The 129,394-nt window shown below is 48.2% G+C and overlaps 9 protein-coding genes and 1 long non-coding RNA gene across 21 annotated transcripts; 8 read left to right on the forward strand and 2 right to left on the reverse strand.

Annotated features, from left to right (window-relative positions):
* Positions 1 to 4,791: 4,791 nt before the first annotated feature.
* utp11 (UTP11 small subunit processome component) lies at positions 4,792 to 11,723 on the reverse strand. Of its 2 annotated transcripts, XM_062962510.1 has the most exons (9): positions 11,567 to 11,723; positions 11,401 to 11,462; positions 9,209 to 9,311; positions 8,876 to 8,989; positions 8,144 to 8,237; positions 7,248 to 7,378; positions 6,801 to 6,980; positions 5,206 to 5,316; positions 4,792 to 4,992 (listed from the first exon to the last, which is right to left on the reverse strand). In XM_062962510.1, exons 1-9 carry the CDS (start codon positions 11,627 to 11,629, stop codon positions 4,909 to 4,911), a joined length of 942 nt encoding a protein of 313 aa, XP_062818580.1. In that variant the 5' UTR covers positions 11,630 to 11,723; the 3' UTR covers positions 4,792 to 4,908. The 2 variants fall into 2 exon arrangements, with proteins under 2 accessions (XP_062818580.1, XP_062818581.1); XM_062962511.1 differs by lacking the exon at positions 6,801 to 6,980 and having other exon boundaries at positions 11,567 to 11,722.
* Positions 11,724 to 11,758: 35 nt separating this feature from the next.
* fhl3 (four and a half LIM domains 3) lies at positions 11,759 to 23,819 on the forward strand. Of its 3 annotated transcripts, none has more exons than XM_062962516.1 (6): positions 11,802 to 11,935; positions 21,653 to 21,821; positions 22,316 to 22,490; positions 22,618 to 22,787; positions 22,918 to 23,104; positions 23,266 to 23,819. In XM_062962516.1, the coding sequence occupies exons 2-6, from the start codon at positions 21,666 to 21,668 to the stop codon at positions 23,415 to 23,417; spliced, it is 840 nt and encodes a 279-aa protein (XP_062818586.1). In that variant the 5' UTR covers positions 11,802 to 11,935; positions 21,653 to 21,665; the 3' UTR covers positions 23,418 to 23,819. The 3 variants fall into 3 exon arrangements, with proteins under 3 accessions (XP_062818584.1, XP_062818586.1, XP_062818585.1); XM_062962515.1 differs by lacking the exon at positions 11,802 to 11,935 and adding an exon at positions 19,445 to 19,876; XM_062962514.1 differs by lacking the exon at positions 21,653 to 21,821 and having other exon boundaries at positions 11,759 to 11,935.
* A 3,841-nt stretch (positions 23,820 to 27,660) lies between these two features.
* sf3a3 (splicing factor 3a subunit 3) lies at positions 27,661 to 35,461 on the forward strand. The gene is made up of 17 exons (XM_003226895.4): positions 27,661 to 27,821; positions 28,181 to 28,228; positions 30,035 to 30,087; positions 30,364 to 30,469; positions 31,070 to 31,142; positions 31,593 to 31,684; positions 31,900 to 31,982; positions 32,145 to 32,283; positions 32,452 to 32,520; positions 32,696 to 32,763; positions 32,898 to 33,005; positions 33,129 to 33,198; positions 33,607 to 33,771; positions 33,873 to 33,983; positions 34,305 to 34,395; positions 34,699 to 34,754; positions 35,215 to 35,461. The coding sequence occupies exons 1-17, from the start codon at positions 27,726 to 27,728 to the stop codon at positions 35,290 to 35,292; spliced, it is 1,506 nt and encodes a 501-aa protein (XP_003226943.1). The 5' UTR covers positions 27,661 to 27,725; the 3' UTR covers positions 35,293 to 35,461.
* A 140-nt stretch (positions 35,462 to 35,601) lies between these two features.
* Positions 35,602 to 43,885, forward strand: LOC103280538 (uncharacterized). Of its 3 annotated transcripts, XM_062962509.1 has the most exons (9): positions 35,602 to 36,191; positions 38,850 to 38,898; positions 39,000 to 39,062; positions 39,141 to 39,208; positions 39,358 to 39,468; positions 41,432 to 41,597; positions 41,727 to 41,815; positions 41,929 to 42,024; positions 43,419 to 43,885. In XM_062962509.1, the coding sequence occupies exons 2-9, from the start codon at positions 38,862 to 38,864 to the stop codon at positions 43,674 to 43,676; spliced, it is 888 nt and encodes a 295-aa protein (XP_062818579.1). In that variant the 5' UTR covers positions 35,602 to 36,191; positions 38,850 to 38,861; the 3' UTR covers positions 43,677 to 43,885. The 3 variants fall into 3 exon arrangements, with proteins under 3 accessions (XP_062818579.1, XP_062818578.1, XP_016852604.2); XM_062962508.1 differs by having other exon boundaries at positions 39,000 to 39,208; XM_016997115.2 differs by lacking the exon at positions 35,602 to 36,191 and having other exon boundaries at positions 38,736 to 38,898; positions 39,000 to 39,208.
* Positions 43,886 to 47,079: 3,194 nt separating this feature from the next.
* Positions 47,080 to 58,190, forward strand: inpp5b (inositol polyphosphate-5-phosphatase B). 5 transcript variants are annotated; one of them, XM_062962505.1, is made up of 20 exons: positions 47,084 to 47,177; positions 49,805 to 49,834; positions 50,555 to 50,695; positions 50,796 to 50,916; positions 51,856 to 52,026; positions 52,121 to 52,222; positions 52,338 to 52,452; positions 52,605 to 52,721; positions 53,094 to 53,281; positions 53,390 to 53,501; positions 54,381 to 54,490; positions 54,570 to 54,705; positions 54,944 to 55,054; positions 55,380 to 55,542; positions 55,815 to 56,050; positions 56,142 to 56,258; positions 56,686 to 56,770; positions 57,351 to 57,478; positions 57,578 to 57,689; positions 57,836 to 58,190. In XM_062962505.1, the coding sequence occupies exons 5-20, from the start codon at positions 51,890 to 51,892 to the stop codon at positions 57,958 to 57,960; spliced, it is 2,094 nt and encodes a 697-aa protein (XP_062818575.1). In that variant the 5' UTR covers positions 47,084 to 47,177; positions 49,805 to 49,834; positions 50,555 to 50,695; positions 50,796 to 50,916; positions 51,856 to 51,889; the 3' UTR covers positions 57,961 to 58,190. The 5 variants fall into 5 exon arrangements, with proteins under 5 accessions (XP_062818574.1, XP_062818573.1, XP_062818575.1 ...); XM_062962506.1 differs by adding an exon at positions 49,203 to 49,300 and having other exon boundaries at positions 47,147 to 47,177; positions 57,351 to 57,689; XM_062962504.1 differs by having other exon boundaries at positions 47,080 to 47,177; positions 55,863 to 56,050; positions 57,351 to 57,689.
* On the reverse strand, positions 56,392 to 60,643 carry LOC134293797 (uncharacterized). The gene is made up of 2 exons (XR_010000752.1): positions 60,186 to 60,643; positions 56,392 to 57,954 (listed from the first exon to the last, which is right to left on the reverse strand). It is a non-coding gene; the product is annotated as an uncharacterized LOC134293797 (long non-coding RNA).
* Positions 60,644 to 60,645: 2 nt separating this feature from the next.
* Positions 60,646 to 69,688, forward strand: mtf1 (metal regulatory transcription factor 1). Its single transcript, XM_003226905.4, has 11 exons — positions 60,646 to 60,797; positions 62,051 to 62,526; positions 63,495 to 63,733; positions 64,029 to 64,160; positions 64,778 to 64,851; positions 65,161 to 65,294; positions 65,838 to 65,915; positions 66,198 to 66,288; positions 66,710 to 67,278; positions 67,484 to 67,547; positions 67,849 to 69,688. The coding sequence occupies exons 2-11, from the start codon at positions 62,089 to 62,091 to the stop codon at positions 68,292 to 68,294; spliced, it is 2,265 nt and encodes a 754-aa protein (XP_003226953.2). The 5' UTR covers positions 60,646 to 60,797; positions 62,051 to 62,088; the 3' UTR covers positions 68,295 to 69,688.
* A 3,351-nt stretch (positions 69,689 to 73,039) lies between these two features.
* Positions 73,040 to 78,224, forward strand: yrdc (yrdC N6-threonylcarbamoyltransferase domain containing). Its single transcript, XM_008119900.3, has 6 exons — positions 73,040 to 73,628; positions 73,702 to 73,921; positions 75,662 to 75,776; positions 76,474 to 76,593; positions 77,337 to 77,479; positions 77,721 to 78,224. Exons 1-6 carry the CDS (start codon positions 73,553 to 73,555, stop codon positions 77,788 to 77,790), a joined length of 744 nt encoding a protein of 247 aa, XP_008118107.3. The 5' UTR covers positions 73,040 to 73,552; the 3' UTR covers positions 77,791 to 78,224.
* Positions 78,225 to 80,114: 1,890 nt separating this feature from the next.
* Positions 80,115 to 83,566, forward strand: airim (AFG2 interacting ribosome maturation factor). Its single transcript, XM_062962517.1, has 5 exons — positions 80,115 to 80,276; positions 81,396 to 81,659; positions 82,099 to 82,278; positions 82,763 to 82,887; positions 83,127 to 83,566. Exons 1-5 carry the CDS (start codon positions 80,158 to 80,160, stop codon positions 83,168 to 83,170), a joined length of 732 nt encoding a protein of 243 aa, XP_062818587.1. The 5' UTR covers positions 80,115 to 80,157; the 3' UTR covers positions 83,171 to 83,566.
* Positions 83,567 to 97,692: 14,126 nt separating this feature from the next.
* rspo1 (R-spondin 1) lies at positions 97,693 to 118,130 on the forward strand. 3 transcript variants are annotated; one of them, XM_008119894.3, is made up of 7 exons: positions 97,693 to 99,010; positions 103,917 to 104,039; positions 111,779 to 112,181; positions 115,338 to 115,529; positions 116,189 to 116,335; positions 116,637 to 116,825; positions 117,497 to 118,130. In XM_008119894.3, exons 3-7 carry the CDS (start codon positions 111,950 to 111,952, stop codon positions 117,640 to 117,642), a joined length of 906 nt encoding a protein of 301 aa, XP_008118101.1. In that variant the 5' UTR covers positions 97,693 to 99,010; positions 103,917 to 104,039; positions 111,779 to 111,949; the 3' UTR covers positions 117,643 to 118,130. The 3 variants fall into 3 exon arrangements, with proteins under 3 accessions (XP_008118101.1, XP_062818583.1, XP_062818582.1); XM_062962513.1 differs by lacking the exon at positions 103,917 to 104,039; XM_062962512.1 differs by lacking the exon at positions 97,693 to 99,010 and having other exon boundaries at positions 100,957 to 104,039.
* Positions 118,131 to 129,394: the final 11,264 nt, after the last annotated feature.

The raw sequence follows: 129,394 nt of genomic DNA on the forward strand, positions 1-129,394 counted from the left end.
TCCTGTAAGACAATTACCCTCAAAGGGTCCTGGCTCAGGAGGGAAATTGGGCAGAAAAACTTAGTCTCGTGAGAGATGCAAAAAGCAAAGTTTATTTTCACCACAGCTGTGAGAAGGTGGGACAGCCATACATACCCCAGAGGGATGTATAATGTAAATGGCTGCCACCAAGGCATGTCGCAGCAAATAAATAATTTATACCTTTTGCTTATCTAAAATTGACCAATGGCTGAGGCAGCTCACCTTCCACACCTACTTGGCATAAGTGATACTTGTGACCTCACTTGTTGATTTCAAGCTAACTTTTGGTTTTGGAACTTTCTAGAGAAAGGCACCATCCCCCAAGAAGGGAAGGACATATGTAGAGGCAAAGTTTACTATTTGGCAATAGTTTACTATTTTTCTGGCATATGGTCCCTACAATCCCACTCCCTGAATTCAAACCGTCGACCTTTTGGTCAGCAAGTTCCGCAGCGTAGAGGTTTAACCCACCGCGCCATCAGGGGCTCATACCCCGTTTCCCCGAAAATAAGACAGTGTCTTATATTAATTTTTGCTCCCAAAGATGTACTAGGTCTTATTTTCAGGGGATGTCTTATTTTTCCATCAAGAAGAAATTCATATTTACTGTAAAAAAAAAAAGAACATTTATTATATACTGTACAATAGTTGTCATCACAAACCAGCATAACCAGACAAACTGTGAATCCTATCAAGAATTTCTTGTTACTGCCATTATTTCCATGTAAAACAGTCTATGGTACCGATTCTGCATGCTCTGGTGTTCTGGTCAGCAGGCATGCTTCCAAACAAAAACTTTGCTAGGTCTTACTTTCAGGGGAGGCTTTATATTTAGCAATTCAGCAAAAACTCTACTAGGTCTTATTTTCAGGGGATGTCTTATTTTCGGGGAAACAGGGTAGGTAGAAAGAACAGTAGAAGACTGAAAATGGCGAACTGCTACATGGCCAGCCCAGAGCAATAAATCTTAAAAGGAAAGTTCCATTGCTACATCATCAAAGGGGATTGGAGACAGTGGCTAGCAGGAGGAGGAAAGACAAAGCCCTTTTGGGAAAGCATGCATAGGAATGTAGAGAAAGCAATCTCTCAGCTTAGCCCTAGCCTAGCTACTCATTGATGACTGGAGACTTGACGACACAAGAGACTTGTGCAGTTCAGGGATGAAACTCAACACATGCGCTTTCCTCGGGGCCGGCCTTTGGAATGACCTGCCGCCTTCTCCGTACGCACAGCCTCCCTCAGCAGGAACAAAGATGCCCCTGTGGCACATGCATTCTGGCCAGGCATCCGTCCAAGAAGCCGGGGCCCTGTCGGACCCAGGCCGCCCCCGTTTTTCTTGTGACGCCATGCAACCATGACCCGCAACAGCAGCCGGGACAGGAAGGAAGGAAAAAGGCAGGCTTGGGGTCACTCTGCACGTGCCCAGAGGCCCTTCCCCCGCACAGCGAGGGCGTCAACAGAAGGGCGCCCCTGTCAGCCCTCCAGAAGGGAAGGAAGGGAAGAATCCAGGCCTTGTTTGTGGCCGGAGGTCCGTCAGCAGAGAGACCACGAGCGAGGGACCTTTGTGTTGGAGAATCTGAATGGTTAGGCTCAAAATAACCCACAGTTGGGGCAATTCCACCAAAATATAGAAGAGCACTAGGAATAAAATCCTTAACCAGCAAAACGTACATGTGATGCAAAAAGATACGCTTCTATTCCTTAGGAGGGTTCAGGATCGCAGAGTCAGAGCTTTGGTTAAGAATATTTATTGAAGTCAAAAGAAGGTAAAGTAAAGGTAAAGCTTTCCCCTGATGTTAAGTTCAGTCGTGACCGACTCTGGGGGTTGGTACTCATCTCCATTTCTAAGCCGAAGAGCCGGCGTTGTCCATAGACACCTCCAAGGTCATGTGGCCATTGGCATGACTGCATGGAGCGCCGTTACCTTCCCGCCGGAGCGGTACCTATTGATCTACTCACATTTGCATGTTTTCGAACTGCTAGGTTGGCAGGAGCTGGGGCTGACAGCGGGCGCTCATTCCGCTCCTGGGATTTGAACCTGGGGCCTTTTGGTCCGTAAGTTCAGCAGCTCAGTGCTTTAACACACTGTGCCGCCAGGGGCCCCCAGTCAAAAGAAATGCATTGATTTTTTTTTTCGTGTCAGGAGCAACCAGAGTTGCTTCTGGAGTGAGAGAATTGGCCGTCTGCAAGGACGTTGCCCAGGGGACACCTGGATGTTTTGATGTTTTACCATCCTTGTGGGAGGCTTCTCTCATGTCCCCGCATGGAGCTGGAGCTGATAGAGGGAGCTCATCCGTGCTTTCCCGGGTGGGATTCGAACCTGGCAGCCTTCAGGTCAACAACCCAACCTTCAAGTCATGAGGCTTTTATCCATTAGGCCACCGGAGGCTCTAATGCATTGATAAAAAAAAATGCATTGATAAAAAGGTCTTGGAGCTAATTAGCTTACTGATCTCATCTTCTAAAGGAGGTAAAAGGTAAAAATATCCATGCAGCTACATTTTGCCTAGAGAGGGGCAAAATATGCGTCCTTACAGGGAGAAAGGAAAAAAGCAGAAGGGCCTAAAATGATGATTCCCCGCCGGCAGGGCTCCTGTCATTGCTGACATCTCCCCCAAGGAGCCCCCATTTAGGGACAGCAGCAGCTCTGAAGACAAGGAGGGGGGCAATAAAGAAGAGATAGATCCTGGTGTGTCTTGTATTTGGGAGTGTTGTGGGTTCAGACAGTAAGGTTGGGCCATGGCTCCTAGGAGGGCGAGTGAGTGAGGGGCCGGGGCCAAAGGTCAGGGCCCCTTTCAAGCCAAAGGGCCAGGGTGGGGAGCAGTGGGAGTCAGTTCGGTTGGCTCAAAAGGACCCCCCAACTACAGACAGACAAGACAAACTCCAGCTGGAGGGCAAGGCTTTGGCTGGCTGCTCCTGTGCCTGGCTGCGGGCCAATCGGTGCTGCAATCGGAGCTTTTAATGAGGTTAATTAAACTGTATCAGACCTCCTCCGCGCAGGGATTCCCGTTCCTTGGCACTGAAGAGCCACCAGACGGGAGCAGAGCCACCGCTTGGCCTTGGATACTTGAGGCTCGGGGCAGCCCCCCCAAAACAAATTGACCTTGTATGTGTGTGTGTGTAAAAGGACCCCCCCCCCCAAGTCATGATCTCCTTTTCCCTCTACTTGGGCTTGTAGTCCCTTTCCCAGAAGGAAAGAGAGGTGCCAACATGAATCCCCTCCCAAGGAGGGCCTCTTCATCTGCAGAGAAGCTGGCTGGCCCCCAATTCAAGGTGGAGGCTTCAGCAGCCCCAGTCTCCCCCACAGCAGTAGCAGCCCAATATGCTGTCGAAGGCTTTCATGGCCAGAATCACTGGGTTGCTGTGAGTTTTCCAGGCTGTATGGCTATGTTCCAGAGCATTCTTTCCTGATGTTTCGCCTGTATCTATGGCAGGCATCTTCAGAGGTTGTGAGGTCTGTTGGAAACTAGGCAAGTGGAGTTTATATTTATTTATTTATTAGCGACATTTATATCCCGCCCTTCTCACCCCGAAAGGGACTCAGGGCGGTTTACATATATACATACAATATATTATATTATACAACTATATTGCAATATTATTAGTAATATTGCATGTAATATAAATATACCATTTTATGTATATACAGTGGAGTCTCACTTATCCAAGCTAAACAGGCCGGCAGAAGCTTGGATAAGCGAATATCTTGGATAATAAAGAGGGATTAAGGAAAAGCCTATTAAACATCAAATTAGATTATGATTTTACAAATTAAGCATCAAAACATCATGTTATACAACAAATTTGACAGAAAAAGTAATTCAACATGCAGTAATTTTATGTTGTAATTACTGTATTTACGAATTTAGCACCAAAATATCACGATATATTGAAAACAGTGACTACAAAAATGGCTTGGATAATCCAGAGGGTTGGATAAGCGGGGCTTGGATAAGTGAGACTCTACTGTATGTGGAATGTCCAGGGTGAGAGAAAGAATTTTGTCTGTTGGAGGCAAGTGTGAATGTTGCAATTGGCCAGCTTGATTAGCATTGCAGCTTCAAAGCCAAATTCGAACCACCAACCTTTCAGTCTGCAAGTTCAGCTGCACCACCAGGGGCTCCCTACAAATCTGGCTACCACTATTTTAAAAACTCTAAAATCAGGACACTAAATAAAGAACAACACTCAGACAACAGAGGAAACAATCAGGGCCAGCTAACACCTTCCAACAAACACTTCCCCTAGACAAGAAGCAGCTAGACCTTGAAGCTGAAAGGCTACTCAATGGTAATCAAGGTTGCCAATTGAAACTTTCACACCTGTCTCAAACAGACAAGAGTTCTTTCTCCCACACTAGGCACTATTCTGCAGATATATAAACCCCACTTGCCTAGTTTCCAACATACTTCACAACCTCTGAGGATGCCTGCCATAGATGTGGGCGATATGTCAGGAGAGAATGCTTCTGGAACATGGCCATACAGTCCGGAAAACTCACAATAATTCTGTGGCAGCCCATGTCCACAGAGCACTGGCGCCCTCTGCTGCCCATCCCATGGAAAGGCTCCTCCGCTGAGCCAAGCCACTTTCTAAAGACACAGGAGTGATCTAGCCATCCAGTGGATAATCCATAGATCCCTCTCCCAACTGGCCTTGTGGGGGTGGGTTGATGGGTTTTCTCTCAAGAGACTTGTCCAGCGGGGTGTCTCTCAGACCCCCCCTCCCTGCAGCCCACATCCTTTCCCACTGAAGAGTCTGAGGAAGGTCTTAGCATCAGGTGTTTATTTTAAAAAATAGAGGGGGTCCACACAGTGGGGCTGGGGTGGGGGTCACAGAGATCTTCAACCCACAGTCCTCAATTCCACTTGAGGCCCAAGGACACTCTCAGCGTTTGCGCTGGAGCTTGAATTTGTAAATGGCCGGCCGGTTGACAGTTTCCTTCTTCACCTTCATTTTCTGCGTCTTGTCCTGAAAGGAAAGGACAGGGGAGGGGTCAGAAAAACAACTACATATGGAGAAGGACCTCCAAGGCTTTCTCGTCAGCAAGTGGGGGTGTTCTCCCCATTCCTGGGCACCCACCCTGATGACGTTGCCTGAACGGCCGCTGCCCAATAGCGACAGCAAAGCCTGGGGAGTTCAAAGGGGGTGAGCAAGGCCCTCCCCATAACGGCCCCTCCTCACCAAGAGATCCTTCCTTGTCTGGAGCTTCTGTGCAACAACAAACATCTCTCGTTCCCGCTCAATGCGTTGCCTCAGCAGATTGTACTGACTCTTCCTCTGGCGGGCCAATTTCTAGAGAAAGACAGATAAGAGATAAGTGTTTACCCCACTGTTACATTTGAAACCCTCCTAGACACTTCTAGCTCAGTAGTGTTTTAATAGGATTTTTTAATGACTGGATTATTATCATTAGTAACGGTAAAGGTTTTCCCCTGACATTAAGTTTCATCTTGTCTGACTCTGGGGGTTGGTGATCATCTTCATTTCTAAGCCAAAGAGCCGGCGTTGTCCTTAGACACCTTCATGGTCATGTGGCCGGCATGACTGCATGGAGCACCGTTACCTTCTCGCCAGAGCAGTACCTATTGATCTACTCACATTTGCATGTTTTCAAACTACTATGTTGGCAGAAGTTGGGGTTAACAGCGGGAGTTTACTCCGCTCCCCGGATTCGAACTGCCGACCTTTTGGCCAGCAAGTTCAGCAGCTCAGCGGTTTAACCCGCTGCACCACCAGGGGCATTATTATTATTATTTTATTATGACACAGCAAACAAGATAGATATGCTGGATTTCATATCACAAAATCACAAGTCGAACACTTCCCAAGTGTCTAGGACTGTGTGATGTATTTTTGGATGATGCGTGCAGATCCCAGTAGGGTGGCCTTTTGCAGTTGGCAGATTGTGATTTTATTATTATTATTTTTATTTATTTATTTATTGGCTATATTTAATTTATCTGGGCCACCTTAAGGTCTCTGGGGAAAGAAGAAATACAGTAGTGTCTCACTTATCCAACATAAACGGGCCGGCAGAATGTTGGATAAGCGAATATGTTGGATAATAAGGAGAGATTAAGGAAAAGCCTATTAAACATCAAATTAGGTTATGATTTTACAAATTAAGCACCAAAACATCATGTTATACAACAAATTTGACAGAAAAAGTAGTTCAAGACGCAGTAATGCTATGTAGTAATTACTGTATTTACGAATTTAGCACCAAAATATCACGATGTATTGAAAACATTACAAAAATGTGTTGGATAATCCAAAACATTGGATAAGCGAGTGTTGAATAAGTGAGACTCTACTGTAAATCAACAACAGTGTTCCCAGTGGATGCACTTCCTCCATAGGGCTTCCTTGGGAAGGGTCTCCACAGCTGCCAGACCCTCTCCACCATTTCCTAGGGGCCTCCTCCCAGCAGCCCAAGGTTTTCTGATCAGGGAAATGCACTGAGAGGCTGTTAAAGGTTTGCCTTTTACTCTGGAGTAGATGCAGTAGTGGGCTAAGGGGGCCGGAGCTTTTACCCCCAGACCTGGCTCCACTGCAGCCTCGGGGGGAGTGGCTCCTCTTCTTCCCATGGTACTCGGATAGCAGTCCCATTGAGGCCGTGAGTGCAGCAGCAGAGGAGGTAGGCAGGTGTGAGCTCATTAGCAGCCTTCTTCTTTTTCCTCCTCCTCGGGATTGGCCCCGACTTGCCCCACCGGCAGGAGCCAAGCCTGACTCAAGCCTCTGGAGAAGGAGGAGGGAACCCGCCAGCCCCGACTTGCCTGGGATTCACTCTGGGATGAGGGTGGGGCCGCCTCTCCCCAGCGGCAGACCTGGGTTAGCGCCATGTCCCTCTCTTTCCGCAAAAGGTGTCTCCCACACGCCTGGTTGCTCAACCCCAGCGGCTTCCCTCTGCTTCCTGATCCAACTGTGTGGTGGGTCCCCCGGAGCACCATGGGGCTCTGGTGAGAAGGACTGGCAGCTATATCCAAATAGAACCCCTGAACTCCAGGCCTCATCCCCGACAGCCCTGCCACCACCCACAGCCTGGCTGAGCAACAGGTAGCTCTTTTATCTCCACCAGGAACATGTCTTTTCTGAGGCTGGTGGGTCTTAATTGCCAACTGGGGACCAGTCGACCCAGTGGCATAGAAGAGGCACTCGGTCTACTCTCTCAGCCCAAAGGAAGCCCAACATGACCCTTCGCAGACGCCGCAAGCCCCACAGACCTGCAACTGGACTGGGAGAGTCGCCCCACGAATCGGCTCCTTCTTCAGCATTTCAAGGGTCGGCCGGTTGTAGACTCGGCCCAGCAGCTCAGGCGCCGTGTTCAGATGGGCAGCAATGTCAAACTCTCGCACTGGACCAAAATAAAAGTCTTATTTGGTTAAGGCATTCCGGGTTTGTTCTATCACAAAAACATCACAGACAGAAGGACAACCCACCCCCTCAACCACTGTGTTCTGCTCCCAATCTGGAGTAGTGTCCAAGTTGCCTCTTCCTTTGTGTTTAACATTTTTAAAGCATCTCCAGGATCTCCTTTTGGCTAAGGCTGCTTTAATCAAGGTGAAAAACAGTATGTAACAAAATTTGGAAAAAAAATCTGTTCCTGTTTAAGTGTGTGGTATTTTCTTTGAAAGGAGTTGTTCTACTCCAGAAATTTTGTTTTTGTGGCTGCCATTTATAATTAATTAATTACTATATTTATATACCGACTTTCTCAACCCTGGGGGGGGGGGGGGAATCAAGGGAGGTTACAAAATATTACTGGTGGAAATAATACATATATGTACGCAACGTACATATAATTTAAAAAATCATAACTAAACGCTAACATACAGGTATAAATTAAAAGCATTAAAACCATTAAACATCCATACACAACATTATAGCACCAATTAGGAAATGGCATTTATAACCCAGGAACAGAAACTGCATTACAGTACTGTACATAGTATAATGAACAGACACAATAAAGTAAAGCAGGCAGACACCGGCGGCTATGACCAAGGTGCAGGGGAGGCAGAGCCTGTGGTCCTTTCCCCCTCCCCATTCCCAGCTAATGAATGGCTCCAGATCTAGCAGCTCCTGAGCAAGTACAAAGGACCTCCCGCGCATGCCTCACCTTCCCTTTTGGTGTCGAAGAAGAACGTGTGCTTATTAGGCTGCTTTCCTTCTGCCTCCAGGAGGTGGAGCTCTGACTTCAACCTTTCGATTTTCTAGGAAGAGAGAGAGAGAGAGAGAGAGAGAGAGATTGAAAGAGGAAACCCTCAGAGCCAAGCTGGGAATCTTTGAATGGCAGAGAATGGGGCTGGAGGTGTGATGGGGGGCTGCCTAGATTTGGATGCAGAACATTCTAGGGCCCTTCTATACTGCCCTATATCCCAAGATCCAAGATTATTTGATTATCCCAGGTTATCTGGCAGTGTAAACAATCCAGTTCAAAGCAGATATTGTGTCTGTGCTTACTATCACAGTTTTATAGTTTTAATGGTTTTTGTTTTATTGCTATATGTTGTTCTTTGATATTTGATGTTTACATATGTGAGGCATTGAATTCTGCCATTGATTATGCTGTGCACCGCTTTGAATCCCCCCCTAGGGGCGAGAAAAGCAGTATAGAATTGAAGTAAATAATCTGGGATCAGATCCTGGGATAAAAGGCAGAGGCTGTTCCCCTCCAGCAGGGGAAAAGACAACAACAAAACAGCCCCCCCTCCCCATCTCTTCCTGTTCCCTGGAAGCCAAATGGGGACCCACTGCTTGCACAGCCAGCTGAGGGGGCTTCCTCCGGACCCAGAGCATGGAGCACCTGTCAAGCCATTACTCAGACACTGCTCCTCCGGAGACTCCCCACCTTGACTTCCGCCACTCGTTTCATTTCGATGTACTTCAGGTCCTGGGTCTTCATCAGTTTCTGCTGCTCCAGGGTGCATTCCTCTTCCTGAGGCTTTTCCAAGTGGATGCCATCCTGGCAGCGGAAGGGAGGCAATGAGTGAGCAAAGGGAGGAAGGAAAGAAGGGGACACACTCTAGAGAAGGCCTGGAAAGGACCCTGCCTCCCCAGACAAGCAAGAAGGCGGCTGATGGGAAATATCCATGGGTCCTGGAAGGGCTCACTCTTTCTCCCCTCCTTCATCCAGGCACAGAGCCCCCCCCCCCCCCAAGGAAGGCCAGGGCTGGGGCCCCACCTGCAGCTGCACCCGCGTCATCCGGTGGTAGAACTCGTCCGGGTTCTTCTCCTGGGCCTTGCGGCGGAGGGCGCGGAGGGCATTCTGCTTCTTGTGGTAGTCCCTGGAAGGCAAGGCAAAGCACACCTGTGGCACACAAGAGACCCTTCTGGCTTCTGGTCTGAGCACAGCCACAGAGGCTCCACAGAAGGAGAGTTGGGAGGTTCAGCCCAGTGCAGGCTCTCTCCTGGCTGCTCAGCCTGCCTCCAAGGCAGTGAGTGGGGCTCCGGCCCCCAGAAGCCCCTGTTTCCACAGACACACATATATAACTATTCAGATACAGGGTTGCTGTGAGTTTTCTGGGCTGTATGGCCATGTTCCAGAAGCATAATCCCCTGACATTTCACCTGCATTTAAAGCAGGCATCCTCAGGAGTTGTGAGGTCTGTTGGAAATTAGGCAAGTGGAACATCCAGGGTGGGAGAAAGAACACTTGTCTGTTTGTGGCAAATGTGAATGTTGCCATCGGCCACCTTAATTAGCATTGAATAGTCTTTCAGGTTCAAGGTCTGGCTGCTTCCTGACTGGGGGAATCCTTTGTTGGGAAGTGTTAGCTGGCCCTAATTGTTTCCTGTCTGGAATTCCCCTGTTTTCTAGGTGTTGCTCTTTATTTACTGTCTTGATTTTAGAGTTTTTAAAAATACTGGTAGCCAAATTTTGTTCATTTTCATGATTTCTTCCTTTCCAAACAGGAAACAATCAGGGTCAGCTAACATCTCCTAAGAAAGCATTCCCCTAGGAAGTAAAAGAATGGCTCAAAACATGGCTATTTTGAAATGCTTTTGACTGAATAGCCCCAGTTAGAGATGTAGTTGTCGCAACCTTCGCACCTTCTCGATGTTCCTCTCTTGTTGAGTTTATTTTTAAATGAGATTACTGTCTTCCTGATCACCCTATATTTTATCATGAGCCTTACATTGAGCCTGTATAATTTTTACCTTTATATATATTGCACTATTCTCTGACTCATTGTTTGATGTGCTGTTTTATCCTGTTTTATGCTTCTTCTCTTTTCCGTGTCAGGAGCAACCTGAGTTGCTTCTGATGTGAGAGAATTGGCCGTCTGCAAGGACGTTGCCCAGGGGACGCCCGGATGTTTTGATGTTTTTACCATCCTTGTGGGAGGCTTCTCTAATGTCCCCGCATAGAACTGGAGCTGATAGAGGGAGCTCATCCGCGCTCTCCCCGGGTGGGATTCGAACCTGGCAGCCTTCAGGTCAGCAACCCAACCTTCAAGTCACAAGACTTTAACCCTCTCCGCCACCGGGGGCTCCCCTGTTTTATGCTGTTATATGGTTTTATTATTTATATTGGTCTTAATGTATGATTGTTTATTATATGTGACACTGGGCTTGTTCCCCATGTGAGCCGCCCCAAGTCCCCCTGGGGGAGATGGGAGCGGGATATTATTTATTTATTTACAGTATTTATATTCCGCCCTTCTCACCCCGAAGGGGACTCAGGGCGGATCACATTATACACACATAGGGCAAACATTCAATGCCCATAAACAAATCGAACAGAGACCGAGACAGACAGGCAAGTTAACCTTCTCCTGAGGGGTGTTCGATTCTGGCCACAGGGGGGAGCAGCTGCTTCATCATCCACTCTGATGGCACTTCCTCATTCCAGGTCGTAAACCTTGCCTCCCCACTTTTTTAATAAGTGGTACCTTATTTCCGACTTGATAGATGCAACTATCTTTCGGGTTGCTAGGTCAGCAACGACGGGCTGGCCTCAAACTCATGACCTCATGGTCAGAGTGATTTATTGCAGCTGCTCAACAGCCTGTGCCACAGCCCGGCCCCATATAAAAATAAATTATTATTATTATTATTATTAAGCAGCCAGACCTTGAAGCTGCAAGACTATTTAGTGCTAATCAAGGTGGCCAACTGCAACATTCACACTTTCCACAAGCAGAGAAGAGTGCTTTCTCCCACTCTGGACTTTCCACAGATATATAAACCTCACTTGCCTAGTTTCCAACAGACCTCACAACCTCTGAGGATGCCACGGATGCAGGCGAAACGTCAGGAGAGAATGCTTCTGGAACATGGCCATACAAGCCAATGATTCCAGCCTTCGACAACACAATGATACACATACAGGAGGGAGGGGTGTCCATAGGGAGACGGCGTGGCCTGTACTCACTCAGCGCGGAGCTTGTAGTCCTTCTTCTTCTCGAGGAGGCCTAAGTGCTTCCTTGAGGAGAGCTGTGAGGGAAGACAAGGGCAGCGTCAGGCGCTGGAAGCGAAGGACTAATTCCCCCCACTTCCCCCAGCACCACAAACGATACATATACACAAACGATACATACCTGGCTCCGCTCTCGGTGCTGCCGTTGCCCGGCTTTGGCCGCCTTCTTGAACGCCGCCGCCATGTTGGGACCGGGCAGAGCCTCACCACTTCCGGCGCGGCCTCGTTTCCGGTCCTATGGATTCGTGACGTCACTGGTTAGGAGGGAGACAGGGAGACGTTTGCTCTGTGAAGGGGCGGGGACTTCAAAGGAGGCGGGGCCTCAGAAATGTGGGCGGGGCCAAGCCGGGCCTTAGTCCTCGCCTCCTTTCGAGCCGCCTTCGAGGGAAGGAGGGAGAGGCGCGGGCAGGACAGGGCCCCGGTCCTCCGGCGCTGGACGGGAGGAGGAAGGCAGGGAAAGAAGGAAGGAAGGAGCCCTGAGGAGGAGCAGGTGAGGCCGAGCAAGGGAAGGGGCGGGAGCGGGCATGGTCCAACTTGGGCCCTCGAGGGGCTTTGGACTACAACTCCCATCATTCCTCACAGCCTCAGGCCCTTTCCTTTTCCCCCTCAGCCGCTTAAGCGGCTGAGGGGGAAAAGGAAGGGGCCTGAGGCTGTGAGGAATGATGGGAGTTGTAGTCCAAAGCTCCTCGAGGGCCCAAGTTGGACCATGCCTGGTATAAACAAGCATCACCACAATCATAATAACACAACCCAACAAATATTTTTCCTCAGATATAATTTTATGTTATATTCTTTTTTTTATGCTGAGTTCAGATCTGTGTTTATTTTCTCTCTCTAATCATGTGTATCTTTTGCAGTGAGGCTCATCAAATATACTATATATTTACGCACCGATGTGAATTAGATTCTATATATTGATATCGGTGCGTAAATGCATTAATTTTTCAACTATCCTCATCGCAAAATTGCACATGATAGAGAAAAATATAAACACAGATTTGAATTTGGCACAAAAAAAACTCTATAAGAATGACTTAAAACGACCATCTGATGAAAAATACTTGTTGGCTTGTGGTTAATTAGATTCTATTGATATCACTGCGTGAATGCATTAAATATTCAATTAGCATCATCGTAAAAATTACATGCAATAGAGAGAAAAATAAGCACAGATCTGAATTCGGCGCAAAATAAAACTCTCTAAGAATGACCTAAAACTATATCTGTTGAAGAATACTTGTTGGCATGTGATTAATAAGATTCTTTTGATATCAGTGTGTAAATGCATTAAATATTCAATTAGCATCATCGTAAAAATTACATGCAATAGAGAACAAAATAAGCACAGATCTGAATTCGGCGCAAAATAAAACTCTATAAGAATGACCTAAAACTATATCTGTTGAAGAATACTTCTTGGCATGTCGTTAATTAGATTCTATTGATATCACTGCGTAAATGCATTAAATATTCAATTAGCCTCATCGTAAAAACTACAGTAGAGTCTCACTTATCCAAGACTCGCTTATCCAAGGTTCTGGATTATCCAAGGCATTTTTGTAGTCAATGTTTTCAATATATCGTGATATTTTGGTGCTAAATTCGTAAATACAGTAATTACAACATAACATTACTGCGTATTGAACTACTTTTTCTGTCAAATTTATTGTATAACATGACGTTTTGATGTTTAATTTGTAAAATCATAACTTAATTTGATGTTTAATAGGCTTTTCCTTAATCCTTCCTTATTATCCAAGATATTCGCTTATCCAAGCTTCTGCTGGCCCGTTTAGCTTGGATGAGACTCTACTGTACATGCGATAGAGAAAAAAATAAGCACAGAGCTGAATTCGGCACAAAATAAAACTCTGTAAGAATGACCATCTGATGAAAAATACTTGTTGGCTTGTGGTTAATTAAATTCTATTGATATCAGTGTGTAAATGCATTAATTATTCAATTAGCCTCGTCACAAAAACTACACACGACACAGAGAGAAAAATAAACACGGCTCTGAATTCGGCACAAAATAAAACTCAATAGGAATTACCCAAAATACTACCACCTGATGAAAAATACTTCTTGGCTTGTGTTACACGAATATGATGCAAAATGTGCAGACTTTACAGTAGTCTGCTTTAATGTACCATTCGTCATATTTTTAAAAGTTGACGTGATGGGAAAAAAATTAATTCATATTTATAATCAGCATAAATTTTTATTTGAACTGTGCTACTTCATTTCGGCAGAAAAAATGGAAATCAAAGATACAGAATGGGGGACGCCTGGCTTGACAGCAGTGTGTGCGAAAAAGACCTTGGAGTCCTCGTGGACAACAAGTTAAACATGAGCCAACAATGTGATGCAGCAGCTAAAAAAGCCAACGGGATTCTGGCCTGCATCAATAGGGGAATAGCGTCTAGATCCAGGGAAGTTATGCTCCCCCTCTATTCTGCCTTGGTCAGACCACACCTGGAATACTGTGTCCAATTCTGGGCACCACAGTTGAAGGGAGACGTTGACAAGCTGGAAAGCGTCCAGAGGAGGGCGACTAAAATGATTAAGGGTCTGGAGAACAAGCCCTATGAGGAGCGGCTTAAAGAGCTGGGCATGTTTAGCCTGCAGAAGAGAAGGCTGAGAGGAGACATGATAGCTATGTACAAATACGTGAAGGGAAGTCATAGGGAGGAGGGAGCAAACTTGTTTTCTGCTGCCCTGCAGACTAGGACACGGAACAATGGCTTCAAACTACAGGAAAGGAGATTCCACCTGAACATCAGGAAGAACTTCCTCACTGTGAGGGCTGTTCGACAGTGGAACTCTCTCCCCCGGGCTGTGGTGGAGGCTCCTTCCTTGGAGGCTTTTAAGCAGAGGCTGGATGGCCATCTGTCGGGGGTGCTTTGAATGTGATTTCCTGCTTCTTGGCAGGGGGTTGGACTGGATGGCCCATGAGGTCTCTTCCAACTCTACTATTCTATGATTCTACTCTCCTTTCTGATTATTATAAAAAGTTTGATTTTGTTGGGTTGTGTAATCAGCCCCGCTTTGTGAGGATGAGGGGATCCCTGCAGGACGGGGGTGCCCCCAGGAGATATTTCCAGGGCGCGGCCCTTCCCTGAACGGGATGCAGCCCAGGCACAAAGCAACGCTGAACCCAGGGCGGAGGGTTTGCAATGAAACAGGAGACCAGGGAATGAAGGGGAAGCTCCTGGCCCGCTTTCCCAGCAATGGGCCTTCATTCCAGAGGGGCTGTTACAAGGAGTGCCTCCCCACCTCTGTCCAAGTTCCCAGATGTGCTGAAGGACAGGGACAGCTGACCAAAGCAGACACTTCCTTTTTCTCCTTTTTTCTCTTTCTTCCCTTTTTCCTTCCTGCCTTCCTTTGTCTGCCTTCGCCTCTGTCTTTCCCCCAGTGACTCAGTGGAGAAACAGCTCAGGCCAAAGGTGAGGAACACCATCCTCCTCCTTCTCCTGAGTCAGCAAGGATTTTTTTTTTTTGCTGGGAGGCACCCTTACTTTCCCTTCAAGGGCAAATTGGCCAGGACTGGAGATGGTTTCCAGATGAGAAAGAATTTCCAGCTGAAGACTGGTCCCTCTTTGGAAAGGGCAGAGCAGTGTTTGCCAGAGCAGTCCTTCCTTGGTCCTGTGGCCAGGGATGGTAGCTATTAATCAGAGGTATATTGGTGGTATTACTGTCTCCTCCTCTTCCTCCTCATAAGCCAGTGTACAAAGGTACTTCAGCTGTTTCTTGAATGCAGGGAGGTAGGGGGTTATCTTAGGAAGGAAGTTCCAGAGATGGGGGGCGGTCACGGAGAAGGCCCTTTCTCTGGTTCCCATCAGCTATGCTTGGGACGGGTGGGACTGAGAGTAGGGTCTCCTCCGATGACCGCAGTGTCCGAGTTGGTTTGTAGTGGGAGACGCGGTTCCACTTTCCTCCTGCTAAGACCAGGCCTTGTCCTTGAGAAATGGTGAGGTGGTGGTAGTCCTTGCCATTCTTCCCTGTTTCCCTTCAAGTCGCCCCATGGATTTTGTAGTTTCTTGTAGGGCGAGGAAAACCCAGAGATGGTTTTGCCAGGGCCTCCCATCCAGGTCCTGACAGTCCTGACCCTACTGCGTGTCCAAGGTCAGATTGGATTCGGGACCCTCGGGGTATTTATTTCAGCAGATCTCAGTGCTTTTGGTGCTGAAATGGCCTCCCTTTTCCTAGTCCCCCTTGCAGCATTTTCTCTTGCCACCAGCTGAATAATCTCTCCCCAGTTCTGTCACCTCATTGCACACTGGAAGCTTCTTTCACCCTTTTTCTCTGCTGCTTTTTCTCTCTATAACACCCCCTTCCCTCTGTCCTGGCTTCTTATCTGTCACTGCTACCTCTTCTCATTCTGCATCCCCACAGAGAAGAAGTCTTGGTGGCCTTGGGGCTTTCTCTGAGGCATAATGGCCAGCCAACAAAGGAAGGAAGCCTCCTTGGCCCTGCAAAGGGATGAAGACCAGGCCCCTCTGCTCTACCTCTTCCGCCCCCAATGACTCCTGGTGTTCCCAAGAGCTCCTCAGAGAGCACTGGGGCCTTGCCGGAGCATGTCCTCCATGGCTCCCCTTGTTTCCGCTGCCTCCCTCTGCTTTGGCACCCGCTCTCTTAACCAGACAGCGGCAGACGGACGGCATCCCGCCCAACTGATCCCTTTGGGATGGTGCCAGCCTCTCTCTCTCTCTCGGCGAAGGTGCCGGCTTGGCTCCATGCCCGGTGGCTGATGCTCATCTTGCTGCCAAAGCCACGTTTTGCTGCCTCGGGCGGCATCTTTGGGGCTGCGGCCTGCAAGGCTTCCTCAGAGGGAGAGGAGGGAGTCTGGAGGGTGTGTGTGTGGGGGGGGGGGGGGGGGCTTTCCCCTGCGATTAGCACTATGTAACACAAGTTTTGTTGCTCAATTATAATAGATGTCATTTCCTAATTGATTTTATCATAAAAACATGGGAAAAGTTTATTAAAAGTTTATTGTTTTTGTGGGATGAACATCTTGCAGCACATTTGGCTATAGTTTTTCAAAGTTTTCTACCAAGTGTAATAAGTCTTTGCATGTTCTTCCCCAAAATTTGGGAAAGAGAATGAAGGTACCTCACTGGAGGAGTACTGGAGCCTTCAGGGCATCACAGAAGGCTGAGCCATGGCCTTGTGAGCTTTGCAAAGACCCTCCTCTCTTCTCTGGGTGCTTCCTGCCAAGACCCCAGGATCCCTGCAAGGTGTCCCTGGGACCCTTGAGCTTGGCCTCATGCTTCCCTCCTCTTCCGCTTCTCCTCCTGAGGGGCCAACCTCTTTGGAAGGCCAAGGGCTCCCCTGGGCACCTTTCCACTAAAGAGTCTTGGTTCCCCCTTTGCCTCGGGGGTCAGGGGAGCCATTCCAGCCTCTGGAAGGGAGGCCTGTGGGACAAGGCAGGCGTCCGCCCCTGTCATACACAGCCGCTCTGGAATTGGCAGGGCCCCAGAGCCAAGCGAGCAGCTGCTTCCCCTTCTCTCACACTCAGAGCAGATGCCATTCGGCTTGCCTTCCTTCCTGCTCAGTCCAATTTTTCCTCTTGCTATAAATGCCCAGCCAAAGCAAATAGGAACTAATAAAGATCACAGTGATAACTGAGCTGGAATGGTTCTGGAGGCCAAGAAGCAGTGGAGCAGGTGGGTGGCACAGTCCTCTGGCCCTGCCCTCAAAGGGACTGGAAGCCTATGTGTCACCCCCACCCAGAACTTTGGGGGCCTAATGCTGGGGTTCAAGCCTTTGGCTTGTGTTCAGTGTAAGGGCCCAGCCTGAAAGCAGGGGGAGAAACTGTGCTGTTGATGGAGAGGTTCTGAAGAATGTGTGGGGCATGACTTAGGGTCCCCTCCCAAAAATCACCTCAAGCTGGATTGCACACGCAGCCCCAACTCAGGAGACAGACCAAAATGCTGGGGCTTGCGTCCTCCAGCTGGACAAAGGTTCCTTCTGATGACGTGTGTTCCAGGGACATCCCCTAACTGCCTGAGTGTTAAATGTAGCTGGGTGCCTCTTTCTGATCCTGATGTAGCCAGGAGCCTCTAAAGGAGCTGTGCTGGGATCTTTAGGGGTTTGTTTGTGTGTGTATGGGGGGGAGGGGGTTGAGGTTAGCTGCTGGAGCCGGCTTCACTTTCTTTTGGGAGCGGCATTTGCTCTGCTTTCCTTGCACTGTCTGGCCTTGAGCTCAGTCCCTTGCCCTCCAACCTACTGCAGGACCTCCTTGCCATAAGGCTCTTTCGTAACCCCATAAAGACCCAGGGAGATTGACTTCTTGGGGGGGGGGGCAAAGAGGGGTCAGGACCTGTTCTGGGATTTTCTTTCCTTTATAGACCCCCTTCCCCCATTTGTTCCTAAATGGTACGGTTCCTCGCTGCTGAGAATGGGTTTCTTTCTTGCATCTCCACTTCTTTCCTTTATAAGGGCCTTTTGAAGGCAAGACATCAAGGGGCTACAGATGTGGTCCTCCAGATGTGGTTGGGTTGCAGTTCCCAGCATTCCTCACCAATGCCTGGGGTGGCTGGGAATTGCAGTCCAGGACGCTCATGCTTGTGTCCATTAATTAAAGATGGGGCTTTATTGTGGCTTCTAAGTCCCCAAGGCCCTTGGTGGCAAAGTAATGCAGAAGGCAGGGAGGAGGTCAAAGGGCCCCTTCCCTCTTGCCAGTGCTGTCCCTCTGGAGTGGGGTGGACACCCCTCCCTCCTTGGCTGTTTCCCTCTTTGGTAAAGGGCAGCAGCTGCTGCCGGGAGCTCTCTGGGACCCCAATGAATGTGCAGCATCTTTGGCCTAAAAATACCCTCCCGGATTAGAGACTCCTCAGCTGGGGGTCCCCCTGGTGTGCTGTGTCTGTCATTTGGGGGGGGTGGGGTTTCTAGATAATGTCCCAGGCAACTGGCCTGTTGCCCCCAACTTCTCCCTCCGGGCGCTGTTCCATGCAAGTGCTTGGCTGCCCTTTCCCTCTCATTGTCTTGGTGGGATGCCATCGTCCTGTTCATTTTTGGGCCTGGATTGTGCAGGGACCAAAATAGGTTGGCAGGGAGTGAGGAGGGGGATTATGATTAGGAGCAGTAGTATCTGGAGGAGGAGGGAGCAAAACTTGTTTCCAAAAGGGAGGTTCCTCATACATGGGGGCCCTCCCTGCCCTCCATCACCAGACCCACTTGGCTGTGGCTGCCTCCCTTCCTTCCTGATTGAGGGTCACTGCCCTTTTCTCTTACTGCTGCTACCTTACCTACTCCTCTGGCCCCTTTTGTCTTGTTATCAGGAGTCTCAGGGAGATCTTTTCTTAGGTGGGGGAAAGGTGTGCCTAAGGGAATCAGGGTGAGTTGACTGTTCTTCTCCATGGTTTTTTTTCGTGTCAGGCGCGACTTAAGAAACTGCAAGTTGCTTCTGGTGTGAGAGAATTGGCAGTCTGCAAGGACGTTGCCTAGGGGATGCCCAGATGTTTTACCATCCTGTGTAAGGCTTCTCTCATATCCCCGCATGCGAAGCTGGAGCTGACATAAGGGAGCTCACCCACTCCCTGGATTCAAACCGCTGATCTTTCGGCCAGCAGCCCTACCGTCACAAGGGTGACCCGGTGCATTACTCAGCCTGCCTTTGTAAAGGTCACGCCATGGAAAAAAATGACCCTTGTGTAGGTAGGAATGTGCTATTGTATGCCATGTTTCCCCAATACACTTCGTTTTGCTTGCGGAAACAAGAAAAGGGGGTTATGCTCCATAAAATACAGCTTGTCCCTTCCTTCCGGCTTTCCTTTCTGAATGTTTTTTTTTTGGGGGGGGGGGGGAGAGATGATTGCAGTGGAGGTACTGCTGCTGCTGGGGCCATGGCCTGTCCTCCCCCCTGCTCTGCTCCTCCTCCTCCTCTTGCGGTGAGCCGCCTGGCAGCCTCAGGGAGGTTGATCTCATCCTGCAAAAATGCTCCGTGGCGCAGGAAATGGTCTGGAAGGAATTGCTGGTGTCTCTCTCCTTGAACCACAGCAGCAGCAAGAGACAGCGCAGAGGGAGGCCAGGCGATTCCCCCAGAGGCCCCTCTTGCTCAATCCCAGGGCCTCTGGGGATGGGACTGGGCCTGACTCACTAACTGCCCAAACATGGGACTGAGCCGGGTTTGATCCTGTTGAATCCCAGGCACGCCAGCCCTTTGGGATTGACAGAGAGCCTTGTGCGGGAGCTCAGGGGAAGGCTCAGGGATTTCCAGTTGGAGTCTCAAAAGGCAGGAGACGTTGTTGGCGTTGGGCAGAGAGAACTGGACGGTTGGTCCCAGACAGCCTGGCTGTGCCCTTTCCCTGCTTCATGGGCTCATGGGGCCAGCAAGGGAAGAACCTGTCCTTTGCAACCATGGCTCAATGGCCTCCCTTTTCTGAGCTGCATAGGGCTCCCTGCCCTCCCTGCTATGGCTGGAGAAGAGGTAGGGTTTCTGCAGAAAGCTTGCCTGCAGTTTATAAACCTTGACTTTCAGGTGCTGCCATCTGGCGCTGTGTGTAGCAGAGGAGATCCTGATACCTTCCTGTGTGTGTTTATGTTGCGGTTGAGCAGTAGCTCTTGGTGCAAATTGGAGTTTTAGGAAAGCCACTGTGCATCTGTGGCTGTTGTTTGTGTCCATCTTGGGTTCTGTCAGTGTGTCTGATCCCCACCCCCATTATGCTGGGTCCACTAGATTTCTGGAGCATAAGACAAAGCCTAAATTTAGTTTCTTGCCCAGGCCTGGGCAAACCTTGACTCTCCCTCCAGGTGTTTTGAGCTTTGACTCCCACAATTGTACAAGTTGAAGTTTTAGGGTCCCTGCCCCCACTGCTCCGGATGGGGCAGGCAAAATCACTGTGTCCCTCAGGACTTGTCTCTACCTTTTTCTTCTCACTCAGCAGCTGCTGTTCAGTGTGGCTCTCTTTGGACCCAGCTCAGGATCTGTGTCTGTGCCAGGGACATTCCTCCCAGGAACGGTCCTTTGCTCCTTGTACTGCCCTACAAATGCCACCCTGACCCTGGCCTGGGGCCCAGGTGCTTTCACAAGGGCTGTCAGAAGGAATGGCCCTGGTCCCAAAGTGGGGTGGGAGGTGTAGTTGGCACAGGGCTTGTGAGGGGCTGCAATTGGACCCAGGTGGGTGAGGAGCCCCACTTCTCAAAAGCTCTTGCCTATCTGGGCAGCTGTGCAGAGAGAGGGGAATCTGATTCTGTACTCTGGCTCAATGGAGGGGGGCTGAAAGGTTGGAATTTCCTGGAAGGCATCACGAGGGCAGAGGCAGCTCCCTTGCCTCTCCAGTCTGCCCCAGGATGACGGGTCCAGTCTTGCTGCAACTACAGGAAGGGAAAAGGGAGAGGGCGGGGGGGGGGGGGGGCTTCTTGTTGCCTATCCGCCAAGGACTGGAGGGCCCCTCACTGATCCTGATGCCCCCCCATTCTCCGATTGCAAAGGGGTTTGGGAGGCCCTCTCCCCCTCCCTGCAGGCATGGTATGCAGTCCTTGCAAGGGGAGGCTATGAGTCCCTAGCCCTGAACCCAAGGAGGGCTGTGAGGTGGTGTTGGGGCTTTACTAAGTCCCTAGTATATTTTTCTTCCAGTTGTACTGACACTAGAGACAGGAGATCCAAGCTACAGCTTTATTACTGGCCAGAGCAAAACTAAGGATGACCAGCAAAGAACGAAATGTGCCACAAGGCTGAGATGCAATTTAGCCCTTTTATAGTAGAGATTTCTTAAAGTTTTTAAAACATGTGCACAAGCCTTTTCCTCATTTACACTTCTCTTATCCACAACAGTTTCCCCCTCTCTTCCCCTCTTCCTTCACTCCCCCTCTCTTCTCTTCAGGTCTTAAAGCCCTTTTGAACCCCTTTACCTACTTTCATCTTTCTCAGTTGCCTATCTAAGGCTCCTGCATGCTCTGTTTTGTCTAGCAGAGATTGGCAAAGTGAGCTTTTTAGATCCTCTTCTCAAATCCTCCACCCCGCCCCATCTCAATCTTCCTTTTTAACTTTCTCAAAATTTCAGTCTTATAAAATCCACAAAAATTTCATCTTCTTTACTTGACCTCTTGAGACAATGCCCTCTGTCTCCGCAGCCACTCCTAGGGCCTTGTGTGCATTGGTGCATATGTGTGTGTGTCCCTTTCACCTGGAGCTGAGACTAATCCTGCCCATGAGTCCATGACACTGAAGGCCCCCGTTCTCCTCTTCCCCCTTTCCTTCCAGAGAAGACACCAGGATGACAGAGGGCTTTGACTGCGCCGGCTGCAAGGAGTCCCTTTACGGGCGCAAGTACATCCAGGCGGAGGAGGGCCCCTTCTGCATCCCCTGCTACGACGCCCACTTTGCCAACACCTGCGATGAGTGCAAGGAGCTCATTGGCCACGACAGCCGGGTGAGGCAGGTGGCACACACACACACACATATATATGCATGAGAAGGGTGGGATGGGTGATGCTGTCTTTCTGCCCCCTCCATACATCCCATTGCAAGTACAGGCTTCTTCCTGTCCTCTTTCCTCTGCATGGCATATGCTCAGCCCAACGCTCCCTCCAGGGGGAAGGACTGTGGCCTTCTGGCTGACCGGCTGGCCCTAAAAGCCTCCCCGCCCCCCAAAGGCATTGCTCACCATGCAGGGCTTTTGCTGGTTGTGGCTCAATGGAGGCCTGAATCAGGCTGTGCAGCAAAGCCCCATTTCTCTCTGAGCTCCCTTCCTCCAAAACACTGTGTCAGTACCACAGTCCTCTGCTTCTGCTGCCTCTCAATGTGCGTCGTCTGGTGCTGTGACCCAGGCTGAGGGTTCCAGAGTGTGGGGCAAAGAGGGCAGCAGCAGCCAGTCCTTGACCTCCCACCGTATCCCCCTCCACCCCCCTGCTTCTCTCCCCTTAGGAGCTGTACTATGAGGACCGACACTACCACGAGGGCTGCTTCCGGTGCTTCCGGTGTGGCTGCTCCCTGGCTGAGGAGCCCTTCACCTGCCAATCCGAGGAGCTGCTCTGCAACGCCTGCTACTGCCGCGAGTTTTCCTCCCAGTGTGTTTCATGCCAGCAGGTGGTAATGCCAGGTGGGACCCCCACTCACTCCCGCCCAATGCCAAGAGGGCTCAATCCCACCTCATGGTGGCTGAGAGAAGGAAGACCCCAGTGGGCCTTTTCCACCCACCCCTTTCATGGACTCCTTCCATCTCACAGGATCCCGGAAGCTGGAGTACGGCGGTCAGACATGGCACGAGCACTGCTTCCTCTGCAGTAGCTGCCAGCAGCCCATTGGGTCCCGGTCTTTCATCCCCGATCAGAAGGACTACTACTGTGTCCCCTGCTATGAGAGCAAGTTTGCCCCCCGCTGCACCAGCTGCAAGAAGGTGGGGCATCCTTTGGGGGTGGGCAGAGGCGAAATGGGAAAGGAGATAGGGGCCTGTTAGCCCTTCAGGCAGAGGGAAGGTGGGGGTCCTGCTGGCAGCAGTGTTGCTAACCTTTCCCCCCTTCCCGCAGTCGCTGACCAAAGGCGGGGTGACCTACCGAGATGAACCCTGGCACAAGGAGTGCTTTGTATGCACCGGCTGCCGGGCCCCTCTGGCTGGGCAGCAGTTCACCTCCCAGGAAGAACAGCCTTACTGCCTCAAATGCTTTGGGAGCCTCTATGCCAAGAAGTGCAGTGGATGCACCAAGCCCATCACTGGTGAGCGGGAGGAGAAGGCTGAGCACCCAAAGCCAGTGCCCTGGGGGTCCTTGGGGCAGAGAGTGGGTCAGCCAAAGGAGGCTGGATGAATGAACAGCACCCTAGCTCTCTTGTGCAGAGGGAACTGCATCCTCACTCCTTCTTTCTCTCACTCCTTCCAGGCTTTGGTGGGGGCAAGTACGTCTCTTTTGAGGAGCGCCACTGGCACCAGCACTGCTTCAGCTGCTCCCGTTGCGCCACCTCCCTGGTGGGCAAGGGCTTCATCCCAGAGAATGAGCAGGTCCTGTGCCGCGACTGTGCAACCAACCTCTGAAAGGCCCCACCTGGGCCACCCCCGCCCTCTGAAGGGCTCCTCAGTGTGCCAAAGCCCCTCCTGGAGCAGCAGCCCCCTCCCACCCATCCCTCGGAGCTGGGTCTCTCCTCCACAAGTGGGAGGGGTCCCTTTGCCCCGGGGCCACCTGTGCCTTTCCTGCTCCAGGCCCTGTTTCCCTGCCTTGGATGTTCACAACTGCCTCTCTTCCCTGGGCAGAATGTTATGCATGTGGCTTCTTACGAAACCTATACATGGGGGAATCTCTCTCAGTCTCTCTCTTTTCTCCTCCCCCTTTTATATGCTTCTGTGCAGTCTGTGTATGCGTGAAGGAGAGAGAGAAAGAAAGAAGAAAAGTGTGTGTGTGTCTTTTCTGGCTTTGTATAATAAACAACATTAATGACCCACTGTGCTTCTTCACTTTTTAAGTTGGGCATGGGGTTCTTTTTGCATCACCTGAGCCTGCAAATTACCTTCCGAGACAGTTGTGCCCCAAATACCAGTCTCTTCCAATTCTACTCCTCTCCACTTGTGGCTTTCTGAGCCCAATGGGACTGCCAACACCTTTTTCCTCTCCTGGGCATTTCTCCAAAGTAGGCAAACAGACATTTTTATTTCTCTTCCCTGGTTCAGAGTGGGAGAATGGGCCCCCAAAAGCAGGAGGTGCTTTTTCTAGGCAACACATCACTGTTGTACTCAGGGGGTTCGATCTCTCTGCCTCCCAGAGGGACTGTATGGATGTAATGGGGAAGCCTTGAGTCTCCTACAAAGGGCTCCTTTGCGATGGCCATTTTCCTCAGTTCTGTGAAGGGCCCCCCCAACTTGCTCAGCAGCGTTTTCTGCCCGTTTGGCCAATGAACCGTTTCTCTGACTGTTGATGGTGGGAGGTGTTCTCTTTATTCCCACTGGGTTGGTTCTCACTGTCACAAAATTGTGAGGGAAGGAAGAGATTTATGGGTTTGCCTGAGTTATGGGGATTTTTTTGTGTTGAGACGCAAGTGCCCCCCCTTCCTATTTCCCAAACTCTTGGTGCCTCTGGGAGGCTGCCCTTTCCCTCCCTCCCTCCCTCCCCTGCCATCAGTGGAGTTCTTCTCCAAAAAAGGGAAAAATGGCCCCGTGGCGGCTGGCCAACATCTGGATCCCATCCCAACATGAGTGGGCCGTGACTTACACTGCTGCCTGGAAGGAAGGGGAGGGCTGTGAGGTAATGTTGCATGGCTGGGAGGCCTATGTCATGTGTGTGTGGTGTGTCTGTATGTAAGCATGCAGAGGAGGGGTGGTCCTGGAGCCTGGGTTGCTCAGATTCAGAAATGGAAATGGTTTGGGAGGGGAGAAGTGGGCTGAATGGGGAGTGCAGGGGTGGGAGACGCAAGGAGGCTGCAGTGTTACCTGTGGGCTTGCCTTCTAGCAGTCTTGCGAGAGTGGTTTCTCTGTCCTCTTAAGTGATAGCCAAGCTCTTGGACACCATTTCATTCCCTCCCCAGACGTGGTAAATGGGAGGCCACAAGGCCAGCATAAGGAGGAAGCTATTTCTTGTCACCTTTTCATTTTTATTATTAAATTTAATGTATTATTTATATTAAAATGATATAACAATTGCAACCAGTACAAACAGTGACAAACAAAACAAACAAAACAATGACCATGACAAACACAAGAAACAACTATCCTTCCTTCCTCACACCACCTAGGGCTTCTGTTGCCCCTCACTGTGAAAGGTAAAAGTTTTCTCCTGACATTAAGCCTGGTCATGTCCGACTCTGTTGGTTGGTGCTCATCTCCATTTCTAAGCTGAAAAACCAGAGTTCTCCATAGACACCCCCAAGGTCATGTGGCCGGCATGAGTGAATGGAGCGCAGTTACCTTCCTGCCGAAGCGGTAGCTATTGATCTACTCACATTGGCATGTTTTTGAACAGCTAGTTTGGCAGAAGCTGGGGCTGACAGCGGGAGCTCACCCCACTCCCTGGATTTGAACCCTCGACCTTTCGGTCAGCACGTTCGGCAGCTCAGCAGTTTAATCCGCTGCGTTACTGGGGGCTCCTACTCACTGTGATACTTATGCCATATAATAGTTACCCTTGTAAATTGCTTAAATTATTCCTCTTGCAGCTTCCCTAAAATCCACTTTTGCCTTCCTTTGCAAATGTACAAAAGCCAGAGTGCATGTGTTTACAAACTTTTCAATATTTTTACCCTGTCCATTTGACATATTCTAATACAGTAGAGTCTCACTAATCCAAGCCTCGCTTATCCAAGCCTCTGGATAATCCAAGCCATTTTTGTAGTCAATGTTTCCAAAATATCGTGATATTTTGGTGCTAAAGTCGTAAATACAGTAATTACAAGATAACATTACTGCATATTGAACTACTTTTTCTGTCAAATTTGTTGTATAACATGAAGTTTTGGTGCTTAATTTGTAAAATCATAACCTAATTTGATGTTTAATAGGCTTTTCCTTGATCAGTCCTTATAATCCAAGCTATTCGCTTATCCAAGCTTCTGCCGGCCCGTTTAGCTTGGATAAGTGAGACTCTACTGTAACTTAGCTTTCCCTTTTGCTGCTCCTGCAGAGGTTGCGATGCACAACCTTCGGCCCCCCCTCACTATATCCTGGCATTTATGGAGTGGACACCACCCCCTTGGTGTCTCTCCCCAGAGGCCCCAGTGAGCCCCAGGCCAGAGTGGTTAGAGCACTGGAGTGGGAGACCAGAGTCCAAATCCCACTGGGTGCCCTTAAGCAAGTCACACCTTCTCAGCTTTGGAGGGAGGTAAAGGCCACTCTTGCCAAAAAAGCCTTGTGATAGGTTCATCTTGGTGCCACCCGAGCCAGAAAGGAAGCCAACCACAAGCACAGCCTCCTGCAAAGGGGCTGCCAAGGCATCCGGTGAGGCTGCCCTATGCCACCTACCTGCCTCAGACAACACTGAGACGTTGCTTCCCAATGGCGGAAGAATGACCCCACTTTCGGCTACAGCCTCTTAAGCTTCAGACCTGACGGGCTGCAGCGACACTGCACTATAGATGCGGTTTGACACCATTGGAACGTGTTATTGAAGGCTTTCATGGCCGGAACCACGGGGTTGCTGTGAGTTTTCTGGGCCATGTTCCAGAAGCATTCTCTCCTGACATTTTGCCCACACCCATAGCAGGCATCCTCAAAGGTTGTGAGGTCTGTTGGAAACTAGGCAAGCGGGGTTTATATATCTGGGGGGGGGGGGGGGGATAACTCTTGAGCCAAATGTGCATGCTGCAATTGGCCAGCTTGTGTGTTAAAGAGCTGAGCTGCTGAACTTGCGGACCAAAAGATCCCAGGTTCAAATCCCGGGAGCGGAATGAGCGCCCGCTGTTAGCCCCAGCTCCTGCCAACCTAGCAGTTCGAAAACATGCCAATGTGAGTAGATCAATAGGTACTACTCCGGTAGGAAGGTAACGGCGCTCCATGCAGTCATGCCGGCCACATGACCTTGGAGGTGTCTACGGACAACGCCAGCTCTTCGACCTAGAAATGAAGATGAGCACCAACCCCCAGAGTCAGTCACGACTGGACTTAACGTCAGGGGAAACCTTTACCTTTACCTAGCCATGTTCCAGAAGCATTCTCTCCTGACATTTTGCCCACATCCATAGCAGGCATCCTCAAAGGTTATGAGGTCTGTTGGAAACTAGGCAAGCAGGGTTTATATATCTGTGGAAAGTCCAGAGGGGGGAAAATAACTCTTGTCTGCCTGAGCCAAATGTGAATGCTGCAATTGGCCAGCTTGATTAGCATCGAATAGTCTGGCAGCTTTGTGGCCTGTCTGCTTCCTGGCTGAGGCAATCCTTTGTTGGGTGGTGTTAGCTGGCCCTGATTGTTTCTTGTCTGGAATTCCCCTATCTCCTGAGTGTTGTTCTTTACTGTCCTGATTCTAGAGTTTTTTGAATATTGGTAGTCAGATTTTGTTCATTTTTATGGTTTCGTCCTTTCTGTTGAAATTGTCCACACGCTTGTGGATTTCAGTGGCTTCTCTGTGTAGTCTGACATGGTGGTTGAGAGATGAGAGTGGTCCAGCATTTTTGCGTTCTCAAATAATGTGCTGTGTCCAGGTTGGTTCATCAAGTGCTCTGCTATGGCTGACCTCTCTGATTGAGTTAGTTAGTTAGGAAGGAAGAGGCGGCGGAACCTTTCTGCGTGCGCTCCCAGGGGCGGGAGGAACTTCTTGCAAACGGACCGCGGCCGGAAATAAATAAATAAGGGGGGGTGTTTCTGCCTGAGGCGCGCGCGCAACTTCCGGCCGGGCTTCTTCTTCCTTTCGCCGCCAGCTCCGCCATGGAGACCATCCTGGAGCAGCAGCGGCGTTACCACGAAGAGCGGGAGAGATTGATGGACGTCATGGTCAAGGAGATGCTGACACGGAAGACCACGGTTAGTTAGTTATACAGGAGGCATAGGCTAAGGTAAGCATGGGCCAACTTGGGCCTTCTCTCCAGGTGTTTTGGACTTCAACTCCCACCATTCCTCACAGCCTCAGGCCCTTTCCTTTTACCCCCCAGCCGCTTAAGCGGCTGGGGGGTAAAAGGAAGGGGCCTGAGGCTGTGAGGAATGGTGGGAGTTGAAGTCCAAAACACCTGCAGAGAAGGCCCAAGTTGGCCCATGCCTGCCTTACACTATTCAAAACTAACTGCACCTCGTTGAGGACTTGAAACTTGGGTTCCAACAGGAGGTACTCCCCACTGGCCCTTTCTCCTCTTCCCTCACTCTCACTCTCTTCCTCTTCTCTGCAGCTTCGGGACCAAATCAACTCGGACCACCGGACCCGAGCTATGCAGGACGTGAGTGGAGGCACCGCCGGGGAGCCTGGGGAGGGAGGACACCGTGGGACCGTGGGACCATCCAGTCCAGCCCCCGTCCCTCTCCTTCCCTCTTCCTTCCTTCTGTGGTCCAAGCCTTCCCGACAGCCTCGGCTCACAATCCTCCCGAGAAAGAGGATTAGCACAGCGCAGTTACCTTCCTGCCGAAGCGGTAGCTATTGATCTACTCACATTGGCATGTTTTTGAACAGCTAGTTTGGCAGAAGCTGGGGCTGACAGCGGGAGCTCACCCCACTCCCTGGATTTGAACCCTCGACCTTTCGGTCAGCACGTTCGGCAGCTCAGCAGTTTAATCCGCTGCGTTACTGGGGGCTCCTACTCACTGTGATACTTATGCCATATAATAGTTACCCTTGTAAATTGCTTAAATTATTCCTCTTGCAGCTTCCCTAAAATCCACTTTTGCCTTCCTTTGCAAATGTACAAAAGCCAGAGTGCATGTGTTTACAAACTTTTCAATATTTTTACCCTGTCCATTTGACATATTCTAATACAGTAGAGTCTCACTAATCCAAGCCTCGCTTATCCAAGCCTCTGGATAATCCAAGCCATTTTTGTAGTCAATGTTTCCAAAATATCGTGATATTTTGGTGCTAAAGTCGTAAATACAGTAATTACAAGATAACATTACTGCATATTGAACTACTTTTTCTGTCTTTCTCTCCTTCCCTCTTCCTTCCTTCTGTGGTCCAAGCCTTCCCGACAGCCTCGGCTCACAATCCTCCCGAGAAAGAGGATTAGCACAGCAGGCTTAGAAAAATCCTACTGATTGAAAGGTTGCCAGTTTGAGCCCGGGTCGGGGTCAGCACCTGCTGTTAGCCCCAGCTCACCTGCCCACCTAGCAGGTTGAAAGCAGAAATTCGAGTAGATAAATAGGTACTGCTTTTAGTGGGGAGGTTTTTTTTTAATAAAGGCCCCTGGTGGCACAATGTGTTAAAGCGCTGAGCTGCTGAACTTGTGGACCAAAAGGTCCCAGGTTCAAATCCCGGGAGCGGAATGAGCGCCCGCTGTTAGCCCCTGCTCCTGCCAACCTAGCAGTTCGACAACATGCAAATGTGAGTAGACCAATAGATACCGCTCCATGCAGTCATGCCGGCCACATGACCTTGGAGGCGTCTACGGACAACACCGGCTCTTTGGCTTAGAAATTGAGATGAGCAGTTGGAAGGGGCAGGGCTGCTTTGAAGACTAGAACTGGCACGGGCTTTAAGATCTACCAGGAAGGCCCTCCTCTTGGTCCCACCTCTGTCTTAAGTGCGCCTGGTGGGACAAGACCTTTTCTGCCAGTTGAACATCCTTTGTCACTCCCTCAGCTGCTCCTCAGGGGGAGTCATAGTTTTCAAATCTTTCAAATCTTTGGCCATTTTGGTGGTCCTTCTCTGGACGTGGCCCCCTCCCGCTCCTGATATGGTCTGTAGACATTGTCATTTTTTCTTCCTGGCCTCTACTTGAGTAGATGAACTACTGCAAGCTTAAGGAAGCCAGCAAAACAATTTGCTTGACAGCCAAAAAAAAAGACAACCAAAAAAAGCCATTCCTCTCCTTGCCAAAAGGGATATAAATTTTGCCACAGTTTGGAAAAGTTAAAGGCAGAACAGGAACTACAGTTCCAAGACAGTAACATTTTCAAGCACTGGCTTTAGAGAATACTACAAATATTTTGAGACCCAGTTTTGGGGGAAAGGTGGGCATCTGCAGCTGGGCCTCGAGCCCACACAGCCCACTCTTTCGCCCCCCCCTGATGGCAGAGCCTTCCTTCTCTTGCAGCGCTACATGGAGGTGAGCGGCAACCTGCGTGACCTGTACGACGACAAAGACGGGTGAGAATGGAGGGGTCGACTGGCAGTTCCATGGGTGGGGAAGGGCAGGGGCATTGTGGCCTTTGGGGGAAAGAAGGGGTGACTCCTTGGGGTTCCCCACAAATGCTCCCCAAACCTTTGCTGCAGTCAAGCCACCCTTGATGCTCTCCATGGGTACCTGGAAGAAGGGTCCAACAATCTCTGAATGTGCAGTTGGGCAGGAGAGCCAACACCCTTCTCTTCTCTCTGTCAAGCACACAATCCATTTCATTTCTCCACCTTTTTGTGGCCCCCCAGGCTCCGGAAGGAGGAGCTTAGCGCCATCTCAGGACCCAACGAGTTTGCCGAATTCTACAACCGCCTCAAGCAGATCAAGGAGTTCCACCGGAAGCATCCCAATGAGGTGAGGGCCTGCAGGACAGGCAGCTGCTCCCCGTTCTACCAATGGACACCCAATAAAGGCCTGAAACAAAACACCATGCGACACAATTTTTGTTCCTGGGTTATAAATGTCATTTCCTAATTGGTTCTGTCATAAAAACATGGAAAATGTTTATTAAACTGCAAAAACTTTGTCTATGTGGGAGGGACATTTTGCAGCAACACATTTTACTCTAGTTTTTCAATGAATATCTCATGGAGTCCCAACCAGTTCAACAGAGTTTGTGGCAGCCAGAAAAACCAAGTTGTTTCTGGAGTAGGACAACTACTTTCAAAGTAGGAACCACACAGTTAAACAGGAAATAACACTTTCAAACTAGGAACAGAAAAAAAATCAGATTTTATTACATAGTGAAATCAGAGCCATTTTAATTTATTGGTTACATTTGGGAGTGTTCTCTAAGTGGTTTGGGGCCAAATGTGTGGCGATGTAGCAGCTTTCATGCTTGTGTCAGGGCTCGTAGGGGTTGGCCAGGAATCTAGGAAACAATGAAAACCTGGCTGCCCCCAGTTGCCCCTCTTTCTTCCAAAGAATACAACAATATTTTGTGCTTTTCTATAGATCTGTGTGCCAATGTCAGTGGAGTTTGAGGAGTTCCTCAAGGCCCGGGAGAACCCCAGTGAAGAGGCCCAGAGTACGTTTGAGGCCTGAAAGGCTTTGTAATCACCCCTTGGCTTCCCTCCCTGCCCTGATGCCCATCTCTCTTCTCAAGATAATAATATTATAATGTAATACAATATTATACTAATTTATAACATAATATAATATTAATTATATATTATGTATTAAATGTAATATTACTAATAATATTACCATAAAATTATATAGTACAATATAGTAATTTAATTGCTTATATTGTGCTATGCTAATAATATATTGTATGTACATTTGATTTGTAAGCCACTCTGAGTCCCCTTCGGGGTGAGAAGAGCGGCATATAAATGTAGTAAATAAATAAATGAATAAGAGAATCTGGAGTGGATGGGCTGGGGTGCAGCAAAGCCAAGGAAGTGCAGACGGAGTGGAGAGAAAGGGCACTTCCTTCATGGGCAATTTTCCAGATGCATTTCTTTGTTTTTGGCAGACCTTGTAGAGTTTACTGATGAAGAAGGATATGGCCGCTATTTGGACCTGCATGACTGTTATCTCAAGTACATTAACTTGAAGGCCTCGGAGGTGAGATAGATGCCTGCAGTTCCCTGGATGTGGGCAGGGAGCAGGGCATTGCTTGGCTTTTATTCCTTTCTTTCTGGTCCCTACACTGTTCCCCACCCTGAACTAAGAGTCTAGTGCTGTATAGAAAGGCAAATAATTTCTCTCTTGTCAATAATAACAGCGACAATAATAGTAATTATAATAGTGGTAATAGCGATGAATGATCTGTTTTGCAGAAACTGGACTACATCACGTACCTGTCTACTTTTGACCAGCTCTTTGACATTCCCAAGGAGAGAAAAAATGCAGAGTACAGAAGGTGGGTGCAATCAGGCATTTTGGGGAGTGAGAGGAAAGGAAAGGCCTGGGCCTATGGTTTATGTGGCTCCTCTGGTGCTGCCAGGAGTCTTGCTCGTCTTTCATGATGCTTTCTCTATTGCATAGGCATACAGTCAACATGCTTAGTGTTTTCCCATTACAGGTACTTAGAGATGCTCCTGGAATACCTTCAGGATTACACAGACCGGGTGAAGCCGCTGCTAGACCAAAATGAGCTCTTTGGCAAAATCCAGGCAGAGTTTGAAAAGAAATGGGACAATGGCACATTCCCTGGATGGCCGGTGAGCAGGGATGGGCAGAGGGGCCTTTTTGGCAACTTGGAACAGAGACCTGGGGCAGACCCTTTTCCAGGCTTGTCCCTGCTGGGCTGCCCAATTAAGGTGGTTCTGGACCAAAGTGTACTGAGGGCCTTTGGCCAGTAACCTTTGTCTCTTGTGGTCTTTTGGCAGAAAGAGACCAGCAGCGCCCTCACCCATGCGGGGGCCCACCTGGACCTCTCGGCCTTCTCTTCCTGGGAGGTGGGTTTGCGTCCTTGAGTTTTTTCTTGTCAGAGGAAGGGGCAGGGTGGTGGTGATGGACCTACAATTATCCTTTCCCTCCATCCCTTGGCTTCTACTGAGTACATGGTTGCCCTGCAGAGGAGGTGCTAAGCACCAGTCTGACTCCCACTAACTCTGAGCTTTTATGTCTCAGGAACTGGCTTCCCTCGGATTGGATCGGCTGAAGTCTGCCCTGTTGGCTTTGGGTCTGAAGTGTGGGGGGTGAGTCATGAGCCGGATTCCCATCAGCCCAGTGGAGGGTTTTGGGACAGTTTAGCTGGACTTTAAGGTACAGTCCACCCCAAAGTACAGAGACTTAACTCTGTGGTCTTGCCTTTTCTTTCCCTCCTGAGCAGTACTTTAGAGGAACGTGCCCAGAGGCTGTTCAGCACCAAGGGAAAGTCCCTAGAGGCCCTTGACTCTTCCCTCTTTGCCAAGAACCCCAAGACAAAGGGGAGCAAGCGGTGAGTAGGCTCCATGTGCCCAACTTCCCATAATGGCTGTGGTCAGCTGTTTCTGGGCTCTGGGGGGCAGCCCTGGCATCTTGCCAGAGCAGCGCATCCATCACAGCACTGTTGTCTTTGCAGAGACACAGAGCGCAACAGGGACCTGGCCTTCCTGGAAGCTCAGATCTATGAATACGTGGAGACCCTCGGGGTGAGTTTTTTTTTTCGTGTCAGGAGCGACTTGAGAAACTGCAAGTCGCTTCTGTTCTGAGAGAATTGGCCGTCTGCAAGGACGTTGCCCAGGGGACGCCCGGATGTTTTTGATGTTTTTATCATCCTTGTGGGAGGCTTCTCTCATGTCCCCGCATGGAGCTGGAGCTGATAGAGGGAGCTCATCCGCGCTCTCCCCGGGTGGGATTTGAACCTGGAAGCTTTCAGATCAGCAACCCAACCTTCAAGTCACAAGGCCCCTCCCTTATCCTTGCCTTGAGTCTCCTCTGGGTTGAGAAAGGTGGGATATAAATATGGTAAATTCCCTTGGTGCCTAGCCTTGTTTGGGACCTCATGGCCAGGACAGGACTGCCTTGCCAATGCCCGCACCCTTTGCCCCCTTCTGCAGGAGCAGCGGCAACTGACCCATGAGAACGTCCAGCGCAAACAGGCACGGACCGGGGAGGAGCGGGAGGAGGAAGAGGAGGAGCAGATCAGCGAGAGTGAGAGCGAGGATGAAGAGAACGAGATCATCTACAACCCCAAGAACCTGCCCCTGGGATGGGATGGCAAGGTGAGTCCCCTGCTGGTCACTGGAGGGATTGGGGGGTGGGGATGAGTGGGCCACTTTGGGGGCAGCGCAGGGTCACTCCTTTTCTCTTTTCCTTCTTGCAGCCCATCCCCTACTGGTTGTACAAGCTCCATGGCCTGAACATCAACTACAACTGTGAGATCTGTGGAAATTACACGTACCGGGGTCCCAAGGCCTTCCAGCGGCACTTTGCAGTGAGTGTCAGGCGAGAGAGGCATTGTGGTGGGCTGGGAAGAGGCGCAAGGCGAGCCAGAAGAGTCAGGGCGGTTTGGTTTACAAGGAGGCAAACCAGTGTGGGATGGGGAAGATGTGTCTCATGAGCTGGGGTTCTTTCTGTATTGTCCTTGACAAGGAGTGTGGGCCTGGATTGTGGGCTTGGCTGCCATGCAGAAGAGAGGAATATGAGGCCACTCTTCCTTGTGCCTCTTCATCAGGCCCTCTGTGGCTACCTGGAAACAACTTGGATGGGCCCTTCCTTCCTGACCCTCTTTTTGATGCCTTTCTCTGCTCTGCAGGAGTGGCGTCATGCTCATGGGATGCGGTGCTTGGGCATCCCGAACACGGCTCACTTTGCCAATGTCACACAGATTGAGGATGCTGTCTCCCGTAAGTGCAAGTTTCCCCCTCTTCCAGCTGCTTGGGGGTCCTGGAGCAGTTGCTGCCACCACTGCCATAAGCCTGTATTCAATTGCAGCAGCTGTGAGAGATTCTCTGAGGGCAACTGCTGTGTCTCTGGTTGCTCTTGACCCCCAGGTGCCATTTGGGGGGTAGTTTGGGTCAGGCAGCTAGACAATACAGGAACCCTGATTGGGATTGGGGGGCACACAGCCCCTCTTCTGCTGGTGTTGGAGGCAGCTGTGTTTCTGTCAGGGGGCAGTGGCCCTGACCCTCTTCTTGTGTCTCTTGCAGTCTGGTCAAAGCTGAAACAGCAGAAGGCTTCAGAGCGGTGGCAGCCAGACACAGAGGTCAGTTGGGGCTGTGGGGCAGGGATGGTGATTGCGAGTTGGTGGAATGTAGGAGTGTCTGCGCTCCTGTATCCCAAAGTCCCCTGTGGTCATCACAGCTGGGAGAATCTGATGAACTCTCTGTTAATAGGGGTGCCTATCAGTCTCTTGTCATGGCATGAAGGTCCTCCGATGGGAGGAAGGATGAGGACCTGTGCCTGACAGTCTGAAGGAGTAGCTGAAGCATGGCTCTGAGGACAAGCCTTGGGGTCCCTCGGAAGCAAAGGGATGGCTATTGGGTGGCCTTTCAGGAGGCTCGCTGGGGGCATCTGATTGCTCTTGGGCTCTGTAAGTCTTGGTGTGTTCCAGTCCTGCTGCCCTATCTAGGCCTCTTGCTCACACCCTCAATGACCTCCATGCTTGGACACCCAATAGATGTATCCTTTCTTCCTTTCTCCTCTCACTCCTTTTTTCTCCTCAGGAGGAATATGAAGATTCCAGCGGGAATGTGGTCAACAAGAAGACCTACGAAGACCTGAAGCGCCAAGGCCTGCTGTGAAGAAGGGTGGGCAATTGAGGGCTCCTCCGCATTCTTTCCCTTTCTGCCCTGGCTTTACTGCGTCCACCTGACCTGAGCTGTCAGGCATCCAGAGAGCAGGGCGGGGTCTCAGACATTTCTTTGTATGCAACTAATTCATAGAAATAAACAACTGTTTTAAAGGCAGAAAGTAAGTGTCTTCAGCATGATTTGTGTTTCATCAGGCAGTGGCTGGTGCAGTTCAGGACCTTTTCTGCAGGTCTGACATATGCACAGATGAGTGTGTCAGAGTTTTATATTATTTAGGTCATTTCTTATGTGAAAATGGATAAGTGTTTGTAAGAATCATGTCCTATCCATGTATGACCAGCAGCAATCAAGACACCTGCTAAAGACTGAGGGCTATTAATAGAGACTGAGTAAATCTTGTGAATGTGAAGATGATGCTGGTGACGATGATGGTGTTGCTGTTGGAAAGCTGTTGAAGTGGAGCTGAAGAAAGCTTGAAGATAACATTTTGTTTCGCCAGTTGAAAGCTGCTGATAAAAGCCAAGGACTGTTATGTTTGTATATAGTTTTATATAAATCTTTCTTTACTAAAAGACAGTTTGTTTTGGGGTTTTCTCCTTGGATGAAGGGTGCAACTTCCGCAGAAGGGGTTGAGAGTTTGGAACCCCAGTTTGATAGCTGCGACAGAGTGAAACACAGGGCATTGGTGGATTGGGGGGTAGGGGAGAAAGGGAGAGACTCGCTGCCCAGAGAACCAGAGAGTATGCTCCTCCTCTGGCTCCTCACCTGCCCTCAGCTGTATCTTCTAGTTGGTGCCGCCTCTTCCTGGGCGGGAGGCATCCTCTGTGCCAGTGCTGAAGGCTGGTGTTGCTCAGGCATCCAGGGCTACCTGCAGGTGAGAAGCAAGCCAGGTAAGTGCCCAGGGAGTCAAGGTCTTTTGAAGAACAGGCTGAGGAAATGGGGAGAGGGAGAGGGTGGTCAAGTCAGGTTGCAGTGGGAAACCTCCGTCATGAGCCATGAACAACCCAAACGGCTCAGCCCCAGCCCTCTCTGCCTCCTCCTTAGTTGGAGGGTGACTGACTTTGGATGTGAAGATGAGCCACAAAGAACCTCCAGGTTTGAACTATTTACGAGAAGAATGTTTGGAGAAAGTGCTCCCTGTGTTTAGCCTTCACTGAATGCACCCTCCTATTCTTTACCCCCTCCCTTCCTTTCACTCAGGGGTGTGTGTATATTCTGTGCTTGTATGTATTTGAATCCAGTCCTCAGGTTTGATACTGACTTGGAGCAGTGAATGCCCTTGAAGGAGTTGCCTCTGGAAGAGTCAGTGGTTTTCTGGGCATCTCTTTTCAGCGTATGACTTGCCTTGTTTTTCCCTGTATCTCAAAATTGGTGGCTGAAGCAGGGGAAGGGCAAATGCTGGGTGGGAGGACCCCTTACCCTCCCTCAAAGCTGCAGAGGGCTTTGTTGGTCCTGAGTTGTCAAGAGGCAGGAAGGAGGCTGATCCAGTGCTTTCCCTGAAGTCTCTGCCAAATGCGCTGTTGCTGGGCCAACACTGGAGTCCCTGAGGGAGCTGCTCTGGGCCACTAACTTGTCTCTTTCCAGGCTCCATGGCAGCCACTAGTCCCATGGGGTCTTGTGAAGGATCCAGGGATTTGTTGGCAGCCTTCCTGAACTGGTCCATCTGTCCGTCCATCTGCCTGTCTTTGCTGGAGCCTCTCTGCTCAACGTCTCCGGGGATGGGAAGCAGCAGCCGTGGCCTTGCTGTGAAAGCACTTTCGTGGCCTGAAATGCAACCTTACCTTGGCAGGCTTATAAATAACTGTCTCTGCTTGTTAGATTTTATAGCACGGCAGTAATTAGCGGCCCTGTTTTGTGCTTCCCTTTTTAATGGTTTCGTAATTTAACCGTTTTCTACAATTGAGGCAGCCATCCAAGAACAAAAACACAGATGGCCTGCTTACAAATCTTTTAAGAAGTAACGATAGTAAGCGGATGTAAGCTGTTAAGTATCCTATTAATGAGAAGATCATAAAGTACCGTATATACTTGAGTATAAGCCGACCCGAATATAAGCCGAGACACTAATTTTATCACAAAAAAACTGGGAAAACATTGACTCCAGTATAAGCTGAGATACCAATAAAATTATATCAATTGAGACATCAGTAATTGAAATGTTTTTGAATCATTACATCAAACTGTAATTTAAGATATGACTGTTCAACTGTGATTAAATCATTATTTTCATCTTCTTCAATGTAAATGTGCTTATGTATCCTTTTAATAATAGAGTGAAATAATAAATGTAATAATAATAAATGCAGTGAAATAATAAATGTAATAATAGAGTAAAATAATGTATTAATAAAAATAAAAATAGAGTAAAATAAATGTAAAAGTAACAAAAATAATAGAGTAAAATAATAAATGTTATAATTATAATTATGGAGCCTCCGGTGGCCTAGGGGATAAAAGCCTAGTGACTTGAAGGTTGGGTTGCTGACCTGAAGGCTACCAGGTTTGAATTCCACCCAGGAAGAGTGCAGATGAGCTCCCTCTATCAGCTCCAGCTCTATGCGGGGACATGAGAGAAGTCTCCCACAAGGATGGTAAAACATCAAAACATCCGGGCGTCCCCTGGGCAACGTCCTTGCAGACGGCCAATTCTCTCACTCCAGAAGCAACTCCGGTTGCTCCTGACACGAAAAAAATTATAATTATAATTAATAGAGTAAAATAATAAATGTAACAATACCAATAATGATAGAGAAAAATAATAAATATACCATATATACTTGAGTATAAGCCGACCTGAATATAAGCCCACCAGGACCCTCACCCGAGTATAAGCCAAGGAGGTTTTTTTTTTTCAGTCCTAAGAAAGGGCTGAAAAACTAGGCTTATACTCGCGTATATACAGTAATTGCAAGAAAGCTCTGGTAAAAGCAGATTGAGCAAGCGTCTTCCAAGGAGGGTTTCCCAAAGAAGAGAGTCTTAAGCCTTCAAAGGAGAAATGCAGTTGTGCTTTGTGTGCCTTCAAAGCTTGGCCTATAACTAAGGAAGGCCCATCTGCAGGAGAGGCAGAACAGTATATGGGGAGACACTCTGAGAAGGATGGGAGACTAACAACAGTATTGCTAGCCATCTGGCATACGATACTCGTGCATCCCGGCAAGCCAAGGGCAAGTCAAGTCTGAGACAGTGACAGATGGATTCAGCACCTTGGAAAGCTCCCTCACAGCCAAAACCTGGTGGGAGAGGCTATAACAGGTATGGGCAAACTTTGGCCTTCCGGGTGTTTTGGACTTCAACTCCCACCATTCCTAACAGCCTCAGGCCCTTTTCTTTTCCCCCGCAGCCGCTTAAGCGGCTGCGGGGGAAAAGAAAAGGGCCTGAGGCTGTTAGGAATGGTGGGAGTTGAAGTCCAAAACACCCGGAAGGCCAAAGTTTACCCTTGCCTGATCTAGGGCTTGAAAATATTCCAATTTCAGTTCCTAAAGGGCTGAAGTTTGCACATGCCTGGGCTATAAAGTGCTCGCTTTGTGTGTTTGCCCCCTTCCTTATAGTTCTGCTTCACGATGGTGCGGCCAATGTCTTGGATCCTTCCAGCTCAAGGTAAGAGACACTGTTCTGAACATATCGGAGAGGGAGGGCAAGAAAGACCATCCCTTTGGGGTTCAGGTCTAGGCTTTCCATCCTCTTCCTTCCTTCTCCAGGCCTTCTCCTCTTGTTCTGCCTTGCGCTGCAGTCGGACTCCTGGAACCCCAATGCGTCTGCGGGTGAGGAAAGGAACGAGGTGCACGAGGGCAAGGGAAGGCCTCTTCCTTCTGCCCCCAACTCAACGCCTTCTCTTTCAGAGCCCTTCACCAACATCACCCCACTTCTCTCCAGCAGCTCTGGGTTGTCAGCAGAGCTTGTGATGCCTGTAAGGAATACTAACCCTGACCAGAGTGGGGCAGGGAGGGGGCTCTGCCAAAGGGGCAGGGCTTTGGGTCAGGGTCCAGTGGCTTGGTAGTTCAGCCACTCTTGGTCTGAGACCAGATGGAAGCCCAGCTCCTCCTGCTCTCCTTGCAGCTGACCTGCCAGGCTTTCCAGTGTTTTGGCGAGAGATGCTACCAGGAGGCGGCAGTGGTGGTCCATGGAAACAGCTCATGGGAGTCCTGCCACAATGCCTCCCACTGCGAGGTAAGGGTCTGGGCCTTTGCCTTCCTGGGTGGGGGTAGTTTTTGCAGGGGGGGGGGGTCTCCTTAGATCCCTGAGCTACATCCCTGGAGTCAGAGGTGGGCCATGAAGGGACACATACTGCTATTCACAAAACATATTCACAAAAAAAATCACAAAATAATCATGAAACCATTCACAAAACATTCACATCTATATATATAAATGAGTGATGGCATCACAGCGACCAACAAAACAACAAAACTACAGGCCCCCCAATCTCGAAATTTGACAACACAATCCATCATCCATGCCTCTAGGTTGATACAACAAAAAGAAAAGAAAAATAAAGTCCTAATTAGAGGGAAAGGAATAATTGTTTTTATCCAATTGCTGCCAGTTAGAACTCTGCCCACATGGTCTCCTAGCAACCAACTCAGCCCAGGGGGCAGGCAGACTTAGGCCTCTCTTAGGCCTCTTCCACAGATTATCTAATTTGCACTGGATTATATGGCAGTGTAGACTCAAGGCCCTTCCACACAGCTATATAACCCATTTATAATGGACTTAATGTCAGGGGAAAACCTTGACCCTTTACCTTAACTACCACCAATTCCTCAATAGTTTATTTCCCATACCACCATACTTCGCCACAGCAACGCGTGGCCTGGCACAGCTAGTAAAATATATACACAAAAACATTTGCAAAACATATTCACAAAAATATTCGCATAAAATATATACACAAAAATATTCGCATAAAATATATACACAAAAGTATTCGCATAAAATATATACACAAAAATATATACACAAAAATATTCGCATAAAATATAAACACAAAAATATATACACAAAAACATTTGCAAAACATATTCACAAAAATAATCATGAACCTATTCACAAAATGATCACAAAAAAATTATTTATTTATTTTTATTAACAGCATTTATATTCCGCCCTTCTCACCCCGAAGGGGACTCAGGGCGGATCACATTGCACACATAAAGGCAAACATTCAATGCCATGACATAGAACAGAGACAGAGACAAGATGCAGGCACCGGGCTGGCCTCGAATTCATGACCTCTTGGTCAGAGTGATTTGTTGATTTGTTGCAGCTGGCTTGCTTTCCAGCCTGCGCCACAGCCCAGTCCTTTACAAAATTATATACACAATTGTATACACAAAAATGTTCACAAAAATATTTGCATAAAATATATACACAAAAGATTTGGAAATAATCATGAACCTCTTCACAAATATAATCACAAAAATAACAAAATATTTGCAAAATTATATACACAAAAACATTCACAAAAACATTTGCAAAACATATTCACAAAAATAATCATGAAACTATTCACAAAAATATTCGCATAAAATATATACACAAAAATATTTGCAAAACATACTCACAAAAATAATCATGTACCTATTCACAAAAAATAATCACAAAAATATTCACTAAAATCACAAAATATTTACAAAATTATATACTTAAAAATATTCACAAGAATAATCATGAAACTATTCTCAAAAATATTCGCATAAAATATATACACAAAAATATTTGCTAAACATACTCGCAAAAATAATCACGAACCTATTCACCAAAAATAATCACAAAAATATTCACTAAAATCACAAAATATTTACACATTTATATACACAAAAATATTCACAAGAATAATCATGAAACTATTCTCAAAAATATTCGCATAAAATATATACACAAAAAGATTTGTAAAACATACTCACAAAAATAATTGCAAACCTATTCACAAAAATATTCACAAAAATATTCACAAAATATTCACAAAATTAAATACACAAACATATTCACAAAAACAATCATGAAACTATTCACAAAAATACATAAAATATATACACAAAAATATTTGCAAAACATATTCACGAACTCACACACAAGTGGCCCTCCTTAAAATGGTCCTCTGCTAATGCTTCTCTTCCCTGCCCCACACCAGTTGATCCGTGTGAACAGCACCAGTTACGCAGCCGGGTGCAGCAGCGAGTGTGGGAACGGCAGCGCCGCAGTGATGTGTGGGGCCAACAGCCGTGTGAGCCTGGAGCCCTGCACTATGGAGTGTTGTGGTGCCCCAAACTGTCTACGCCTCAATGCCACGGCATACGGTACTATAGTCGCCCAATGGGCTCTCCCATTCCATGCACCTGTGGCTCCTTGCACCCATCTCCTGATGCCCCCAAGGGCACCCACATCTCTCCAAGACTTCGACCAGCCTCTTTCTCTCTCTCTTCCAGGTGACCCATCGCCCATCACCACTACTACAGTTCTCACAACCGCCACCACTACCGCTACCACCACCACCACTACAGCAGCCCCCCAAAATGTAGGTGTTTCTTCCCTGGTTCTACAATGGCCTCAATGGCTACCACAGTGGGAACACTGGCATCACTGGCATTGCCACCAATGGCTCCTGTATCCCTTCCTTTGGCTTCCTAGGGCAAAGTGTGCGGCCACTTCACCTGCCATGGAGAAGGGTGCTACCTAAGCCAGAGATCCTCCACGAGCTGCCATGTCGGCTATGATTTCTGTGAGGTAATGACACATTTGCCACCGACCCATCCCTTGACCCCGGCTAGGATTGTCAGAATGGCCTGCTCCAAACGCATCCTCCCCCTTCCCTTGTGGGCCTCAGGAGGGTGAAAAGCAGGGAAGCAAAGCCCACGGACTTACGAAATTCATAAGTCAACAGGTGATTTTGAAGGTACATACACACAACTTTAATATCACACATGGCAATATTCAAAAAACACTAGGAGAACATATCGTTCTCCCAAAGCTGGCTGTCAGATGAGGCCACTCCTCAACTAAACAACTTCAGGGACAGTAAAAAAATGGAACACGAACTCAGAAACTCAGCTCTGTGGCTGGGATGATATCAGGGAGGCTTTCTATCTCAATACATTAAATAGGATTTTATTGAATAGATTCATGGCAAAGTTGGGAACCCCCGGTAGCGCAGTGGGTTAAACCCTTGTGCCAGCAGGACTACTGACTTGAAGGTTGGGTTGCTGACCTGAAGGTTGCCAGTTCGAATCCAACCCAGGGAGAGCGTGGATGAGCTCCTTCTATTTATTTATTTATTTATTTATTTATTTATTTATTTATTTATTTGCAGTATTTATATTCCGCTCTTCTCACCTCGAAGGGGACTCAGGGTGGATCACATTACACATATAAGGCAACCATTCGATGCCATAACCATAGAACAGAGACAGAGACAGACGCAGACACGGGTGGGCCTCGAACTCAGAGTGATTTGTTGCAGCTGGCTGCTAACCAGCCTGCGCCACAGCCTGGCCTATCAGCTCCAGCTCCATGTGGGGACACGAGAGAAGCCTCCCACAAGGATAGTAAAAACATCAAAACATCCGGGCGTTCCCTGGGCAACATCCTTGCAGACAGCCAATTCTCTCACACCATGTCACTCCTGACATGAAAACAAAATGGCGAAGTGGTATTATAGTGTTTTATATATGTATTTTGAACGGCATGGTTCTAAATACTTTAAAAGCAATAAATCATGTTCGATCTGGACAGCTAAGCAGGGTCAGTCCTGGTTAACACTTGGATGGGAAACTACCAACAAGGGCCAGGTGCTGTAGGCTATATTTCAGAGGAGGGAAATGGCAAAACTCTTGACTATTATTTCCCTAAAAAAACACCTATAAAATTCATGGGGGTCACTCTAAGTCAACAGGTAACTTGAAGGCACACACAGGAACTGAACCTGTTTTGAAAAACAATGCAATACCTTGGACAGATCCTTTGGGGTTCAGGCTAAAAATGAAACCCAGTGACCCCATTCTGCCCTGCCTTGTAAACGGGGACTGACTCCTTCCCTCCATACTGGCCTCCCTTGAACCAAGCCCTGGCTCTCCCTCTTTTGGGGCACAATGGGACCCCCAACATCTCTTTCGTCCTTCCAGATGAAGAAATCCGGGTCCACCTTTGTGGCCGGCTGCAGCAGAGTTTGCCCAGGGACGGGCACAGCCTGTGCGATGGGATCCAAGGGCCCTTGCTACCAAGAGTGCTGCTCAGCCAAACCCAGGGCCAGCTGCCTGCGACTGGATGGCAAGGTCCACCTCAATGGGGCAGGGGTTTTGGGGGCAGCAGCCCTGCCACCACTCCTGGCCCTCCTCAGCCTGACCTTTGCCTTCCCTCCCTTCCTCCTTGGGAACAACTGAGACAGTACTAGTCAAGCACTGGGAAAATGTCCACAAAGCAACCACACCCCCACCCCAGTCAATGAGTATTGGGCCAGCCTTCAGTTGCTTCCACTTGCTCCAGTATAACTCATTGAAATGTTTGGGGGTAGGTTTGATTTTAAGTTGCAACTGAATGTACTGAGCAATAGATATAATACACATTAAAATGCTAAAATATTAGTCACTTATGAACTCCTCTATAAGTCCTTTATTAAACTATGGAATCTGTTAGCAATCTGATATGTTTGAAAGGAGTGGTAGCTTCTTTTGCTGTAAATAGAAATACATCCACATACCAATTATTGTGCTTATTGTATATATCAGGGTCCCCAAACTAAGGCCCTCCAAGGTCATTTACCTGGCCCCTGGCCTAAACTTTATACTTAGGGTTGACCTAAGTCTACCTGGTCTTTGGAGGTCTCTTTGCTTACCTATGGCCTTATGAGATCGTCTAGATGGTCTTTGAAGATCTCTTTGCTTAGCTACGGCCTTATGAGACCATCTAGAAGGCTTTTGGAGGTCACTTTCCTTACCTATGGTCATATGAGACCGTCTAGATGGCCTTTGAGGGTCCCTTAACTTACCTATGGTTTTATGAGATTGTCTAGATGGCCTTTGGGGGACCCCTTTCCTTACTTATGGTCTTATGAAAACATCTGGATGATCTTTGAGGGTCCCTTTTCTTATCTATGGTCTTCTGATGGCCTGATGAGATCATCTAGATGGCTTTTGAGGGTCCCTTTCCTTACCGATGATCTAATGAGACCATCTAGATGATCTTTGGAGTTCTCTTTGCTTACCTATGGTCTTATGAGATCATCCATATCATACCTCCATGCATGGACCAATTTGGGCTCATGAGAAAAGGTTGATAGGAACTGGTTGGAGCCAGAAGGTGGAGCTCCCCAATGCTTCCTCCTTGTCCTGGAAAGAAGTGACGAGTGGAGTGCCATCAGCAGGGCTCCGTCCTGGTTCTGGTTCTGTTCAACATCTTCATTAATGACTTAGATGAAGGATTAGAAGGCATGATCATCAAGTTTGCAGACAACACCAAATTGGGAGAGAGAGCGAATACTCCAGAAGACAGGAGCAGAATTCAAAGCGATCTTAACAGATTAGAGAGATGATGGGCCAAAACTAAAAAAAATGAGTTCAACAGGGACAAAAGCTAGAATACAGGATAGCAGTACTTGTGAAAAAGATCTTGGAGTCCTCGTGGGGAAAAAGTTAAATATGAGCCAACAATGCAATGTGGTAGCTCAAAAAGCCAGCGGGATTTTGTCCTGCATCAATAGGAGTCTGGTGTCTAGATCCAGGGAAGTCATGCTCCCCCTCTACTCTACCTTGGTCAGACCACACCTGGAATCACACTGTGTCCCATTCTGGGCGCTGCAGGTAAAGGGAGATGTTGTCAAGCTGGAAAGCGTCCAGAGGAGGGCGACAAAAATGATCCAGGGTCTGGAGAACAAGCCCTATGAGGAGCGGCTTAAAGAGCTGGGCATGTTTAGTCTGCAGAAGAGAAGGCTGAGAGGAGACATGATGAGGGCCATGTATGAAGATGTGAGGGGAAGTCATAGGGAGGAGGGAGCAAGCTTGTTTTCTGCTGCCCTGGAAACTAGGACGTGAAACAATGGCTTCAAACTACAGAAAAGGAAGGAGATTCTACGTGAACATGAGGAAGAACTTCCTAATAGTGAGAGTTGTTCAGCAATGAAACACTCTCTCTGCCTCGGAGTGCGGTGGAGGATCCTTCTTGGGAGACTTTTAAACAGAGGCTATTTGTCAGGGGTGCTTTGAATGCGATTTTCCTCCTTCTTGGCAGAATGGGGTTGGACTGGATGGCCCACGAGGTTTCTTCCAACTCTAGGATTCTATGATCAAGTTCAGGGGTCCTCAAACTAAGGCCCGGGGGGCGGATGCAGCCCTCCAAGGTCATTCCAGGATCACCCGCAATAAGTGAAAATCCGCAAAGTAGGTACGCTATATTTATTTTAATATTTATACATTATTTTAGTAGTTATACACTATTTTAAGTCTTTATCAACCAATCATGTGTTGATAAATTGCCTCCTTCTCCCGTTGACGCTTGGGCTCCTTTTCTCTCCCTTCGGCTTCTTCCTCCCTTCCTTAGGCTGTAAATTGTTATTTTATTATGATTTATAATATTCTTTTAGAGTTTATTGATAAACCGCAAAATGCGAACCGTGAAGTCGTGAGGGAACACTGTATTACTACTAATAACATGGTATTGTGGTATAGTACAATATAGTGATACAGTAGAGTCTCACTTATGCAAGCCTTGCTTATCCAAGCTTCTAGATTATCCAAGGCATTTTTGTAGTCAATGTTTTCAATATATCGTGATACTTTGGTGCTAAATTCGTAAATACAGTAATTACTATGTAGCATTACTGCGTATTGAACTACTTTTTCTGCCAAATTTGTTGTATAACATGATGTTTTGGTGTTTAATTTGTAAAATCATAACCTAATTTGATGTTTAATAGGCTTTTCCTTAATCCCTCCTTATTATCCAACATATTCGCTTATCCAACGTTCTGCCGGCCCGTTTATGTTGGATAAGTGAGACTCTACTGTATTTGCAAATTTAGCGCCAACTGGGATATAGGGCAGTGTGGACTCAGATAACCCAGTTCAAAGCAGATATTGTGGGTTATTCTGCTTTGATATTCTGGGTTATACGGCTGTGTGGAAGAGCCCCGAGTGAGACTCTACTGCATTGTGCTATCCTAATAATATAATATATTATATGTGCATACAACTTGTAAGCCGCTCTGAGTCCCCTTTGGGGTGAGAGAAGGTGGAGTATAAAGGTAGCAAATAAATAAATAAATAAATAAATAAATAAATGATTGTTGTTGGGGTTTTTTTTGCACTACAAATAAGATATATGCAGTGTGTATAGGAATTTGTTCATTGTTGTTTTTTTTTCCTCAAATGATAATTCGGCCCCTCAACAATCTGAGGGACCATGAACCGGCCCTCCACTTTAAAAGTTTGAGGAGCCCTGATCAAGTTGGAAGAGACCCCAAGGGCCACCCAGTTATAAAGGAAGGTACCCCCCAAACCCTCCCGACAGATGGCCATCCAGCCTCTGCTTGATTCTCTCTGTTTGAGTCTCTCTGTCTGTGTGTCGGGGCCGTTCTTCCGGGGCGGGCTTGGCCTGTCCCGCGCTGACCCTCCTCCCCGGTCTCTCCCTCCTTCCTTCCTTCCTTCCGCCTCCGCCATGGACCAGTCGGGCCCCGTCCAGGAGGCGCTGGCGCCGGGGGAGCGCTGCCTGGCCGTATCCTTGGTGCCGGGGCAAGGGGGGGGGGGGCAAGGGGGCGTGTCTGTGCGGAGGGGGGGCTTTTGCCTCTGCTCTTGGCTTCCTTGACGGCTCTCTCCTGGGGCGGCGCCGGCGGCGTTGGAGAGCGGGGAGGGCCGCCTCCTGGGCCTCGTCGAGAGCCGGGGAAGAACAGCGTAAGATGCGGGGAAAAGCGGGGAAGGCGCCGGGGGTCTCTTCCTCTCCCCTTTCCTTTCACCCGCCCCCTCCCCTTTGCAGGCCCAAAGAGGACTCAACTTCCAGGCCCCGCCCCCTTTTCCTGAATGGGCGGGGCGTGGACGTGGCCTGGGCCAGCGGTGGCTTCAGGACCAGGAAGAGCTCCTTGGCCCTGCGGAGAGAAGCAATCCTCTTAGGACAGTATAGGAGCCCCCGGTGGCCAAGGGGATAAAAGCCTCGTAACTTGAAGGTTGGGTTGCTGACCTGAAAGCTGCCAGGTTCGAATCCCACCCGGGGAGAGTGCGGATGAGCTCCCTCTATCAGCTCCAGCTCCATGCGGGGACATGAGAGAAGCCTCCCACAAGGATGGTAAAAACATCAAAAACATCCGGGCGTCCCCTGGGCAACGTCCTTGCAGACGGCCAATTCTCTCACTCCAGAAGCAACTCCGGTTGCTCCTGATACGAAATAATAAAAATAATAATAATAAAAATCTTAGGACAGTGGTTCCCAACCATTTTTTTGACCAGCATAAGTACAGTAGAGTCTCACTTATTATTTATTTATTATTTACTACATTTGTATCCCGCTCTTCTCACTCCGAAGGGGACTTAGAGCGGCTTACAAATCAAATGAACATACAATATATTATTAGCATAGCACAATATAATCATTAAATTATATTGTTCTATATCATTATATGGTAATATTATTAGTAATATTACATTTAATATATAATATATAATTAATATTATTATATTGTATTATTAGTAGAGGGGGCCCCCGGTGGCACAGTGTGTTAAAGCGCTGAGCTGCTGAACTTGCAGACCGAAAGGTCCCAGGTTCAAACCTGGGGAGCGGAGTGAGCACCCGCTGTTAGCTCCAGCTTCTGCCAACCTAGCAGTTCGAAAACATGTCAATGTGAGTAGATCAATAGGTACCGCTCCAGCGGGAAGGTAACGGCGTTCCATGCAGTCATGCCGGCCACATGACCTTGGAGGTGTCTATGGATAAGGCTGGCTCTTCGGCTTAGAAATGGAGAGGAGCACCAACCCCCAGAGTCGGACACGACTGGACTTAACGTCAGGGGAAACATTTACGTTACCTTTTTTACTATATCATTATATGGTAATATAATTACATTTAGTATATAATATATAATTAATATTATTATATTGCATTATTAGTAGTATAATATTGCATTCCATTATAATATTATAATCAATATTATATGTATATACAATATATTATATATTTATAAATTATTATAAATTATATATATATAGATGTATATAAAATTAGCATAGCATGTTGCTATGGCACAGGAGACAAGATGGAACGATCTTCCTGGCTCTCAGGTTGGTATGATGTCTTCCTGGCCCCCTCCTCCTTCTCTTATCCAACATTCCCTTATCCAACGCAGTCTGCCTTTTAGTAGTCAATGTTTTTGTAGTCAATGTTTTCAATACATTGTGATATTTTGGTGCTAAATTCGTAAATACAGTAATTACCACATAGCATTACTGCGTATTGAACTACTTTTTCTGTCAAATTTGTTGTATAACATGATGTTTTGGTGCTTAATTTGTAAAATCATAATCTAATTTGATGTTTATTAGGCTTCTCCTTAATCCCTCCTTATTATCCAACATATTCGCTTATCCAACGTTCTGCTAGCCCGTTTATGTTGGATAAGTGAGACTCTACTGTACCTTTGGACATGAAGATGTATTCATGTTCAATGCCCAACTATGTGATTGCACGTATACCTGAGATGTTGAATAATATCACGAATCCCATGAGATTGCCTATAATTCAGGCATGGGCAAACTTGGGCCCTGCAGGTGGTTTGGATTTCAACTCCACACAATTCACAACAGCCTCTAGGCCTACCAATGGCCCACGGCCCACAGGCTGGGAACCACTGCCTTAGGCCAAGAGGGTAAGAGGGGAGGGGATGGTAGGCCTCCCCTCCATCCGCCCCTTCTCCTCGGCCTCTCCCCCAGGCTCTGTGTCTTCTGTGCCCGCCGCCCGGCCATCTCCGCCCAGGACCTTCGCCTGGAGAGGGTCCTCCTTCTGCAGGAAGGCTTCTCCCTCGAGGAAGGTAATTGGAACCTGAACAGTGACAGTGTATTTGCTCTGAGAGTTTCAGAGGGCTGTGCCCCACTTTTGAGATGTCACTCAAGAATCCTTGTCAGGCTCAATGAGTTAACGCAGGCATGGGCAAACTTCGGCCCTCCGGGTGTTTTGGACTTCAACTCCCACAATTCCTAACAGCCGGTAGGCTGTTAGGAATTGTGGGAGTTGAAGTCCAAAACACCCGGAGGGCCGAAGTTTGCCTATGCCTGGGATTTTAAAACTTGTGTCATGTGTTTAATCTCTATTATGTGCATTTTAATAGGTGTGTTTCCAAAATTTTTGCAATTATTATTAATATTACTATTTTTGAAATGTACAAGGTGAGTGCTGATGATGCCAATGGGGCATGGGAAGGTCTGGCTTATTATCAAGGCCATCGGTGTCCAGCAGGGTGGGTGACGGGGGGGGGGGGGGCTCAGAGCAGGACTCTGGGACCACTGACCTTCGCCCTCCTCCCTCTCTCCTGCAGTTGCCTTGGACAGTGAGCCCCCCACCTTGGGTAAGTCACTCCTTTCCCCTGGCATTGGTTGAGAGCATTCCCTCAGAAGCACAGGGAGGGCTATCCGCTTCGGAGTCTGGTCCAAACTGCCCTTTCCTAGTTTTACGGAGGGGGTTCACTAAGGAAGTTACTCACATGTTGTTTTGACTATATTCAAAGGCCCGGGCTGTGGCACAGGCTGGTGAGCAGCCAGCTGCAGCCAGCTGCAACAAATCACTCTGACCAAGAAGTCATGAGTTCGAAGCCAGCTCAGAGCCTGCGTTTGTCTCTGTCTTTGTTCTATGTTAAGGCATTGAATGTTTGCCTTATGTGTGTAATGTGATCCGCCCTGAGTCCCCTTTGGGGTGAGAAAAGCGGAATATAAATGCTGTAAATAAATAAATAAATAAATATTCCCATTTGCTTTGATAGTTCTAGGAACTTAAAACTGCAGACTCAGATTTGTTCATGAGGCTGTAAACAAGGACAGTTAATGTATTTCGAAAAAACAATCACTGTCAGATGTAATTAATCCTGTTTTCCACTGCCATTAACAATGCCATGTTAAGGGACAGGAAAAAGATTCAATTTCAGGTTTTGTTGGTCTTGACTTTAGTAGCCAAGGATCTTGCTATTCCTGTTCTTGCTCAGAGAGGACAGGACACACTTGTTTGTGGGAAGAAGAATAACTAGTAAGATGCCTTGAATATTACTAGGACTTCTTCTCTTCTTTTTTCTCAGGCTCTGATGTGACAGTGCTGCTCCGCACGAGGGAAACCCCGGCGCTGCTCCTCCGGCTGCCCTTTGGCTCCCAGACCCAGAGCTTCCTGGCCCAGGTCCGCAGGCGATGCCCACGAGGAGGAGGAGGAGGAGCAGAAGCAGGTAGGCCGAGGGGTAGGCCAAGGGCTGTCCCCAGAGCAGACCTGGGACAGGGCCTCCCAAGGCCCCCACAAATCCCTCCCTCCCACTGCTGTGCTCCTAGGGCTTTCTGGGGATGAAGACCTCGCCCGGAAGGGGAGACCCTCGCTGCCCTCGCCCCCCATTGTCCCAGAGGGCACTCCCGAAGAGGCCAAGGCTAAGGCTGCAGCAGCTGCTGCTCCTAGGTGAGTAACCTGAGACAGCAGCCTTGTATTTGTGGGCAGAAGGAGGCAGAGGGGCTTCTGCCATGCCTCTGGCAAAAAGGAGATCCCACCTGAATATTAGGAAGAACTTCCTGACCATAAGAAAAGCTCTTCAGCAGTGGAATTATCTGCCTTGGAGTGTAGTGGAGGCTCTTTCCTTGGAAGGTTTCAAGCAGGAGGCTGAATGGCCATCTGTAGGGGGTGCTTTGATTGTGCTTTTCCTGCATGGCGAGGTTGGACTGGATGGCCCATGTGGTCTCTTCCAACTCTGATTCTATGCTCCCCCTTCCTCTTCCCCTTCCTGCTTTCTGCCCCAAGGGCCTCTCTTGAGGCTCCCATTGGGAGGATGAAGGGAGAACTCTCCAAGGTCCTGAACATGACTGAGTTCAGCAGGAGGAGGATTCCTGAGAGGCTGGGATGAACACGGGGGACCGCTGGCATCCCATGCCTGGCATCTGACAATCCTCCAGACAACATCATCCCTAATAATAATAATAATAATAATAATAATAATAATAATAATAATAATAATAATAATAATAATTTTATTTTTATACCCCACCTCCATCTCCCCAGGGGGACTCGGGGCGGCTTACAGATATAAAACGAACATACAATAATACCAAATATCGATATTGCTTTCCACAGCAACCTTGCAAGGGGGCTTTCATTTGAGAGGGGGGGAAGGTGTGGGGATGCAGAAGGGAATGAGACTCATACTTGGGAAGGGCGTTGGTTTCTTCTTCCTTAACACAGGGAGGAGGATGCAAGCCTGTTAAGCGAGCAGAGCAGAGCAGAGCACAGCTTTCAGTTCAAGAGCCCTGCAGGTGGGGAGGGACACAAGCCAAGGGACTTGGACCCATTGGGTTCATCTTTGCAGAGACCTCTCTCTTGCCTCCTCTTCCTCCTCCTCCTTTCTAGGCCCACCAACCCCAGGAGTGAGGTGACAGGCGCAATGGTGCGCTCCTCTCAGGTGCTGGTGCAGGAGGCGGCGCAAGGGGCACCCGTCCATGCTTTTGGGCTGAGGGAGACTCTCATCCGCTCCCGACTCCTGCAAAGGGAGGAGGCCTACACCCACCTCCAGAGCTACAGGTGAATATGGGGCACCTCCCACCTGAGTGAGTAGAGAACCTGGGGAGATCCCAAGGCAGCCTCAGTGCACCTATCTCTCCGTGTTTCCTGACAGGTTTTTTGTCGGTTCCTACAACGTGAATGGCCAGTCGCCCAAAGAGAACCTCCAGCCCTGGCTGAGTCAAGACCCTGACCCCCCTGACGTTTACTGTGTGGGGTACGTTAGTCCCCTGCCTACCCCTCCCCCACATAGCCTCGGCCTCTCACTCTGCCCTGGGCAGTGAGGGAGGTGGCTGGGTGGCAGGGCTCCCTCTGACCCCTTTGGGGTACAGCTTCCAGGAGCTGGACCTGAGCAAGGAAGCCTTTTTCTTCAATGACACCCCAAAAGAAGAGGAGTGGTTCCGAGCCGTGACAGAGAGCCTTCATCCGGGGGCAAAGTACGCCAAGGTCAGCCGGGCAGGGGCTGGTTCCTTGGCAGTGGAGGGAGGAGGGACATGTGAGGAAAAGGTTATGCTCAGTCTCCCCCTCCTTGGAAATGCCATTCCCCTCCCAGCACTGGTCTACTGTCTGCATGTGTGTGCTGTGCTTTTGCAAAATAGATCAAACTGGTGCGCCTGGTGGGGATCTTGTTGCTGCTGTATGTGAGGACGGAGCTGGCGGCAAACATCTCTGAGGTGGAGGCAGAGACAGTTGGCACCGGCATCATGGGGAGGATGGTGAGTAGCCCCCTTCCCAAGTGGCACTAGGCCGGAGAGGGGCAGAGAAGGAGGCCCCATGGAAGGGGTCCTGCAATGGCTGTCTGGGAGGCAGCCATGGCAGATTGTGTCCCCTCACAGACCAATGCCCCCTCTCCTCAGGACTGCAGGAATAGCTTTTCCTAGAGGGCCTCCACATCCCATTTGCTGCATGCAACTGAATGGGATCTCCAATCCTGGGGGAGGGCCAGGTTTTGTTTGTCTATCCCACCAGCTCAAGACTCAGGGCTGGTTCCTCTGCCTTGGTGTCCCATAGCTTCTTGTGTTCTCTTGGAGGGGATGTGGGGGCTGCATTCCCCGCTCAGTCTCCCCTCCTTCCCTCTCTCCTCTCAGGGCAACAAGGGTGGGGTGGGCATCCGCTTCAAGCTCCACAACACCTCAATCTGCCTGGTCAACGCCCACCTGGCTGCCCATGCAGAGGAGTGCGAGAGGCGCAACCAGGACTTCCGCGACATCAGTGCCCGCATGCTCTTTGGGCAGCTGGAATCCGGACTCCCTGCCCTCACCATCGCCAAGCACGAGTGAGAGGTGGCCGGGGGAGATGGGAGGTGCTCTGCATGGCACTGGGTTCAGGGCTAGCTCCTGCCTGACAGTGTGGCTCACCGAGAGTCTTCCTGCCTGCTTTGCAGTGTGGTCTTGTGGCTTGGGGACCTGAACTACAGGCTGGAGGAGCAGGATGTGGAGCGGGTCAAGAAGCTGGTGGAAGCCAGGGACTTCCGCACCCTTCAGCAACATGACCAGGTGGGTACAGGCTGAGGGGCAGCAGCCTTTATTAGGCTGTAGGCCAGTGGACAGGCAGCGGGATACCTCAATTTTTTGCGGATGACGACACACACTTGTGGGTCCTGCCTTCCACTGGTCTTCAGCAGACTGAAAGGGGCAACAGCTACATCCAGTGTGATTTGTGTCTGACTTCAGGGCTCATCGAGTTTGGTGTTAGTATGTGTGTATTTTGGAGTAGGGAATAAAACAGTGCTATCAGTAAGTTTAGGGCCCCCGGTGGCACAGTGTGTTAAAGCACTGAGCTGCTGAACTTGCAGACCTAAAAAGGTGCCAGGTTCAAATCTCGGGAGCGGAATGAGCGCCTGCTGTAAGCCCCAGCTCCTGCCAACCTAGCAGTTCGAAAACATGCCAGTGCGAGTAGATCAATAGGTACCGCTCCGGCGGGAAGGTAACGGTGCTCCATGCAGTCATGCTGGTCACATGACCTTGGAGGTGTCTACGGACAACGCCGGCTCTTCGGCTTAGAAATGGAGATGAGCACCAACCCCCAGTTGGTCACGACTGGACTTAACGTCAGGGGAAAACCTTTACCTTTACCTATCAGTAAGTTTGCTTAGTTCTCAAGAGAGGCTGGAAAGAAGGCAAGTTGGTTGGGATACAAAATCTGGCGGCTCTTTCCTCTTCTTTGCCATTCCCGAGTCCTTGCCTCCAGGTTCTGGGCCTGGGGTGATGCCTTCATGCTTCTGGCATTCCCCAAATGGGGAAGACTGACCTGAAGGACCAGGAGGGAGGAGGACAAGAAGCCTGAACTCATGGCTGAGGGAGACAGGGGCTTGGCTGGGTCTGTCAGTCACTGAAGATTGTTCATCATTATCCCTTTGCTTCCCTGATTCCAAGTTGAAGCGTCAAATGGAAGCGAAGGCAGTCTTTGAAGGTTTCACAGAGGGAGAGATTACCTTCCAGCCCACATACAAGTACAATCCAGGCTGCAATGACTGGGATACAAGGTAGGCCACTCTGTGATCCTTTGTCTGTCATCTTTATCCCGGCTGCCCCCAACCTGCCTCTGCTTTGATTGCGCTGCAGTGAGAAGTGCCGTGTCCCCGCCTGGTGCGACCGGATCCTCTTCAAAGGGAGGAGTGTTTCCCAGCTGAGCTACCGAAGCCACCCAGCCCTGAAGATCAGTGACCACAAGCCTGTCAGTGCCTGCTTTGATGTTGGGGTAGGGACCTTTTTCCTTCACAAGGCTGGAGGGGACAGGAGGATGGGCAACTCCCATCTCATGCAATGCCTCTCCATGCCCTCCTAATAGAAAAGGCCCTAAATGCTGGGGAGTGGGGAGGATGGCCTGGATCCACCAGGTTGGTGGGAGGTCCTCAGCCTCCCCTGCCACCTGTCAATGTTCCCCCTCCCATTTCAGCAGAGGAGCCTCTCTTAGTGACATGGCTTTCTCCCTCCAGGTGAAGGTGGTGGACGAGGAGCTGTATCGCCAAGTTTTTGAGGACATTGTGCGCTCCTTGGACAAAATGGAGAATGACAGCATCCCCTCTGTCACTCTCTCCAAGAGGGAGGTGAGGAGCAGCAGCAGTAGCAATGGTGGGAAGGGTCTTCTCCTTGAAGACACTAATGTCCTGAGGGATCCAGGGTGGGGTCCGTGTCATTCATGAGGGATGATTCACACAGCAGACCTCCTCTCCAAGAACCCAAGTCTTTCTTAGAAGGCAGGAGGGCTCTGGTTCTTGACCGGCAAAGCCTGCTGCCGCCTTGCTATTTGCTAGCCTAAAGGTGGGGATGAAATGGGTGCCTGGTATTTGATGGGAAGCAAAGATGAAGAAAATGGACCCCTGGCTTCCTGTCCTTCCACCCTTCTCCCTTTCCCCAACCAAACACCCCCAGTTCTTTTTCAGGGACGTGAAGTACATGCAGCTCCAGGTGGAGACCTTCTCCATCCGCAATGGGCCCGTTCCCTGTCAGTTTGCATTCATCAACAAGCCAGATGAAGAGAGCTATTGCAAGCAATGGCTGACAGCAAACCCCAGCAAGGGCTTCCTCTTGCCAGGTGATTTGCCCGTGGGACATTCGTGCATGCAGCCACCCACCCCTGCCCCAGTTTGCTGGAGGGGCTTGTGGCCGAGCTAGTAATACTTGGCCCAGGATGAGACCCTCAGCTTGGGGGTCTGCATCTTTGTACAAAGCTCTCTCTGCCTCCACCCCATCCATCCATTACAGAGTTGGTCATTGACATCCAACTCTGAGGCCCACTTCAATTGCCATTTGCACTTTAGCCAGTTGTCACCACAGTGCCTGTTTGTCTGTCTTCTTCCTGCAAAGACTCTGAGGTGATGGTTGAGCTGGAGCTCTTTGTGAATAAATCAACAGCCCCGGCCTTGAACTCCGGGGAGGATCGGCTGGAAGATATCTTGGTGCTTCATCTTGATCGGGGCAAGGATTACTTCCTGTCTGTTTTGGGGAACTACTTGCCCAGCTGCTTTGGCACCTCACTGCATGCACTCACCTTCATGAGAGAGCCCATCCAAGAGATGTCACCAGACACCATCCGGGAACTGGTGAGTGCTTCCCAATAGACGGGCTCCATGTTAGCCTGCTTTATGCTAAGCTGTGTTCCACCTTGAGTGTGGTGTCGTTTTTTTTATTCAGAGCCTGCGGCCACTGAAATCTACAGACAGTGAGACCTTTTGGGATGAGAAGCCCTTGGACATCCCCAAGGAGCTGTGGATGATGGTGGACCACCTCTACCGCCACGCCTCCCAACAGGTCTGAACCAGGCTCTCTCACTCAGGAGCCTGTCCTCTTATTGGGCGAAAGGCACCCTTTCCATCAGGCTTGGACTTTAGTAATTTATCTCTTGGAATTTTAAAGGTACCTTTAGCACAAAGTCTACAAAGGCTATAAGCAACATGATTTATAACCCTAATGAAGTAAAAGGCTGAATTTAGCTATGAAGTTGATGGGGATGAAATAGACATGAGTCAGGAGAGTCTTTTGTGGAGCTTCTGTTTTCAGCCGTAAGGCTTTGTCTGTGCTTTGCCACTGCAAAGAGAGTACAAGGGATACATGGGGAAGCAGCAGAAGATGGCTGAGTTGCATTTCTGAATAGGAATGAGGATACATGTTTCCAGCAGACCTTTTCCTTGCTCCTTCTCACAGTTCTGTGCTGCAATGCCTCTCTCTTTCTTTACAGGAAGACCTGTTCCAGCAGCCGGGTCTGCGGTCTGAATTTGAACAAATCCGCGATTGCCTGGACACTGGATTGATAGACATGCTGGGTATCCTTTGTGGGCAGTGCCAGAAGCATTGCATGGCCTCTCTGGGGCCCAAAAGCTGCCTTGTGCTTGGGGAGGTAGGACACCCAATGTTGTGTTTACAAAAAGACAACTTCTTTGAATGACGAGACACTGCTATTTTATAACTTTGATGTAGAGGAGGCTAAAGGCTCTCAGGTCTTGACTGTCAAGGAGCAGTCAAAGATGCTGAGCCTATTTTGGGATATGGAGAGTCTCCTTTAATGTCTGGATTAGAACCTGGTGTAGATTTATTGCCCCAGCGTATGGACCTCCAGCACTGATCCCTTTTCATGGATCCAGACCAGGATTTATGCCAGCTGGTCCTCTCAAAACGAATGTCTTCTTCCCCTCTGACCTCCACAGATGCCCGATTCCCATAGTTCAAAATTGTCCATTAATGCTTTTCAGTTTCTCTCAGTACGCTAGATTGTAGTGCTCTGTTCCAGAGAAAAGGAAAAATATCCCAGTTTGGTTGTTATGGGGACTGTCCCAAGAGCCCACCCTTTGAGCCATGCTTTCCGTCTGGGCCCTCCTCGCCTTTTCCTTAATCTTTGTCTTCCAGTGGGCAGCAACCATTCTGTGGCTGAAGCGCTGCTCCTCTTCCTGGAGAGCCTCCCTGAGCCGGTCATCTGCTCCAACCTCTACGACAACTGCCTGGAGTGTGCTGACAGCTACATCCTGAGCACGCAGGTGAGGCAGATGGCCCTGGGGGTGGGGTCAAGCCTGGGTCACAGAGTGCATGGCCACCTCAGTACACAATGGCTCCCTGCCCTTTCCTCTTCCTCTCAGGTGGTGTCCACTCTGCCCAGGTGCCACAGGAATGTCTTCAGTTACCTGATGGCTTTCCTACGGGAGCTGCTCCGACATTCTGCAAAAAACCACTTGGACGTGAATATTCTGGGTAAAGGAACAAAAGTGTTTGGTCACTCAGTGCTGGGCCATGGCTCTGGATGAGGGAGACCCCACTCAGGATGATCTCCCTGTATGGCTTTTGGGTTTCTGTTGACTGTTGTCCTTCCTTCCTTCCTCCCCTTCCTTGCCTTGCAGCCAGCCTCTTTGGGGGCCTCCTGCTGCGCCCCCCTCCTGGGCACCCCAAGCCCGGCATTGCAGAGAAGCGTCAGGCCCAGCAGTTCATCCGGCAGTTTCTCCTGCGGGAAGGAGTTACCCTGTGAAGTCAGCGACAGTATTTTGTAATTTTATATGCAGAATTTTGTATTTTCAGAGTATTAGCTCTGCCAGTATTATAACACAGAGGCAAGCACAAGGCTGCCTTAGTTCCAAGATGTGGCTTGAGAGAGAAAGAACTAGTAGCTGTGACACAATAGCCGCATTGCGACATTTGAAAGGCACATTACGTTTCCTAGGGAGCTTTTGTATTAAACTGATCTATGCAGTCTGTGAACAGTGTACCCTTCAATTTCTATGTCCATCACAGAGCCAGCTGTCAAAGTTTATCTGGACATATCTGGGCCACCGATGGGCCCCAGAGAGGGCCACTCCAGCTGCCTTGGGCTAATATTGATGCCCTTTCCCTTCCGGGCCATGGGGCTCTTCTAGAGGAGCCAGCAATCACAGAGCTGAGAGCCCGGTTTAAATATTTGAAAGGAAGTCCCATTGAGAAGGGGACAGGCTTGTTTTTCTGCTGTTCTGGAGACCGAGACACAACGGAGCCATGGAGTCAACCTGCAGGGAAAAAGATTCCACCTGAACATAGAATCATAAAGTTGGAAGAGACTCCATAGGCCATCTAGTTCAACCCACTGCCATGCAGGAAAAGCGCAATTAAAGCACCCCTGACAAATGTCCACCCAGTCTCTGTTTAAAAGTTTCCCAAGGAAGGAGCTTCCACCAGACTCCGAGGCAGAGTTCCATTGCTAAACAACTCTTCTTACAATCAGGAAGTTCTTGCTAATATTCAGGTGGAATCTCCTTTTCTGTAATTTGAACCCATTACTCCCAAGTCCTAGTTTCAAGGGCTGCAGAAAACAAGCCTGCGCCCTATTCCTTATGACATCCTTTCACATATAATAATAATAATAATAATAATAATAATAATAATAATAATAATAATAATAACTTTATTTTTATACCCCGCCCCATCTCCCCGAAGGGACTCGGAGCGGCTTACATGGGGCCTTGCCCGATAAACAATCAAATATCAAAACACAGCAATAAAACAGTTATCCAATAAAAACATCAATTACAGTAAAAACAATAGTTAAAATCAACATAAAACATACAATATTAACACTGGAGACTAATTCATAGAACCCAGGCAAAGTGCAACATGTGCCGAAATGGGCCGAAACGGGGAAGGTAATTTCACAGTTGAAATGGACAAAGTGTAATATAGCATTGGCAACACCTCGAGAATGGGGCTATTATAAAATGGGCAGATAGATCAGTGAAGAACCCTGTAATGGAAAGTTCTCCCCAATCAGGAGTGGCCAATTGTGGACCTCCACTTGTCAATGGGGTGGAGGGAAGAATATCAGCTAGAGTTGATAGGAGTTGCAGGCTTAATTTATATAGGGAAAATACCTCTCTGATCCCTGATTCCATAAGAAATCTTCAGAGCTCTCTCCTCTCAACTTTCTCTTCTGCAGGCTAAACATACCCAGCTCTTTAAGATGCTCCTCATAGGGCATGGTCTCCTCTGGACACTTTCCAGCTTGTTAATACAGTAGAGTCTCACTCATCCAACATTCACGATTATCCAACGCAGTCTACCTTTTAGTAGTCAATATTTCTGTAGTCAATGTTTTCAATACATTGTGATATTTTGGTGCTAAATTCATAAATACATTAATAACTACATGATGTTTTGGTGCTTGTGGTAATTTGTAAAATCATAACATAACTTGATATTTAATAGGCTTTTCCTTAATCCCTCCTTATTATTCAACATATTCACTTATCCAACGTTCTGCTGGCCCATTTATGTTAGATAAGTGAGACTCTACTGTACCTCTTTTAAACGGTGGTGCCCAGAATTGTGCATCTGAGCATAATCCCACAATTTATCCTTCCAATTTTTAATACTTTTTATTTTTAATACTTTCCAGTCACTGACAATCATTATGCGTGCAGCTGCAAAACTATACAGGCAAATATCTCTTTCCAGCTGCACTAGTTCATCACTGAATAACCATGTTGACGTTTAGTGATCACGTTTAGTGATTTCTTTCTAAGTGATTGCAGACTGACTCCTTAATAATCTGCTCCAGAATCTTTCCAGGTATTGATGCCTGGCTGACTGGATGGTAATTGTTTGGGTCCTCTTTTTTCCCCCCCTTCTTGAAGATTGGGACAACATTTGCCCTCCTCTGGAAATTCTCAAAGACAGCTTTCTGTTAAATATCTCTCTCCTGGAAGTCCAATGGAGTCAGTCCCCTACCTTCTGTAGAGGCTTTCAAGAAGAAACTTGATGGCCATCTGTCAGGAGGGTTTTGATGGTGTCCTCCTGCCTGGCTGAAAGAACCCCAAATTGGATGGCGTTTGGAATTCAGTTCCAAGTCTAGTTGAGAGTCTACTTCTTTACAGCAGGCCTGGGCCTACTTGGGCCCTCGAGGTGCTTTGGACTTCAACTCCCATCATTCCTCACAGCCTCAGGCCCTTTCCTTTTCCCCCTCAGCCGCTTAAGCGGCTGAGGGGGAAAAGGAAGGGGCCTGAGGCTGTGAGGAATGATGGGAGTTGAAGTCCAAAACAACTGGAGAGAAGGCCCAAGTTGGCCCAGGCCTGCTTTAGAAGCTCCGTGGTTTTGGCCTTCAGAGAGCGAGCGGAAGTTCCTTTCGGGGGCGGGGCCTCAGCGGAATGTCAATCTTCCCAGGAGAGGCGTGCCCGGAAGCGGCTCCCTCCCGGCGTGCGCTGCGCGGGGCGGAAGCGGAAGCGGAAGCGCGGCCGCTCGTACGACGAGGGAAGGGGCGACTCGAGCGGGGCGCCATGGAGGCCGGGCACCGGAGGGCGCTGCTCATGCCGCGGATGCTGCTTCTCCTCTTCCCGGGAGCCGGTGACTGATTTTTCCTGTGCCTCCCATTCAACCCTCTCCCCTTTATCTTCGAGTGTAGCGACCATTCAGATTTCAGCTGGCCATCTGTCGGGAGGGTTTGGGTGGTGGCTTCCTTTATGACTGGGTGGCCCTTGGGTCTCTTCTAACTTCATTATAGAATCATAGAGTTGGAAGAGACCTCCTGGACCATCCAGTCGAACCCCATTTTTCCAAGAAGCAGGAAAATCGCATTTAAAGCACCCCGACAGATGGCCATCCAGCCTCTGCTTAAAAGTTTCCAAGGAAGGAGCCTCTACAACATTCTACTGCTGAATTCCCGACAGATGGCCATCCAGCCTCTGCATAAAAGTTTCCAAGGAAGGAACCTCCACATTCTGGGGGCAGAGAGTTCCACTGCTGAACAGCTCTCACCGTTAGGAAGTTCTTCCTCATGTTCAGGTGGAATCTCCTTTGTTCCATGTTCTAGTCTCTAGGGCAGAACGGAATTGTTTCCTACTTGTAAGCCGCTCTGAGTTGCCTTCGGGGTGAGAAGGGCGGGATATAAATGCAGTAAATAAATAAATTGTTACATAGTCATATAGGCTGCTTGGGGGTTCAGTGGAGCTTCTTTCCATCTCTGGAGGTTTTCAACAGAGGCTGGATGGCGATCTGTCTGGGGAGCTTGGATGGTGTCTTCTTTTATGGCCGACAAGTTTGTTAGAGTTTGTTACAGTAGAGTCTCACTTATCTGACATAAACGGGCCAGCCGAACGTTGGATAAGCGGATATGTTGGATAATGAGGGATCAAGGAAAAGCCTATTAAATATCAAAGTACATTATGATTTTACAAATTAAGCACCATAACATCATGTTTAACAACAAATTTGATAAAAAGTAGTTCAATACGCAGTAATGCTACGTAGTAATTACTGTATTTACAAATTTAGCACCAAAACATCACAATGTATTGAAAAGATTGACTACAAAACATTGACTACTAAAAGGCAGACTGCGTTGGATAACCCAGAATGTTGGATAAGCGAATGTCGGATAAGTGAGACTCTATTTACAAAGTGTCTGTAAAAGATTTAGAGCAGACATGATCAAACTTTGGCTTTACAAGTGTTTTGGACTTAAAGTTCAAGAGCCACCCAAATGTAGACGTGCCACTGTTTAATATCAGGATAATATCAGGAGTGCAGAGGGTCTGTTGAGAAGCAATTCTCCTTTTGCGGGACTCTCCTCACTGTGTTCCTGCCTCATCCCCCTGTAGATGCGCCGCCCGTGAGCCTCGCTGAGCGCCGCTGAGCCATGGGGGAGCACAGCCCAGAGGATGTCATCTACTATGTAGTGGAGGACGATGAAGAGGAGGACGAGGAGGAGGACGCGTTGCTGAAGCTGATGGGCCAGAATGGCCTGGCGCCGTCCTCACCCCGGATGGTCTATGACCGGACCACCGTCCTCATTGAGCAGGACCGGGCCCCGCTGGAGGGCGAAGAGGAGGACGAGGAAGAAGAGGAGGAGGGGCCCGGCCCAGAGGCTTTGTCTTTCCTGCCGGAGGGCCACGATGACCGCTTCCAGGCCCTAATGGCCAGCCACGAAGGCGTCTCCCAGGGCTATGTGCAGCATATCATTTCCCCGGACCAGATCCACCTGACCATCCACCCTGGCTCCACTCCCATGCCACGCAACATCGAAGGGGCCACCCTCACGCTGCAGTCTGAGTGCCCCGAGACCAAGCTGAAGGAGGTGAGCGATGGGTTCCATGTCCCAGAGGGGCAACAGCTGCCTTGGGCAATAGAGGCCTTGGTGCACCCTCTCTAGTTTGAAAAGTCTCACTGCTATCTTTAAACTTTGAATGCATATTTTATTAGGCCCAAAGTATCTTTGGATGGAAAGCGTTGGTTGGCTGATTCATACCCCTGCTAAATTACTACCTGCTTCCCGTGGCGCCTGGCCACTTGCCGGCCAGGCCTTGCCTGTTTTTCCTGTTCTGAAAAATGGCAGTGCAGAATTGGCTTTTGATTCTGAATGTTGCTCCTGCTGTATCGGCTAGGCCTCTGCTGCTGTTTCCAGAGTTTCCTCACTGAAGAGCAGTTCTTTAGCAGTAGCAGCTCTAGCTAGTGCTCATCTTTCTCCTGTTTGTCTCTAACCAGAGGATTCTGAGAGCTTGCCCAGAGGGGCCAGCTCAGGAGTGAATCCCTAAGGAAGGCCCTTGCAGGGGACCAGGTTTCAGGGTGAGGCTTTGGAACCCACAGAACTGTCTGCTGAACTTTTGGGTTTCTGGAAAGTTCCTCTTCTTTCCCTGAGGACAGTTGACTCCTAGAGTCTGCTCTCAGCCTGGCAGCCATCTAAAGGGCATTGGTTCCTGGTGTGTGGGGAGGTGGCGCCAAGGACACCCACAGAGTTGTGTATGTTGGTTCTCACTCAGCCTGTTCTCCTAGTCAGAGAGGGAGAGGCAGGCTGTGTGCTTAGGCATGCATGGGAGAGACATGCTACTGGTGGCTCCCTTTCTCTTGTTCTCTTGTGGAAATAAGAGCTTTGTTCTAGCAGTTCTGCTGTCGATGGCACCAGCCAAAGTTGTATGCCTTGTGAGGGCAGCTGAAACACCTCTCCCACAAGAGCCCTCTCCTCTTCCTGCCATCCTCCATAGTACCTGCCCCACCTGTCTGTGTTATATGGGAGATGTGGCATCATGTGTCTTTGTGTGTCTGCAGGTGAAACGCTACCAGTGCACCTTTGAGGGCTGCCCTCGCACTTACAGTACTGCGGGCAACCTCCGCACCCACCAGAAGACGCACCGGGGGGAGTACACCTTTGTGTGCAACCAGGAGGGCTGCGGGAAGGCCTTTCTCACATCCTACAGCCTCAAAATCCATGTCCGAGTCCACACCAAGGAGAAGCCTTTCGAGTGCGATGTTCAGGGTTGCGAAAAGGCCTTCAATACACTGTACAGGTACGAAGAGCCTTGAGGGCAAGGCCTGGCATTTTCCCTTCAGGGATTCCTGAAGGGTTTGTGGCTGCATATTCATAGCTGGTCCCCTTTAGAGTTTGAAAGAAGAACCTTCTTAGTGGGTTATTTTACTTTCTGCTTTCCTGTCTGGCGTTTCTCTTGGTGCCAAGTGGAGACTGGCATTTTGGGTGCCTGCAGGCCATGGTGCTTCTTTCTTCTGTAGATCTTGTGCATAAGAGTCCCATGTTAATGGAGACCCTGCTGTTTCCGTCCCCCTCCCCCCATACTTCTCTTGTAGGTTGAAAGCCCACCAGAGGCTCCACACGGGGAAGACGTTTAACTGTGAATCGGAGGGTTGCAGCAAGTACTTCACCACACTCAGTGATTTGCGGAAACATATTCGGACTCACACTGGAGAGAAGCCATTCAGGTGATTCTCCAGGCAGGGGGTGAGGGTGGGTGGGGGGAGGAGAGGCTTGGGTTGCCCTCAGTATGTGCTGTGGCATCCCCTTGATCTCAGACTTCCCTAAGGCTTAAGCTGCGGCTTCTTTTGAGTTCCGTGATTCTCTGTAGATTCCTAGGCAAGGCCACATCTGGCTGACAGAACACCTTCTCATCCTGGCTCTCCAGAGCATTCCCTTCTGCATTGATCATGCAGGTGGGCATCTCCAGGGCCCCCTAGAATTTATGTTGCATGTAGTTAAAAGAACCAGTAGCCATAGCTTACTCAGGAGGAAGGCTTCAAGTAGTTAGCCGCAGTGTGGAAGGAAGTTGCTCCTGCAAAACTTTGCTACACTAAAGATCTTGAGTGGTAAAAGAGCCCTGTTTAGTCTAGAAGCTGAGGCCCCAGTTAGCTTCCTCATTCCCTTCCTCCCTCCATTCTGGTTTCTTTGGTGGCAGCCAATGGTCAGAGTCCATTTCCCTTCTGAGGAAGATTCTTATGCTCTGAGATGGGATTAAAGCTGGCCTCCTGCTATAGCAGCAAGAGGCAGAAAGTGTTGGTTCTGCAGGGAGCCTCAGGTTGTGCTCTCCTCCCTTTTGCTGAAGGTGTGACCACGATGGCTGCGGAAAAGCTTTTGCTGCAAGCCACCACCTGAAGACGCATGTCAGGACACACACTGGTAAGCTGTGGAGTAGAGTGGCTTTTTGGCCTTCATGGTGAGTCCCAAAAAATGCTGTACTCTGCATGCTGATATCCTCCGGCAGAGGCATTTTCTGGTCCCTGCTTGAGTTGCATCTGGGAGGGTAAATCACTTTTTGCTTTTAACTGTGGAATTATAGCTTAACTGTAAGAGGGTTTGAGAAGTTTCTGGAAGAACCTCTCCAAGAGAGGTGGTGGTGGTGATAATGAGCAGCAGGGAATTCAAGGCTTTGAGGCTCATGCCTCATCACTGAGGATGCTTCTCTCCTCTTCCTTCTCCCTGCTTCAGGCGAGAGACCCTTCTTCTGCCCCAGCAATGGCTGTGAGAAGACTTTCAGCACACAGTACAGCCTCAAGAGCCACATGAAGGGACATGACAAAGGGCTCTCCTACACCTTGCTTTCCAATACCAACCTCTCGGAGGTGGGTGCCTCTACTTTCCCCTTTGAAAGAAATGCACTTTTTCTGCATCATCTTTAGTCTGGAGGGCTGTATTCTGGGGGTGCCTTTCAGAGCAAAGGATCGTCAAGAGTTTTGGAGAACTCTTCCTTTGGCATGTTGAAAGTGAAATTGTGCTGTGGAGAATGGGTTTCCAGGCACACTTCTCGACACTGGCAGGCTGATGACTTGAGCTGAACAGCACAGACATCATATGTAGAAGTGCCACTTGCAGTAATGCTTTGAGCTTCCATGCTGGAATTCCTGAGAAATGAAAGTTTTGCCCAGTCAGAGAGGGGTCTTGGATTACAGGCAGGCCCTCAGTGAGGTGCATTGTGGGGAAAGGAACCCAGGTGGGCCTGGGTTCCAGAGAATGAGTTGCCAGAGGCAGTCTCAAACCATTCCAAGGGGAGAAGGGGGAGGGGTCCTCAGTAAGTAGGACAGGATGGTGGCTGTAGGGTTGCTGCATTCCCTGGAGGCTGAATGTTCTTAACGCCAGCCGCCTCTCTTCTTTCCTCTCCTCTCCAGGACACAAACCACTCTCTCTGCCTGAGTGACCTGAGCCTCATGTCCACAGATTCAGAACTGCGGGATAATTTGAATCCAGTGAGTATCTCACTCATTTGGTGGTGATGGTGGCACCATAGGAGGCATGGGGGTACCCTCTTGCTATGCCTATCTTTTTATCATATTTGATGGTGAGGCTGTGGTGCTCTTAGGAGCAAGCAATTTTCTGTGCCTCTCTGGGGTTGGGGGTATTGGGAGGAGGCACTGCCAAGGGGTGCCCATTTCTGGGCTTGAGCGTGTGGTTGACAGGGCCCCCAGACTCCATTGTAGGGACTGCTGACGGGATGTGCCTCGCCTCTCCCTCCCTTTGCACCCATGCAGGGCCAAGACCTGAGCGCCATCCCACCAGCAAGCATCTTCATGTTCCAGAGCCCAGAGCCGGCTGCCAGCCAGGAGGATTGCCACCCAGCAGGTAAGCAGAATCAGAACTGGTGAGGCAGGACGGCCATTGAGGGAGGCACCCCTCCCTTCTCAAAGACCCCCTTGCAAGGACAGCATAGAGCCAGAGAACTGTGAGCCGCAGCCAGTCTCTTGTTGGGTCTACGATTTTGGATCATGTTTATATTAGGTGGTTTTAATTCTATGTCCTCGTGTCTAAATGTTTTATCTTTGTTTGCCTTATTGATTTTAATGCATAGCTATATATTTCTTGTTTAGATTTTATGATTTGGTTTTATATGTATGTTCGGCATTGAATTTTGCCATTATTACATTGCAAATTGCTTTGAGTCCCCCCTGAGGTGAGAAAAGTGGTATATAAATATGGTAAATAAGTAATTTTGAGCAAGCCCCCCCCCCCCAGCTGTTTCTCACTGCTTCCTTGTTTGATGCAGACTCCTTGATTGAAGATTTTGCTGGCGATGCAGAGCCGGACTCTTCTGTCCCTCCTGTCGAGGCCTCCACCCCGTCGCTCTCCCTGCCACTGGTCCTGCAGCTGGGCATCTCTGAGCCTCCCACTCCAGTGCCTCCTGCTGCTCCTGTGGCTGGTGGCCCTCCTCAAGGGGCCTACGGCACACCCACCCCCCTCCTCCTGGCCCCTGAAGTGCCTGCCTCTAACCACACGTCATTTGCAGCCAATCCCCAGGACTTCCTGCAGCACATCCAGGCGCCCACTGCTCAGCCGGCCGAAGTGGGGTTCCCTGTGGCTGCAGGGCCTACACCGCCTGCTCCGCCTGCCCCTCCTGCCACCGTGAGTGTGGCTGCTGCTGCTGCCGCTGCTGCCACCAGCGAAGTCCAGGCGGTACCCCTGGGGGGAAGCTCTGTGCTGGCTGGCAGCCCCACCATCACCCTGACACCCTCCCAGAGTACGGCCCTCCTGCAGTCCAGCATCGTCATGGGAGAACAGAACCTCCAATGGATTTTGAATGGGGCCACTGGGGTGCCCCAGAACCAGGAGCAAATGGTGAGTCCTGGGGGAATCAGGACTGCTGAGATCATCAGCTAAGGCAGGGGAGCATGCATGGCCAGTTCTGGGCCGGTCCAGGAAGGTTGGTGGGACTAACTGTGGGTTCTCTGCTCCCAAGGGGTGGGTGGGATGGGTTGTTTTAGAGCTCTGCCCTCCTTATCAGAAGGAGGAGAGGTACCAACAGCCTGTTCTTTTCCCAAAGCCCCAGGCTCCGGTGCTGGAGAAGGTCTTCTTTACAGCTGCCCTGCCCGTCTCTGGCAATGCAGGTAAGAAAGTACCCATTGAGGAGGAGGGGGTTGCCACTCTGCCTGCTGGCCCACTTGGTATTGGGAGCCCCTTGCTACTGCAGTTGCTCCTGCCACTTCTTAGGTCATTGTGGGGCTCAGGACTTCCTCCATCCCTCCTTCTCTCTGTTGCATCCGATATGGAAAGGCATACAGGCCTGGTGGGAGCTCACATCCCAGTTTTGCTAGAGGGGCAGCCAGCCCTCCTGCTCTTTTGCCTGGTCCCAGACTTTGCTGGCCCGCTTCCTGCCCCCCAAGTGACTATGTGCCTCTGTGTCTGCAGGGAGCTCCGTACAGCAGATCGGCCTGAGCCTCCCTGTGATCATCATCAAGCAGGAGGAGGCCTGCCAGTGCCAGTGCGCCTGCCGCGACTCCGCGAAGGAAAAAGCTGCTGCCGCCTCTGCTGCCAGCAGCACCAGTGACAACAGCAGCAACAGCTGCCCCTCCTCATCCTCTGTGGGGGGCCTGCCTGCTGCCCTGGCCACCAGCACCCCCTCTGCTGGGTCGCTTCCCCCAGTGGCTGCGTTTGAGACGAGCGCTCTGCTGGGGGGGAACCCTTTGGACTCCCCCCAGAACCAGTCCTTAAGTGCCATGTATGTCTCTGACTTCCTCTCCCTCCAGAGTCCTTCCGAGAGCCCCTCTGCCCTGATCCCGCTCGAGGCCCTGTTGCAAGGGGTGGAAGAGGAGGGGGACGGGGCACTGGAACCCAGAGGCGGCTTCCCCAAGTGAGGAGGCCCTTCCAGACTCAGGAAGGCGGAAGGAGCAGGTTGAGCGAGAGGCCTGGATCTTTCCCAGGCGGAGAAGAAGGAAAAGGCCACGGCCAAAGGAAAGAGGCCCAGCTGGACTCTTCGGTCATTTTGGCCCTTTACAGTGCCTCTGGGCATGGAACCGGTCACTTTGAGAGGGGGATGTTGTGGGATGTCTTCCCTTGAGTTGCTCCTTGCTGCTGCAGAGGGGGTGCTGACTTTGGGGAGGATATGCAAGGATCTTCTTACAGCTCCTGGACGTCTCTTCACAGTCAGTGTGCGCTAGAAAAGGTGAAGGGGAAGGGTATGTGGGGACCCTCATGGGAGGGGCATCTGCACTTTGTGGGGTGGTTGGTGTTGGTGGTGTCCCAGCTTCAGCGGCAGGGAGAGGGGCAGCGGCAGCCCCGTGGGCATCTCTCTCTCCAGGGCTCCTCCACTGGCTCGCTCTCAGGAGGCTGTTTGGCCAGCCTGGTGCCTCCTCTTTTTTGCACATAGGCCCACAGCTTGGTTCAATGTTGCTGCTGGGTATCCTCTGCTTGGTAGGTCTCTGGCCGAGAGGCAGGGCCCTGCTGCCTCTTCAGAGCGGCCACCTGGGTGTTTACGTGAATAGCCCAGGGCCTCAGAGGGTTTGCACTGCCACAGCTTTGTTAGAACTGCTCACCCAGTGCAGTGGGCAGCGGCACAGAAGAAGGGAGGCTCCTGTACAAGCTTGGCAGGAGTTTGCTCTCAGCGGGCGGAGGTCCCTATGGCATGCTAGTCCTGATCAAGGGGAGCTGGTCTTGCCATGGGGAACAGTTTGCCTAGTGAAGGTGTGGCAGTTCCCTTGGGCCTGTGATGCCCTTGCTTCATCTCTGAGCGAGAGTCTCCCCTTCCCTTTGCACCGTGCAGATGGATGCTCGCCAGACTGTCTTGTGGCCCTTCCCAGGGCCCTTTCTGATCCTGCTGAGCACTGGCCTCTGCATTCAGGTTGATGAATTCAAGAGCGCATTTTTTAATCTTCTAACTTTACTCAGGGTAAACTCCTAACATAGCCTCCCCTTGCCCCACCCAGAAGCCTGTAAGGTCTTGAGAAGTCTTTTAAAAATGCTTTATTTATCTGCCATTTTCTTAGTTGTTGTTTGAAGAAGTTTGATGCCATTGCTCCTGTTACTCCTTATGTGATTAGGCAGCTGCCCCTTTGATGTTCTGAGAAGAGAGCCTTCCCCGACAGTGCGGTCAGGGTCTTGCCAAGCAGCTGCAACCAAGAAGAGTCCTGCTGGATGGTGTGAGGCATTGGTTGGCACAGCGGGGGCCTTGCTGAGTATGTGTGCGTGTTTGTTGGCTGTCTTGCTGTCCTTTGGCCTTTTTGTCTCCCAGGCCTTGGTACTTCCCTTCCTGGTGTGTGCCGATGCTTAGTCCTCCCTAGAGGCTTCCTAGCAGACAGAAGGTGATTTCCCTTGGCCTTCCTTTGTGCTCATGAGACAAACATTGCCTGAGATCGGTCTTGGTTTGGCATGAAAGCCCCGTGTTGGGCCAGTGGCCTTGGAGTGGATGCTGAAGGCCTTGCTTGGGGTGTGGAGGAGGCGTTATCACTTTCCTCTGATGCAATGAGGCTCCCTCCCACCTTTATGTTAGGGTTCAAGGAGCGCTGTCTCAGTTGTGTTGAGAAACCAGGGCCTGGATAGCCCTGTTGGGAGGGTTTGGAGAGACTTCTACTCGGCCCAGATTTGAGGAGGAAGAGAATACCTGGAGTCTGTTGCATTGGGTGGAAGCTGCTGCTGGAAACTAGCGAAGGGAAGTAGTTTTTTTGCTGTTCCTTCGACACTAACTGGGCTCTGAAATGCACTTTAGTTCTCTTTTTGATTGCTGCAATTTCCTTTGTAAATAACTGTGCAGAGTTCTTAGGGTGGTTTCCCCATTGCTCTGATAGAAGTTAAGGCGGGTGTGCAAGGAAAGAAGAGAAAAGGAAAAAGAGCACTTAATCTCTGTGCAATATGTGTAGCTAGAAGGGGCGCCCCTGTTCACCTGTCTCTCTGTGTGCCGGGGAGCCCTGGAATAATTTGGGTGGGAGCCCTGGCCTCCTCCGCTGCTCCCCTCTGACTTATGCATTGTGAAGCCAACGCCCTGTCTATGCAAAACCCCTGTGAGGAGCAAAACTGAATGGGTCCAGCTGCTCTTTCTAAGGCAGGAGAGGTCTCTGCTCAGGCCCAGAAGCAACACACGGCAGATGCCTGGGAGCAGGAACAGTGATGCGGATATAGTATGAATTAAGGTGTGAGGGTTTTTTTTTTTAAGTAAGGGTGTTATTTCTCAACCATTTCCTTTGAAATCATATTGGCACACTTGCTTTCGTTTCCCTTTCACCTCCCCCTTTGATATGGGTCACGGCTGTGTTGGGGCTTGAGCTCTGGCTCTGCACTGAGAAAAGCCAAGGAAACTGGATATATGTTTGCCCTGTGTGTCTGGGTGTGTTTGTGGGAATGGTGTCTCACCCACAGAGTGTTTTCAGTCATGCGCACGCTGGCCAGAACTGGCTTCTATGCAGTGGACATTCACTCTAGCAAAGGCCGTTCATACGTAGCAACACATGCGTGTTTGGGCCTTGTGTTCTTCTCAGTGAAGAGTGCGTTGTTCATGGAAAGAGGCTCCTCCACTGTCTCTTTTTGAGGGCTTCATGTGGGGGGACGTCAAGAGGGGCTGCCCTTCACTTTAGCAGTTATGTGGGGTATGAAGGCTCTGCCATGTCTTGGAGGAGAGATTTCTCAACCTTTCCTATGTGGAAGCAAAATGGGAAAAGGGCATTTGGCAGGTGCCCCCGATAGAGTGGGGCAATTTCACTAGTGTTTAAGACCCCACAGGTGAGATTGGAGGTTGGGCCGGAGAAGGAGAAATGGGCAGGTGGGGGGGCCAAACGCTCCTCCCCTCAGCACCACCTTCCACATGAGACGTGTGGTTCCATCCCAGCGTGGGGCAGTGTAGGCTCCCAAAGGTGCTCAGAGACCTTTTGCAAAGTGCCTTTCGGGACCCCCGCATCCCATCACTAGGGGAGAGGGGTGTTGCGGGTGGTGCCCCCCACTTGCCCCCCTCCCTCCTTTCCGAAGGGCCAAGAGGAGACAATGAAGAGGCGAAACTGCCAGTTTCTCTCAGGAGTTGTGTGTGTCGCATTGAAGCGTGTGCTAATTTAACCGAAACATGGGAACAAATGTCCTTGCATTGAGCGAGATATGTGAAGATGTGAGTTACAGGTACCGTACTTCCAAAGGAAGAGCTTCTCCAAACCCCTTAGAGCATAATACACACATGGATTTGTATTTTTTTGAAGAATGTAAAATGTGAAATAACAGTGTTTGCTTAACGGCTCCGTTTTGTATTAAAAGATTAATATTGTACTTTGAGATATACATACCAGGAAGTGGGAATTGATTTTTTTAAAATCAGAAGCAATATTAATACCAATGGGATCTAATTAAACGCTTGTTTAAACTCGGTGCCTTGGGAGGAATTATTTCTAATGGGGATGGCCCAGCAGACAGTTGGGATGGTGCTTTTCAATTGCAGGCAGGGAAAGAAACGGGCTTGATTCTCATTGCATGACGTCCCTCTTAGTATTGACTGAACTATAGGGATGACGTCCCTTAATGTTAAACTAATGGCACAGTGTGCCTCTTAACTGGATCTTCGCTGCCATATAAAAAAGGTACAAGGTTTCCCCTTGACATTAGATCTAGTTGTGTCTGATTCAGGCGGGTAGTGCTTATTTCCATTCCTAAGCCAAAGAGCTGGCGTTGTCCATAGACACCTCCAAGGTCATGTAGCCAGCATGACTGCATGGAGTGGCTTTACCTTACCATCGGAGCTGTACTTAATGATTTATTTATAAACGGGTCGGCAGAATGTTGGATAAGCGAATATGTTGGATAATAAGGAGGGTTTAAGGAAAAGCCTATTAAATGTCAAATTAGGTTATGATTTTACAAATTAAGCACCAAAACATCATGTTTAATAACAAATTTGACAGAAAAAGTAGTTCAATAGGCAGTAATACTACGTAGTAATTACTGTATTTACAAATTTGGTACCAAAGCATCACAATGTATTGAAAACATTGACTACAAAAACATTGACTACTAAAAGGCAGAATGCATTGGATAATTGGATAATCCAGAATGTTGGATAAGCAAATGTTGAATAAGTGAGACTACTATATTTCTCCTCCGCTCTTCTCATCCTGAAGGAGACTTAGAGAGCGGCTTACAGTTTGGCCGCTTCAGTGCCACATTGCAAATACGCAGCGTATAAAGATAATAAATAGATAATAAACACCTGGAGGGCCGAAGTTTGCCCATGACTGATCTAGACACTAGACTCCTATTGATGCAGGCCAAAATCTCTCTGGGTTTTTATGCTGCCGCATGACACTGTTGGCTCATGTTCACTTTCCTGTACACTTGAGGACTCCAAGATCTTTTTCACACATCCTGCTGTTGAGCCAGGCATTGTCCCCATTCTGTATCTTTGTACAGTAGAGTCTCACTTATCCAACATAAACATGCTATGCTAGTTTTTATTTATATATATATATATATACACACACACACACACACACAATATAATTTACAATAATATATAATTAAAACATATTGTATATACATATATTATATTTTAATATGATATAATAATAATACAATATAATATTTATATATTATATTTTACATGTAATATTATTGATATAGTACAATATAGTAATTTATTGCCAGTATTGTACTATGCTAATAATATAATATTGTATGTAAATTTAATTTGTACGCTGCTCTGAGTCCCCTTTGGGGTGAGAAGGGTGGGATATAAATTTAGCAAATAAATAAATAAACTGGCCGGCAAAATGTTGGATAAAGGAATATGTTGGATAATAAGGAGGATTACGGAAAAGCCTATTAACATCAAATTAGGTTATGAATTTACAAATTAAGCACCAAAACATCATGTTTGACAAAATTGACAGAAAAAGCATTTCAGTACACAGCAATGTTATGTAGTAATTACTGTACTTACGAATTCAGCACCAATGTATTGAAAAGATTGACTACAAAAACACTGACTACTAAAAGGCCGACTGCGTTAGATAATCCAGAACGTTGGATAAGCGAATGTTGGATAAGTGAGACTACTGTATTTCGTTTCACTTCCTGGTCTGTCAGCATGGGGCGGAAGTGACGACACCCGGGTCGAAGTGACGTCGCCCGAGGCGGAAGCGGCTTCCTCATGCGGTGCCGGGCGGCGGCGGGAGCGGCGATGAAGATGTTGCGGGTGGCGCGTCCCTCTCCGCGGGCGGAAGGCGGTGAGTGGGACAATCCTCGGGCGGGAAAGGGCTTTCTCTGTCTCTATCTCCCACGCGTCCCTTTCCTCCCCAGGCGTCGTGGCGGCAGAGGAAGCCTCCTCCTCGTCGGCGGCCTGTTTGGCGGCGTCCGCGCTACGCGGAGGCGGCCTGGTGGCGCTGCCCACGGACACCGTCTACGGCGTGGCCTGCCTGGCCGAGGACTCTCGGGCGCTGGAGGCCCTCTACCGCCTCAAGGGCCGCGATCCCGGCAAGCCCCTCGCCGTCTGCCTCCCGGACCTGGACGTCCTGCACAGGTGACCGGAAGGGGTGGGGCCTTGTATGAATCTAAGTTGTTGTGAGTTCTCCATGTTCCTGAAGCATTCTCTCCTGACGTTTCGCCTGCATATATAACCGGCATTCTCAAAGGTTGTTGAGGTCTGTTGGAAACTAGGCAGGTGGGGTTTATATATACAGTAGAGTCTCACTATATATATATATACAGTAGAGTCTCACTTATCCAAGCTAAACGGGCCGGCAGAAGCTTGGATAAGCGAATATCTTAGATAATAAGGAGGGATTAAGGAAAAGCCTATTGAACATCAAATTACATTATGATTTTACAAATTAAGCACCAAACCTTCATGTTATACAACAAATTTGACAGAAAAAGTAGTTCAATACGCAGTAATGTTGTGTTGTAATTACTGTATTTACGAATTTAGCACCAAAATATCACGATATTTTGGAAACATTGACTACAAAAATGGCTTGGATTATCCAGAGGCTTGGATAAGTGAGGCTTGGATTAGTGAGACTCTACTGTATATATATATATATACAGTAGAGTCTCATTTATCCAACATAAACGGGCTGGCAGAACGTTGGATAAGCGAATATGTTGGATAATAAGGAGGGATTAAGGAAAAGCCTATTAAACATCAAATTAGTTCATGATTTTACAAATTAAGCACCAAAACATCATGTTATACAACAAATTTGACAGAAAAAGTAGTTCAATATGCAGTAATGTTATGTTGTAATTACTGTATTTACGAATTTAGCACCAAAATATCACAATATATTGAAAACATTGACTACAAAAATGTGTTGGATAATTCAGAACATTGGATAAGTGAGATTCTACTGTATATATAGGAGCCCCGGTGGCAAAGTTTGTTAAAGCACTGAGCTGCAGATCCCGGGTTCAAACCCCGGGAGCGGTGTGAGCGCCCGCTGTTAGCTCCAGTTCCTGCCAACCTAGCAGTTCGAAAACATGCCAATGTGAGTAGATGAATAGGTACCGCTCCAGCGGGAAGGTAACGGCGCTCCATGCAGTCATGCCAATGGCCACATGACCTTGGAGGTGTCTACGAACAACGCCAGCTCTTCGGCTTACAAATGGAGATGAGCACCAACCCCCAGAGTCAGACATGACTGGACTTAATGACTGTACTTTATCTTACTAGAGTCTCACTTATCCAACATTCACTTATCCAACGTTCTGGATTATCCAATGCAGTCTGCCTCCCACCTGGATCCACAGCTCTTTCTCTAGGCAGCAAGGATTGAACTTTTTGTGTATTTAATTTCTGACAATGTTGTTACTGTAAGTTTATTTTATGCAATTCTTATCTTTATGTTAGTAAATTTATGTTAGTAATTTTTTTTTAGTCAATGTTTTCAAGACATTGCGATGTTTTGGTGCTAAATTCATTAATACAGTAATTACTACATAACGTTACCATGTATTGAACTCCCTTTTCTGTTGATTTGTTGTAAAACATGATGTTTTGGTGCTTAATTTGTAAAGTCATAACCTAATTTGACGTTTAATAGGCTTTTCCTTAATCCCTCCTTATTATCCAACATTTTCGCTTATCCAATGTTCTGCCGGCCCGTTTATTTTGGATAAGTGAGACTCTACTGTATGTGGAATGTCCAGGGTGGGAGAAAGAACTCTTGTCTGTTTGAGGCTCAGCCCAGGCCTCCCTATTGCTTTCCATCTAAAAGGCATGTTCCGTGTTTGGCCAGAGCCTCTCCTTATTTTTTCACAGGTTCTGCAAGGTCCAGGTTCCGGAGGGGCTGCTGCAGGACCTTCTCCCGGGCCCTGTGACGCTAGTCCTGGAGCGCTCCGAGGCCCTCAACCCGGATCTCAACCCCTTCACCCCGGTGGGTCCGACTCCAGGGGGTTTGGGCACATAGATGGGCTCCCAGGGAAACAAGGGCCCAGGCTGCGTGGGACCAACTGAGTTGAAAGGCACCCTGACCCTTTAGAGCAGACATGGACAAATTTGGGCCGTTTAGATGTTTTGGACTTCACCATTCCTAACAGCCTCAGGCCCTTTTCTTTTCTCCCTCAGCCGCTTAATTTTTAAAGCTACGGACAATGCGATTGCTGTTGCCCGCTTTTGGTCCAAAACTATTTAGCTGTTTGTGATTCCTTTATTTTATCACTTTTAAACTTATTTATTATGCAATGCTTTTGACACGAAATAATACTTAATTTTTATTTAATTTTAGTTGTTAAGTTATAATTTGTTTTTATATATTGGGTTATCACGTTTTCATTATGGGCATTGAATCTTTGCCTTTTATGTTTGGAATTCACCCTGAGTCCCTCCGCGGAGATAGAGCGGAATATAAATTAAGCATTATTATTATATGGCCTGGAAACTATACAGAAAGTCTTTACATCAGGTTATTATTATTACACTGTTTAAGAAGATAAACTCTTGCATTCCTTTCTCCCTGTCCTTCGTTCCTTTGGTGAATTTGTGCTGGAGTTTGTGATTTTGAGATGGGAAACGGAAAGGCAAGATGCATTGCTTCCCGCTAAACTGCCGTTCCTTCTTCTCCTTTTCTACAGCTGGTGGGCGTTCGCATCCCCAACCACTGGTTTGCCCGGGAACTGGCCAGGATCTGCGCGGCCCCCCTGGCCTTGACCAGCGCCAACCCCAGCCACAAGGGCAGCACCTTGGACGTCACGGTGGGCAACACAGGACCCCACACATTGGGGGCAGAGAATGTGTGTGTGTGTGTATGTGGCAAGGATCTTCTGGGAAGCTGGGATACAGCTGGGGGGAGACCTTCCTTCGCTTCCCTTGGCTATATCCCTGTTTTCCTGGCCAGGCTCCTTGTTCACTTGCGTGCTGAGCTCCTAATAATATTACTATGTAACAAATTTTGAAAAAAAATTATGTTGCTAGTTAGAAAGTGATATTTTTTATTTAATTGTATGACACTTACTTTGAAAGTAGTTGTTCTACTCCAGAAACTTTGTTTTTGTGGTTGCCACATCCTATGTTGAATTGGTTGATAGTCTCTGACATACTCATTAAAAAAACAATTGCAAAATGTGCTGCAGGATGTCCCTCCCGCAAAAACAAATTTTTGCAGTTTAATAATTTTTTCCATGTTTTTATGATAGAACCAATTAGGAAATGACATACATAACCCAAGATCAAAAACCGTGTTGCATAATAATAATAATAATAATAACGATCTGCCAACTGCAAAAGGCCACCCTGCTGGGATCTGCACGCATCATCCGAAAATACATCACACAGTCCTAGGCACTTGGGAAGTGTTCGACTTGTGGTTTTGTGAAACGAAATCCAGCCTATCTATCTTGTTTGCTGTGTCATACAACGTCGTTGTGTCAATAATAATAATAATAATAATAATTTATTTCGCACCTCTCCTTATGGCACCTTTCCTCTCTCTTCAAAGGAGTTCCAGGAGCTGTGGCCTCATCTCTCACTGGTGGTGGATGGGGGGCCCCTGGGGGACACCCACAGCCCAGAGAGCCGCCTGGGCTCCACGGTGGTCGACCTCTCAGTCCCAGGCAAATTCAGAGTCATCCGGCCAGGATGGTAGGTTTGATGAGAAAAGGCAGGGAGGCACTTTGTGACACCAAAGCATCTGTATGTGGGGCTGGTATCCCTGATGGCAGTGGGGCAACTGTGTGAATGCCTTCCCTCTGTGCAGCAGCAGTGCTTGGCTTTCCTTGCAAGCCTTTCACGCCTCCTGCTGAGGAAGTGCTCTCTTTTGAGACCAAGGCAAAGGAACGGGGCTTCTCTTCCCCACTGCATCTCTTCTTCTTTTTTTCCACAGTGCACTTTCACAGACTCTGGACATCCTGGTGGTCAAGTACGGCTTGACTCTGGAACCGCCTGGCTCCTGAGCCCATCTCTCTGGATTTTTGCTCTGGGACACTGCTGTTGTTCTTAGCAGCCGCCGTATCAGGAAGGACTCTGCAGAACCTCCTCCCTTTGGTGCAAAAGACCCTCTCCTCCTGCCCTTGCTCTTCCTCGCTCAAATGACTCCCTCTCTCTGGCTCACAACCATTTCCTGTGAAGGAGTTGCTTTTTTCTTCCTTGAGAGCAGCTGACTCTTGTGTGGGGGAAGGCAGACAGATCTGGCAAGGAAGCACTGGGATTCTTGGGGCTGAGAACATTGGGGTAGCATCCTGGAGTAAATAGGGAGCTGCTCCATGATAGTGGGACTTTCCTCTTAACGGGCATCCAGTTGCCTTTGAACTTGTGAGGGTTCTGTGAAAACCCAAAGGCATGGGTGCCGCGTTGGGACCAATATCAGTAAACAGAAACTTTCTGCAGACTGCTGCATGTGCTGCTGCTGACTCCATCCTTCCTTGCACAGAGAGGGGGTGGTGAGGGTGGACGTTGCTGCAGATGGAGTTGTTGTTGTGTCCATTGAAGGCCTGAATGTGGAAGTAGGCCTGTGCAAGAGGAAAGTAACGGGCGACAGGGTTGTAGGGTTGTGTTCAAGGTGATGAGCACAAGGGTCCCTGAGCCCCCCCCCCCTTTCTCATCCACACGGAAGGAAGGAAGGGTGGCTGGCCAGGAGTAACGTGCCAGGTTCTTGCCCTCTACCTGGAACTTGTTGCCAGAGGCCTGTCTTCCTAGGAATGCTGTACTCAATCTATGAGTGATGGGAGTTCTCCAAGTATCCTAGTGATCTGGTAGCATCTGATTCGAACAGAAAACACAGGCAAGAATGGCAGAGGTTTCAATCAAGAAGTTTTTTATCTTGCAGTTTCGGCAATACATACACACAAAGCTCAGTATAAAAAGTCCTCTTATTCTCCTCTCAGCAATCTTCACAACGATTCTCCCACATAGATCTCTCTTCTTTGTCCGTAACTTTCAGCAACACCAGCATTATTATTATTATTAGTCTCAGGGCAGTGGTGGGGTATAAATAAAAGACTATTAATAATAATAATAATAATGACCTCATGATTGTGTTAAAAGACAAAGTATGGATTGTCGATGTTGCAATCCCAGGTGACGGCAGGATTGAGGAGAAAGAACTGGAAAAGTTGACACGATATGAGGATTTAAAGATCGAACTACAAAGACTGTCACAAACCAGTCAAGGTGATCCCAGTGGTGATCGGCACACTGGGTGCTGTGCCTAAAGGCCTTGGCCTGCAGTTAAACACAACCGGCGCTGACAAAATTACCATCTGCCAGCTGCAGAAGGCCACCTTACTGGGATCTGCTCGCATTATTCGCCAATACATCACACAGTCCTAGACACTTGGGAAGTGTCCGACGTGTGATCCAGTACAACAGCCAGCAGAGTGTCTGCAGTGGACTCATCTTGTGTTTCAAATAATAATAATAATAATCTTTTATTTATACCCCACCACTGCCCTAATCTCTGTGAGAGATGGTAGTGGGCTATAAATAAAAGCTTATTTTTTTACTGATACAAAAACACAGTATATACATCTCATTTGCTATGGCATACTGTGTTTTTGCGTCAGTAAAATAATAAACTTATTTATACCCCACCACCATCTCATAGGTACTTGGGGCAGTTTACAAATAGCACACAGTGGTGCCACACAACATATAAAATGTAGTATATCAACATATAGAATACAGTATATCAAAATGCAGGGTCCCTGATGGCGCAGCATGTTAAAGCGTTGAGCTGCTGAACTTGCGGACCGAACGATCGCAGGTTCGAATCCAGGGAGCGGAGTGAGCACCTGCTGTTAGCTCCAGCTTCTGCCAACCTAGCAATTCGAAAACATGCCAATGTGAATAGATCAATAGGTACCACTCCGGCGGGAAGATAACGGCATTCCATGCTGTCATGCCGGCCACATGACCTTGGAGGTGTCTATGGACAACGCCGGCTCTTCGGCTTAGAAATGGAGATGAGTACCAACCCCCAGAGTCAGACATGACTGGACTTAAAGTCAGGGGAAAACCTTTACCAAACCTATATCAATGTTAAAACCAGACATTGTAAAACTAGCAAGGACCATAGAGTCAATAATACGGCAAAGTATGGGTTAAGAAATACATGCAATTAATTTAGCTTCCACTGGCTAAAGATAGTAGGCTGGCTGCTATCTTAATCTGGTTCAGGAAGCTGTAAGTGTGAGGGAGAGATAAGAGAATACAGCTTTCCCGCCCTTTGCACGAATGGAAGAACAATGTAGGATCCAAGGTTTTGAAATTCAAGCAATGCGGATTGTTTATAAGCCAAGGGGAAAGAGAGTCCCCGCCTACAGATGGCTGTGACGTCACTCCAGGACAAGCCACGCCCATCGGAGGAAGAGGCAGGGCTGGGGACTACATTTCCCGTCAGGCCCCGGGGGCGGCGAGAAGGAGGGAAGAAGGCGGAAGGCAGGTGAGTCAGTCAAGGGAGCCTACCAGGCCTGGGCCAACTTGGGCCTTCTCTCTAGTTGTTTTGGACTTCAACTCCCACCATTCCTCACAGCCTCAGGCCCCTTCCTTTTCCCCCTCAGCCGCTTAAGCGGCTGAGGGGGAAAAGGAAGGGGCCTGAGGCTGTGAAGAATGGTGGGAGTTGAAGTCCAAAACAACTAGAGAGAAGGCCCAAGTTGGCCCAGGCCTGGCCTATACTGCCATATAATCAATAATGATGATAATAATAACAAAATTTGAAAAATGTTCTGTTCCTGGTTTGAAAGTGTTATTTCCTGTTAGCGTGTGCAGTCCTTGCTTGGAAATTATTTGCTCTACTTCAGAAACTTCGTTTTTTGTGGCTGCCGCAAATTAGGTTGAATTGGTTGAGATTCAATGCAATATTCACCAACTCGGATTTGGTGCTCATCTCCATTTCTAAGCCGAAGAGCCGGCGTTGTCCGTAGACTCCTCCACGGTCATGTGGCCGGCATGACTGCATGGAGTGCTGTTACTTTCCCACCAGAGTGGTACCGATGGATCCACTCACATTTGCATTTTTTTAAATTGCTAGGTTGGCAGAAGCTGGGGCTAACAGCAGGAGCTCACCCTGCTCCCCGGATTCGAACCACTGACTTTTCAGTCAGCAAGTTCAGCAACTCAGCGGTTTAATCTGCTGTGCCATAGGGGGGCTCCAAAACATGTACAGTGTTCCCTCACTACTTCACGGTTCACTTTTCGCGAATTCGCTCTTTTGCGGTTTTTCAATAAATTCTAAAAGACTTATTATAAATCATTAAAAAATTACAATTTACAGCCTAAGGAAGGGAGGAAGGAGATGCTGAGAGAAAAGGAGCCCAAGTGGCAGTGGGAGGAGAAGGAAGCGATTTATCAACACACGATTGGTTGATAAAGACTTAAAATCTTGTATAACTCCTAAAATAATGTATAAATATTAAAATAAATATAGTGTCCCTAACCCCAGTGATAAGTGAGGGAACACTGTATTACTTTATAATTAAAATTAAAGGACAAGTAAACAAAAAATATGTTTTTAAAGTTACAGTTCGTTCCTCTGTTCTCTTCATTATCTTTCCTTTTCTAGGATGCCCTGCGAGGCCCTGCACTCTGCCCTGCGCAAGGCCTTCCGAGGGGTTCAGGAGCAGTATGGGGCCTGGAAGGGGACCCTGGCAGCCGTGGCCCCGCTCCTGGACTCCCTGAGCAGTCTGGCAGAGCAGGCGCAGGCCCTTCAGGTGGCAGACCTGGACCGGAGCCCCCTGCGCCCCTTCCCTGGACTCCGGGGGCGGCTGCAGACCAAGCACCGGGCGGCTGCAGAGGTCTTGCTGGCCAATCTCCAGCAGAAGATGCTGTAAGTAGTGTGCGTGTGTGTGTGTGTGGGGGGGGGATATTGTTTGCTTTGGGCATCACTTTCCCCCTTTTGGTCCAGCCATGGTGTGGGTGGGGATGGGCAATGCAGAGGAGGGTATTGCCGGCTTCGTCTACAATAAGATGGACATGCAGTTTCAAGATTTCCTGGTTGGAAATTGTCTAGTTGTTTGTGTATGCAGACAGTCCCCAAGTTAGAGGGGAGCCTAGCCTTCATCATCTCTGGCCGAACCCTGTGGCTGTTGGAAAATGCCAGCCCAAGATCTTCCACTTCTGCCTTTGGACCTGAAGCATTTGCAGCAACATGAGGCTGTAGGATGGCCTCTGATCCCTTGAGGGGGATGGAAGGAAGGGGCCAAGGCAAGCAGTGAGGGGCCAAGGCAAGCTCTCCGCAAGTGACACTGCCTTCCTCCTCCTTCCAGCCCTGAACTGCAGAAGGCCAGGGATACCATGGGCACCCAGGTGACTGGCATCTTCCTGCTCTGCGAGGCACCAAAGGCTGAGCTGGGCCTGGAGAGCTTATTTCAACGCCAACCGCTCTGCCCCTCGCTGGCTGACATGTTGGAGTGGCTGCTGGACATTGAGAGGCTCTACCACCAAATGTATCCTTTGCCAGAGAGCTGCTGTGTTCCCAACGCTCTCTGTTATCACCAGCCCTGATGCGAGATCATTCCGCACAGCCTCAAGGCTTCCTAAGACATCAAGGTTAAACTGTATTTTCTTTATAAGTGTTAGCTTTCAATGCATTGCAACCTTTGTTTCAAAGCTGATTGTTTTGGTTACTGGGATTACAAACAAAGTTAGTTCTGGGAAGTTATTATGTAAACTAAATGGCAGTGGATTTGATACACATAGGCTCTGCAACTCCACTCTTCAGTCACCACCCTACTTTTAGCAGTTCTGGCCCCCAAATACTTCTTTTCCAGCCACTGCATCATGTATTTTATGGACAGAGCAGCAATTCTCCATCCTGACCACAAAAGAGCTGCTTGGTTTTGCCACTGCTGCTCCCTGCCTGGAATATGTTGAGGGTGCCATTGGGCAGTGGAAGCGTGTGGTCCATTGTTTGTTCTTAATGATCAGAAGATACCTGGAGGCCAAGCTGCTCCTTCTGCAGATCAGGTATGAGAACCTGGCAGGGATGCAAGCCCTTCCCAAGGCCTGGGAGCAAGTCATGCAGCACAGCCGGCAGCAACAAGGCACAGTGGAGGGTAAGTGGGGATGGCAGGTGGGCCGACATACAAACAGTATTTTTGTGGGAGGCTGAGGAATGTTGGAGGCAGAGCTGAGATTAAGGCCCTTCTCCTGTGACTCGAGCCGGCCTGATTTCCTTGGCATAGGAGTCACCAAGAGCATTCTGAACTCACCTTAAGCAGCAGGGCTTCCTTGGGGTGGGTATTGGCTGTGCAGCCCCATTGGGGAATGCTCTTCTGCTTTCCCTCCTCCACAGATGCCTTGCTGAAGGTCTCTTTCTTCCTGGAAGAAGCTGCCTGAGGAGGGAGGACAGTCCTCTCATGCCGAGAGCTCTCCGACATTCCTGCAGGTGGAAAGTCTCTACTTGGTGCAAGCAGGGGCCAGAAGTTGGTTTTTCTTTGCACTGGTGGGCAGAGAGCATTTCAAATGGAATGGCTGGATCATTACTATTTTTATTGCTCTTTGCATTAATAACCACCCCTTCTGGGGAAATCACCTGGTTTTTGTGGCCTCTGAGCATAGAGCATAGAGGAGGAGGTTGGAGGAAGAGATCAGCGGCAGAGGGAAGCTGGTCTTTCTGGGAAAGGTCCAGCTACAAGGTCTTCCTCATCTTTGGCCTTGAATTGTGTTCTCACCCTTTCAACTTCATTATCCGTTTGCTGCATCTACACAATAAAGATGGAAAATTTTTGCACAGCTGCTGTCTGTGTCTGTCGGGTTGACGTTTCCTTGATCCGCACGATGGCGCTGCAAGGGGATTTCCTCCGACAGATGAATGCGCTCCGGTCATGTTTCAGATGCATTGAGCCTCTTTTACCTCCAGGACACAAAACGGGATGCACTTTGCCCTCAAAGCTCTGTCCTTTTCTGAGATTTGTGAAGCAGTTCTGGGGGAAACGTGAACTGGAGCTCACCGAAGAAGAAGGCTGTGTGGTGATGTGATAGTCTTTCTTAAATGCCAGAAGGAATGTTGTGTATAAGATGGAGCAAGATGCTGTTCTGAGACTGGGACCTGGCCAGGGGATTTGAATGGCAAGAAACGAGACTTATTGTAACCACCAGGAGGAGCCTATGGACTGTAAGGGCTGCTTGAGAGTGGAATGGGATTCCTTGAGTGAAAGTGGAAGTCTTCATAGGTTGTCAGTGCTTGAGTGTCCTTGCAGAAGGGGCCCTAGAGACCACTGTCTCTCTTTCTGGCCCTGGGATAGATAAGGAACTTAATTGTGGCTCCCTGCCTAGCCCAGCTCTTTGCAAATGGGAGAGACTGAGGCCACGACCTCCTTGTCCTTCCCTCCATCTCAGAAGGCATGTGCTGTCTGACCGGAGGCCCAACGGCAGAGAAGGGAGATCTCAAGGAAGCCCACGGGTTGTAAATAAACTCCAATCACTCAAATGTTTTGCTTTATAAGGGAAGCATGTTAACCATGAGGCAAGTGTGGAGGCTGTTGCAAGTGTGGAGGCTGTTGTCAGACTGGTTACACCAAAGAGGGAGGAGGTGATGCTGTGCCAGTCCTTGTAATCCGCCCAGCTGCCGGTCTGCAAAAAGGTGGAGTGGCCCTGCTCTGCATCAAGCACCTTTTCCAGGTTGCCTGCCTTTTCGACCCAGAAAATCAAGAAAGAGGAAGGGCGCGACCAGAGCACTGCATTTTAGGAAAAACCCAGCAAAGACCAGAGAAGCTCCTGTCTTGGCGGAGAGGCAGGTGCCGTGGATCCAGGCAGAACAGATTTGTTTCTTTCTCACCCAATCATGGGGGCTCAAGGCAGCACATAAGACAAACAGTCCCAACTGAAGTAAAGCAGGGCAAGTCAACTGCAGGGAGCAAAGGTGGGAATAACAGGAATATCTTTCCTTCCCAAACCAGGTGGAGGCTGAATCCCAGCTGCCTCTCGCAAAATGGGGCTTGCTTCCACCTCTGGACAACCAGTCAGATTGCCCAATCCTGCTTCATCAAGGGATTTATGAAGAACAACATGCTCTTGAAGGCTAATCCATAGATTCCAGCTTTCTCCTCACTTGTTATTGCTTACTCACCTCTTATTTGTTGGGGGAATGTCAAGAAAAACAGCTTGGAACCATATCTCTCTTCCCTTTGGCCTTTTCCTTCCTTCTTAGTGCTTGGACTTGTCCAGGCCCACAAAGACAAGTGACCGGGGCCTGGCCCACTTCTGACCCTGGGGGGCTGAGGGCGGGTGGCCTGCCCTCTCCCATCAGGAAGAAGGAAAGGGAAGGGTCTGGTCCTTGCTCTCTCCCTTTGACTTCTTTTGGCAGAGGCAGGTGCTTCTGGCCTGTTCTTGGCAACATTTTATTATTTATGAGGTGATGAGCTCATGAGCAGTTCACAAACACAGCCAAGTGGAAGGCTTTTCTCAGCTGATGTGTCATGGATGTCCAAGGTGAAAAATATCTCGAATATAAGGTTTAGACAGCTTTATGGAGAGCAACTATACACTCTTGCTTCGCTGATACTCTTTTTTCTCCAGCCTCAGCCAAGCCCCCCAACCAGCTCCAGCGGGCTCTTCGTACCATTCAGCACCGGATCCAATGGGTCTGCCCCAGTTGCACCTGACCAGTGTAGACCCCCAGATGGTCCGATGCAAGGGGGTTATCCTTCGCAAATCCCCCTATTGCATTTGGAGAGGCTTCTTTGGATAAAAAAAAACCCACAAAAGGCCATCAGAGAGGTCATCCAGAAAGTTGTCAGGGAGGGACCAGAAATACTTTCATCCCTCCCCTTTGAAACCATGCGGTCTGCATTAAGGTTGCAATGTTTTGTTCCAGGGAGGCAAGACATCCCCCATCCCAGAACCACATACTCATATGTATCCCCTCAAATTAATTTGGAAGATTCAAAATGTATAAATAATCCTGTAATTTCAGGGCATGGAGCGGAGAGTTGTATGAGCAGAAGACAAACCAGCTCCTCATTTACATGCTTAACCCGTTCCATATTTTCCTGGAAAGGACTCAAAGGGATGTCTCCAAAAGATCTGCCGTTGCACTGTTGCAGCCTCTGTCTTTGTCAGAGGGGCCCTTCTCTTGGACCCCCTTCTTCTTTTGGGGGAAGATGGCTGTGGGGTTAAATGGCAGGGATTTTCGGCATCTTTTCAGACAAAGAGATGATGCCCTGGCAGCCCTTTTTTTCCTCCTTTGTCCTTGACACAAACCTAAATAGTTGCCAGGCGGTGCCTTTAAAATCCAGGGACAAGGGGAACAACCTTTGCCTAGGGATTTTTAGTGCACTTCTTAGAGAAAAAAACCACTAAACTGTCAGCTTCTTGGCCTGAAGTTCTCTGGAATGAAAGAGAGGGACAATATGAAGTTGACCTTCCTCTACCCCCCTTCAGAAAAGACCTCAGGGACCCTGCTGGAAAGAAACACCACAATTATAGGTACATTTGCAACCTATTACCATGGAGCCTTTATGAAACCCTAACCGCCTTGGCAAAGAGAGGGAGAGAGAAGGAGCATGGCTTCCAAAATATTTCCTGGCAAACAAGAAGGTTAAGGTAGATCCAGTTGGATATTCTCTTGCAGAAGCTGGACAGACAGATGGGAAGAGGTTTAGGAAAGAAAGGGAGGGAGAGAGCAGCTCCCAATGGAGGCTCGCCAGCACCGCAGTGGCCCTTGCATGGACAGCGATGAAAGAGACACTTCTCCATTGTGATGTTGTTGCAGTTTTCCAATCCATTGGCTGCCTTGCACATCTGTTCCTGGTTGGATCAGAAACGGCTTAATTTGGAGATGTGGGTGACGCTTCTTCTAATATGGAAAGTCGTCTGTTGCTGCAAAGGCAGCAGTGGTGCCACCGCCTCAGCGGCCTCTTGGGACCCCTTCTTTTTGAGGTTGACCTTTCGTGTCTCCCAAGAATCCAAGGTTTTGTGTGTGTGTGTGTGTGTGTGTGTGTGTTTGTTTTGATGAACTATGAATTTCATTTCAGGAGGAAAATAATGCCAACAAATGACCACAAAAAGGAATTTTTTCTTTCTTTCTTTAAACAAATAAGTCAATAATTCCAACGAAAACATTTAAACTGAAACTTGTTAAAAATGCTAAGCAGGACCAGAAAAGTCTGTTTCATGTTTGGAACCAACCAAACTGCTGATTTAAAAAATAGTAAGTCTGAATTTCCCCAGCAGCGGAGCCAGATGTCCAAGAGCAAAGGGCCGAGCCGCAGCCACCTCCAACCTCCCCTCGACCCCCAAGTCCTGTCCTTTAACCTCATGGGAAGGAGAGGGAGTGCTCTGGGCAAGAAGGGGTCCATCTACCCCTCCCTATGGAACATTTGCCACCATCTTTACCCAGCATTTGACACTGGGGCTCCTCCTTTGCTGTCTTCATCCCTCTATCTCTGTCCAGGGAAGGGCCCTTCAAACCGGAGCCAATGCTTTAGCTGCAGAACTTGAACATCCGCCTCAGTGCTCTTGGGCCCCAGGGCTTCCATTGCCAAGGCACCTGCAGTCCATTATGCCACCATTCAGTTCTCTTTAACTTTGTCAGGATGTTGGGGCCTGGTGAGCCCCTGGTATCTTTTATTCCATTTGAGATGGGAGATCCAAGCTACAGCTTTATTTCTGGCCAGAGCAAAACTGAGGGTGACCAGCAATGTGTCACAGGATTGAGATGCAACTTAGCTCTTTTATAGTAAAGCAGTGGTTCTCAACCTGTGGGTCCCCAGGGTCCCCAATTCCCTCCCTCCCTCTTGTCTCAATTTTCCTTTTTAACTTTCTTAAAACTTCGGTCTATTAAAATTCACACTTATATAATTCCATCCTCTTCAAGGAGGGGGGAGGGGGGAGCATTGCTTGGGGGGGGGGGAGAGATTCAACTCTGGGCTGCTGCCCATCACAGGAGGGGAGGAGGCAGCAGAACCAGGAATTGTGGGATGAAGAAGAGACTGAGAAGGAGGGATAAAGAGGGGAGTGACTGTGGTGATGATAGCTATGTGCTAAGAAAGGTGTCAATGGATACACACACGAAATACAGGCTCTGAGTTCCTGGGAGCCTCTGCAGGCAAGGGAGGGCTGAGGGTGCAGCAGGAAAGCCGCATGGAGTGCAGTGGGAAGAGCAACAAAGAGTTAAAGGGGCACCAGAGGCCATCTAGTCCAGCCGTCTGTCTGTTGACAGGCAGGCTTCCAGCATATCATTTCCTTATTATTTATACTGTGGCTTTATATTATGATTTGGGATACAGGAGGGGTTTAGAAAGAATCTTGTTCACAAAATTTCACGTTAAAGCACCTGGCAGAGTGCCACCCAACCGGACCCTTGGGATCCCTTCCAAGAGTCATATTCTATGGTATCGTGAAATGAATGCACCATTAAGCCAGGATGCCCCTCTGGTTCATCTTGAGCCCCAGTTGTGGGCACTGTTCGGCTGCTCTTTCTGGCCTATTGGCCTTTTGTGTGGCCATGGTGCCCACCACTGGCCTTCTTGTTTGGACCCACCTGTCTCCCTGTGCTGGCACTGTCTCTGGGGCATCCACAACAGTTTACTCTCCCGAGCCCTATTTCCCTCTTGGGGGGTGATCTGAGGCTGCTTGCAGGTTCCCCCCCCCCCCCAAAGGAGCTGGGAAATGTGGGATCCACATGTTGGCAGCGGCACAATGCTGGGCACATTCTTCTTTTTCTTCTCCTTCTCTGCACAGCCTGAAAAGCTGTGGGAAACGTTTCAAAGGGAACCGTTCCCCCCCATAACATGCTTGGGATCTGAAGAGGGCTATTTAGGAGGCAGCCCGCATTGATTTAGCAATGCGGCTACAGAGGTTGGCGTGAGGTTGAAAGCACTAAAATAAATTGTGGCAGAGTAGTTTCCCTGGAACCAGATTGTGTGGTTTCCATTATTTGTTACAGCTAAGCACAACTGGCAGATTTGTATCCTACATGCGCAGCAGCGGCCGGGAGGGAAAATGGTGGCTCTAGTTGGGGAGGGAGGGTCTGAGGGAGGGGCTCCCCCCCAAATACATGGCTTGATGGAGGAGCCATGCGCCAAGTGCGGTCAAGCGAAGGCCACTCTGGACCATGAGCAACTCAGCTCCCTTCACAGCTCCTCAAAGATTCCCTCACGTCTTAATTGGGTAATGAGGTTCCCAAGAATCAGGGCTCTGCCACCAGCGTGTCACTTGCCTTCCTGGACAGGACCCAATGCACACAGGTGCCAGACACATTTGCTCCATTTGTAGCAGCTGTGATGGTTGCTGTTGTTTCCATGTGCCTTCAAGGCTGCTCTGGCTCAGGGGAACATGGGGAGGGGTTTTTGGGGGGGCTTCCACTATGCAATAGTCCCCAGAGAGCCCTTGCCTGGAAAGGGTCAACGACGGCTGGGAATGCAGATGCAGTGATCCCTTTAATTTATGTCAGTGGCAGTTTAATCATAAGCTTCCCTTGGGCACCTTCTTTGCTGCAGATGGCTCTGCTTGCATTTCCAAGGGCTGCCAACCAGCTCCCACTGGGAAAGCCAACTGGAGTGATGGTTCACAATCAGCTTTGGAGACCTTAAGTCATGCTCTCTCAGCCTCTAGCTAGATCTTGCCAGGAAAACCCCAAGAAACTGTCTTGGGGTCTTTGTAAGTTGGATATGACTTGAAGGCACACAACAACAACAACAACAAGTTAGATGAGAGACCTTAGGTAAAGGTAAAGGTTACCCCTGACGTTAAGTTCAGTCATGTCTGACTCTGGGGGTTGGTGCTCATCTCCATTTCTAAGCCGAAGAGCCAGCTTTGTCCGTAGACACCTCCAAGGCCATGTGGCCGGCATGACTGCATGGAGCGCCGTTACCTTCCCACCGGAGCGGTACCTATTGATCTACTCACATTGGCATGTTTTCGAACTGCTCCGTTGGCAGGAGCTGGAGCAACAGCGGGCGCTCACTCCGCTCCCGGGATTTGAACCTGGGACTTTTCGGTCTGCAAGTTCAGCAGCTCAGTGCTTTAACACACTTTGCCACCGGGGCTCTTATGAGAGACCTTAATGTCCTCTAATCCTCAGCCACCTGGCTTAGGTCTTGCAGACTCAGCCATCTCTTCTTTGGTGGTGTCACTCTGTCTGCAATCCAGTCTCCCCCTTTTCCTGCAGCCTTCTAGCCTGAGCAACATTATAATTTTGCCTCATGATGCCTGCCTTCTCATCATACCGTGTTTCCCCGAAAATAAGACAGTGTCTTATATTAATTTTTGCTCCCAAAGATGTGCTAGGTCTTATTTTCAGGGGATGTCTTATTTTTCAATGAAGAAGAATTCACATTTATTTTCAAACAAAAAAATGAATGTTTATTATATACTGTACAGTAGTTGTCATCACCAAACCAGCATAACCAAACAAACTGAATCTTAAAAAGAATTTCTTGTTACTACCATTATTTCCATGTACAACACTCTGTAGTACGTACATTTACCAATCCTGCATGCTCTAGTGTTCTGTTCGTTGGGCATGCTTCCAAACAAAAACTTTGCTAGGTCTTACTTTTGGGGGAGGCCTTATATTTAGCAATTCAGCAAAACCTCTACTAGGTCTTATTTTCTGGGGATGTCTTATTTTAGGGGAAACAGGGTATGTCCAATGTACAACAGCCTTAGTTTAGCATCTTGGCTTCTAAGGCAATGTCAGGCGTGTTTTGCTCTTTTTCATAGCCCACTTTCTTCCAGATGATGATCCATATTTCAAATAGGTTAATTATTTAATATTCATTAAATGTTGCCAAAAGGAGAGAGAGAGCTTAATGAATGCAGTGTCCATACTGGCATTGTGGTAATGGCATCCACTCTGGGAAGTGAAAGCTGACTTGTGAGGATGAGTTTCACTGGCCTCTATTCCTTCCCTTTTACTCCCTATTCTTATTTCTCTCAGATTAAAAAAATATTTCCTATGATGACCAGTTAGTAAGCAAGATCCCACAGGCTGCAACACACACACCAGCCCCAGGTGAACTCTGTGCCTCATTTCCTTTGGCCCAGATTACCATTTCTGCTACGGTTGCAGAGCCGCTAACTCCCCCGGAATGGCACACAATGAGGCAGGATTAGTGTGTCTGGGTGGCAGCCGGGCCCCCTATTATGTTATCCCGGAAATGTGCAGAATCATGCGGAATCAGCGGGCCACCTCCCCAGTGAGGAAGCTGGCAGTGGAAGCCCCAAACGGCCGCTTTGGGAGGGAATGCGGGCCAGAGATTTGCTGCATCTGTGAACTGGTTTGGGGGGGGGGGGCAAATGGGGCAGGAATACCACTGGCCTCCTTGCATGATGGGGCTTCGAGGTTGGTGCGTTGTAAAGACAATGCCAAGAGTGCCCTGTCCCTAAAACTGGCAGTGAGCAGAGCAACAGAGAGAGTGATATGAGGCATGGAAAGGATGTGAGCCACAGCAAAGTCCTTTGGGTTCAAAAAGCCCTTTGGATTTGAGAACCAACCATTTGGTACACATAACTTATAGTGTATTGGGTGTGTTTGTGTGTCCTAGACTGGAGGCAAAGAAATGGGGTTTGGTGGCCACCAGTATTGGTCTCCATGGCCTTCCTTAGATGAGGCAAGGGCTAAGGCTCGGCATGGGAAGGGTCTATGGGGAGGGGTTGTTCAAAGGCTGAGCTGCAATGGGACCAGTGGCAGGGATTGTTTCTCTGTTCACGAAGGCTGAGCCAGTAGAGGTGCCTTGGGACTTCATCACACTAGAACACACATGGGCAAACACGGGCCCTTCGGGTGTTTTGGACTTCAACTCCCACAATTCCTAATTCTACCTTCTCATGCAGAATTCTGAGGTTTGTAAACTGAGAGGTTCTGAGCCTCACTAAACTACAAACTCCAGAATTCTGCAAGAGGAGGCAGCAACTGAAGGGTGATGAAGTCCTTAGAAGGTAAAGGCTGCCCTCTCCTTCCCTGCCTCCCTCCCTCCCTCCATTGGGGAAGCCCCCCTCAACACCCCCCCCCCCCCAATAACAGACCACACACCCAGGTGAGGGGTGCCGGCATTCAGATGGCTGGACTCTCCTCCTTGTCCTCCCACGGTGTAAACCCAGCCACCTCCCAGCTCCAGCTCCATTTATCTCTCTTTCCAGACAGCAACTATTCGGGGTCCTCCTGCGGGGGAGTCTCTGGCCTTCAGGGAGGTCTCTCTGAAAAGAAGGGAGAAATCTCTAGCCATTTCTTGGGAGCGGGTGCTGCTGGTGCTGAAAGTTGGGGAGGGAATCCCTGGGTCTTCCTTAGTCACTCTCCTCACATTCACAGTGATCTTCAGGGCCAGAAACCACAGGGTGAGAGTGCTGCCTTGTGTGTTTCCTCCTTTTGTTAGACTCTGCGTGTCAACTGTGCTCTTAGCATGTCTGCTGCCCTGGGTTTGCAAGACCTGAGCTGTTAAGAGCAGGTTCCCTTGGAGGTCTGTCTCCTGTGAGGCCATCCCAGAGGACCCTGGAAGGAGGCTTGATGGTCATCTCTTCATAGTGCTTCAGCTGCAGATGTTTCCTGGACTAGATGGCCCTTAGGGACCCTTCCCAGTCAAAGCTGACTTGAGGGTGAAGGGACACAAGGGGCCTGATTTAATTTGATTCAATCTGATTCATAAATAGCAATGGTATTCAGAATGGTTTGATTAAATAAATTGTCTTCTTAATAGTTAGAAGATGTCAGTAAGAAATGTTTGCCACAAACACCACCAAATAGGTAAAGGTAAAGGTTTCCCCTGACGTTAAGTCCAGTCATGTCTGACTCTGGGGGTTGGTGCTCATCTCCATTTCTAAGCCGAAGAGCCAGCATTGTCCATCGACACCTCCAAGGTCATGTGGCTGTCATGACTGCATGGAGTGCTGTTACCGTCCCGCCAGAGCGGTACCTATTGATCTACTCACATTGGCATGTTTTCGAACTGCTAGGTTGGCAGGAGCTGGACCTAACAGCGGCGGCTTACGCCGCTCCCGGGGGTTTGAACCTGGGACCTTTCGGTCTCCAGCTCAGTGCTTTAATGCGCTTCGGCACCGGGGCTCCAATAGTTAGAAGATGGCAGTAAGAAACGTTTGCCACAAACACCACCAAATTGCCAGCAATAAAACAAGCCCTTCGCCTTCCTGGGGATGCAAAGGAAATCAATTGACCAGGAAATCACACATGCAGGCAGGGCAATAAAACTTTAGGAACAGTCCTGGATGTGGGGATGAGAGATGATGTTTTGTTTCAGTTTGATTTTGATAGATGGACATTTGTTGTTTGTTGTTTTGATAAATGTCAGGATGAAACAAGATGAAAGAAGGCGGGGGCCTTGCAAGAACAAGGATGTTTGTGGAGTGAATTGTACCTGGAAGAATATTATAAATACCCCATGTGAAATCTCAGTTGGTGTGCCAGTCCTTTTCATGATGGTCACCCGCAGCTCTATTTGAAAATAAATCTGTGTATTTCTATCTCCTCTGCCTCCTAGTTCCTTTATTGGAAAACCGGCACTAGGGGGTTCTGCAAGGTTTGCCTTCTTTAAAAAGGGGTATCGCATCTGAGCCTCAACAAGGGCACACAAGAGCAATAATGAGAAAGAGTGGAGACCGCAACCAAGCCCAGAATATGCCACGGTCTTCGCCTGAGCACCAAAAATACTCTGGAAGCGTGCTTTTGGTTAGACCACAGTAGTTGGCCATGTCTCCACCTGAATTCTGAAGGGCTCCAGTGCAGAAAGGTAATTGGGAAAAGACCAGTCTGGAGGAGGCCAAAAGACAATATGTGAAATGCCTTCATGCTTTGCGGTCATAGCTGGGAGCCTAGCGGCTGATATTACATCCCCCTGGAAGCCTTGCCCTTCCCCTGACAGGCCACAAGTGGCCCCAAGGAGCAAGATGTCTAAAGTGTGCTCATCGGGAACCAGATCTGGAAGGGTTTGCACTCTGCAAGGTTTGCTTGGTGTAACCTGAGCCCGTCTCTGGCCACAGAAAAAAGCAAGCGAGCGGCCGAGGGCTGGACTTGGGCTCTGAGACACAAAGCAGCCCTTCTGACCCTCCGTCCTTCTGAATTTCACAAGCCAGGGCTCCCGGGGACAGGGAACAGGCGCCTTCCCCGAATGTTGACACTGGAAAGGCTTTTCCCTCTGCGCCTGTCTTTCTCCCAAAGGCTGGGTTTGGCCAGAAAAAGGGTTTTGATGGGAACCTTCCAAGTGCTAGATGTTTGTGTATGAAAGGCATCTTTGGAGGGAGAGCGGAATCAGGGGGAAGGAAAAATACGGCATGTACAACAAGAACAACAACAACAACAACACAGTGTTCAATTTCTGTGGACTTTCTTTGGGAGAGTGACTGCAACTCCCAGCATCCTCATTGCTACAGGCAGTGACAGAGAATGTTGGGAGTTGCAGTGCAGCAACACCTCTGGGGGGCTGGGTTTCTATGTGCCCTTGTTGGGGAGGGTGAGAGAGTCAAGCAATAGCCAGGTAGCCCCCTAACCCTCCCTCCGTCTCTTATTTTGGGGGGCATGTGAGTCACAGTCTTGGAGCTGTCACCCTTCGGAGCAGCACAGCTGGGGCTGGAGCTCATTAAAGGGAAGTTATAGCTTCTGCTTAAGTGGATCCTCAGCCTAAAATAAATACCAAAGTGTCCAGATGACTTTAAATGTCAAATGTGGGGAGATCAAAGCCATCTGGAGCCAATTTGGGGGAGGGGGAGGGAGGGGAGGGAAGAGAGACACAAACAAACCTGCCACAACTATTTTCCTACAAACAGATACAGACTGTGCAGTGTCACTGCCATGTTTTTTCACCCTGCATTCCAAGTGGCAAGGAGTTCCAAAGGCCCCTTGGCTGACCTGGCCGTCTCTTTCCTTGGAGGGAATCACTAGAATCTAATGGCAAAGGGTGAAGCAAAAGATGGAGGCTCCCAGGGTGAAGACAGGGCTCCCATGTTCTAGGGGCAGAGCTTTGGAAAAGTAACTCCCAGGATCCAGTGAGTGTCTTAAAAAGCAATGTTTCCAAAGCTCTGGTCTCACCTCTAATGTCCAGGTGAAGCCATGGTGCCCTCAGGTTTGGAGTCAGCTTTGTTTCTTGATCCTTTTGGTATTCAATCCAAGAGCCCCAACCTCTTTCTCTTTCACGCACACACACATGCACACGGTTCTGTTGGTGTCACACACATAGACCACAATCCCGATGTTTTTGACTAATTCTGGCATAGGGTGCACTGCACATGCGGAGCGAATTTAGAGAACAATGCTCCAGAGGTGCCCAATCTTGGACATACTTAAAATTTTATATAATGTGATTTTATTTTGCAATGGTATCTGTTTTATATGAATTGTTGTTTTGTAGATTTTTTTATATGAATTGTTGTTTTTACATTGTTTTTAGGCATTGAATTTTTGCCTATTTATTGTAAGCCACTTTGAGTCCCCTCGGGGAGAAAGGCGGGGTAAAAGTGATGTAAATAAATAAATAATAAATAAATAAATAAGGTGAATAATAGAGTTGTATGAGCGAGATAGGAGCCCCGGTGGCGAAGTGTGTTAAAGCACTGAGCTGCTGAACTTGCAGACCGAAAAGTCCCAGGTTCAAATCCCGGGAGCGGAGTGAGCGCCCGTTGTTGCTTCAGCTTCTGCCAACCTAGCAGTTTGAAAACATGCAAATGTGAGTAGATCAATAGGTACCGCTCCAGCGGGAAGGTAATGGCACTCCATGCAGTCGTGCCGGCCACATGACCTTGGAGGTGTCTACGGACAACGCCGGCTCTTCGGCTTAGAAATGGAGATGAGCAACAAACCCTAGAGTCGGACATGACTGGACTTAATGTCAGGGGAAACCTTTACCTTTACCTACTATGTCGGAACCCCTTAGAAACCAAGATGCTAAACTGAGGCTGTTCTACATTGGACATATGATGAGAAGGCAGGCATCATGAGGCAAACTTATAATGTTGCTTAGAAATGGAGATGAGCACCAACCCCCAGAGTCAGACATGACTGGACTTAACGTCAGGGGAAACCTTTACCTTTACTTATGAGCGAAATGATTGTGCACGTCGCAACACAACCAAGTTCACAGATGGTACATGCCATTGAAAGAGTGCTTCTGAGGCCTGTGAACATGACACATGGAATTGGCACAATGGGCACTGATTGTGTAGCTAGATACACTGCAGCCTGTGCTGGGATCTTTTTGAGGAGCTGCACAAAGCCAGCAGAGCACAATGTTATGTGAGAGCGGAGTAGGGTCTCAGCTGAGAAGGGGATCAACTGTCAACTGAAATAATAAACAGCCATAAAAATTCCATCCAGGCACAGAAAAACCCTAAAGAGAAAGTGCTGAACAAAACAACCAGAGCCTTGCTGCTGCCTTTTGCCAGGAAGGGACAACCGGGGCCACTGAGAAGGAGGGCAAGACTGCCCAGGAGGGGTTTTTCAAGCCTCCCTCACCTTTCTCTCCCTGGTCCCAACCTCAGGGGGCTTGGTCTGGATCACAAATTCATCTTTTCTTTCCCGCACTTGTCCTGAGCAGGAGAGGAGAGCCAGCGGTTGGGTGTGGGGTAGGGGTGGGGGTCTTCACTCGCACTGGATCACATGCCTGCCTCCCACCAGCTGTGCCCTGTCTTCCTGACAGCACTGGAAAGGAGATGATTTGCTGTGTGTTTCTTGGCAGAATGAGGGCTTTCTTGGTCTTGGGGAGGGGGGAGAATGGCAGCAAGAGCCACAGCAGTTTGGGGAGATGGTAGGTGCAACTCCCTGGCTCCAGCTTTTTCTGGCATCCCATTGATCTCTCAGACATGCTATGAATTTCTCCATTGGAAGACAGACTTTTTGGTCTGGTACAGAAGTACAAATTCAGTAGAAGATCGTGGAAGCGTAGTTGCACATTTGGTGCCATTGGGCATCCGGTGTTGTGGAGCCTCACCTGCTTGCTTACTTACTTAGTCGATCCCTTGTAGTTCGAGGATGATAGTCTTCCAGTTGTGGGGTCCTGTGGGTGGGTTCTTAGGTGGCTGAAGAGACCTATTCTTGATCTGCATGTTCTACCGCAGTGAGGACATCGTTTTCCAGGTGGAAGGCAGTCCCGGTCAGGGTTGGCTTGACGCTCCTTCCTCTTGGCACGTTTCTTCCTTAAGCCCTCCATTCGTGCCTCTTCTAACTCCGCAGCACTGCTGGTCACAGCTGACCTCCATTTAGAGCGCTCAAGGGCCGAGCTTACCAGTTCTCAGTGTCTATGCCACAGTTTTTAAGGTTAGCTTTAAGCCCATCTTTAAATCTCTTTTCCTGCCCACCAACATTACGTTTCCCATTCTTGAGTTCTGAGTAGAGCAACTGCTTTGGGAGACGGTGATTGGGCATTCGGACAACGTGGCCAGTCCAGCGGAGTTGATGGCGTAGCAGCACATGCAGATGTGCATTATGTAAGACACACATGGAGGCGCTTTGAGCATTGTGGTTGTGCCTTTCACATCTACCTCTTCCTCACCTCCTGCTCCACTCTTGGTTTTTCCTTGTCTGTTGTTGTTGTTGTTCCCAAGAGCCCGAGACAGGGCTGAGCCTCTATACATCTCCTGAGAGGCCTTTTAAGACTAAAGGGCGGGGCTGGGGGTGGGGCCTCTTCCCAAGAGCCTCTATTTACCTCCCCTGAGGAGCTTGTTAGAACACGGGGGCGGGGTATAGAGGTTCAGCCCTGTCAGGCACTTGGGAAGAAGCCCCGCCCCCTCCTCTAGCTCCACCCCCTGTGTCCTGGCAGGCGCCGCAGGACAGGGATAGAAGCTCAGCCCTGACTCAGTGCTCGTAACTCCGCCCATCCCAGTCCAGGCCACCCATTGGTGGCCCCGCCCACCTCCCCCTCCCCCTCTCAGCCCTGCATCTTGGACTAGGGGAGAGGCTTAGCTCCGCCCTCTTGAGCAGGAGCCACGCCCACCCCTCTAAGCCACGCCCCCTTTCCAGGGGACGCTGAGTCATATTTTTTATGGACCGGGGGCGGTAGGCCAAATAAGTTTGGAAATCACTGATCTAGGGCTTTAAACATCATGACCACACTTTGAATTGTGCAGGGAAACACAAACGGGCAGCCAATTTGGGGTCCTCCTGTCTTCAGCGGGAGTGTCTCCCCGTCCAGCACAGGCTGGATCCCTATTTCCTGGATTAAGTTTCTATTCATTTGCTCTCATCCAGTTCATTACTGATGACAGACATGGGTTTAGTGTCAGGACAGCTTCCTTGGCTTTAGGGTGGAAAGGTGTAGTAGAGTTGGGTGTCATCTGCGTATAGGTGTCACCGCTCTCCTACCTTCTGCCCTGCCTAATCCTGGCTTTGCAGAGGTGACATGATTCACCAAAGGGCTGACCCCTGGCCTCCAGGCCATCTTGGTTTCCTTGTTTCTCTCTCTCCGGAATCCAATCTGATGCTTCTCAGGCAGGAAGCAAAGTGCGTAGGCAAATTCTGTGATGGAAAGGCCCAGCGGCGTCTTGGGTGGGAGCCAGGTTGATAAAGATGGATCAAGATACCTTGGCAATCCCTGCACCTCCGCCTCCTGCAACGGGAGGGTGAGCTCAGTTACCTGGGAGGTAAATCCCAGGATGCCTTGAGAAAGGAGACCCCCACCCTTTTGACCTGGGGGGGCTTTTCCTGGCCATGAGCCTGAGACCAGGCAGCCCCTCCAGCAAGACTCAGGTGCAAGCGCAGGTGCTGGCCAGGTGCAAAAGTGGGATCCCTCCAAAAAAAAAAAATCTCTGGTTTGCACCCAAAGATGATCCAGCCCCATTCGTGAGACCTCTGTCCCCCTTCTCACCATCGTAGCGCGGGAAGAACCGCATTCCAGTTCAGACGGGATGTTTTCAACAATTTGTTCTCAGCCAGTTATGTGGTGCTGTGCCAAAGAATGAATGTTTTGATGGAGGAGGAATAGATGACAGAGACCTCATTCCAGGAATGGAGGGCGTGGAGGCCGTGTGAGGCGGCCCTTTCCCTTCCTGGTGAATGCGTGAGTGAGTGAGTGAGGGAGTGAGTGAGTGAGTGCACACCGCAGGACTGCCAGGTTTTCCAAAGAGCAATCGGGGAAAGTCCAAAGTGGGACTTGCAGGGCTGAACAGTGAGGAAGTGAGGAGAACAAAGTGGACTAGTCTCTTAGGAGTCTTGGGAGTGTTGCTGTTTTAAATACCCAGATCTCAATTCCTTGAGAGTGGAGGAGGAATCTCAGGGCAGAAGCACGGCTTTGAAAGGTAGGTGTGCTCTGTGGCTGTTTGTGTGTATTGCTCATGACTACATTTGGTGTTTTATTGCTATACTTGGGGTTGGTGCTTAACATAACGTGTGTCATGACCATCCTAGCGCATGTCATATCCTTAGAATCATAGAATCATAGAATAGTAGAGTTGGAAGAGACCTCATGGGCCATCCAGTCCAACCCACTGCCAAGAAGCAGGAAATCGCATTCAAAGCATCCCCGGCAGATGGCCATCCAGCCTCTGCTTAAAAGCCTCCAAAGCTTGCTCCTGGGCTGCAAGGATCAGGCCTTCTGTCTCCTTCTTCAGGGTCCCATTTGTGAGCCAGAGCCAGGTCTTCTCCTTCAATTTTGCCAAGGAACTTTCCATGCAATGTTTTGTTGTGCCAGCTGTCAGCTCTAGTTTGTAGTGCGGTTTTCTTGTACTGTTTTTTTTGTCTGCTGTGCTTTGAGGAGTTTCTGATTTTTGACTTCAATCAAAGCAGGTTCTTCACTTTGCTTTACATATTCTGCCAGGGCATGCTCTTCTTTTTAGAGCCAGGCTGCCCATCAATTAGCTAAGTGGCTTATTGGGTCGTATCTGTTCACAATTCTCTTCTTGTTGAACAAATCTTGCCATTAGAAAATCAAGGGCTGACCAACCCAGACAGGTTTGGAAACCATGAAACTTTCTTGTTCTCTGGTGGTGCCAGACAACACAAGGCCATTGCCATCATCATCCACAACACGCTGCCAGATCAGGGCTAACCCTCCCCCCCCATGACACCTCTTCTTCTTCCTTGCCAAACTCCCAGTAAGAATATCCTTAGTTGCTGGAAGGAAGATACCAGACTAGGAAGGAGGGAGGGGAGAGGTTTGCCAAAATGTCTTCCAGGTGGGTGAGGTCGGCATCCCTTGAGTCCTCAGCTGATCCGCTCATCCACTGAGATTTTAGCACAAAGGATCCCAGTAGCAACTGGTTTAGGACCATCTGCACAATTTTGAGCCTAGTAGCCTTGCTTTTTTTTTTAAGTCCCTGAAAATGAAACCCAGAGCGGCTGGGAGGCAGCAATGACAAGGAACCCTGCTGAGATGGCTGGGGAAGGAAGGGGTCTTGAGGCTGCCAAATCTTTGTGGTGACAAGGGCTCCCTCCTGGCGCCTCCCCGGCCTCGCTGCCCACTATTCCAGCCTCTCCTGCTGGGATCCCCACCAAAGTAGCCAAAGAAGTTTACCAAGAAGTATTGTCGAAGGCTTTCATGGCCGGGATCATAGGGTTGTTGTATGTTTTCCGGGCTGTATGGCCATGTTCCAGAAGTATTCTCTCCTGACGTTTCGCCCACATCTATGGCAGGCATCCTCAGAGGTTGTGCGGTATGGAGAAACTAAGCAAGGAAGGTTTATATATATCTGTGGAAAGTCCAGGGTGAGAGAAGAACTCTTGTCAGTTGGAGGCCAGTGTGAATGTTGTGGTTAATCACCGTAATTAGCAGGAGTGAGATACCACCTGTGGAACATTTTAAGCCAGTTTTCTCTTAAGTTTATTGAAGCAGTGTATTTTTAGTTTTTTGTTCCACATATTTTCCCATTCCTCAAGTTTAATTGTCCTGTCGAGGTCTTTGGCCCATTGTATCATGCAGGATTTAATCAGTTCTGTTTCTGTGTCCCACTCTAATAATTGATTACAGTAGAGTCTCGTTTATCCAACATAAACGGGCCGGCAGAACGTTGCATAAGCGAATATGTTGGATAATAAGGAGAGATTAAGGAAAAGCCTATTAAACATCAAATTAGGTTATGTTTTTACAAATTAAACACCAAAATATCATGCTATATAACAAATTTGACAGAAAATGTAGTTCAATACACAGTAATGCTATGTAGTAATTACTGTATTTACGAATTTAGCACCAAAATATCACGATGTATTGAAAACATTGACTACAAAAATGCGTTGGATAATCCGGAACGTTGGATAAGTGAGTGTTGGATAAGTGAGACTCTACTGTAATTGATTACAGTAGAGTCTCGTTTATCCAACATAAACGGGCCGGCAGAACGTTGCATAAGCGAATATGTTGGATAATAAGGAGAGATTAAGGAAAAACCTATTAAACATCAAATTAGGTTATGATTTTACAAATTAAACACCAAAATATCATGCTATATAACAAATTTGACAGAAAAAGTAGTTCAATACACAGTAATGTTATGTAGTAATTACTGTATTTACGAATTTAGCACCAAAATATCACAATGTATTGAAAACATTGACTACAAAAATGCGTTGGATAATCCGGAATGTTGGATAAGCGAGTGTTGGATAAGTGAGACTCTACTGTATATATATATTTTTATTTTCTTTTTCATTATCTTATCACAAATATTCTCTTTGACCATGAAGCCCTTTACTTTATCTTCTTTATAACATTCTTTAATTTGGTAATATTGGAACCAGGTTATCTTCAGGTTCGATTGCTTGATTTCATCATATGTTTTTATCGTCAGGTCTTTATCTTGATGTTTTTCTTGATGTTTAGCTGCAACCCAGCTTTTGCACCTTCTTTCACCTTGGTTCTAAGGCTCCTTGGCGCCTCCTCACATTCAGCCATCAGAGAAGTATCATTTGCATATCTAAGGTTGTTAATGTTTCTTCAGCCTTGGATGGAATGATAGGATCCTAGAGTTGGATGAGACTTCCAAAGAGCATCCAGTCCGACCCCCTTCTTCCATGGAGGAAAAGCACATTCAAAGTACCACGGACATATGAGCATCCAGTCTCTGTTTAAAAGTCTCCAAGAAGGCCTCAAAGGCAGAGAGTTCCACAATTGAACTGCTCTAATTATAATCTTTCTAAAGTTCTTCCTAAAACTCAAGTGGAATATCTTCTCCCGTTCTTTGAACCCATGGCAGAAAAGAAGCTTGGTCCCTCCATCCTTATGATAACCTTTCTCCTTGTGACATGATGGTCAAGTGAGGGCTCCTGGAGTGGTCTGTGCTTGTGCCAATACCCCATCCTCTTCTTCTTCCTTCTGGGCCCCAAGAGAACCCTTTCCGAGGCAGTGTTCCAGGAGGAAGAGGACGAAGAAGACTTGGACAAATGGTTAGAATGCATGATCATCAAGTTTGCAGACGACACCAAACTGGGAGGGATACTAATAATCCAGAAGACAGGAGTAGAATTCAAAACAATCTTGCCAAATTAGAGAGATGGGCTGAAACTAACAAAATGAAGTTCAACAGGGATAAATGCAAGATACTTCACTTTGAGAGAAAAAATGGAATGCAAAGATACAGAATGAGGATGCCTGGCTCGAAAGCATGACATGTGAAAAAGATCTTGGAGTCCTCGTGGACAACAAGTTAAACATGAGCCAACAATGTGATGCAGCAGCGAAAAAAGCCAATGGGATTTTGGCTTGCATCAATAGGGGTATAGTGTCTAGATCCAGGGAAGTCATGCCACCCCTCTATTCTGCCTTGGTCAGACCACACCTGGAATCACACTGTGTCCAATTCTGGGCACCACAGTTGAAGGGAGATGTTGACAAGCTGGAAAGCGTCCAGAGGAGGATGACTAAAATGATCAAGGGTCTGGAGAACAAGCCCTATGAGGAGCGGCTTAAAGAGCTGGGCATGTTTAGCCTGCAGAAGAGAAGACTGAGAAGAGATATGATAGCCATGTACAAATGACAAGCTGGAAAGCGTCCAGAGGAGGGCAACTAAAATGATCAAGGGTCTGGAGAACAAGCCCTATGAGGAGCGGCTTAAAGAACTGGGCATGTTTAGCCTGCAGAAGAGAAGGCTGAGAGGAGACATGATAGGTAAAGGTTTCCCCTGAGGTTAAGTCCAGTCATGTCTGACTCTGGGGGTTGGTGCTCATCTCCATTTCTAAGCCGAAGAGCTGGCGTTGTCCGTAGACACCTCCAAGGTCATATGGCCGGCATGACTGCATGGAGCGCCGTTATCTTCCCGCCGGAGCGGTACCTATTGATCTACTCACATTGGCATGTTTTCGAACTGCTCTGTTGGCAGGAGTTGGAGCAACAGCGGGCGCTCAAGCCGCTCCCAGGATTTGAACCTGGGACCTTTCGGTCTGCAAGTTCAGCAGCTCAGCGCTTTAACGCACTTCGCCATCGGGGCTCCTGGAGACATGATAAAAATTAAAGGTTTTCCCCTGATGTTAAGTCCAGTCGTGACCGACTCTGGGGGTTGGTGCTCATCTCCATTTCTAAGCTGAAGAGCTGGCGTTGTCCGTAGACACCTCCAAGGTCATGTGGCCGGCATGACTGCATGGAGCGCCGTTACCTTCCCGCCGGAGCAGTACCTATTGATCTACTCACATTGGCATGTTTTCGAACTGCTAGGTTGGCAGGAGCTGGGGCTAGCAGCGGGTGCTAAAGCCGCTCCCAGGATTTGAACCTGGGACCTTTCGGTCTGCAAGTTCAACAGCTCAGCGTTTTAACGCACTTCGCCTTCGGGGCTCCTGGAGACATGATAGCCATGTACATATACGTGAGGGGAAGTCATAGGGAGGAGGGAGCAAGATGGTTTTCTGCTGCCCTGGAGACTAGGACTTGGGACAATGGCTTCAAACTACAGGAAAGGAGATTCCACCTGAACTTCAGGAAGAACTTCCTCACTGTGAGAGCTGTTCAGCAGTGGAACTCTCTGCCCCCGGCGTGTGGTGGAGGCTCCTTCTTTGGAGGCTTTTAAGCAGAGGCTGGATGGCTATATGTCGGGGTTGTTTTGAATGTGACTTTCCTGCTTCTTGGCAGAATGAGGTTGGACTGGATGGCCCACGAGGTCTCTTCCAACTCTACGATTCTGGGAGTTTTGTGTGTTCGGCGGCGGGGTCTCGGCGTTGGGCTGCGCTCACGGCGCTCCAGTCCAGGTTTTGCATCCGTCGGGCGCTTTTTTTGGGCAGGGTCCCGTCGGAGGAGGAGGAGGAAGCGGCAGGAGGGAAGCCTGCAAGCCTGTCCCGTCCTGAGCGCAGGTCCGAAAGCCCGGGAGGAGAGGCGGTGAGAGCGTCTTCTTGGGCAGCTCCGAGGTAAGGCGGCCCTCGGCGGGGAGGGAAAGAAGGGGGGAGGCAGACGGGGAAAGGAAACTAAGCAGTGTCAGCCTGGTTAGTCTTTGGATGAGTGGCTGCCAGAGAATACCAGGCGTTGTCGAAGGCTTTCACGACCAGAATCACTGGGTTGCTGTGAGTTTTCCGTGCTCTCTGGCCATATTCCAGAAGCATTCTATCCCAAAGGGTGCTTTTAAACAGAGGCTGGATGGCCATCTGTCGGGGGTGCTTTGAATGCGATTTCCTGCTTCTTAGCAGGGGGTTGGACTGGATGGCCATGAGGTCTCTTCCAACTCTACTATTCTATGATTCTATGACGTTTCGCCTACATCTATGGCAGACATCCTCAGAGGTAGTGAGGTATGTTGGAAACTGTGCAAGTGGGGTTTCTATATCTGTGGAAGGTCCAGGGTGCGAGAAAGAACTCTTGTCTGGTTGAGGCAGGTGTAAATGTTTCAACTGGCCACCTTGATTAGCATTGGATAGCCTTTCAGTTTCAAGGTCTGGCTGCTTACTACCTGGGGGAATAATAGAATCATAGACTTGGAAAAGACCTCAGGGTCATCCAGTCCAAGCCCCTGCCAAGAAGCAGAAAAATCACATTCAAGGCACCCCGACAGATGGTAGCTGGCCCTGGTTGATTCACATCTGGGATTCCTCTGTTTTCTGAGTGTTGTTATTTATTTAAGTAAAGGTAAAGGTTTCCCCTGACGTTAAGTCCAGTTGTGACCGACGCTGGGGGTTGGTGCTCATCTCCATTTCTAAGTCGAAGAGCCGGAGTTGTCTGTAGAAACATCCAAGGGCATGTGGCTGGCATGACTGCATGGAGCGCCGTTACCTTCCCACCGGAGCGGTACCTATTGATCTACTCACATTGGCATGTTTTCGAATTGCTAGGTTGGCAGAAGCTGGAGCTAACAGCGGGGGCTCACTCCGCTCCTGGGATTTGAACCTGGGACCTTTCAGTCTGCAAGTTCAGCAGCTCAGTGCTTTAACATATTTCGCCACCGGGGCTCCAAAGGTTGAGGCAGGTGTAAATGTTTCAACTGGCCACCTTGATTAACATTGGATAGCCTTTCAGTTTCAAGGTCTGGCTGCTTACTACCTGAGGGAATAATAGAATCATAGAGTTGGAAGAGACCTCAGGGTCATCCAAGCCCCTGCCAAGAAGCAGAAAAATCACATTCAAGGCACCCCGAGAGATGGTGTTAGCTGGCCCTGGTTGATTCACATCTGGGATTCCTCTGTTTTCTGAGTGTTGTTCTTTATTTACTCTCCTGATTTTACAGTTATTTAATGCTGATAGCCAGATTTTGTTCATTTTCATTGTTTCCTCTTTTCTGTTGAAACACAGAATGTGGATTTCAATGGTTTTTCTGTGTAGCCTGACATGGTGGTTGTGAGAGTGGTCTAGCATTTCTGAGTTCTCAAATAGATTGGTTCATTAAGTGCTCTGCTACTTGACTAGTTTCCAACATACCTCACAATCTCTGAGGATGCCTGCTACAGATGCAGGCAAAATGCCAGGAAAAAATGTTTCTGGAACATGGCCATAGTAAAGGTAAAGGTTTTCCCCTGACGTTAAGGCCAGTCGTGTCCGACTCTGGGGTTTGTTGCTCATCACCATTTCTAAGCCTAAGAGCCGGCGTTGTCCATAGACACCTCCAAGGTCATGTGGCCGGCATGACTGCATGGAGCGCCGTTACCTTCCTGCCAGAGCAGTACCTATTTATCTACTCACATTTGCATGTTTTCAAACTGCTAGGTTGGCAGAAGCTGGGGCTGACAGCGGGTGCTCATTCCGCTCCCCCGATTCGAACCTGCGACCTTTTGGTCCACAAGTTGAGCAGCTCAGCGCTATAACACACTTTGTCACCGGAGACCCCTACAAACACTACATAGCCAGTATAATAAAACACATGATTAAAACGAGGTGAAACTATACAATTAAAATAAACAATAAATAGCAATTACAACAAACCTTGATCGAGGGGATGGGGATCATTAGACCAAGTATATTGTGGGGTTTATACCATATATACTTGAGTCTAAGCTGACCCGAATATAAGCCGAGTCACCTAAATTTACCACAAAAAACCTGGGAAATCATTGAGTGGTAAATTTCAGAAATAAAAATAGATACCAATAAAATTACATTAATTGAGGCATCAGTAGGTTAAATGTTTTTGAATATTTACATAAAGATCTAATTTAAGATAAGACTGTCCAACCCTGATCAAATCGTTATTCTCATCTTCTTCAATGTAAATGTGCTTATGTATCCTTTTAATAATAATAGAGTAAAATAATACATGTAATAATAATAATAATAAATACAGGAAAATAATACAAGCAATAATAAATAGAGTAAAATAATAAATGCAATAATAATAATAATAAGATCAGAGTGAGATAATAAATGTATTATTATTAATAATAATAACAATAATAATAACTGACAAGGTTCTGGAACACAACACACCAGACATCACAGTTGTGGAAAAGAAAAAGGTTTGGATCATTGATGTTGCCATCCCAGGTGACAGCCGCATTGACGAAAAACAACAGGAAAAACTCAGCCGCTATCAGGACCTCAAGATTGAACTTCAAAGACTCTGGCAGAAACCAGTGCAGGTGGTCCCGGTGGTGATGGGCACACTGGGTGCCGTGCCAAAAAATCTCAGCTGGCATTTGGAAACAATAGACATTGACAAAATTACGATCTGCCAACTGCAAAAGGCCACCCTACTGGGATCTGTGCGCATGATCCAAAAATGCATCAGACAGTCCTAGACACTTGGGAAGTGTTCGACTTGTGATTTTGTGATACAAAATCCAGCATATCTATCTTGTTTGCTGTGTCACAATAAAATAATAATAACAGAGTAAAATAAATGCAATAGTAGCAACAATAATAGAGAAAATTAATAAATGTAATAATACCAATAATAATAGAGAAAAATAATAAATGTACCATTTATTCTCGAGTATAAGCTGACCCAAATATAAGCCAACCAGGACCCTTGCCCGAGTATAAGCTGAGGGGGGCTTTTTCAGTCTTAAAAAAAGGGCTGAAAAACTAGGCTTATACTCAAGTATATACAGTATATCTGTGGAAGGTCCAGGGTGGGAGAAAGAACTCTTGTCTGGTTGAGGCAGGTGTGAATGTTTCAGTTGGCTACCTTGGTTAACATTGAATAACCTTTCAGTTTCAAGGTCTGACTGTTTCCTGCCTCTGAGCTTTCTGTCAGGTCCTTTCTCCTCTTTAGGCCTTTATGCCCTTGGTCTTTGGTTACTTGAATGTTTCTGAAGGAAACAGGTGCTTGGCCATGGAGGAATTGGCCATCAATACAGAGCCTGCCGCCTCCATACACAGTGTCCCAGTTCTCTTCCTTGCAGGACGGGAGAGGGCAAAGTGAGGGACAAGGGGGTGGTGTGGTTGCTGGGCATCCAGTGAATGAGTCAACTTTGGTCAAGCCCCGGCAAGGAGCTATTAAAACCTCTCTTTACGAAAGCAGATTCCTCTCTTGCTGTCTAGAAGGAGAGGGATGTCTTGGCAGGAGGCAGTTCAGCGTCAGTACCGCATCATCCCGTCCCAGGGCCAAGAGAAACAGGGGTGGGCATTGTGTTGTTGAAGGCTTTCATGGCCAGAATTACAGGGTTGTTGTGTGTTCAATAAATGCAGTAAAATAATAAGTGTAATAATAAATAGAGTAAGATAATAAATGTATTAATAATAAAAAATAGAGTAAAATAAATGGAAAAGTAACAACAATAATACAGTAAAATAATAAATGTAATAATAATAATTGGGCCCCTGGTGGTGGCGCAGTGTGTTAAAGTGCTGAGCTGCTGAACTTGCAGACCAAAAGGTCCCAGGTTCAAATCCCAGGAGCGGAATGAGCGCCCGCTGTCAGCCCCAGCTCCTGCCAACCTAGCAGTTCGAAAACATGCAAATGTGAGTAGATCAATAGGTACCGCTCTGGCGGGAAGGTAATGGCGCTCCATGCAGTCATGCCGGCCACATGACCTTGGAGGTGTCTACGGACAACGCCGGCTCTTTGGCTTAGAAATCGAGATGAGCACCAACCCCCAGTCAGACATGACTGGACTTAATGTCAGGGGAAACCTTTACCTTTACCTTACTATATCTATATATTGTAATATTATTAATAATAAAAGGTAAAGGTTTTCCCTGACTTTAAGTCCAGTCATGTCTGACTCTGGGGGTTGGTGCTCATCTCCATTCCTAAGCCAAAGAGCCGGCGTTGTCCGTAGAAACCTCCAAGGTCATGTGGCCGGCATGACTGCATGGAGCGCCATTACCTTCCCGCCAGAGCGGTACCTATTGATCTACTCACATTTGCATGTTTTCGAACTGCTAGGTTGGCAGGAGCTGGGGCTGACAGCGGGCGCTCATTCCGCTCCTGGGATTTGAACCTGGGACCTTTTGGTCTGCAAGTTCAGCAGCTCAGCACTTTAACACACTTCACCACCGGGGCTCCATTATTAATAATATTACATTTAATATATAATATATAATTAATATTATTATATTGTATTATTAGTATTATATTGTATTACAAAATAATATTATTAATATTATATGCATACTAGCTGTGCCCGGCCACGCGTTGCTGTGGCAAAGTGGTGGTGGTATTGGTTAAAAATTGTTGTGTAATTTTTATTTGACATTTGTATTTTTTAATTAATTTTATTGTAAGTTATCTTTTTATTTATTATATTTTATTATTTTCTTGTATTATTTTTAGTTATTTTCTGTTATAGTATTTTATTGTATTAATTTTTTAGTGTTTTTTATTATTTTTTATTGGGTTGCTAGGAGAACAAGTTGGAGGAGCTTAGCCTTCTAACTGGCAGCAATTGGATAAAAGCAATTATTCCTCTCTCTCTAATTAGGACTTTATTTTTCTTTTCTTTTTGTTGTATCAACCTAGAGCTGTGGATGATGGGTTGTGTTGTCAAATTTCGAGGTTGGGGGGCCTGTAGTTTTGTTGTTTTGTGGGTCGCCGTGATGCCATCACTCTTTTTATTTATATATATATATATATATATATATATATATATATATATATATATATATATATATTATTGTAAATTATATTGTATATATGTATATATATAATTTAGCTAAAAAAGGTGAGCATTAGATTAGAGTAAAATATTTCCCCTCTTCCAAGTACAGATCCAGGAGGCAGCCTTCCTTGCCAAAGATTGCTTGCTCTTCTTTCTGGGGCCAGGATGCTGCCTACTGGAAAGAGGCAGAGGTCTCCTTCCAAACACACACCCCATGCTTTTCGTCAGAGCAAGGGGCACCTGAGCCATCTACTGGGACTTCCTGGGGATCCCCGCTTTGGGATCTCCCCTTATGTGCAGGCCAGGAAGGGACAGGCGGATTGCAAGAGGGCTTCCTTTGTGAGGCCATCCGAGAAGCCCCTGGACCCCTTCTCTGGAGAGGAGACCCTCTCTGGCAGGAGGCACGCAGGCCCTCGAGGGGCGTGTTTGCACCGCAGGGGTGCATCAAACAGACTCCTGAGCCAAAAGCCAAGCAGGATTTACACAAAGCAGCTAATTGTTTATTTGAAATCGTGCGCACACACAGCACACAGACGGTTGCAATAGCGGAGTGTCTCTCTAAGTGCAAACACATGCTTGACACCGACACAATCTGGCAGCCTTGGCAACTGCCTGGAGAGCCACAGGAGCGAGGAGCAGCAAAGGCTCCTCTCCATCTGTTTGGCCCAAAAGCACTGACCGACCGGAGTCCGTTCAACGCAGCCAGGGACCATGGCCAATGGCACTGGCTCCACTTCACCCCACTCACCTCTTGTGTCCTTGGTCATCACACAGCCATCTTCTTTACAAGAGCAAACAGAAACACACACAATACCTCACAACCTCTGAGGATGCCTGCCAGAGATGGGGGCAAAACATCAGGAGAGAATACAGAGTCTCACTTATCCAACACTCACTTATCCAACATTCTGGATTATCCAACGCATTTTTGTAGTCAATGTTTTCAATATATCATGATATTTTGGTGCTAAATTTGTAAATACAGTAATTACTACATAGCATTAATGTGTAATGAACTACTTTTCTGTCAAATTTGTTGTATAACATGATGTTTTGGTGCTTAATTTGTAAAATCATAACCTATTTTGATGTTTAATAGGCTTTTTCTTAATCTCTCCTTATTATCCAACATATATGCTTATCCAACATTCTGCCGGCTTGTTTATGTTGGATAAGTGAGACTCTACTGTACTTCTTGAACATGGCCATGCAGCCTGGAAAACATACAACAACCCTGTGATCCCGGCCATGAAAGCCTTTGACAACACAGAAACACACAATGTTGTGCTTTTCAGGGTTTCACGCTTGAGCATTGCACATTTGTAAGAGGAGAGAAGTGTAGAAAATGCCAATCTGCACTTTCTTTCTGTTGTGGTAATCTCTGAGCAGTTAGACTCAATTTAACCCTCTCTCGGGGAGATTCCACCAAAATGTAGCAGAGTAGCAAAAGCAAAAGCTTTCAAATGCAGTAGTTACTTACACATAGTGAGCAAAGAGAAGCCTTTCAGTTTAGGATGGCAATCAATTACAGAGGCTCAATAAAAGTTCAAAAACATTTATTCAGGTAAAAAGAACTCAATTGTAGATAGAAAGGTTTGGGAGCTATCTAGTCTACTCTAGACTAGTTTGTAAGGAAAAAATAAGGAAGGAAAAATAACAAACATCTAAATAGTTACATCTTGCCTGGAGGGACAGCAAGATGCTGCTGTTAGCTTGAAGGACAAAGAGAGAGATTGAACCAAAATGGTTCCGACCTCATGGTCCAGTTTATTGGGGCCATAAAACATTCTGACCAATGAGAAGTTAGTGTTGTCGCAGCTATCAAACTGGGGTTCCAAACATTCAACCCCTTCTGCGGAAGTTGCACCCTTCGTCCAAGGAGAAAACCCCCCAAAACAAACTGTCTTTTAGTAAAGAAAGATTTATATGAAAATATATACAAACATAACAGTCCTTGGCTTTTATCAGCAGCTTTCAACCGGCGAAAAAAAATGTTATCTTCAAGCTTTCTTCAGCTCCACTCCAACAGCAACACCATGATCGTCAACAGCATCCTCATCTTCACATTCACAATCACCATCACTAACTCAAGATTTACTCAGTCTCTATTAATAGCACTCAGTCTTTAGCAGGTGTCTTGATTGCTGCTGGTCATACATGGATAGGACATAATTCTTACAAACACTTATCCATTTTCACATAAGAAATAATATAAAACTCTGACAAGTGTCCCTGAAGATTCACATTTCTAAAAACGTCAAAGTAAGGGATGTGCCGTAAACAGGTTAGAGGGAAACACAGTAAAGCCTATCTAGGCATGCTTTGGAAACAGGGAAAGGATTCCCTCAATCTAACTCTATCATCTATCTGACTACATCTAGACTTGAGTAGTCCAGGGTGATTCCCAACAAATACTTCTGGAACATGGCCATACAGGCTGGAAAACATACAACAACCCTATGATCCTGGCCATGAAAGCCTTCAACAACACAGAAACACACAATGTTGTGCTTTTCAGGGTTTCATGCTTGAGCATTGCACATTTGTAAGAGGAGAGAAGTGTAGAAAATGCCGATCTGCACTTTCTTTCAAATTAACCCGCTTACGTTTCTGTCCATTTACAGCTTACTGGTGCAAACAGGACGGTGGATCCAACTGCCCCACAGATGGGACTCTTACCTACCACCTCCCACACTCCTTATGGGGCTGGAAACAGAATCCTGCTGTCGGCAACTTAATGCTTCTGTGGCCACAGTCTTGGCGCAAGAGGAAGGCGGCCATTCACTCAGTTTCGCATGCAGACATATGGTCCTAGCCCGGCCCCTGTCGCATTAGGAGGAAGGAAGGAAGGGGTCCTGGGCCGGATCCTTCCATCCGCGCTGCCCCCAAGGGCCCCGGGCGGCTGGGACGTGACTATGCAGCTTGGGCCGCTGCTGCTGTGTGCCGTGGTGGTCTTCCTCAGCCGGGTGGATCTGGCAAAAAACAGCAGCAGCAGCAGGGCACCGAAGGGCAAGCGGCAGAGGCGAAGTATGTATCATGCAGCCCCTTTGGGATGACCAGCTTGGTGGTCATTCTGGTGTGACGCTTCTGGACCTTTTGAGGGCTGGAGATGATGTGGGATCTAGTCTTAGGGGAGGGACTTTGGCTGTGAAGACTATGGGCTGTGAAGAACCCACCCCATTGGTTAGAAGAAAGGTTCCTGCTGGTAGTGCTGGTGATAATAGGATGGCTGGTTTTGGGGTTGAGAAGAGGTTTTCTGCACCAGCTGTGCAGCTTCAAGAGCTTTGTACCAGTCTCTGGATTCCTTGAAACACAAACAATGGCAGCTCCAACTCATCAGGGACTTGATTCAGACCTTGCTTTGTGCTCATACGTTCTTAAATGAAATGTGTGCTGCCACGTTGTTTGGCATTTAGGGAGAGCATGGCTTTGGGGAATGAGGATCCTTCTTGGCTGCTTTCTTAGGGAATCTTTGAGCTGGAGAGTGATATCTGAACTACAAAAGGTTGGGGAAGGGGAAAGAAATGTTGGGGTAATCTCTGAGCGGTTAGACTCAATTTAACCCTCTCTGGGGGAGATTCCACCCAAAATGTAGCAGAGTAGCAAAAGTAAACTTTCAAATGCAGCAGTTACTTACACGTGGTGAGCAAAGAGAAGCCTTTGTCTATTTAGGATGGCAATGGAGTACAGAGTCTCAGTAAAAGTTCAAAAAGCATTTATTCAGTTTAAAAAAAATTCCATTATAGATAGAAAGGTTTGGAGCTGTCTAGTCTACTCTAGACTAGTTTCTAAGGAAAAATAAGAAAGGAAAAGTAACAAATATCTAAATAGTTACACCTTGCCTTGAGGAACAGCAAGGTGTTGTTGTTAGCTTGAAGAACAAAGGGAGAAGAGTGAACCAAAATGGTTCCAATCTCATGGTCCAGTTTATTGGGGCCATAAAAGACATTCTGACCAATGAGAAGTTAGTGTCCCTGAAGATTCACATTTCTACTAACTTCAAAGTAAGGGATGTGACGTAAACAGGATAGAGCAGGGGTCCCCAAACTAAGGCCCAGGGGCCGGATGCGGCCCTCCAAGGTCATTTACCTGGCCCCTATCCTAAACTTTAGACTTCGAGTTGACCTAAGTCTACCTGGTCTTTGGAGGTCTTTTTGCTTACCTATGGTCTTATGAGATCGTCTAGATGGTCTTTGAAGATCTCTTTGCTTAGCTACGGCCTTATGAGATCATCTAGATGACTTTTGGATGTCACTGTCCTTACCTATTGTTTTATGAGACTGTCTAGATGGCCTTTGGGGGGCCCTTTCCTTACCTATGGTTTTATGAGATTGTCTAGATGGCCTTTGGGGGGCCCTTTCCTTCTCTAAGGTCTTATGAAACCATCTAGATGGTCTTTGAGGGCCCCTTTCCTTCTCTATGGTCTTATGAAACCATCTAGATGGTCTTTGAGAGCCCCTTTCCTTATCTATGGTCTTCTGGAGGCCTGGTGAGATCATCTAGATGGACTTTGAGGGTCCCTTTCCTTACCTATGGTCTTATGAAACTATCTAGATGGTCTTTGGAGGTCTCTTTGCTTACCTATGGTCTTAGAAGATTGTCTAGATCAAGGGTCCCCAAACTAAGGCCCATGGGCCGGATGTGGCCCTCCAAGGTCATTGACCTGGCCTCTGTCCTAAACTTTAGACTTCGGGTTGACCTAAGTCTGAAATGACCGGAAAGCACACAACAACAACAATCTTAATTTTGGACCATTTCATCCTAGTCCGGCCCCCTAACAGTCTGAGGGACTGTGAATCGGCCCTCCACTTAAAAAGTTTGAGGACCCCTGGGATAGAGGGAAACACAGTAAAGCCTATCTAGGCATGCTTTGAAACAGGGAAAGGATTCCCTCAATCAAATTCTATCATCTATCCGACTATATTTAGACTTGAGTAGTCCAGGGTGATTCCCAACAAGAAAGAGGAGTATGGAATGGGAGAAGGAGAGAAACAAAGGCACATGTATGAGAGCCAGAGACACTGCCTATCACAGGGCCTAATCCTGGGCAGTTTTGCTGCTTGAAAGAGTTAGGGTTAAGCCCTAGGCTCCTCAGTGGCCTTGAGCATGAAGCAGCCTCACTTTGACCGGCTTTGACCAGCTGCCTATGCAGCTCCTGGATCCTCCTAAGAGAGCGGCAGCTTCACAAAAGCCCTGTGTGTATTTCGCCCCTCTTTTCGGAAAAACAGCTCCCGCCTCTGAGAAGCCAAGGCTGGCGATGTTCAGGAATGCCAGAGCACTTGCTTTGGAAGAAGAATAAATAACATGTTTAAAATAAAGTCGAAAAAGATGTCCTCCTTCCTGTAAACAAAAGCCCATGCTTGCATAATTAACCAGTATAAATAACCTGTGACGATTTGTTTAAAAATTGGGCTGAGTTGTGCATGATAATTGATCCCAGAAAGCCGGGAAGACATAAAAGTGGATGTTTTTGTTGGACCGAGAACCAAGGGCCCGGGAAGGATCCGACCCTCGGCGGAGCAAGGGGGCAATGCCTTCTGCTTCTGGCAAAAGAGAGCTTGGCAAGAGGGAAGGGGGCAAGGAGGGGGTGCTTGTCAATGTGGGGCAACTCTAGGCCTTCCCCAAAACAGAGGGAACAAAGGGAAGCACAGGGGTCCAAGATGATCCATCTCCCATAGGGGCCAGGCCGTTCTTGCCCGGGCGGTGGCGCAGGCTGGAGAGCAAGCCAGCTGCAACCAGCTGCAATGAATCACTCCGACCAGGAGGTCATGAGTTCGAGGCCCGCTCGGAGCCTATGTTTGTCTTGTCTTTGTTCTATGTTAAAAGGCATTGAATGTTTGCCTATATGTGTAATGTGATCTGCCCTGAGTCCCCTTTGGGGTGAGAAGGGCGGAATATAAATGCTGTAAATAAATAAATAAATAAAAAGGAGGAGCTCTAACTGCAAGCCTAGTCATGTAGTAATAGCCATTGGGCAGGCTTTGCACAAGCCCCTTAGATGAGGCCATGCATTCATGTGGCCAGAGAGACAACCAGGCTTTGGACAGTGCTCTGGACATGCAACTCTAAGGGTTGCTCCCAAGTCCTGTTGCAAGGAATCAGGCGGTGGCCTGGCTCTGCTGTGCTTCTTCTCACGCCACTCTCTTTTCCGTCGCTCTTCCTCTTCTTCCTCCTCCTCTGCAGTCAGTGCCGAGATGAGCCAGGGCTGTGACAAGGGGTGCGACCTCTGCTCCGAGTTCAATGGCTGCCTCCGCTGCTGCCCCAGGCTCTTCATCCTCCTGGAGCGGAACGACATCCGCCAGACCGGCATTTGCCTCCAATCCTGTCCGTCGGGCTACTTCGGCCTGCGGAACCCAGACATGAACAAGTGCATCAGTGAGTTTCAAGGGGTGGGGGGCAAGTGGGGGGCTGGGAGGGGCTGGGCCTGAGCTCAAATTCTTCAGTGCCATGGTCAAAGATGGGCGTTAGCAGCCCAAGCCACCTGGGAGTTTCTTGAGCAATCGGCTGCAATGTGTGGAGGCAAGTATGTCCCCTCCCGGTGCTTATGAACTAGCTTTCCTCAAAATTCCCTCCAAATGACAGGTCAATGACATTCCTTCAAATTGAACAGTGGTGGGCATCATGTCAGTGGCTTGGATGGAACACCCTGAGATTTGGTGACTCAGGAAAAGATGTGGTGGGAGGCGGGGAGGGCAGAGTGGACAGGCCTTGAAAGGGGCAGTTCCAGCTTCTTTTTTTGTGTGTGTCAAGAGCAACTTGAGTTGCTTCTGGTGTGAGAGAATTGGCCGTCTGCAAAGACGTTGCCCAGGGGACACCCGGATGTTTTGATGTTTTACCATCCTTGTGGGAGGCTTCTCTCATGTCCCCGCATGGAGCTGGAGCTGATAGAGGGAGCTCATCCGCACTCTCCCCGGGTGGGATTCGAACCTGGCAGCCTTCAGGTCAGCAACCCAACCTTCAAGTCATGAGGCTCCACTGGGGGAGTTCCAGCTGATGAGTCTCATTTCTCTCCTTCCCTTCCTTCCTGGGCCCAGAATGCAAAATCGAGAACTGTGAGGAGTGCTTCAGCCGCAACTTTTGCACAAAGTGCAAGGAAGGCTTTCACTTGCACAAGGGAAGGTGCTATAACTGCACCAAGGACTTCTCAGCTGCCAACAGCACCGTGGAATGCAACAGCCCCGGTGAGTTCCACAAAGGGGCTCTTTTTGGGGGGTGGGTCTTGCATGGTGGGGCCAGTTCACTGCAGGCCCATTGGGCCAAAAGGGAAGTCTTGGGATGGTTTTGAAACCCACTCTGTGTCCCTTCTAAAAGACCACCCGAAATCTGTAGGTATATCTTTCCAGATCTGTGACGTCTTACAATGAAGGGTAACAGGGTTTGATGAGCAATTGGTCCAGGATGGGAGTGTGTGTGTGTGGCAGCAGCAATGGCAGGTGGCCGATCTGCACTGAAAGGCCCTCACTTCTTCCTTCTCTGTTGCAGCCCAATGTGAAATGAGCGAATGGGGTCCCTGGGGGCCCTGCTTGAAGAAGCAGAAGGTGTGCGGGTTCCGGAAGGGCAAGGAAGAACGTTCCAGAAGGATCCTCCAGGCGCCTTCCGGGGAGGAGTCCGTCTGTCCGGCCGTCACAAACTCCCGGAGGTGCACCGTGCAGAGGAATCCGTGTCCAGAAGGTGAATGGGATGCAAATTCTCTTACATGGCACCCCCCAACTCCTCAAATGTTTCACTCCCTTGGCATGAAAGCTTGGGAAAAACTCCAGACAGATACAGCCCCTTCCATATCTGTCTGCTGCTTTTCATTTCTGCTATTAATACCATTTATATCTTTCTCCTTAATGGAAAAACGCCCACGGTGATGCAGAATTTTATGAAATCTCCATCAAACGTACATTAAGAACAGACGCGGCAAAAGGTTAGCAGATAAAAGCCCATCAGCAAGCAAGCCCAATCCCTGCCAGGAGCAGAACAGAAACAGTTGCCTCTCCAAAAACAAAATGCTTGCCAGGACAAAGACTGGAATCCCATAGAAAAGGAAAAGGGCCAAGATAATATCCCTCCAGGCTGACCCCAAAACCCAGAAGCAGCAACCCCAAGGAGCCAATTGCTCAAGGCAACCTCTTGGAGCCTAAGAGTAACCTGAGAAAAGTCACCTTGGAAACAATAGCTTGAAATACAGCCTTGGAAAGGGACACAAATCCCAAAGAAATGGCCTTGTGGGGTGTAGTTTGCTCTTCCGGTGCATTCTTTCCATGGGGGGAGGGGTGTCCCATGAATCCCATGGGCCATGTCCTTCCTTCCTCATTCCAGGACTTCTAATTGATAGCCTTTTTGTTTGGTTGCAGGTCAGAAGAACAAGAAGGACGGCCAAGGCCTTGCAAGAAAGGACAGGGGTCGGAAAGAGGGCAAGGAGAGCCGGATGGGCGCCAGGAGGAGGAAGGGCCAGCAGTTCCAGGGGGGAACACCATCAACCACCAGCCCCCCTCAGTAGAGGCCCCTCTGCTGCTGCTGCTATGGACACAAATGTGCCTTCAAACCGAACAACGGCACCAAGGGAGCCGGACAGAGATGGCCAGACAGATGGGCCAGAAGACATCCAGGGCGGCATAGACTGGACATGGGCTCAGACTCCTTGAGGAGAGCAGTGGACCCTTGGGGCATCTCCCTCGGTGAAACCAGACTTTCCACTGGAAAAATGTATCGTTTGAGGAGAATTGGTCAGTGGAATCTCCAGCTGAGGAGCTACCCATAGAAACAGGACAGATGTGGTTTCTGGCTCTAAGGCTGAGGCTGGAAAGGGTTTGCTCAAGATCTGGAAAGGCATGAAGGCTTCTTCCCTCCCTCTCTCCCTTCCTCTCTTGTGATTCAAGCTGGACCACAGAGAATGCATGTCTTCCATGTTGGTGATCCACATTCAGGGGCATCCGCTCTAAAACTGCTCCCAAATCTCAAATTAAAAAAAAAAGACCCCAAACTCTGGTTCCTGCGTTTGTATATCTTCTTTTTCCAGGTAGAGAAGTAATGGTTGCTTACCTGTAACCATGTTTCTCTGAGTGATCACCTGTGAAATTCGCACATGGTCAGAATACTGACTGCGCAGATGCAGGGGTACCATATGTGCGATTTCACAGGGACCACGATGGAGAATGGTATTTCTGTACTTCAGGAACAGGTTTGAAAGGCAGGCATGGTTTTCTCTCTGAGGAAAGGAGCCAAAAGGTTGGAAGTACCATATGGAGGAGATTTGACCTGAAGCGACTACGATGGACAGAGGGGCATTATTATTATTATTATTATTATTATTATTATTATTATTATTATTATTATTATCATCATCATCATCATCATCATTTGAAACACAACAAGATGAGTCCACAGTAGACACTCTGTTGGCTGTTGTATTGGATCACACGTCGGACACTTCCCAAGTGTCTAGGACTGTGTGATGTATCGGCGAATAATGTGTGCAGATCCCAGTAAGGTGGCCTTCTGCAGCTGGCAGGTGAGGATTTTGTCAGTGCCGATTATGTTTAAGTGCAGGCCAAGGTCTTTAGGCACTGCACCCAGTGTGCCGATCACCACTGGGACCACCTTGACTGGCTTGTGCCAGAGTCTTTGCAATTCGATTGTTAAATTATTATTATTATTATTATTATTATTATTATTATTATTATTATTATTATTATTATTATTATTATTATTTATACCTTGCTTTTTTTCTCCACAAGGAGACTCGAAGCAGCTAATCCCAGGGCAGCTCTCCATGGTGCTTTTTTGCTGTAGCCAGAGGACTGTTCCCAGAAAATCACCTGAAAGTCAAAGGTAGTTTTACAAAAGAAGGGATAGCAAAGTCTCTTGTGGGACTTTAAAGGTTCACAAGATTCTCCTTGGAATAAAACTGGCACAGACTCCATCAACTCACCTTACCAGACGCATGGGGCTTGTGCCAAATAAAACGTACTCATTTCAGCTTATCAGGAGACACTTTGGCGCTCTTGTCACAATAGACAGACTCCTTTGCAAAATCCTGCGTGTGGTCCTTCAGATTGAAACAGGTCTTTGCTCTGCCACAGAACGCAGCTTTGGAGAGGGCAGGAGGGAGGACAGAGGGCAAAAAAGGGATTGGGACAATGAGTGTGGGACTTGGTGCCCGACCCATACAAGGCAAATAGGTTGAAATAAATTTTAATCCATGCCTGTGAAGCTGGGCAGTGGAAATCTACATGGAATCCTTAGGGGAAACGCCTTGGCCCCTTCCCCTCCACACAGCTCCCCAAGTCCCTGGCCAGACAGAAGGGCCACTGGTTGCCAACCTCAGTGTTTACTGTTATGGTAATCTCTGAGCGGTTAGACTCAATTTAACCCTCTCTGGGGGAGATTCCACCAAAAGGCAGCAGAGTAGCAAAAGCAAAAGCTTTCAAATGCAACAGTTACTTACACGTGGTGAGCAAAGAGAAGCCTTTGACCATTTAGGATTGCAATGGACTGCAGAGTCTCAGTAAAAGTTCAAAAAGTATTTATTCAGGTAAAAAGAACTCCACTGTAGATAGAAAGGCTTGGGAGCTGTCTAGTCTACTCTAGACTGGTTTCTAAGGAAAAATAAGAAAGGAAAAATAACAAACATCTAAATAGTTACATCTTGCCAGGAGGGATGGCGAGATGTGTTAGCTAGAAGAACAAAGGGAGAAGAGTGAATCAAAATGGTTCCAACCTCATGGTCCAGTTTATTGGGGCCATAAAAGACATTCTGACCAATGAGAAGTTAGTGTCCCTAAAGATTCACATTTCTACTAACTTCAAAGTAAGGGATGTGACATACACAGGATAGAGTGAAACACAGTAAAGCCTATCTAGGCATGCTTTGGAAACAGGGAAAGAATTCCCTCAATCTAAATCTATCATCTATCTATATTATTTAGACTTGAGTAGTCCAGGTTGATTCCCAACATTTACATGACCCTTCCCCTTCCCAGTTCAGCTTGGGGTTTCTGGGAGAGGCTATTGAGTGGCCTTCCTGGCTCCATCCGCCCGGGGGAGCGGCATAGTTGTGCTGATTCCAGAGCTGCGATGAGATCCAGCCAATAGACCGGACCAGCGTCCACTTTGCACTCAAGTAAACAGTGAGCCTTTCTATCTTTTGGAAGGTGTTCCATTTCAGGGCGAAGATAAATGAGTGCCATTCCAGGCTGGAAGTGGGCAAGGGCTTCTCCCAGCCTTTGAATGACTGCAGAGGAGCTTGGAGACCATAGGCAAAGGGGGTCTCTCTGCAGCCCCCTCCCCCCAAGGGCTTCCCTCCCAGAAAATGAGAAACACAGGGCTCCCTGCCGACCTTTGGCTTTCCTGGCAAGAGAAGAGCTTTCCTTGGAGCCAGGCCACAGGTTGCTTCAGGCCTGACCCTCAGGGACCAAACATAGTGGAAACAAGAACCTCAGGATGGAATCTTAGAGTCAGCGGGACACCAAGGAACATCTAGTCCAACCCCCTTCACTCAATAGCAGAAATCCACAGCTAAAGCACCCATGACTTCTCTCTTTTAAAAGATGTGAGGAAAGAAAGTATTACTCCATCTGTATGTGAATGGTTGACCAAACTGCTAAACTTTGCAGAATTTGATAAACTGACTTCTCTCCTTAAAAGACAACATGATTGGAAGCCTTTTGCAGATTTTTTTTCATGTCAGGAGCAACTTGAGTTGCTTCTGGAGTGAGAGAATTGGCCGTCTGCAAGGACGTTGCCCAGGGGACACCTGGATGTTTTGATGTTTTACCATCCTTGTGGGAGGCTTCTCTCATGTCCCCGCATGGAGCTGGAGCTGATAGAGGGAGCTCATCTGCGCTCTCCCCGGGTGGGATTTGAACCTGACAGCATTCAGGTCAGCAACCCAACCTTCAAGTCACGAGGCTTTTGCAGAATATATATGTAGGACAGTTAAAGATAGGTCCATAATGGCATTGAGTGACTAAAAACACATTGACAGAAAGAAGAAAAAGGTTATGATAAATTGTATACAATTAGGTCACTTTTGTATACTTTATGTACATTTTACATGTATATACAGTAGAGTCTCACTTATCCAAGCTAAACGGGCCAGCAGAAGCTTGGATAAGCGAATATCTTGGATAATAAGGAGGGATTAAGGAAAAGCCTATTAAACATCAAATTAGGTTATGATTTTACAAATTAAGCACCAAAACATCATGTTATACAACAAATTTGACAGAAAAAATAGTTCAATAGGCAGTAATGTTATGGTGTAATTACTGTATTTATGAATTTAGCACCAAAATATCATGATATATTGAAAACATTGACTACAAAAATGGCTTAGATAATCCAGAAGCTTGGATAAGCGAGGTTTGGATAAGAGAGATTCTACTGTAATAGTAAGTATACATTGCTTATTAAGAGCTTTGATAGGTCAGAGTACTGTAAGATTCTATCATCCCGGTGTCGGGTCGGGAAGTTTTCTTTCAAATAGGATACACATAGGTAAAGGTAAAGGTTTCCCCTGACGTTAAGTCCAGTCGTGTCCGACTCTGGTGGTTGGTGCTCATCTCCATTTCTAAGCCCAAGAACCGACTGCATGGAACGCTGTTACCTTCCCGCCGGAGCGGTATTTATTTATTTATTTATTTACAGCATTTATATTCCGCCCTCCTCACCCCGAAAGGGACTCAGGGCGGATCACATTACACGTATAGGCAAACATTCAATGCCTTTTAACATAGAACAAAGACAAACATAGGCTCCGAGCTGGGCCTCGAACTCATGACCTCCTTCCTGGTCAGAGTGATTCATTGCAGTGATTGATTGCAGCTGCTCTCCAACCTGCGCCACAGCCCGATCTACTATTGATCTACTCACATTTGCATGTTTTTGAACTGCTAGGTTGGCAGAAGCTGGAGCTAACAGTGGGTGCTCTCTCCGCTCCCCGGGTTTGAACCTGGGACCTTTCAGTCTGCAAGTTCGGCAGCTCAGTGCTTTAACACACTGAGCCACCGGAGGCTCCAGGATACACATGTTTTACTATTATTAGAAGGTGTACAATTATTACTATTAATTGGTGGCTTTATATACCAATATTATGTTATAATGTGTACACTTTGGAAAAAATATTCAAAAGTTTTTTTAAAAAAATATATGTAAGGAAAGCAGAAGAAACAGCATGGAAAGAGGAGTCAAAACGGGAAAGATGAAGGGACACTCCACAGAAGTCCATGAACTGCCCACTCCATGGGGAGGCCTCGCCTTTGGGGCCCCCAAAGAGCAGTTGAACTGTCCTTTTTGAGCAAGGTATGGATAAAAAGAGAAAAATGTTAAGTAGCAAAGAACGAAGCGGCATGCAAGGCGGAAGGCCAGGACTCCCTCCCCTCTCTCTCCCCAGAGGACCCTCCTCCGCAGAGGGCCAGCCAGCTTGGTCCCCTTCCCAGCAGAGACAGATGGGGAGGATTATCTGCTCTGGCCATGTTTAATATAAATCCCGACTTTCGCAGTTCTGCTGGCAGGTTGGTGGAGCCTGTTCTTGTGAAGCCCCCCAATAATAATTTACTAGTCTCCGGGCTCCATAGCAACGCAGGGAATGTATATGCCTCTCTTGTGCCTTGTTTACATTGGAATGGCTTGGCGCTGCAAAGAGATCTCGGTTTATACTCTGCGTGGTGTGTGCGCCTTCACCAGTGGTGCTACTCAGCAAAAATGAATAATTAGGAAAGGGATACCAGAAAATAGAACTGTGAGTCCCCGTGATGAGTCCGAAATAGACTTGTCCTAAGTAGGAAGCAACTTGAAGGCATACAATTGCCATTCCTGGACCATCCCTCATGTCAGCCACCTCATTCCAGCATATGAATAACTGGGGCAGGGTCTACCCTTTCCCCAAAGGCAGTGGATGGGACTGTTTGCTGTCTCTCCTCCAGGAAAAACGTCGGGGAGAAGGCGAGACAGTCAGGCCTTTGGGACTGTTTGTTTTGCTTATGTCTCCAGTTCCTTTGGATGGAGAGGTTTTGCTGAAATGACGCAGCAATAAATGGCCAAAAGTGAAACACAACTGACATCCCAGTTAACTGGAAAAGGCTCATTTCCTCAATGAGAACAATTTCTCAGGCATTGCTCGGGGTTGCTAATAGAGCTCACAGGCGTGAGATCGCAAGACTCTGCAATTGTGGAAGAAGACAATAGGATAGGAAGGACAAAAGATCTCTTCCAGAAAATCAGAAACATCGGAGGAAAATTCCAGGCAAAATGGGCATGATCAAAAACAAAGATGGCAGGGACCTAACAGAAGCTGAAGAGATCAAGAATAGGTGGCAAGAATATACAGAAGATCTGTATAGGAAGGATAATAATATAGAGGATAGCTTTGACAGTGTGGTGGGTGAATTAGAACCAGACATCCTGAGGAGTGAGGTTGAATGGGCCTTACGAAGCATTTCTAACAACAAGGCAGCAGGAGACGACGAGATCCCAGCTGAGCTGTTTAAAATCTTGGAAGGTGATGCTGTCAAGGTGATGCATGCCATATGCCAGCAAATATGAAAAACACAAAATTGGCCATCAGATTGGGAAAAATGAATTTATATCCCCATACCAAAAAAAGGAAATGCTAAAGAATGCTCAAACTTCCATACAGTGGCAGTTATCTCCCATGCCAGTAAGGTTATGCTCAAGATCCTGCAAGGCAGACTCCAGCAATACATGGAGTGAGAGCTGCCAGATGTCCAAGCTGGGTTCAGAAAAGGCAGAGGAACGAGAGACCAAATTGCCAATATCTGCTGGATAATGGAGGAAGCCAGGGAGTTTCAGAAAAACATCTACTTCTGCTTTATTGACTATTCTAAAGCCTTTGACTGTGTGGATCATAATAAACTGTGGCATTTCCTTGGTGGTATGGGGATACCAAGTCACCTTGTCTGTTTCCTGAGAAATCTGTATAAAAACCAAGTAGCCACAGTAAGAACAGACCACGGAACAACAGACTGGTTCAAGATTGGGAAATGAGTACGGCACGGATGCATACTCTCATCCTCCCTATTCAACTTGTATGCAGAACACATCATGTGACATGTGGGGCTTGATGATTCAAAGACCGGAGTTAAAATTGCTGGAAGAAACATTAACAACCTTAGGTATGCAGATGATCCCACTCTTGGCCGAAAGTGAGGAAGAGCTGAGGAGCCTTATCACCAGGGTGAAAGAAGAAAGTGCAAAAGCTGGGTTGCAGTTAAACATCAAGAAAACCAAGATCATGGCAACCACACCTATTGATAACTGGCAAACAGAGGGAGAAAACGTGGAGCCAGTGACAGACTTTATATTTCTAGGCGCGAAGATCACTGCAGATGCAGACTGCAGCCAGGAAATCAGAAGACGTTCTTGGGAGGAGAGCAATGGCCAACCTTGATAAAATAGTGAAGAGCAGAGACATCACACTGGCAACGAAGGTCCGCATAGTCAAAGCAATGGTATTCCCTATAGTAATCTATAGTTGCGAGAGCTGGACCATAAGGAAGGCTGAGTGAAGGAAGATTGAGCTTTGGTGCTGGAAGAAAATCCTGAGAGTGCCTTGGACCGCAAGAAGATCCAACCAGTCCATCCTCCAGGAAATAATGCCCGGCTGCTCATTAGAGGGAAGGATATTAGAAGCAAAGTTGAAGTATTTTGGCCACATCATGAGAAGACAGGAAAGTTTGGAAAAGATCACGATGCTGGGGAAAATGGAAGGAAAAAGGAAGAGAGGCCGACCAAGGGAGAGATGGATGGACGGTATCCTTGAAGTGACTGGCTTGACCTTGAAGGAACTGGGGGCGGTGACAGCCGACAGGAAATGTTGGGGGAAAGGCGAGACAGTCAGGCCTTTGAGGCTGTTAGTTTTGCTTATCTGTCTCCAGTTTCTTTGGATCCAGAGGTTTTGCTGAAATGACGCAGCAATAAATGGCCTAAAGTGAAACACAACTGACATCCCAGTTGGCTGGAAAAGACTCATTTCCTCGATGGGAACAATTTCCCAGGCATTGCTTGGGGTTGCTAATAGAACTCACAGGCGTGAGATTGCAAGGCTCCACCTCAATGCACTTTGCAAGAATGTGCAGGAAAATAAAAGTACTGGGGTTACTGGGAGTCCACAAACACAACAACTGGGACAGAAAGGAAGCTGGAGAGGCAGGAGAAAGAGGCAAAGGGCCGAGACATGCCTTAAAGGAGCAACAGAAAGAAAAGCAGAAGGGCTTTACCCACTCAGATGCCCATTTCATGACCCCATCTCTTTCATTTTCCGTGGTTTGTGGACTTTTGCACAGCACACCCCATAATGGGTGGCAACTAAAATGATTAAGGGTTTGGAGAATTATTTATTTATTTATTTGCAGTATTTATATTCCACCCTTCTCACCTCGAAGGGGACTCAGGGCAGATCACATTACACATATAAGGCAAACATTCAATGCCTTTTAACATAGAACAAAGACAAGACAAACATAGGCTCCGAGCCGGGCTCGAACTCATGATCTCCTGGTCAGAGTGATTCATTGCAGTTAATTGCACTGGCTTGCTCTCCTGCCTGCGCCACAGCCCGGGCCCATTCATTCATCAAGCATTCTTACCATCCTTCTTGTTGAAGTTGATCAGTTTCTTGAGAGGAGATGGCAAGTCTGGAGAATTATTTATTTATTTATTTACAGCATTTATATTCCGCCCTTCTCACCCCGAAGGGGACTCAGGGAGGATCACATTACACATATAAGGCAAACATTCATTGCCTTGACATAGAACAAAGACAAAGACAAACGCAGGCTCTGAGCTGGCCTCGAACTCATGACCTCTTGGTCAGAGTGATTGGTCTCAAATGGCTGCAGCTGGCTGCTCACTAGCTTGCGCCACAGCCCGGGCTGTGAAAATGAGAACAAGCCCTATGAGGAGCGGCTTGAAGACGTAGGCATGTTTAGCCTGCAGAAGAGAAAACTGAGAGGAGACATGATAGCCATGTACAAATATGTGAGGGGAAGTCATAGGGAGGAGGGACCAAGCTTGTTTTCTGCTGCCCTGGAGACTAGGATGCGGAACAATGGCTTCAAACTACAGGAAAGGAGATTCCACCTGAACATCAGGAAGAACTTCCTCACTGTGAGAGCTGTTCGGCAGTGGAACTCTCTGCCCCAGGACTCCTTCTTTGGAGGCTTTTAAGCAGAGGCTGGATGGCCATCTGTCGGGGGTGCTTTGGATGCGATATCCTGCTTCTTGGCAGGGGGTTGGACTGGATGGCCCGTGAGGTCTCTTATAACTCTACTATTCGATGATTCTATGATTTCCTATGGAGTACAGGGCAGGATAGTGTGCATTAATCCATGATCCTTTGTCTCATTTCCAGCCGTGACTTGAGCCCCTTTTTCAGGAAATTTTGCACCGAGACAGGTGTTGAGTCTCCCCGCAAAAGCACACAAAATGTGTTTTCGTAGAGAAAAGGCCAGGCAGCGAGGGGTGAAGAGAGCAAGCATGACTCAACTATTTAGTCTGAGCCTCCGGAGACCCAAAGCAGCCCCCCCTCCCCACAGATGGGTATCGGCCTTAATGGGAACCATACATGCGCTAAGAAGGGCTCAAGGAATTAGCTGCGGAGAATGTTTTGCTTTCGAAATCTCACAGGAGGGAAGAATGTTGAGCACATAAAGCAGCCGGCCCTGACGTGAATGGGGAGAAATGGGGAAAGGACACCCACAGTTTCTTTATACTCCAAATTGCTCTTGTCTGCTCTGAGGAACTTTGGATTATGGTACTTGGTTTTGTGTGTATGTTTTTCTTAATTCCTGGTATGTTTTGGGGCCCCTGGTGGCACAGTGTGTTAAAGCGCTGAGCTGCTGAACTTGTGGACCAAAAGGTCCCAGGTTCAAATCCCGGGAGCGGAATGAGCGCCCTCTGTTAGCCCCAGCTCCTGCCAACCTAGTAGTTCGAAAACATGCCAGTGTGAGTAGATCAATAGGTACCGCTCTGGCGGGAAGGTAATGGCACTCCATGCAGTCATGCCGGCCACATGACCTAGGAGGTGTCTACAGACAACGCTGGCTCTTGGGCTTAGAAATGGCTGGACTTAATATCAGGGGAAACCTTTACCTTTTATTATGTTTGGCTTCATGGGAGGGAGGCTGGTATGAGTACAGTATGAAGAAAATGAGTCTTGAGCCTCTTCACTTCATGCTTTGTGCTTCCTTGTCATAGCTTAGTGCTTCTACCTTTTTTAAGTGGGTTTTTCTTTTTCTTTTTCTTTTTTTGTTCCACATGAATTTTTGTGGGGCTGGAATAGATTAATAGCATTTCAATGCGGAAATTTATTTATTTATTTACAGTACTTATACCCCGCCCTTCTCATCTTCAAAGGGGGACTCAGGGCGGCTAACAAACTATGGCAGTAATTTAATGCCAGATGCAAACAATAACAGTAAAATGCAATATTATATATTGTAGCTATAAAGACATATACAGTGTTCCCTCACTTATTGCTGGGGTTAGGTTCCAGGACCACCCGCAATAAGTGAAAATCTGCGAAGTAGGGACACTATATTTATTTTAATTTTTATACATTATTTTAGTAATTATACACTATTTTAAGTCTTTATCAACCAATCGTGTGTTGATAAATCGCCTCCTTCTTCTCCCGTTGTCACTTGGGCTCCTTTTCTCTCCCCTTGGCTTCTCCTTCCTCCTTTCCTTAGGCTGTAAATTGTAATTTTTTATGATTTATAAACGGCGCTCCATGCAGTCATGCCGGCCACATGACCTTGGAGGGGTCTACGGACAACGCCGGCTCTTCGGCTTAGAAATCGAAATGAGCACCAACCACCAGAGTCAGACATGATTGGACTTAACGTCAGGGGAAACCTTTACCTTTTAATAGTCTTTTAGAGTTTATTGAAAAACTGCGAAACAGCGAATCCACAAAAAGTGAACTGCGAAGTAGTGAGGGAACACTGTACATATCAATTATCATCATCATCATCATCATCATTTAATTACTTATTGATCACCCTCCATCCAAGATGCTCTAGGCGATTTACAAGATAAAATTGTAAAGGATAAAAATACATACATACAAATATTGATAAAATTAACATAGATTAAAAGCTCTAGTAAAGTAATTATAGTAAATTATAAATAATCATTCAGATGATTAAAACATATCAAAGGTCTAGCACCAACTCAACTTTATAAACATTAGACCAATTGTCGAAGGCTTTCATGGCCGGAATCACAGGGTTGTTGTGTGTTTTCTGGGCTGTATGGCCATGTTCCAGAAGCATTCTCTCCTGACGCTTCACCCACATCTATGGCAGGCATCCTCAGAGGTTGTGAGGTTGTGCTTCTGGAACATGGCCATACAGCCCAGAAAACACACAACAACCCATTAGATGAATTGCTTTAGCCCGGTGGTTCTCAACCTGTGGGTCCCCCAATGCTTTGGCCTTCAACTCCCAGAAATCCTAACAACTGGTAAACTGGCTATAATACCAGTAAGGCCTTCTCGCGGATCACCCTGAGAATTTTGGGGGTGGGGGGGGCTGAAGCCCCTCAAGCCGGCTATGGGCCTGGGCAAAAGGGAAGAGAGCAAAGGAGATGGGACACAGCACACCAAAGGCACACTGAAGGAACACACCTCACACACAAAAAGAGAGGGAGGGAGAGATTGGACACACCACAGCAAACATATCTACACAACACCCCACGTACAGAAGGGATGGACACATGGTACCGGATGCACAGACACAACACCATACAGCGCCAACCCCCAGAGTCATGTCAAGGGAAAAAACTTTACCTTTACCTTTTATGCTAAACCCATATGACCTGTTGCCACAGACACCACCGGTCATCAGATACGTAAATGTCACAAATATTTTAATGAACAACCTACTGTATTTTATTAAAAACAGTGAGATATCTTTTCCATTCTCACTTTCAAATCTGGCCTGATTACGGCGTTGGGAGGGGTCTTTTCTATGGGCCATCCATGCCCTCTGCTGGCTTCCAAAATTGTGATTTTTGTTTTGGTGTTAGGAACCGGAGCTTTTCAAGAACTTACAAACCTCAAATAAGCTTTCCACAGTGCTGAACCTGTTTTGGAAACGGTTTCCAGCCCCATGGAGAGCTTCCAAAAAGACCATGGTGTTATTCTGCTCTGGCATAACATGGCAAATGGGTGCAGATAAAAGGCTCCACCCAGCAGCACCTTTGAGACTCATTGGTTTATATTTGCATGA

Source organism: Anolis carolinensis, unplaced genomic scaffold (genome assembly GCF_035594765.1).
Source record: "Anolis carolinensis isolate JA03-04 unplaced genomic scaffold, rAnoCar3.1.pri scaffold_10, whole genome shotgun sequence".
Lineage (NCBI taxonomy): Eukaryota > Metazoa > Chordata > Lepidosauria > Squamata > Dactyloidae > Anolis > Anolis carolinensis.

Coding starts and splice junctions, on each gene's coding strand:
- fhl3 (XM_062962514.1), top strand. CDS start 11,774: ATGTGGGCGGGGCCAAGCCGGGCCTTAGTCCTCGCCTCCTTTCGAGCC. Junction 11,936..22,315: donor GGAGCCCTGAGGAGGAGCAG/GTGAGGCCGAGC, acceptor CTCTCCCCTTAG/GAGCTGTACTATGAGGACCG. Junction 22,491..22,617: donor CCAGCAGGTGGTAATGCCAG/GTGGGACCCCCA, acceptor TCCATCTCACAG/GATCCCGGAAGCTGGAGTAC.
- airim (XM_062962517.1), top strand. CDS start 80,158: ATGGCTGTGACGTCACTCCAGGACAAGCCACGCCCATCGGAGGAAGAG. Junction 80,277..81,395: donor GGGAAGAAGGCGGAAGGCAG/GTGAGTCAGTCA, acceptor TTCCTTTTCTAG/GATGCCCTGCGAGGCCCTGC. Junction 81,660..82,098: donor AATCTCCAGCAGAAGATGCT/GTAAGTAGTGTG, acceptor TCCTCCTTCCAG/CCCTGAACTGCAGAAGGCCA.
- inpp5b (XM_062962503.1), top strand. CDS start 51,890: ATGGTGCGCTCCTCTCAGGTGCTGGTGCAGGAGGCGGCGCAAGGGGCA. Junction 53,502..54,380: donor CCCTTCAGCAACATGACCAG/GTGGGTACAGGC, acceptor CCTGATTCCAAG/TTGAAGCGTCAAATGGAAGC. Junction 56,771..57,350: donor TGGATTGATAGACATGCTGG/GTATCCTTTGTG, acceptor TTTGTCTTCCAG/TGGGCAGCAACCATTCTGTG.
- mtf1 (XM_003226905.4), top strand. CDS start 62,089: ATGGGGGAGCACAGCCCAGAGGATGTCATCTACTATGTAGTGGAGGAC. Junction 65,295..65,837: donor CCAATACCAACCTCTCGGAG/GTGGGTGCCTCT, acceptor TCTCCTCTCCAG/GACACAAACCACTCTCTCTG. Junction 67,548..67,848: donor GCCCGTCTCTGGCAATGCAG/GTAAGAAAGTAC, acceptor CTGTGTCTGCAG/GGAGCTCCGTACAGCAGATC.
- rspo1 (XM_008119894.3), top strand. CDS start 111,950: ATGCAGACATATGGTCCTAGCCCGGCCCCTGTCGCATTAGGAGGAAGG. Junction 112,182..115,337: donor GGGCAAGCGGCAGAGGCGAA/GTATGTATCATG, acceptor CCTCCTCTGCAG/TCAGTGCCGAGATGAGCCAG. Junction 116,336..116,636: donor CGTGGAATGCAACAGCCCCG/GTGAGTTCCACA, acceptor TCTCTGTTGCAG/CCCAATGTGAAATGAGCGAA.
- yrdc (XM_008119900.3), top strand. CDS start 73,553: ATGCGGTGCCGGGCGGCGGCGGGAGCGGCGATGAAGATGTTGCGGGTG. Junction 73,629..73,701: donor CTCTCCGCGGGCGGAAGGCG/GTGAGTGGGACA, acceptor TTTCCTCCCCAG/GCGTCGTGGCGGCAGAGGAA. Junction 75,777..76,473: donor ATCTCAACCCCTTCACCCCG/GTGGGTCCGACT, acceptor CCTTTTCTACAG/CTGGTGGGCGTTCGCATCCC.
- utp11 (XM_062962510.1), bottom strand. CDS start 11,629: ATGGCGGCGGCGTTCAAGAAGGCGGCCAAAGCCGGGCAACGGCAGCAC. Junction 7,379..8,143: donor CTTCGACACCAAAAGGGAAG/GTGAGGCATGCG, acceptor ATTTTGGTCCAG/TGCGAGAGTTTGACATTGCT. Junction 4,993..5,205: donor AGACAAGGAAGGATCTCTTG/GTGAGGAGGGGC, acceptor CTTTCCTTTCAG/GACAAGACGCAGAAAATGAA.
- sf3a3 (XM_003226895.4), top strand. CDS start 27,726: ATGGAGACCATCCTGGAGCAGCAGCGGCGTTACCACGAAGAGCGGGAG. Junction 31,143..31,592: donor CCCCAGTGAAGAGGCCCAGA/GTACGTTTGAGG, acceptor TGTTTTTGGCAG/ACCTTGTAGAGTTTACTGAT. Junction 31,983..32,144: donor AAAAATGCAGAGTACAGAAG/GTGGGTGCAATC, acceptor TTCCCATTACAG/GTACTTAGAGATGCTCCTGG.
- LOC103280538 (XM_062962508.1), top strand. CDS start 38,862: ATGGTGCGGCCAATGTCTTGGATCCTTCCAGCTCAAG. Junction 38,899..38,999: donor TTGGATCCTTCCAGCTCAAG/GTAAGAGACACT, acceptor TTCCTTCTCCAG/GCCTTCTCCTCTTGTTCTGC. Junction 41,816..41,928: donor CTACAGCAGCCCCCCAAAAT/GTAGGTGTTTCT, acceptor TTGGCTTCCTAG/GGCAAAGTGTGCGGCCACTT.